A 119859-nucleotide genomic window follows, 5' to 3' on the forward strand; every position below is an offset into this window, starting at 1 on the left:
ACTGCTCTTAAGTCAACTACCCCCTCCCCCTTGTCAGCTCCCACTCCAGCTTGAGTGCCAAGCCAGGATTGTTAGGCACCTTGGGATGCCCCTCCGACGCAAAAGGCACTACATAAATGTAAATTGTATTGTACTATTTAATATTATTCATATAACACGGAAAATTAAATGGCAGAAAAAAGGACAATAGCACCTTATTGGGCATTCTCCATTATTCCATTCCTAAATGAGTAATTTTCACTTCACCCTGCCAATTAACCAATCCACAGGTTCTGGTGAAATACCAGGCCCAAATACTATAATTTTTCACTTAAATGTCAATATCCTGCTGTGGATTTCTGGAATTTCCCTTTTTAAGACTTGGTAAAAAGTTTTGCCATATAGACTGAATAACAAGGTTTCTGCCATTAGTTAGTATTTCTTTTAGCTCAAAGCCACGTGTCAATTCTGTTCTGCTGCTCTAAACAAAATCACAAAACTTATGGGACATTACTGTTCGCAATAGCTGCCGCATTTCACCCACAAAATACAGCACATTACAGTGTACCCTGTGAAGAGCTTTGAAAAGCATCAACGACATGATTAGGTGCTATATCAAATGCAAGGATTATTATTATAAGCAAAAATCTCAGAGCACACTGGAGGAAAGACAACTCACATTTCCATGTAAATCATGCCAGCGAGCGACATGTTGAGCAGACCCCACACCAGCACAACTTTCCTGACTTGTGCTTCCTTCCTCATCTTCATGGTCCTATCTATCAGGGACGTGCCAGGTCCCCTCTCTCCCAATGGATTCATTTCTGTGAACACAACCACACACAGACCGAAAACTTAGAAAGCTTAAATTTAAACCTTTCCTTCTTACAAATGGGATTTGGAACGTCATTACAGCAAAATAGAGCATCAACAACAACAAATTGCATTTCTTATAGCGCCTTTCATATCACGAGGATGCCCCAAGGTGCTGGACAATCAGGGATTAGACCTGAGCTGGGGGTTTGGATCAGGAGGGGTGGAGCGTAGGAGTAGGAGGGTGACTTAAGGCATGGTTGAAGAGGAGTGTTTTGAGACTTGCCTTGAAGGAGGTAAGGGATCGAGGTGAAGGCACTGTGGGATGGAGTTCCAAAGGGTGGGCGAAGAGAGCCTGAAGGCCTGACAGGCAACAACAATTTGCATTTATACAGCACCCTTCAAGTGGGGTAGCATCCCAGAGCACTCCACAGTGGCGGAGTCTGACCCCGAGCCAGGGGGAAGAGAGAGGTGACCGTAAGCAGGTTCAAAAACCAAGGTCTTTAGGCAGGATTTGAAGGTGGGAGGGAGGGGGCGAGGCGGAGGGATTGAGTCAGAGTGTTCCAGAGTTTCGGGGCATAGTTGTTGAAGGCATGGCCACTGATAGTAGAGCGGAGGGCACGAGGGACAAATAGGAGGCTGGAGCCAGCCGAGCGGAGGCATCGGGTGGTGCAGTGGGGCGGTGAGCAGGTCGAATAGGTAGGGAGGTGCAAGGGAACGAAGTGATTTGAAAACGTGTGAGCGAATTGTGAAATCAATCCGTTCGGTGATTAGGAGCCAGTGGAGCCTGGCAAGGGCTGGCGTGATGGGGATATGGAGTTTCGTGCGGATGAGTATCTGGGTGGTGGAGAATTAATCAGATTTTGTGTATGGTGGAGCTGGGGAGATAAGTGAGGAGGACATTGGAACGCATCTGGGACACAAAGGAAAGCTGGGGATCGAACCGTACGCCTAAGCTGCGCACAAGTTCGGAGATTCTGAGGGAGAGCCCGGGGAGGATGAGGAGTTCAGATCCGCAGGAGAGAAGCGTTGATGGGAGCCAAAGCCTATGGCTTCCGACTTGCCGACATTCAGTTGCAGGAAATTTGCGCTCATCCAGGCCTTGATGTCCGTCAAACAAGCAGACAGGACATCAGCGATCTGGGAATCGCAACTGAGGAGGAGAAGAAGTAGATTTGGGTTCCATCCGCATACATGTGGAAGTTGCCCCCAGTGTCAGGCCAACACTGTGCCTGTCACAAGCCAGACCCATACACACAACCACACACAGAGAGAGAGAGACAGACACACACATGCACAAGCACACACAGACACACACACACATGCACAAGCACACACAGACACACACATGCACAAGCACACACAGACACACACACACATGCACAAGCACACACAGACACACACACACAAACAGACACACACACATGCACAAGCACACACAGGCAGACACACACACATGCACAAGCACACACAGACACACACACACAAGCACACACAGACACACACATGCACAAGCACACACAGACAGACATGCACAAGCACAGACAGACAGACACACACACACAAGCACACACAGACACACACACACAAGCACACACAGACACACACACACATGCACAAGCACACACAGGCAGACACACACACATGCACAAGCACACACAGACAGACACACACATGCACAAGCACACACAGACACACACACACAAGCACACACAGACACACACACACATGCACAAGCACACACAGACAGACACACACATGCACAAGCACACACAGACACACACACACATGCACAAGCACACACAGACAGACACACACATGCACAAGCACATACAGGCAGACACACACATGCACAAGCACACACAGCCACAGGGACGTTAAGTCAACCCAGAACAACTCTGTTCAGCCCCTGTTTGAATCCCCCCCCCCACACACACACACACGCGGCGCTGGAGCTCTAATGACTGGGGGTGTGAGCGGAGATCACTGTCAGCCCCACAGCAACAGCGAGTGTGGCCCCAGCGAGAGGCCGGTTTCAAGTTTAAACTTCCCGCCGCCGCGGCCCGAGCTCGAGCTGGGCCCGGACACCCACCCTCACCGTGTCGAGGAGCCGAATGACGTGACCTAACCCCCCGGGAGGAGGGGGATGATGAGGGGCGGGGGGAGAGGGGAGGGGGGGGGGAGAGCCACTCACACACACTTACCGCGCGGTCTCGGGGCTCGGAAACACCGGGGAGAGGGAGAGGGAGTGACCGGTCCGTCCGTCCCGTCCAACCGCCCGCCCGCCTGCCTGCTCGAGCTCACCGGAAACCAGGTCCGTCACATCCGGCGACCGACGTCATCACTCGCCCGACGTCATCACTCGCCTGACGTCACGGCCCCGCCCCCCCTCCCCCCAGCTGTTTGTTTTGTCTCTCTCTCTCTGTCTCCGTTTCTCCCTCTCTTTTTTTTTGAATGAATGAAAAAAGGGCGGGAAAAAAAAAAGCACGGCGGCGCCACGTGGTCCTCGCCCTGAGAGCCAGGGATCCCCCCCCCCCCCCCAGTCAGTCAGTCAGTCACACAGTCACTCACGTGCATCGTCCCCACCGGACTCCGTTCACTCTCTTCTTCAATCGGCCGCCTGCGCCACCCCCCACCCCCACCCCCCACACCCCCCCCCACCTACCCCCACCCCCAACCCCCACCTACCCCCACCCACCCCCACCCACCCCCACCCGGACCCCCGCCCCGTTTCACCCGCAAAATACACAATCGATTCGCCTCACAGTGCATCTATTCCTGTGAAGAGCTCTGAGACGTCTCGAAGACGTGATAAGGCGCTGTACCAAACACAAGGATTATTATTATTATTATTATTATTACTTTGTTCCTTGCCCGGGGCACGTACCCTCCTCGCTGACATTTCTCTGTTCTCGCCCGCTTGGACTCGGACCCCTCCTCTTCAACATCTATATGCTCCCCCTTGGTGACATTGTCGGACATCAAGTCCTGGATGAGAACTAACTTTCTACACTTAAATGTCAACAAGATCGAGGACGCCCTGATTGGCCCCCGTCAGCGCCTCCACATCTCAGGCGCTGACAGCATCACCATCCATGGACGCACACTCCACCTCACTAAGTCAGTCCCAGACCTTGGCGTCTTGTTTGGCCCACAACTATCCTTTCTACTCCACATCCGTACCATAAACCGTTCTGTCTTCTCCCACCTCATCGCCCGACTCCACCACTGTCTCACAATGCAGGCCGCCAAAACCTTTATGCAACCATTCATAACATACAGGCTCGTCTATGCAAACTCCCTGCTTGTTGCCCTCCCCAACTCCTCCCTCCATAGGCTGCAGATCATCCAGAACTTTGCAGCCCATATCGGCTCCCAGGTTCCGTGACCCTATCACCCCCATCCTCGCTTGACTCCATTGGCTTCCCATCACACTGAGGAAACAGTTCAAGATCCCGGTCCTCATTTTCAAGGTCCTCCATGGCCTTGCTCCCTCCTACCACCTACCAACCTGCCCGCTCCCTCCGCTCAGCATGCTCCGGCCCCTGCCTCGCCTGCCCCACCATTGAAGGACGGGCCTTCCACCACTCTGCCCCCGCCCTGCGGAACTCCATCCTGCAGTCCCTCCACCTCGTCCCCTCCCTTGCCTCCTTCAAGACCCATCTCAAGACCCTCCTCTTCGACCGTGCCTTCTGTGTGATGGGAAGCCAGTGGAGTCGGGCGAGGATTTTCCCATTTCATTTTCTCCCCTTGTCTCCTGAAAGCAATGTCTCAAATGGGATGCATGACATGGAATGTTGAAACCCACAATGGCAACTCATTATTACTCCCCCCAGACGGAAAGCACCTTCAAGAGAGGAATGGGGAAGTAGGGTGTGAACATTTGTTAAAAAAAACAGTATTCAGAATCATCAAGGTTATGCTGATAAAACAAACAATATTTTGACACGAGCAATTTCGATGTGTGGGAATTATTCCATGTGAAATCTGTCCTACTGATTAGTGGTGCTATTAATCTCTGCAACAGACGACTGCCTTCGCACTCATCCGTTCCCTTTAAATAGCGACCCGGCAGTTTGTGCCTTTCTACAAGTCTTCACCATGAGTAGGCTTTGGGTGTTCTGTGCTCTGTTGGTGGCTGTTTACAGCCAGGAAGATTTTGAAGGGTGAGTTGTTGTCTAACGCAGGCAGGCTATCTAATGCTGTTGGGGAGGGTTTAAACTAGTTTTGAGGGGGGAAGGGAATGCAAAAAACGAAGAGTTAGAAAATGGAGAAAAAAACAGGGGGGAAAGTGCAGAACAGGTCAAGTCGGTCTTGGAGTGCATGTGCCTAAGTGCACGGAGTTTAGCAAACAAGATTGGTGAGCTGCAGGCTACAAGTGGTCATAGGGGGATACGATGTAGCAGCAGTAACAGAGACTTGGCTCAAGCAAAGACAGGAATGGGAGCTGAATATTCCTGGCTATAATGTATTCAGGAGGGATAGGGGAGGGAAAAAAAAGGAGGGGGTGTGGTAATGTTAATCAAGGATACGGTTATAGCCGTGGAAAGGTGCTGGAGGGCCCCAAAACGGAATCTATCTGGTTAGAGTTAAGGAACAAAAAAGGAGCTGTTACGCTGGTCGGGGTATACTATAGACCACCAAATAGTGGGAAGGAAATAGATGAGCAGATCTGCAAGCAGATCTCAGACAGATGCAAGGCCAATGGAGTCGTGATAATGGGGGACTTTAATTATCCCAACATAGACTGGCAAAACAACAGCGCAAATAGCAAGGAGGGGGAAATATTCCTAAAATGCATACAGGACAACTTTCTTGATCAGTATGTTTCCAGCCCAACGAGGAAGGAAGCAGTGCTAGATCTAGTTCTGGGGAATGAAGTAGGGTAAGTGGAGCAGGTTTCAGTGGGAGAGCATCTGGGGAATAGTGATCATAACATCATTAGATTTAGAGTGCATATGGAAAGAGACAAGGAACCATCTAAGGTGAAAATGTTCAACTGGAAGAGGGCAAATTTCAGTGAGTTAAAAAGGGACCTAGCCAAGGTGGACTGGAAAGAAAGATTAGCAGGTACAACAACTGAAGAGCAGTGGGAAGTCTTCAAGGATGAGATAGCTCGGGGACAGAATAAATACATTCCCACAAAAGGGAAAAGTAGGGCTTCCAAACCTCCCTGGATGACGAAGGTAATTGTATCTAGAATGAAGCAGAAAAAGGAGGCGTATGACAAATGTCAAACCCAAGATACAGAAGACAACCAAATAGAATATCGGGAGTGCAGGAGAGGTTTGAAAAAGGAAATAAGAGGGGCAAAAAGATTATACAAAAAAGGTTAGCGGTAACAAAGGAAATTCTAAAATGTTTTACAAGCATATCAAGAATAAAAGACTAGTCAATGGTAGGGTGGAGCCAATTAAGGACCAAGGGGGAAATCTTATTGTGGAGGCAGAGGGCATGGCTCATGTGCTGAATGAGTACTTTGCATCTGTCTTCACAAAAGAAGTGGATGCACCAAATGCTGCAGTATCGGAGGAGAGGGTAGAGGAAATGGATAGGATAAGTATAAACAGAGAGGACGTACTGAAAAGGTTGATTGCGGTGAGGGTAGATAAGTCGCCCGGTCCGGACGGGATGCAACCAAGATTACTACGGGAGGCACAGGTACAAATAGCGGAGGCTTTGGCTACAATTTTTCAATCTTCGTTGGACACAGGAGTGGTGCCAGAGGACTGGAGAGTGGCCAATGTTACTCCCCTGTACAAAAAGGGACAGAAGGATAAACCTGTGAACTCCAGGCCAGTCAGCCTAACATCAGTAGTGGGGAAACTCCTGGAGACTATAATCCGGGACAGAATAAATCTTCACTTAGAAGAATATGGGTTAATTAGGGACAGCCAACATGGATTTGTTAAAGGCAAATCTTGTCTAACAAATCTAATAGAATTTTTTGATGAGGTAACGGAGAGGGTGGATAAAGGTAGTGCAGTTGATGTAGTTTATATGGACTTTCAAAAGGTATTTGACAAAGTGCCACATGAAAGACTTGTAAGAAAGATAGAAGCTCATGGTATAAAAGGGAGAGTCGCAGCATGGATCCAGAACTGGCTGGGAGACAGAAAGCAGAGAGTTGTGGTGAACGGCTGCTTTTCTGACTGGAGGGAAGTGTACAGTGGCGTTCCCCAGGGATCGGTATTAGGACCACTGCCCTTCTTAATATACATAAATGATCTGGACCTGGCCGTAGCAAGCACCGTTTCCAAGTTTGCGGACAGCACAAAGTTAGGTAGGGTGGTAAACAGTGAGAGGGATAGTAGCCAACTGCAGGAAGACATAGACAGAATGGTAAAATGGGCAGACACATGGCAGATGAGTTTCAATGTGGAGAAATGCGAGGTAATGCATTTTGGTAGAAAGAATGAGGGGAGGCAATATAGGCTGGTAATACAATCTTAAGTGGGGTAAAAGAACAAAGAGACCTGGGGGTGCAGGTAAATGAATCCTTGAAGGTGGCAGGACAGGGAGATAAGGCTGTAAAAAGGGCATATGGCATACTAGGCTTTATAAATAGGGGCATAGAGTACAAGAGTCAGGAGGTTATGATTAACCCATATAAAACACTGGTTAGGCCTCAGTTGGAATACTGCGCCCATTTCTGGGCACCACACTATAGGAAGGATGTTAAGGCATTGGAAAGGGTGCAGAGGAGATTTATGAGGATGGTACCAGGAATGAGGGACCTTGATTATGAGGAAAGGCTGGAGAGACTGGGATTATTCTCATTGGAGCAGAGAAGGTTACGAGGAGACCTAATAGAGGTCTTCAAAATCATGAGGGGATTTGATAGGTTAGAAAGGGAAAAACAGTTTCCACTGGTGGGTCTGTTGGTGACTCGAGGTCACAGATTCAAAATAGTCTCCAAAAGAAGCAGAGCAGAGGTGAGAAGAAATTTTTTCACGCAGCGAGTTGTTCGAATCTGGAACGCATTGCCTGAAAGGGTGGTCGAGGCCGATTCGATAACTACTTTTAAAAACGCGGTGGATGGGTATTTGAAGAGGACGGGTTTGCAGGGTTATGGAGAAGAGGCTGGGGAGTGGGCTTGACATTAATTGCTCTATTCAAAGAGCCGGCACAAACTCGATGGGCCGAATGGCCTTTTTGTGCTGTACAATTCTATGATTCTATGATTCTATAGTAAAAGGGGTGTGTTTTCAAATAGGTTCCTAAATACTAGCTCATATAATCAGACTAGATTGCCATTGATATCGCTGTCTGGCAAGATGTGTAATGGGGTATCAGGGGTGATGGAGTTAAACTATTGTTTCGCTGATGTGAAAACACAAGTGTTCATCTAATGTCCAAGTGTTCCGGGACACTGCTCCGCGTGAAGGGTGCTACATAAATGCAACTTGTTGTTGTAATCCAATATATACAGTTTTGATACTGAAGTTGATATCGGTTTAGGTGCTTTCTCCTGGTGATGTGAGTTTGAAAGGTTTTACTTTCGGAAGTTCTGAAGTAGTTGTATAAAGTACAGTAACTCTAATATTCCCCGATCCGTACTGTAACCATGTGAGCTAACTTGTACGATATGGAAAAGAAATACCCCGATTCTTTACTTTAATAATAACTGTCAAAATAAAATGCCAATGAAAGTAGATTGAAATAAAAGGTGTTAGTGACATTCTTGTTCAGTCACCAGGTATTCAGGATCACGGCCAAAGATCAGGAGCAGGCCAGCCTGATCATGTCCCTGGAGCATCTGGAGCACCTACAGGTACATCTATGTTTAAGTCGATGATGTCCTGTAGCATATTGGTTAGAGCGCTAGTCTCGCAAGTGAGAGGACCTGGATTTGATCCACAGGTGGGATGAAATGTTGGGCAAGTTTCTTTATCCCACTGTTTACCTAGCAGTAAGTAGAAACCTGGTTGTCAGTCAATTGGCAGATTGCTTTTACGGGGATAATAAGCACATTTAAAAAAAAAAATTGGGTCATTCAATCCATGACTCAACCCATGACTTTGCTGTTGTGCAATTGGCTGAAATTGTTTCGCCCACAAAATATAGTCAATTCACTTTACAGTGTATTCTGTGAAGCGCTTTGAGATGTTTCAACGACATAATAAGGCGCTATATCAAATGCAAGGATTATTCATCTTATTATTATATTATTTTAACTTGATCCCTGCCACAACATTCAGAGAGTAATGTGTAGCTAGGAATGAATACACAGAGTAATGTGTACCTGGGAATGATTACAGACAGTAATATGGGAAAAATAAAGAAGATTTGAGTCAGATGGAGCTGGCGGTTTAGTCTGTGGCTGGCTATTACTTAACTGTCCTGTGAGTGCTTGATCATGGTGAAGGGTGATTCTGCAAACTCAATAAGATCATTGGCTATCATGGAACCAAGGGGTAATAATCCCTTCAAAAAATAAATAAAACCAAAAAAATGTGGTCACTCAATCCACGACTGTTTGTGGGACACTGCTATGTGTAATTGACTGCCACGTTTCATCCACAAAAGTGCTTTGAGGCGTCTCGAAGACATGATAAGTCACTATATCAAATGCAAAGATTATTATTATTATTATTATTGTTTTTCCCTTCCAGCTTGATTTTTGGCGCCGTCCCATGAAATTTGACCTGAGTATGGACATTCGGGTTCCAAGAGGAAGTCTTCAGGCCTTCAAAGCTTTTTTGGAGTCAAACAGCGTCCACTATAGTGTCATGATTCAGGACCTTCAGGTGTGTGCTTTAAGATTAATAACTAGTGCATCAAATGCCACCAATAAACCATGCCTATGTGCATCACATACCCCTCAAGCCCTGAACCTAGTGGTGGTGAATTTTCTCTCAGGTAGAAAGTAACTGGAATCAAAAATTGCAAGGTCTGATGTTATCAGCAGATGTCAATAAGCGTGGAAGATCGCAAACGTAACACCACTATTGGAGAAGGGTGGGAGAGAGAAGATGGGGAACTATAGACCAATCAGTCTGACATCAGTGGTAGGGAAGATTCTAGAATCCTTAATTAGGGAGGTCGTAGTGGGGTTCTTAGAGGACCACAATATGATTAGGCAGAGTCAACATGGCTTTACAAAAGGGACATCATGCTTAACAAATCTTTTAGAGTTTTTTGAGGATGTAAATAGCAGGTTAGATAGGGGGGAACCAGTAGATGTAGTATATTTAGATTTTCAGAAGGCGTTTGACAAGGTACCACATAAAAGGCTGCTATACAAGATTAGGGGACATGGAATTAAAGGCAATATATTAGATGGATCGAAAAATGGCTAACGGGAAGAAAACAGAGAGTAGGGATAAACAGGACCTTCTCAGATTGGCAGAATGTGACTAGTGGAGTGCCACAAGAATCAGTGTTTGGGCCTCAACTATTTGCAAACTATACCAATGATCTGGATGATGACATAGAACTTAAAATATTTAAATTTGTGGATGATCCTAAGCTAGGTGGGAGACTAAGCTCTGAAGATGACACAAAAAGATTGCGAAGGGATATAGATAGGCTAGGTGAGTGGGCAAGAAGGTGGCAGATGGAATATGCTGTGTGGAAGTGTGAAGTTATTCACCTAGATAGTAAAAACAAAAAAGTAGATTATTTGCTAGAAGGGGAGAGACTAGATAGTGTTAGTGTTCAGAGGGATTTGGGTGTCCTTGTACACCAGTCACAAAAAGTTAGCATGCAGATACAGCAAACAACGAGGAAGGCTGATGGCATGTTGGCGTTTATTGGAAATGGGTTAGAATACAAGAGTAGGGAAGTCTTGCTGCAACTGTATAGGCCCTTAGTGAGACCGGACCTAGAATATTGTGTGCAGTTTTGGCCTCCTTATTTAAGAAAGGATATACTCGCCTTAGAGGGGGTGCAGCATCGATTCACTCGGTTAGTTCCTGAGATAAGGGGGTTGACCTATGAGGATAGGTTGAGTAAACTAGGCCTATATTCCCTAGAATATAGAAGAATTATGGGTGATTTTATAGAAATATATAAGATTCTTATGGAGCTTGACAGAGTAGACAGTGCAAGACTATTTCTCCGGTAAGAGAATCTAGAACTAGGGATCACAGTCTTAAGATTAAGGGACAGCCCTTTCGAACAGAGTTTAGGAAACACTTCTTCACTCAGAGGGTATTGAATTTATGGAATTCTCTACCCCAGATGGCTGTAGATGCCCAGTCCTTGAACATATTCAAGACTGAAATTGATAGGTTTCTAAAGGATAGAGGGATTAAGGGATATGGGGATAAGGCGGGCAGATGGAGTTAGGTTAGAAGATCAGTCATGATCTTATTGAATGGTGGGGCAGGCTCAAGGGGCCGAATGGCTTACTCCTGCTCCTAATTCTTATGTTCCTATGTTCAATCTGTCTCAGTTGCCTTTGAGACTCAAGGTTGTGGATTGAAGCCTTGCATTGTAACAATGAAGTCACAGTCTAGGCTGCAGCACACGGGTCAGGCTACATTTTTGGAGATGCCTTCTTTCGGACAAGAAGTTGGTACTATTGGAAATGTGCAGGGTGTTTCTCCAAGTGTCCTGACCAACAACATTCCAGATAAAATTGGTCATTCACACCATGGCTGAATGTGGAACATTGCTGTGCGTAAATTGTCTGCTACATTTGCCCACAAGAATTATTATTATTATTAATATTAACTGAGGGAGTGATATCAATGAAGTTGTTTTTGGTCTGGGAAGCATACACCATAACATACGATAGTAATGGAAATAACTTGAATTGATGTACAGCACCATTCATTTAAAAATAAACATCTATGTGGAGTCCTGTTGCTCAGTGGTTAGAGCACTCGCTTTGCAAGCGAAAAACCTGAGTTCAATTCCAGGCAGTGGGCGAAACCTTGGGCAAGTTTCCTTACTCCACACACCTAATAATAATCCCTCCAAAACCAAAACCAATAATAAATTAGTCATTTTCAATCTACGACTGTCTGTGGGACATTGCTGTGCGCAATTGGCTGCCGCGTTCGCCCACAAATATACAGTTAATGCACTTACAGTGTGTTCTGTGAAGCGCTTTGGGACGTCGTCCCGACGTGAAAAGCGCTATATCAAATGCAAGGATTATTATTATTATTATCTCAACGCGTTTGACAAAATACATTTGATTATAAATGAAGTGAAAGTTACATGGCAGCAGCTGATAGTATATTATGTGAAACGTTTGAGATGTTTTAACAATGCTGTAGCAAATGCAAGGATTATTAATATTATTTATTTTCAGACGATGATACAAAGAGAGAAATCTGTCCTGGAGAACTTGTCAATGATGGAACGCTCTACTGGCAGCTTCAACTATGGCACTTATCATACTCTCCAAGAGGTACGTAGTCATTTGTTTCACGCTCACCAGCCAACATTGTCAATGAGACATCTCATTCTGCTGGGACTCAGGGAGGAACTAATCACATTGAATGTGTTATGAAATGTAGAAACTAGGAGAGAGTTGGTGACCTGAATGTTTTTTTTGTTTTATGTTTCCTTATTTGCTCATTTAACTTCTCTTCATGCTGTAGTGTGGAGCATTAACATGCAATTTTCAATGTGTTTTCTACATATCTCAGATCTACTACTGGATGGATGAGATGGTGGCTGACTACCCGAACCTGGTAACGAAGCAGCAGATTGGTAGCTCGACCGAATACCAGCCCCTCTATGTGTTGAAGGTAGATCTCACTGACTCTAGTCAATGGTCAGATGTCAGCTGTTGAGTTGTTCGAGATCCACTCTCAGGGATACCTAAGCATATGTTTTAGTTTGGTCAGAATATGTACTTTCTTTCCCTTCCTTTGTTATTTGCCTGGGCCAGGCAAGTTTCCTTACTCCACACCCCTCTGTTTACCTGGTTGTTAGTTGATTGGCGGATCGCTTTTCCTGGGGGTAATCATCCCTTCAAAAAAATAATAATAATTTGATCACTCAATCCACGATTATTTGTAACAGGGTGTGTGCAACGTGTGCACAATGTCGTCCACACAGGGATGTTCCCCATTGTATTTAAAAAGGATCATCCCTAAAGTGTGTGCACTTGCTGTGTATCGTGAACCTGTAAAACAGAGAGACACAGAGAGCCACAGGGACACACAGAGACTCAGAGACACACAGAGACTCAGAGACACACGGAGACTCATAGACACACAGAGACTCAGAGACACACAGAGACACAGAAACACACAGAGATTCAAAGACACAGAGAGACACACAGAGACTCAGAGACAGAAACACAGAGATGCACAGAGACCCAGAGACACACAGAAACACAGAGAGACACAAAGACCCAGAGACACAGAGAGAAACAGAGAGACACAGAGAGACAACAGGGAGAGTGTACAAGACCCATCTGGTAACTACGCCCAGCAAAGTGGGGCAGAACCCCAAGTTAGGGGAAGCATTGGTGCTTCTACCAAAATGGAGTGCCCGGAGGCCACAAGCGGGTTGGGTTTGTAATGAGAAATAGTGAGAGTTGCGGTTTTTTTTCTCTGTCTCAAAAAATGTTTCTTTGAGATACGTGTAAGTACGTATTCCGTCTCTGAATAAACATATATTTCGTTTTTTTTTACAAAAAAAAGTAACCATTTGCCTCTGACAGTTCAGCACTGGTGGAGCCAGTCGGCCAGCTATCTGGATTGATAGCGGAATCCACGCTCGTGAATGGGTGTCTCCAGCCAGTGCAATCTGGATGGCCAAAAAGGTAACGCAGTGTTCAAGTATTCTGATCTCTCAGCCACTAGGCCCCGAAACTCTGAAACTCTCTCCTTCAATCCCTCCGCCTTGCCCCCTGCCTCCCCAACTTCAAATCCCGCCCAAAGACCTTCCTTTTTGATCGTGCTTACGGTCACCTCCCCCCTCCCTCTCCCCCTGGCTCGGGATCAGACTCTACCACCCTGAAGTACTCCGGGACCCTACCCCGCGTGGAGGGCGCTATATAAATGCAAGTTGTGGTTGTTGTTGTTGGGTAAGGCACTAGAAGTTGGCCTGGCTGTCTGGAACTGTAATGCTGCACAAGTCACTGCTTTTAGCAAATACAATACATATTATGTTTATATAACTGGGAGGAAAATAACAAAAATAACAAAAATAAACCCTCCGCTCATTGCGTTTTAAATTCTTCTCTTTCCATCACCTTCGTGGCTTGGTGGCTAGATGGCGTCTGAATATGGCTCTGACTTTGCCATCACTTCACTGCTCAACAAAATGGATGTCTTCATGGAGATAGTGGTAAACCCGGACGGCTACCTTTACACTCACAGCAGGGTAAGTGCACCAGGGCTCCGAGCTGCAGTACTCTGTGCTGGGTAACACCAAAGGTCAGTCATCCGTGCTGGGTCACACAAACTGCAGTCATCTGCCCAGGGTTTGGCCTCTACTCATCCTTGGTTGCTAACCTACATTGGAAGCTGCATCACATGTGTATCTCTCTGCCCACCCGCTACAAATTGTACTGTATTTCCAAACTAAATTGCCTCAAAAGGTCTTTTTGGTTGCAAGATATTAGCCTGTTCCCACATGGGATGGCTTTTGGAAAACCTAACAACCTCCAAAAGTTCTGCACTATATTACATTTTAAGATAGTCGTCTTCAGATCTTCTGTGTTTCCATTGGCATTTGATAGCTCCCCCCACCCCCGCACACACAGTATGCAGAGCCCCAGACTAGCGCAGAGGAAATTGGATCTCTACAAATAGTACCAAACAGACTTCATAGCATTGCATTTTAGCATTGCGAAGGGTATAGACCCCACAGAAGAAGCTGAGGGCCACACAACTCATCAGGAGAAAATGGTCCCATAATAACATGGATGTAAATTTAAACACAGGAGGTATAAGGTCTGCCACACTAAATGATTTGGCTCCATTGAGAAGTGCTTTGGGGAGTTGGCCCTGGAGCATATGAACAGGAGTAGGCCATTCAGCCCTTTGAGTCTGTTCTGCCATCATATTAGATCATGGCTGATTTGTACCTCAACTCCAATTATCCCATATCCCTTAATACCCTGACCTAACAACATCTATGCATCTCAGTTGTGAACAGGGGAAGGTCCCTGTGATGTTCATGCTCTGATGATTTGTATTTTCGCAGAATCGAATGTGGCGTAAGACCAGGTCCAAGGTTTCTGGAAGCAGCTGTGTTGGAGTTGACGCCAATAGGAATTTTGATGCTGGATTTGGAGGTATGGAGGTGCAAATGCAAAGCTGCTTACTGCCTGTAGGGCTTGTGTTCCTGTAGGGTTTCTGTTCCTGGATCGTAGAGGGACCATCCATGAACAAATTCATAAATAGTAATAATAATCCTTGCACTTGATGTAGCGCCTTCAAAAAGCAGCTGGATAAATGTTTACTTGGGAGAAAGTTGTCCGATGAGATGCCAACTGCATTATCCCTTTTATCAGCAGTGCATTTCGAATCACACTGTCACCTTCTGGGCTGCTGAATAAGCTATTTTATCTTGTCCAGAACAGTAGAACTAGAGGACATAGCCTCCGATTGAAAACGGGGGTAAACTCAAAACAAATCTGCGGAAACATATTTCAGTGAGCGAATAGTAAATGTACGGACAGGCTCCCTAGGGAGACGGTGAAAGCAAAAAGTGTTGATTCTTTCAAAAGCAAATTAGATAGATTTCTTTCAGGAAATAATATCTTGGGATACCTTATATCGTTTGGGACACGACATGTGCAGGCGACTGCCAGGATGGTGGAAGGCGAACCGAATGGACCTTGGTCTTCTTTCGTCTAGCAAATTCTTAAGCTCTTATGATGGATGAGGAACTCAATGGCAATTCATGTCACAAAGTGCCATCTGATGCTCTCTCAACAGGTCCCGGCACGAGTGGCAACCCATGTTTGGAAACGTACCGAGGGACACACGCTCACTCTGAACCAGAGGTGCAGGCCATTGTCAACTTTGTATTGGAGCATAGAAACATCAAGAGCTTCATTACCATCCACAGTTACTCCCAGTTGCTCATGTTTCCCTATGGATACAAGTGCAGCCCACCTACCAGTTACTATGAGCTGGTAAGTCACAGCAGTGGTTTTATTGCATAATGTAGTTTAACATTCAAGGTGCCTCTTTTTGCCCCAGCCTGTTCTGTGTCTTTGATCCGTCAGGAGTCTGAAACTCATCACCATGCTTTAGAGTATCCAAACCAAACTTAGGATTCCACTGATAGGTTGTTGGAATGGAATGTGTCCTCTCTCCCTGGAGGGACACGTCCTGCTTACCTCATTCCAGAAAGTATTAATGATGATAATAATAATAATCATAATAATAATAAGCCTTGCATTTTATATAGCTCTTTATCACGTCTTCGAGACACCTCAAAGCGTTTCACAGAATACCCTGTACAGCGCAGTGTCCGTGCGTTTTGTGGGCGAAATGCAGCAGCCAATTGCGCACAGCAGTGTCCCGCAAACCACATAATTCTAATCATTTTTGAGGGATTTTACCCCTGGAAAGCGTTCTGCCAATCGACTAACCAGCGGGTTCCTACTCGCTGCTCGGAAGGCAGAAGAACTTCGCCCTGCCCGGGAATCGAACCCAGGTCCTCTCGCATGAGAGGCGAGTGCTCTAACTACTGTGGTGCAGGTTGTCGAGAGCCATGGCTTGCGGACTCCAGAGTGTGCGTTGGGGTAACTGCTCAGTGCTGCCAACAGGCTTCGGGCAAACGGTGGGTGAGATTGTAAATCATTGTTGAGGGTCTGATCTCTCTCGTTCCTTGTAGGCTGCGATCGCCTCGTCTGCTGTTGCTGATTTATCTTCCCTTTATGGAACTCGCTACAGAACAGGAACCATCTGTGACACAATCTGTAAGTTAAAGAACCTTGCCCCACACGGAAACACTTTGATTCTCTGGTAAATCGCCTGCTCCCAATCCTAACCAGTACATTTCTGTTCACCGTATTTCTTTTCCTGAAGCTAATCTTTTTCTGATGCTTTGCCAGTATGTGTCATTATTCAGAGCTGTGAAGTCCAGAGGTGCTTTGTCTTTCACAGCATCTTTAGATGTAAACAAAGAAAGATCATTCAGAGCATCTGATTTGTACAATTCACACCTGACACACCTGTACCCACTTTCAATGCATTCACCCCTTGTTTTCCACCCTTGATATATTTTAAATCTTGATATATTTGCTGTTAAATTCAACACCCTCTCGCCTTCCATATTATTTTCTTTGTCTCTCTCAATTTCTAATAAATTCCACCTGGGGTAATTTTTCGTTATTTATGTAGTGTTTCAGAGCATTCAGACTTAGCATTAAACTCTTAAATGCAATCTGAAGGTAAGTATTATTATTATTGATTTTATTAACTTTGAAGCTGTTTTTCTTTTAAGAAAAACAAAAACACGTTCAACAAACAGCTATGAGTTATGGATGAAAGCCCCCACCCGCCCCCACCAAACCCCACCCCATTTTGGTTGATGTGGTTATCATCGGTGACAATATTATGTGCTGCAATTTGCCTCTCCATCCCCCTTATCTCACTCGCTTTCAATTATTTTGTGTTACAGACCAGGCCAGTGGAGGCAGCATTGACTGGACCTATGACATGGGCATTCAGTATTCCTTCGCCTTTGAACTGCGTGACACCGGCTACCATGGCTTCCTCCTGCCACCCGAACAGATTATCCCGACTGCCCAGGAGACCTGGCTGGCTATGACGTACATCATGGATTATGTTCAGGCCCGTTCTTAAACCTCACGTGGGCAACTGTAGCAATGCCAAGCCTCTCAGTCCTTATGGCACAACATTTTCTGCCAATGTTCAATTAATCGTACAATGACACTTCTGTCTTTTTAATTAAATTATAATTTGACCCGAATCCTGTTGAGTTGCTTCTGGTTTGTGTGTCTGCTGTGCGCAATTGGCTGCTGCGTTTTGCCCACAAAATACACAGTCAATCCACTTTACAGTATATTCTGTGAAGCGCTTTGAGACGTTCTCAACGATGTGATAAGGCGCTATATCAAATGCAAAGATGATTATTATTACTTATGGTCCTCTTTGTTGTGCAATTGTGAGACTTTCCTTTATCTCTCTCCCTTCCCCTTCTCTCAATCCCTAAATAAAGAGATAACCTAACTAATCCTGGTTGCTACCCTTTCAAACTAATATCTCTAAACACACAGGTGGGAAAGTGGTTGGAGAGGGGAATACGGCATGTGATATTATCACCAGTGATAATTATCATATTGATCCCAAAATTTAATCAAAAGCACAATAGACCTCACGGGCAAACCTCCCCCAACAACAACAATAACAACTTGCATTTGCATAGTGCCCTTCATACAGGGTAGAGTCTCGGAGAGCTTAACAGTGGCGGAGCTTGATGGCGAGTCAGGGAGAGAAGGGGAGTTGACCGCAGGCACGCTGGAAGAGGGAAGTCTTCTGGTGTGATCTGATGATGCGTAAGGAGGGGGCAAACTGGAGGGATTCAGAGAGAGAATTCCAGAGTTTGGGATGTAGTGACTGAAAGCATGATTGGTGATGGTGGAACAGAGGGTTACACGGACATGCAGAAAGGGACAGGTAGATAAGTGGGTGTCAGCAGGTCGATAATAAAGCCTGTGATAGTTATTTACTACTTTAGATTACTTTTGCCTGATATAATAATATCACTAAGTGATAATACCACATGCCCAGCATCCCCCCCGCCATGTTCCCAATTAAACTTCTGGCATTCAACGTGATGACAGTAAATGCATTATGAAACTTCCCAAATTTTGTCCAAAGACCTTTTGTCCATATAATGGAAAGAGTTAATTGCCGCTGGTATCGGAGAGTTCAATGTCTCAAAGCCCTTGACAGTCGATTTCTGTTAAGTGCAGTAACATATCTGTGCAGTACAGCTAAGGGTTTTATGTGTATTTTGAGCACAGCAAGCTCCCACAAACAGCCCTGAAGTGTATGCTACCAATTTATCAGGAGGATTGTTAGTCAGACCAGGTTGATCAGATGGATGCCTTGTAAACTTTGGTTTAGAAGGCTGCAGTATGATACATAACCTATATATTTATGCTTGTACAGTAACAGTCTGCACTTTAAAATAATCGTGGGAAGCCCATTGAAGTGCCAGCATTAGATCAAATGGAAATATATTTAATGTGGTTGTTTATGGAACAGCCTTGTCAAATGCAAGTCTTAGCTGATGTGTTTGCTCATAGTCCGATATAATTATTGGCAGTTTCACTGTGGGAATTTTCACAGGCATATGATAGGCAGACACGTTCTCTGAAAGTCAAAAAAAAGCTTCCCTCGGAAGGGGAGGGAGATTCAATCCAGATAACAATTCCTTTAAATGCAATGGGCAACTTCCTCCATCTCAGTCTTCGCTGAAAATGAGGGACTGTGGATCTTCATGGCATTGTCTTAGGTGTTTACAGCCCAAAGCTATTCACTGGGTGAGTGATTGTTAATGAACAATACACTACGGGGGAATGATAGAGTTTCTCAGACAATTGTCTTGCCTTCTTTGACCTGGATTTGAATTTAGGGAAAACCGATTGTGTGAAAGTCTCCTTGTCCAACTGCAAAAGCATATTTCAACAAATAAATACTGCAATGCCATTTTACAGAATGTTCTCTCGACACTGAGATTATCTGCTTCACAGGATTTTACTGTGACGTGATGAATATTTCTAATCAAAAAAGATCATCATGCCCCACAAGCAGCCATGAATTGAATGACCAATTTGATCTGGGAGTTTGTCTGGATATTAGGAGAAACTCCCTTCAGTTTTAGATTACTGCCTTGGTAGTTTCGCTCACAAATGTACAGTCATATCACTTTACAGTATAGTCCGTGAAGCCCTTTGAGACATCTAGAAGACGTGAAAGGCGCTATATCAAATGCAAGGATTATTATTATTATTATTATTATTTTATTATTAAAGTCCTGTAGCTCAGTGGTTAGAGCACTCGCTTTGCAAGCGAGAGACCTGAATTCAATTCCAGGCAGAGGGCGAAACCTTGGGCAAGTTTCCTTACTCCACACAGAGCCTAATAACAATCCCTCCAAAAAAACAAAAACAATAATAAATTGGTCATTTTCAATCTACTACTGTTTGTGGGACATTGCTGTGCGCCATTGGCTGCCGGGTTCGCCCACAAATGTACAGTCAATTCCCTTTACAGTGTGTTCTGTGAAGCGCTTTGGGACGTCCTCCCGACGTGAAAAGCGCTATATCAAATGCAAGGATTATTATTATTATTATTATTACAGGATCTTTAACACCCAACTGAACGGTTTAGCAGGATCTCAGTTTAACATCTCATCCGACAGACGGCACCTTTCACAATATAGCGTTTAACCCAGTTTTGTACTGTAGCCTACTGTGTGAACTCAAAGTCACGATTTTGGGTTTGAACACACAACATTCAGAGTCGGAGTGCTAAGACCCGAACCAGGCTGACACTTCAATCTACTCACGATGCCAAGAGTGTCCGGCCAAACATTCTACTCCAATTCTGTTTTTTTTAAAACAGAAATTGTGTGGACTTGCTGTTTCTTTAATTGTTACACAGCGCTAATATTTGTTCATTCTTTCTAATATTTAGATCGAGCCGGTGACATTACCAATGACTGGGCTTACCAAGCAGGGCATTGAGTATTCAATCAACTTTGAATTACTTGACACCGGCCACGATGGTTTCTTGCTGACGGCTGATCAGATTATCCCAACAGCGGAAGAAACTTGGTTGTTTCTGATGAAAATAATGGAGCATAACAACAACAACAACTTACATTTTCACAGAGCCCTTCACGTGGGGGGGGGGGGGGAGTGACTATAAACACGGTCGAAGAGGAAGGTCTTCGGTTGCGATCTAAAAGAGGGGAAGGAGGGTCATACACGGGATCATCCTTATGAAAAATAGTAACAGCCGCTCAGCTGCTCGTGGGATCTAGTGACGCGCAATGGAACAAATTCTCTCCCAATTAATTACTGTGCACCTCTGCCATACCTGACCTGTCAGCGGTTGATCCAGACGCTGACTGGGAAAAAAGTAGAAATGTGTCCCTTTAACCCCTGGGTGTGACCTTACTGTAAACACAACATTTTAAACAATGAAGGAGAAAAAAATCGAAATAATAATATATTAATTCATCAATGATCCTCACATCTTATATAGTCCTTTCACATGGTGGGGGTGGTGCGGTGGGGGGGTGGGGGGGTGTCTCAAAGAGCTTCACAGGATTTTACCGCAACATGTAGGGACTGCATATTTTGTAAGCAAATGAGAGCAAATTTGAAAACAGCGACGGAGCATATTTAAATAACATAATAAAATCCTTACACTTGATACAGCGCCTTATCACACCATCGAGACGTCTCAAGGCGCTTCACAGGATATAATGTAAAGTGTGTATTTTGTGGACGAACCATGGCAGCCAGTAGTACACAGCAGTGTACCACATGGACCAATTTTATTTCGGGATTTGTCTCTTTTCAAATAGTGTCATGGGACGTATAACATCCACCTGAACAGGCAGATGGGAACTTCGGTTTAAATTCTCATCCGAAGATAATGTTATGCAACGAAGGGCTTGAGTAAGAAAAAGCTGCGATTTCTCTATTTGTCAAGCAGAATGGTTGTTTTATTAAAGTTTGCCTGTATTGGATCTTTACATTACATTAGAGAAAAATACTGCTTTGAATCAGCACACTTGATTGACAGAATGTTCCCAGCAGAGAGAGACAGAGAAACCATTACACAAAACAAAATGCGATGAATATTTCACATCACTCTGAAATCTCCTCATCAATTTAATTGAAGATATTACACCACCTGAAGTTTCTTGTATTATTCCATTCCAAATCGCTCCACAACCCAACCTTACGTTAGCCCAGATTTCATTATCGTGCAAGCATTGGCCCGCATACTGAATGCATGGGATTGGTTTCCGAATAGACAATGACAACAACAACAACAACAAAAACAAATTAGACTTGTACAGCATCCTTCATGTCGGAAAGACGTCCCAGGGCGCTGGACAGTCAGGGTTTTTGGACCCGAGCGGGGAGTTGGGGTCAACAGGGGTGGAGTATAGGGAGGGTGGATGGGATTGGAGGGTGGCAGAAGGCATGGTCAAAGAGGAAGGTCTTTAGATGGGACCTGAAGGACAATAGCAATTTACACTCCCTCTAGATTGCCTTTTACGTTGGGGAACACTCTCGAGGTGCTTTACAAAGATTGAGTGAGAACCTGAGCTGGGAGGGATATTGGGTGTAAGCAAAGAGATAGTTTTGAAGGGAGGGGAAGAGACTGAGGTAATAATAATAATAATCCTTGCATTTGATGCAGTGCCTTGGGACGTCCTCCTGACGTGAAAGGCGCTATACAAATGTAATTTTGTTGTTGTTGTTGTAGCGCCTTATCACATCTTTGAGACATCTGAAAGCGCTTCGCAGAATATACTGTAAAGTGAATTGAGCGAATTTTATGGGCGAAACGCAGCATCCAATTGCGCACAGCAATGTCCCACAAACAGTCGTGGATTGGATGTCCAAATTATTATAATTTTATTTATTTGGAGGGTTTATTACCACTGGAAAGTGATCCACCGAATGACTAACAACTGGGTTCCTACTTACTGCTACATAAACAGCGGATGGTAGGGTAAGGAAACTTACTAAAACTTACTAAACTGAGGTTTCATCTTGCCCTGTCCAGGAATCAAACCCAGGTCCTCTCGCTTGCGAGGCGAGTGCTCTCACCAATACGCTACAGGACTCCACATGTATCCCCAATTGTAGGAACATAGAAACAGGAGGCCATTCAGCCACTTGAGCCTGTTTCGGCATTCTATAAGATCATGGCTGATCTGTACCTTAACTCCATTTACCCGCCTTTGCCCTGTGTCCCTTGATATCCTGACCTAACAAATATCTATCCACCTCAGTCTTGAAAACCCATGGGTAAAAGAAAAAGCCAAGTCTCCTCCAAGCCTTTGCGTCATCTTAAGTAGTGGAGGTTTGAAACTCTCTGTTACAGTTTACAAAGCGATCATGACACACCTTCCTATTAAGACACGGAACGGTTTATTTCTACATGTCATAGTTCAAGGACTCTTGCTCAGGAGAGGGGATAGATCGGCAGGGATTCCAATCCATTCAGGTAGGAAAGCTGCCTCGTACCTGAATATCTTTAGGAAATTTGAGTCTGGCAAGGTAAAGTTAGTGAGATAAATTGTTTCCCCACCAACAAGGTAAGCAGCCCAGTATCCAAAGGTCCCTATTGTCACTATGCTATGATTGCAGTGAGCAAGGATAGCAAAGTCTTTGGTTGGGTTAGATTCATTGCTAGTGCCTGCAAAGTAGACATCTCCTTTGGAAGCATCAATGTTCTCCTTACACCAATCCATTCCATTGCTTAGCACAAAAAGACAGCATCCTGGTATTTATTCCTGAAGTAGGACATGGCTTTTTCTAGATAGTTTTTGTCTCCAATGACACCGTTCCAATACTCTGTCATAATTTCCACATAATCTCCTCTTCGAATGTGGACACCAATATAAGTCACACTTGGATGTGATGCAGTTATCTGTCTCAGATACAGGTTGGTCTCCTCAGTGATAAAGTCGTGGAAAGTGAATTCACGAAGAATCTCTGATCGGATGTGATGATAGAAGGTCCAGGAACATGGATAACCGTTGAGTTGAACATAGTCTCCTGGGATGTCGTAATACTTTTCCTCCATCCAGTCATTAATCTTAAAGACTTTCCAATTAATCTTTTTCTGCACTTCTTCGTTTATGGTTGGAAGGGTTAGTTTGAAGATCTGGGACAAGATGTTAGCCATGGACGGTAAGATATAAGCTTGTCGTTTATTCAACCGCGCCAGGGCAAATAATGTAGCATACTGTCCCATGCAATTGCCAAACCGTCCATCTGGCAGAAATATCCACATGCCTTTGGAAGACCTGATGGCTTTGGAAGTCTCACAGCTTTCATCTCTGTGACATTCGCAGGCTTCACTGGTCTCTCTTGACGGGTCAGAAACGTTCTTGTCTTTTACAAATGCAAATTTCTCGTTCAGTCTGTACCTAAACACATAACTAAACGTTGCGTACAGAATCAGAACCGAATCCAGCAACAGCATCATAAAGCACAGCTTTCTCCAGGTGAATAAACTAGCAAATCGATCGTTCAAATTGTTCATCTTAACCGTCTTCTGAACCGATCTGGTTACGTCTCCAGTTTGGGCAAGAACCATTCGAGTCCTAAAAAACATAGAGGCCGAGAGCAGAAAACATAAGATACACTTCACTTTCTTTCACTGCAGCAGTTTTACTTATATGAATCGTCTCCTTCAGAGCACGTCTCAAGACCCTCCTCTTTGAGACGTCTAGAAGACGTGATAAAACATTGTACCAAATGCAAGGATTATTATTTATTATTATTATAATTGACCTATGAAATACATAGTCAATCCACTTTGCGATACATTCTGTGAAGCACTTCGATATGCCTCAGTGAAGTGATAAGGCGCTATATCAAATGCAAGGTTTATTATTATAATAATTGGTTTTAAACGCCTGAGGATTTTCAGGAAGAAGGGAGGCTGAGAGAGGGAAAGAGTAATGTAATCATGAGATCTGCGGAGAAAATTGGCAAACAGACCAGGATATACAATTTAATCAAAAATTCCGAACAATGGTGAATAGCTAAGACTTATCAATGTGATTTTCATGAAAGATCACTATTGTTTATGACCAGCCTGTAATGGATCCATTGTTTCCAAATACCGCAGTTATAATAATAATCCTTGCATTTAATATAGCGCCGTATCACGTCTTCGAGTTGTGGCAGCAAATTGAGCACAGCAGTGTCCCACAAACAGTCCTGGATTGAGTGACCACATTTTTTGGGGGGGATTATTATCCCTAGTAAGCGATCCGCCAATCGACGAACAACCGGATTCTTGTTACGGTTAGGTCAGCAGAGGCGTGTGGAATAAAGAAACTTTGCGAAGGACTTTGGGATGTCACTTAAAATGATAATCGCTACATCAAACGCAAGGATTATTGTTATTTTTAAAAGCATTGGTTCACAACTGGATTTCGCTATCGACAGTGCTGAGTCGTTAATGGAAAATTCTGTGCTTAAATGGATGACTCTCAGCGTTCCTCCTACAAAATTGGAGCAGTATTTTGTCCGTGGAGAGAAGGTAATCCGGTGACATAGTGTTCAAAATTATGAGGGCGTTTGGTAGAGTAGACAGATAGGGAGAACTGTGCCCTCTGACGGGTGGGTCGGTAACCAGAGGACACAGATTGAAGATAATTGGCAAAGGAACTAGAGGGGAGACGAGGAGAATTTTTGTTTTACCCAGCGAGTGGTTATGCTGTGGAATGCATCCCCTGAAACTCACTTCCAAAAGGGAAATGAATAAGTACTTGAAAGGGAAACATTTGCAAGACTAAGGGGAACGAGCGGGGGAGTGGGACTAATCGGAGAGCTCTTTCAAAGAGCGGCACAGGCACGACGGGCTGAATGGCCTATAATAAAAATAATCCTTGCAATTGATATAGCGTCTTATCACGTCTTCGAGATGTCTCAAAGTGCTTCACAGAATATACTGTCAAGTGAACTGACTGTATATTTTGTGGGCAAAACGCAGCAGCCAATTGCGCACAGCAGCGTCCCACAAACAGTCGTGGATTGAGCGACCAAATTTTTTGTTTTAAGGAAATTATTACCCCCGGAAATGCGATCCACCAATCGACTAACAACCGGGTTCCCACTTACTGCTGGGTAAGCAGAGGTGTGTGGAGTAAGGAAACTTGCCCAACGTTTCGCCCCGTCGGGATACAAACCCGGGTCTCGTGCTGGCGAGGCGAGTGCTCTAACCACTTTGCGCTGTAGGATTCTATGATTCTATTGTAATAACTGCTCCTAACCGTTGACTGGCAATCTGTGCATGAGGTCTACACTGGACGAGAACAGGAATAGGCTTGGTTTCAATGCCCCGAGACATGGAGCACACAATTTGCTAACTTACATTCCAGTTCCCCCCCCCCGACCCAACCCACCCCAATATCTATTCGTTTTGATTATGACAAAAGCAAAGAACAGGAAACATGAGAAGAATCCTTCCTACCCGCACAGAAATGTGTTCAGAAGAAGAGCTGGTGCCAGTAGGGAAGCGGAGGCTAATTTGAGTCCATGGAGGTTTGAGAGGTTGGAAAAAGTAGTGTCAGGGTCAGGAATGTGCTTAGCTGTGCTGTGTGCTCCCGAACACTGCTGGGTTGGTTCAGGACGTGTAGGTGCAAGTCATTTTCTGTCTGAAATATATTCGAACTTATTGTGATGTGCAGTGGAGTGCAGTGACCTTTACAAACTGCGTAGCCCTATCAGGTGAAAACTCTCTGCGGTGGTTCAAATATGATTTGGCTAAGGCTAACTTAGTTGTTACAATCGCTGGCAGCAACAGAATCTAATGAACCTAATTACGTGGGAAATCTCAGAGGCCGAAAGAGTTAGCTTCAGGTTCCTCTCTGATGACTTCTTGGCGAGTTGAAGTATTAAAGCACGAGTCATGGACTCCAGGTCAAATCTCCCATTTTTAACAATTACTTTCATTTTGAATACAGTAGAAGCCGTCTAAACCAGACACTGACGTAAGTATCAGTTGGGATCATGCATGTAATATGAATTATTGCAAAAGTATGAGTTATGTCAACTTTGCAGAGAATATAAACTCTCGAATGGGACTTGGGCACATGTACGACTTAGGTGATTATAAAATTTATACACGATCCAACTTATTATAATAATAATCCTTGGATTTGATACAGCGCCTTATCATGTCTTCGAGACGTCTCAAAGCGCTTCACAGAATATACTGTAAAGTGCAGTGACTGTGTATTTTGTGGGTGAAACGCGGTAGCCAATTGCGCACAGCAGTATCCCACAAACAGTCTTGGATTGAGTGACCACATTATTATTATTATTTTCTTTGGAAGGGATTATTACCCCCGGAAAAGCGATCCGCCAATCGACTAACAACGAGGTTCCTACTTATGAGTTTTACTGTACTTTTTTTTTGCACTGTCTGTCATTTCCAAAAATTACTTTTGTGAGAGCTTTGTTCGTGAGCTGTAACTGCCTCTGGTTACACTGTGAAGTTAAGCCACTTCTTATAAGAATGTGCCATCTACTGTGGTATCAGCAAACTACAGCATTGATTTACATCACGGACATCATGAAGCTTCTTGGACATTTTTGCACAGGGGGACCCTACAGAACTTCACAGATCCTTGGTGTTCAGGATCAGCAGGTTGTTTGACTCACCAGATATCTCATCATCCTCATCCTCATCTTCAGAATCTTCATTTTATTCCTTGTAACATGACGCTAGTGTCCAAGAAATATTAATTGTATACTATTTTTCCAAATCGTATAAAAATCTGTAACCACAGAAAGTCAATTTTTTAAATTCAGTATAAGGAAGTAAATGCTGTTCTTTCCAGGGTCTACGTTTAAAACAATGGAAATCCCAGGAACTGCTCATGAAGAACCACCGCACACATTGTATTGTGCAGAATCCTTGTTTTAATCCGTCGGGGCGAAACATTAAACAAGTTCCGTTACCTCATACGCCTGTTTACCGAGCAGTGATTAGGAATCCGGTTGTTAGTTGATTGGCGGATCGCTTTTCCGAGGCTAATAATCCGTTCAAAAATAAATAAGTATATAAATCATAACAATAAGTTGGTCACTTCAATCCACGACTGTTTGTGGGACACTGCTGTGCGCAATTGGCTGTTGAGTTTCGCCCACAAAATATACAGTCAATTCACTTCACAGTATATCCTGTGAAGCGCTTTGAGACGTCGCAAAGAGGTGATAAGGCGCTACATCAAATGCAAGGATTATTATTATCAATTACAACCGGACAGAACTGCTGAAAAGGGAAATGTAATAAAGCAGAGGTCTGAGAGCAGGTCATTCATTTATTCTCTGACCATATTTTTTGGGGGTCAGCCGGGTGTCTGACACATGTGGAAACCGATCAACCGTGCTTAGGAGTATCCAAACCAAACTGAGAATTCCATGCGTCCCATCTGCACATGGAAATCCCAGAGATGCGCTCTCTTTCTCCCTGGAAGGGTACATCCTGCTTACCTAACTCTGGAGAGTAATAAGCACAGGTTGGCAAGAGCCAAGGGTTCCCAGAGTGCGCATTGGGGGTAACTGCTGAAGATTATCCTCTAGCCAAACGGACAGGAGAGAAAATAGAGAGGGTTTTGTTGCCTCAAAAAAAAACAAATCAGTAAATTGACAGAACTGACCTTGCAAATAATATCTTATCTTAGTTTGCGGTCATGTGTTTATTCAGGGAAAAGCGCACGAGGAGCAAAGTGTTATGCCACCACCTGTTTCTGCTTAACCATCTCCCATGCGCGGCAAGTAAATGCTGACCATCTTAAGGTGGGAACCCCACAGCAGGTACACAAATGGCACAAGAATCGGTACTTGAGCATTTAAATTGAGGCAATCATTCATTTAGTGATTGTGCTGGATAAGCGACCCTTTAAAACGGATCGAGGAGGGACTTTATTTTCAGTTGTTTCACGGCGAAAATGAGGGCATTTTTGATCCTCAGCGCAGTCCTTGTGGCTGTCTGCAGTCAGAAGACGTTTCACGGGTAACTTTTCTTCCTGCGCCGAAGGGTCGCGTTTCAAAAGTTGCAGTGGAGTTCTGTCGGGTAGTGGTTAGAGCGCTCGCCTCGCAAGCGAGAGGACCCGGGTTTGATTCCCGGACAGGGTGAAACCTTAGGCAAGTTTTGTTACTCTGTTTACCTCCCAGTAGGTAGGAACGCGGTTGTTAATCGATTGGTGGATCGCTTTCCGGGGGTTAGTAATCCGTTTTTAAAAAAAATGTTTGTCACTCAATCCACGACTGTTTGTGGGACGCCTCTGTGTAATTGGCTGCCGTGTTTCGCCCACAAATATACAGTCAATTCCCTTCACAGTATATTCTGAGAAGTGCTTTGAGAAGCCTCAACGACGTGGTAAGGCGCTGCATCAAATGTAAGGATTATTATTTCAGTCAAAATGGTTGTGGTGGGGGGGGGGGGGGGGGGGAGGGGTTTGTAGGGCAGAAAAGTTGTATTTTTTTATTAAGTTGAAAATAATTGTTGGCGAGGATATTCTGCTTTTAAAATATGAAACTCCATTCCCTCCCGTTAATATTCAGGCAAAGTAGAGTGGAGCATTCCTGACATCTTTGTGATGCGTTGTCACAAAGTTATAATTCATAACGAGCATCAGGAAAATTATCAGGACAACAAGCACTGCTGTGGATTGAGACGTTCTCAAAATTCTCCTTATCTATCACCCCCCCACCCACCCACCCCAAGCTCTCCCCCACCTTCATCCCCGACATCGCCACCCTCCTATCTTCCCACTCCCTTTGCTCCGAACGCCTTTTCATCCTTAACGACTTCAACCTTCACCTCACTCCCTCCTGTTCTACCTCTGCTGACTTCTCCTCTATTATCTCCTCCCTCAGCCTTTCCTTCCACATCCACTCTGCCACCCACGTCTGCGGTCACCTCCTCGACCTGGTGATCACTCGGGGCCTCACCGGCTTGGACCTCACCATCATCAACAAAGTAATCTTGGACCATCACTTCATCTCCCTTAATTCCTCAATCCCTCTCCCCACCGGCACCCAACCCACCTCCATCTCCTTCAACCCCTGAGGGAAAATCTCCCCCTCCCTCCCTCTCGGCTGCCTTGGAGTCATCTGAATTCCTTCCCTCTGGGCTTCCGCCCTCAATGACCTATTCTCCTCGGTCACTCTTCTCCACCTCTCCTCCACTCTCGATTCCCTTGCTTTTCCCTCGTTTCCTGAACCGTCTCCTACTCACGTAAGTCACCATGGTACACCAGCCATCGCCACGCCCTTGAAGCACAGGTGTGTGCCGCTGAACGCACCTGACTTAAATCGAACTCAACGGTCCATTGGCAGATTTGGCTGGACCTTATCAAATCCTACCGCTCCGCCCTCGCCTCCGCTAAATTGTCATTCTACTCCAAGCAATCTTGGAGGCCAAGGACAATCCCAGGCTCCTCTTCTCCATCACCAACTGGCTCCTCCGCCCACCCTCTCACCCCTTGACCACCCTCATCTCCAATGCCAACTGCGAGGCAATGCTGCACTTCCTCGAATCCAAAGTTGAAGGCATCGCTCAGCTGCCACTGCCCTCCCGTCTAGTACACCTTCCCCATCACCTGCTCCCACCCCGGCTCCTATCCATTCCTCCCTCCTCACCTTCGAACCTGTCTCCCACTCCTCTCTCACCACCACTATAACCCGCATGAAACCGACCACCTGCTCCCCATCCCTACCCCTCTCCTTACCTCCCAGCTTCACCTCCTTGCCCCTCTACTCACTGACATCATAAACCTCTCCCTGTCCACTGGTATTGTTCCCACCCCATTAAAAACAGCCGTCATCACTCCAATCCTCAAAAAACTCTCCCTGGACCCAGCTGTGCTCTCAAACTACCGCTCCATCTCCAACCTCCCGTTCCTCTCGAAGGTCCTGGAATGAGTTGTTGCTTCCTGGGTTCGCTCCTTCCTCTCCCGCCACTCCCTCACAACCTCCTCCAAGCCCGTGTCCTCTCCCACACCAGACTCCATGACCCTATAACCCCCAACCTCGCCCCCTCCCTTGCCTTCTTCAAAACCCATCTCAAGATCCTCCTCTTTGACCGTGCTTTCGATCATCCTGACTCTTGTACAACATGATAATGTTGTGTCTCACTCACAGAGCATGGCCCATTACTCCCTGAAATGTTATAATAATAATAATACTAATAATAATAACTCTTGCATTTGATAAGTCGTTGCCTTATCACATCGTTGAGACGTCTCAAAACTTCACAGAATATATTGCAAAGTGGATTGGCAGTGTATTTTGCGGGCGAAACATTGATGTGAAACAGTGTACACTACTCGGCCCTCATTATCAGTGTATGTTTTATTGTTTAAGATCCTACATATATTTTGATACGCCCCCTCCCTCCCCCCAATGATCAGTCTCTCCCACTCCCAGCTCAGGCACCCTGTTGGTTCTGTGCAGCACTTTGAGATGAGAGATCCTCTCGCAGTGAAGGGTGTATAGAAATGTAAAACAATTATTGTTGGTGATTTGTGTGTTTTTTCTCCTGTTTACATTTTCCACAGGGACCAGGTGCTTCGAGTCACTGCCAAAAATGAGGCGGAAGTTGCCATCGTGAGGTCCCTCGGGGAAAAGAAACATCTCCATGTAAGTCATCATGGTTTTTTGGTCAGCCTGTTGGGCAATTTTCCATATCCACACGTCACTATTTACCGAACAGTAAGTAAGAACCCGGTTGTTAGTCGATTGCTGGATTGCTTTTCCGGAGGTAATAATTCCTTAAAATAATAATAGTAGTAATAATAATTAGGCGCAGGTTGACAAGAGCCAAGGCTTGGGGAGTCTAGAGTGTGTGTTGGGGTGAATGCTGGAGTCTAACCAGCTAAAAGCTTGCCATTGATATCACTATCTGGCAAGCTACACAAGTAACTGTGGCACCATCAATAATGGATTAGGGATGTACCTGGAATTCAAAATGATTACTGCTGTGGATTGGACAGGGAATGGGGTGAGGAGTGAAATAAATGCTTATTTTATCTCAAACCTGGGCTGCAGATCTGTTTCTATAATATTGAACGGCCAAAAGACCGAATGGCCTTCTTCTTCAGGCGCTGACAGCATCAGCATCCAAGATTGCACTCTCCACCTCTCAAAGCCGGTCAGGAACCTCGGGGTTCTGTTCGACCCTGAGCTGTCCTTTCTCCCTCATATCCGCGCCACAACTGGCACCGCCTTCCATCACCTCTGGAACATCGCCAAACTACGGCACTACCTCACCCCTCACGCTGCTGAAACTCTGGTCCACGCCTTTATCACCTCAAGGCTGGACTATGGGAACTCTCTCCTCGCCGGCCTTCCTGGCCCTCCCTCCACAAGCTGCAGGTCATTCAGAACTCTGCAGCTCATGTACTGTCCCGCACCAGACACCGCGACCACATCACTCCCACCCTCGCTCACCTCCACTGGCTCCCCATCCCCCAGAGGGTCGAATTCAAGATCCTCATTCTCACCTACAAGGCCATTCACGGCCTCGCTCCCCCCTACCTGTCCGACCTACTATCCCCCTACTTACCTGCCCGTACCCTCCGTTCCTCTGGCTCCGGTCTGCTCCACATCCCCCGCCCCAACCGCTCTACCATCGGTGGCCGGGCCTTCAGCCTCTCAGCCCCGAGGCTCTGGAACTCTATCCCCCAGTGCCTTCGCCGCTTCCTCCCTTTCCTCCTTCAAGGCCGGTCTCAAGACCTTTCTCTTTGACTGTGCCTTCAGCTCCCCTCTCAACTCTCTACCCCCTCCTCGCTCCCTCCCTTCCCTCCCCTCACCCTGACCATTTCCCCCCAATGCTCGGGTCCTGACCCAACTGTACAGACCCTTGGGACGTCCTCCCGACGTGAAAGGTGCTCTATAAATGGAATCTTGTTGTTGTTGTTGTTCTGTGCTGTACATAAACTCATGCAATCTCAAAGCTTCTTTACTGTTGCAATGGCTCCGTTGAAGTCACCTATCTACTAATTCTTGTTTTGGCACCTGAGGTGTCTAGCGATTTGCTGGAAATATAGTCACAAATATAGATTATAGTCTACAGAACGTTAACTGATTCTATCTGATTAAGCACAAGTTACAAATCCTTCCAATGCCCTGGCACCTCCCTACCTCTCTGACCTGCTTTCTCCCCACTGCCACCGCTCAGCCGACTTTGACCTCCTACTAGTCCCTCGTCCCCTCCTCCGCTCCACCATCTGTGGCTGCACTTTCAGCCACTACACCCTGAACTACACCCCGAACCTGTGAAACCCTCTCGTCCCAATCCCTCCACCTTGCCCCCTCCTTCTCCTTTTTAGATCACGACTGAAGACCTGCCTCTTTGACTGTGCTTCCGGTTACCTCCTCCCTCCCTCTGCCCCACCCCAGGCTCCTCCACTGTTAAGCGCTCTGAGGCACTGCCCTGTGTGAAGGGCGCTATATAAATGTAAGTTGTTGTTGAGTTTACCTGCTATAATGTTTTCAATCATTAGGTTGATTTCTGGTCAGAACCTCGCAGAGCTTTGCTGCCCATTGATGTCCATGTCTCCGGAGAACACATCCAAGCAGCGAAAGCCTTTCTGGAGCTCAATGGTCTTAGCTACTCAGTCCTGATTGAAGATCTCCAGGTGCAGTACAGTATTTCCTTTCAACTGGTGTGAGTTGTGCCTCGTTGTATATTTACCTCTATTTGGGCATTGCTCCTCAATCAGCATCAACTAGTTTACACAGCAAAATAATAACTTATGCTACTTTGCGAGTTATTGACCACCAACAGCGGTCGGGCCTTCAGCCTCTCTGCCGCCACTCTCTGGAATTTCATCCCACAGTCCCTTCACTTCCCTCCCTCCATCCCTCACCTCCTGTAAGGCCAGTCTCAAGACCCTCCTCCTCGACCGCGCCTTCGGTCGCACTCCCCTCCATCCTCCCTGGTCCCAACCAATTCCCCGACTGTCAGCGCCTTGGGACGTTCCTCCCGACGTGAAAGGCACTATACAAATATAATTTGTTGTTTTTCAGGTCCTGTTGGAAGAAGAAAAGCGAGAAATGATAGCTTCCCGAACAGAGGAACGCAACACCAGAATATTCAGCTACGCCATCTACCACACAGTGGAAGAGGTAAAGTCAACCTACAACAGCACCTTGCGCTTATATATAACGTCTCTCATGCCATATAAACATTTCAAATCGCTTTAGAAAATAAAATGCAATAGAATGGAATAAATCATGTTACCTCGGCAAAGTGGCAGCTAATCTGTGCCAGCAATCTCCCATAAACAATAGCGAGATGAATAGCCAATTCATTTGAATTTGGCTTGAACATCTGGCCGTGGACAGAATATAAGGCCGGATAAATGGGAGGAGGAACTCTACTTTTTAATATTTAAATAGATGACCTTGTCTATGAACTTCACCTTCAAAGCCCTTAATGGCCTTGCTCCTCCCTACCTCTGTGACCTCCTAACTCCCTACCAACCTGTCCACTTCCTCTGCTCAGCGGGCTCCGGCCTGCTTCACGTCCCCCGCCTTGCCCACCCCACCATTGGTGGGCGGGCCTTCAACCTCCCTGCCTCCTCCCACTGGAACTCCATCCCACAGTTCCTCTACCTCACCCCCTCCCTTGAATCCTTCAAAACCTATCTGAAGAGCGTCCTCTTCGACCGCACCTTCGGTCACCCTCCTACGCCTACCCTCCCCGCCCTCCACCCCTCCTGATCTCAACCACCAGGTGTGGATCCCTGATTGTCCAGCACCTTGGGAAGTCTTCCTGATGTGAAAGGTACTTATACACATGTAATTTATTGTTAGAAAGAGACAAGACTGGGTTTCAATTAATTTTGCCGCTGTATTTTATTCCCCCAGATCTTTGCCTGGATGGACACATTCGTAGCTTCAAACGCAGGCCTGGTCAGCAAGATGCAGATTGGTACCAGTTATGAGAATCGCCCACTCTACGTGCTGAAGGTTGGTTTGCGAAGCCTGTTGTTTACCTTTTATGTCATTACGTTTCAATCCGACAGGTTATCCGATGGGTCAGTGCCATTACTTTGAATGATGGATCGACGGCTGCAGTTAGTTTAATCTGTTTTTAATATTTTATCCCATTGAACACTTTTATACTTAAGCAGGCATCCGTCCACCTGCTTCCAGAATCAAAGTGATGGTTGTTTCTGCGTCTGACACATTGGAATTCTATTAACTCTGTGATAAATTGTTGCTGTGGAGTCCACTTATATCCAAGAGGACATTGACAGATCAATCTGTTGGGATTTTTGGCAGCTATTGATCAATTCAGGTTATTCATTAATCAATTCCGGTCTTGCAATACATTCTCAAGTATTCATTCTTGTACATATAAAACATTTGAACCCCTGCATTACAATGCTTCGGGGAGAACAAGTTTGTAGAGCTATGGGGAGAGAGCAGGGGAGTGGGTTTGATTTGGATAGCTCTTTTCAAAGAACTGGCACAGGCACGATAGCCCGAATGGCCTCCTTCTGTGCTGCATAATTCTATGATTCTATGACTCTATGAATTCTGAATTTAAATGACTCCCTGATATTTCAAGTGAAGATTTTATTCAAACTGTAAGCAAGACATAACTTCACCAATGAGCAACCTGTACAAGGCAGGGGGCTGAGGTTTGCGTTGATCAAGAGAACATAGGATTAGAGTTACGAAGGGCAATTTCAGGACAAACACCACAAAATAGAATTATTGATGGATAATTATTGACAGGTTGCCAGATAGGGTGTAATTGAAGTCGAGGTACAGATCAGCCATGATCTAGAATGGTGAAACAGGCTTGAGGGGCTGATTGACCTACTCCTGTTCCTATGTGTGGATGAGGAGTGAACTCATTTATAAATAGCCCGATGCAGTGATGAGAAGAGGGTACAGTGGGTATATTAGGATGAGATCAAATGGGCCAAAGGGGTTCTTCTCCTCAATCAATCTTGTTAGTGTATTTGTGGCATTTCAGATGGTTTCGCCTAAGGTTTCGCCCGGGCCCAGGAATCAAACCCGGGTCCTCTCGCTTGAGAGGCGAGCGCTCTGATCAAAATGCTACAGGACCCCACTATTTGGATGCATATTTAAAATATTTTTTTTCAGGGTACTAATAGCCAATTTCACTGTTGTCACTTTTTCTACACAGTTCAGCACTGGTGGAAATAATCGCCCGGCCAACTGGATTAACTTTGGCATCCACTCCCGTGAATGGATTGGTCCAGCCACCGGCCTCTGGTTTGCAAATAAGGTTCGTCTGCCATCAATGTGATTGTGATTACTGTAATCTATGAATCCCTTCAGGCCCCAGTAACTTCTCTCTGATCTCCTTCTACCCCACTTCCCTACTCAACCCCTCCACTTGGCTAAGTGGCCAACCCCGCCTTCTCCATTCCACCACTAGCGGCTGAGCCTTCAGTTTCTAAGTCCCTAACCACTGTAACTCCCTCCCTCTAACTCTCCATCTCCCCCTCCCCTCTATCTGTCTTTAAGTCTCGCCTTAAAACCTACCTATCCGAATGCACATATGGTCATCACCTCTTGGTGACCGGTTGTTAATATTATCACCGGTGATAATTATCACATTGTAGGACATTCTGTTCCTGTTGATGTCTGGGGCAATAAGTAGCACAGAGTAACACTCCTCCAAATGTTCTCACCCATACTTGGTCTCGGCAGTTGAGTGAGTTGACATTGCCTTTGGACCACCATTTCTGTGCTGGTTTGGGGACTATTTTAAAGTTAATTTGAAGATCCCTTGTGGCTGATATTGACGAGAACTTCTTCAGGAGTGGTGGAATGTCCCATGATTTGACAACTATCATCAGTGATAATTACTGATAATTACCTTTCACATCAGGAAGACTTAATAATACATGCAATTGATGTAGAAATACATTTACTACTCGCTCACTATTTCAGTGAGCGAGTGGTAAATGTATGGAACAGGAAGACGGTGGAAGGAGAAAGTGTTTAATCTTTCAAAAGCAAATGAGATAGATTTATTTTAGGAAAGAATAGCTTGGGATACAGTATCGTTAGAGACATGACATGTGCATACGAATGCCAGGAAGGCGAACTGGATGGGCCTTGGTCTTCTTTCGTCTGACAAATTCTTATCTTCTAGAATGTCTTGAAGGGCTTTGCAACATTCACTGTAAAATGTAATGCCTCTATATTGGTAAGAAAATACTATATATGTGTATATATATTTGATGTAAGTAATTAATCCATCACGCACCACATTTTTCAGCTAATCATATTGAAATGTTTACAGCCGGCAGGAATCAAGTGAGGCAGGACATTGAATGTCCTCAGCATTCACTCATTGTGTGAACTTTCTTTATGGTATCTGCTGCAGCTCGCCTCTGAATATGGCAAGGATCCCTCTGTGACTTCATTGCTGGACAAAATGGACATCTACTTGGAGCTTGTTACAAACCCCGATGGTTATTACTTCACTCACAATGAGGCAAGTGCAATGGAAATCTTACCGCTTATTGTTTCTTTTTGGGTGTTAAAACATTTCTTTCCCTCTTTCCTCTGTTACTTGCCTCACAATGTCTACAGTTGCTGCCTAAAAGGCAATGAGGTGACCATCAACAATTCAACAGGAGCAACAACTTGAATTTATGTAGCGCTCCTCCGGCAGAGTAGAGTCCCAGAGCGCTTGAGGTGACCATTTACTAAGGTCACAAGAGGCCAGACAATTCACGAGAACAGTGCTGCTTTTTTGTTTAATCCTTCCTCCAAAAGAGCTCCAATGCACTCGACCTGTGTTCAACACCTTTTCATAACTGTCTGGCTGACTAGAGCGTTCAGATCACATTAAAACTACTAATTGAGTATTGAGACTAACTCTGGGTTGTTGTTAGTTTTCATCCATCTGTAACTCATTGTAGGCTCAACATTCTGATGGACTAACTTGGAAAGTTAATGCCAGTTACCAGGATTTTCTATTTATAATTATAGTAATAATAATCCTTGCATTTGGTATAGCGCCTTACCGCATCGTTGAGATGTCTCAAAGCGCTTCACAGAATATATTGTAAAGTGAATTGAATGTATATTTTGTGGGCGGGCGAAACGTGGCAGCATCCCACAAACGGTCGTGGATTGAGTGAACACATTTTTTTTGTGGTGGGGAGGGCTTATTGCTGCCAGAGAGCAATTTGCTGATCAATTACCAACTGGGTTCCTACTCACTGCTTGGTAAACAAAGGCGTATGGAGTAAGGAAACTTGCCCAAGTCTTCACCCCGCCTGGGAATCGGACCAGGGTCCTCTTGCTTGCAAGGCGAGCGCGCTAACCACTACGTTAGGGAACTATTTGCACCAGTTCAGTTCAGAAATATTCTGGGAGAGTCGCACAAGTGGGAAACAGCAAAACCAAACAGCCTATCATCCACTGTATATTTTGAGATAGCTGTGGATTTGTAGCGTTTTCAGTACCTTTTTTTTAATGTCCCGTAGCTCAGTGGTTAGAGCACTCGCCTTGCAAGCGAGACACCTGGGTTCAATTCCAGGCAGGTCAGGGCGAAACCTTGGGCAAGTTTCCTTACTCCACACAGAGCCTAATAATAATCCCTCCAAAACAAAACAATAATAAATTGGTCATTCTCAATCCACAACTGTTTGTCGGACACTGTTGTGCGCAATTGGCTGCCGCGTTTCGCCCACAAATATACTGTCAATTCACTTTATGGTATGTTCTGTAAAGCTCTTTGAGACATCGAGAAGACGTGAAAAGCGCTATATCAAATACAAGGATTATTATTATTATGTTGCTAATGTTTGTTTTCAGAACCGAATGTGGCGTAAAACCAGGGCCAAATACAGTGGAAATTTATGTATTGGCGTTGATCCAAACAGAAACTTTGATGCCAACTTTGCAGGTAAAGTCACATTCCACTCACTAAGGTACATAGGAAGAGAAGTTCAGAAGCTACTTATCTCTCTGAAGAGCAATCAAAGTGTATTCCAAGCCGGTATAACATGCTTTTGGTTACCATTATAGCTTACCAAACTGGGGTTTGCAATTCACAAGATGCACATTTTCCCAAATTGAATGTCGCAAATCAAAACCGTAATGAAATAAAATAAATTAAATCAAATAAAACAGATGTGTAATATTGCAAGTTAAACTTTTCTACTTACACTGATTTAGGTGATTACCATGGATGACAGATGACATGAAGTGATGTGATCCATTTTCATGTTAAGGGAATTTTCTTATATAATAACAACAAAAATTACATTTGTATAGCGCCTTTCATGTCGAGAGGACGTCCCAAGGTGCTGGACAGTCGGACTTATATAAGCAGATTCCCTCTAATCAAACTAATGACAGATGCTAGCTAGGTCTTATCCTCGCTTTCTATTGATAGGGCCTGGTGCGAGCAGTAACTCTTGCTCAGAAACATACCACGGACCTTCTGTCAATTCTGAAAAGGAGGTCAAAGCCATCGTTGACTTTGTGAAGGGCCATGGCAATTTCAAAGTCTTCATCGACATGCACAGCTATTCCCAACTCTTACTGTTTCCCTATGGTTACACATCAACAAAGGCAAAGGATCATGATGAACTGGTAAGACAACTTATAGCTAGTTCCAGCTTGTTCTTAGTATTTATATTGGGTTATATTGATTTATTGATCAGTGATTTGATTGTGGTTCACTTCAGGGGAATCCATAAGAAGCTAAGCTCTTTTGTGACAAAAGGAATTCAGGCAAACCAAGCCTTTCTGGTGTGTCTCTTCTTAATTAACGGACTAGAGATATGACAAAAGGGACGGGTGTATAAAGGCAATATTCAGCATGGTGTCCTCTGCTGGGTTAACTGATAATAATAATAATAATAATAATAATTCACCTTGCTTTGGATGTAGCGCTTTATCATGTCGTTGAGAAGTCTCAAAGCGTTTCACAGAATATATGGTAAAGTGGATTGACTGTATTTTGTTAGCGAAACATGGCAGCCGATTGTGCACAGCAAAAAGCAGTCTTTTTTTAAAAAAATCTCAGTCAAAACAGTAGCGGGAATCGTACTGATCTACACAGGAAATGCACTACATCCCAGTAACTTTGGGTCTACATAACTCTTGTGTTATAAGGGAACTTGTGCTCCAGGGAGGTGAGTTGTAAAGGGGTTGCCCTGAATGTCAATGGGTCAGTGTCTTCAGGGGCAAAGGAAAAGAAATTGAGGAAAGAAAATACAAAATTCTAATTTGAAAATCATCTGAGAAAAAAAGTTCTAAAAGTAAAATAGCTCTTTATATTAATGTATTTCACGAGTTACCTGTACCATTTGTCTGCACAGTTTACAACAACATTTGTTGGCTCCTTTCATGTCGGGAGGACGTCCCAAGGTGCTGGACAATCAGGGATTTGGACCTGAGCTGGGGGTTGGGATCAGGAGGCGTGGAGGGCAGAGAGGGTTTGGGTAGGAGGGTGACAGAAGGCGCAGTCGAAGAGGAGGGTCTTGAGACATGCCTTGAAGGAGGCAAGGGAGGGAACAGGGCAAAGGGACTGTACATTTTCTCATCCTAACTCAGCTCAAATCAACGCAAATCTGTTTCCTCCAGAATGCACTCAGCAAGGTATCAACCACTGCTTTGAGATCACTGTACGGCACTCCATATGTTTATGGACCCATCCTCACCACGATCTGTGAGTATGGTCATTGTAGACTTTCATGTGAAAGACAAATGTACATTCATATTCCATCCCCTTTCCTAGTGGAGCTCATATACAGTGAAACCACCACAGAATGTTACAACACAGAAATAGACCATTTGGCTCGTCAAGTTGGTGATTTTCACCGCACGAGCCACATAATCTAATCACTGTCCTGCTCACTCCGTATATATAAGAACTTGCATTTATGTACCTCCCCTCATTGCAGGGTAGCGTCCATTAAATACCCTTTAATACTATTTTTCAAGCTTCAAAGGGGATCCAAGGAGAAAGATTTGGGGGAGTGATCAGGCCATATCACGTACTGTTTTTCACTAGATCGTGTCTCTTTGCCTCTCCAACTGTTACCCCTGTTCTGATCTCTTGTAACACGCTTTTTACCTTCATTTGCCTCTTACCCTTTGCCACCCATTTTTCTTTATTCTTGTCGTGTTTCAATTGCGTCCTTTCTTTCTAATGTATTGAGAGGGTAGGTTGGTGACCTCCCAGTTTCTGATACTACCATTAAAAAAAGAACCTTTAGAAGCTCCCGTAAAATGCAGGGTCGACATTTCCTCTAACTTTCCTTCATCTCCTTCGGCATAGAAACCTAACTGCTTGGCTTTACACGGCTTTGCCTGTTGTGAGATGGGGTTAAGATTGGGAACCCCAAAGTATAGGCCCAAGACATCCTGTCACACCGATGCCACTGAATATTAACACCTCAGCCTTCCCTTGTGAAGAAGAAAGCACACAATAATAATCCTTGCATTTGACATAGAGCCTTATCGCACCTTTGAGACGTCTCAAAGCGCTTCACAGAATAAACTGAAGTGAATTGACTGTATATGTTGTGGGCGAAATGTGGCAGCCAATTGCACACAGCAGCGTCCCACAATCGGTCGTGGATTGAGTGACCAATTTATTGTTACCATTTTTTTTGGAAGGAATTATTATTACCCCCGGAAAAGCTATCCGCCGTGTCGACTAGTATGCTGATACACATCAGAGTATGCCATGATACTAAATATCTACATTTATCTCTTCCCCATTAGATCAAAGCAGTGGTTCATCCATTGACTGGGCCTATGACTCCGGCATCAAATACGCCTTCTGTTTTGAACTGCGGGACACTGGCAGATACGGTTTCCTTCTCCCAGCCAAGCAGATTATCCCAACAGCAGAGGAAACCTATTTGGGTTTGATGAAGATTTTGGAGCATGCCAGAGACAACCCTTACTAAAAAAGAATGATAAACTTGGCTCCAGTTTTGCTGGTGCGCGTATGCTTTGGCACCAGTCTTTTAATAGCATAAATCAAATTTTTCTTGAAATAAACGACTCAGCGTGCAGTTCATATTGTGTTTACTGTAGCTAGGCCTGCCAGTGCTGATCATAAAGCGCATAAAACTTCCTACACTAGCAAAACAAGCACCTCAGCCATTCAGGTGTTTTTGTTGACTGATCCAGATCTTCAAAGGGTAATACGCAAAGGCTTGGGGAAATCTGGAACTCTCTCCCCAAAAGGCTGTGGATGCTGGATCCATTCAAATTTTCAAGACTGAGGTAGATAGATTTTTGTAAGTTGAGGGTATCAAGGGCTATGGGCAAAGATGGGTGATTGGAGCTGAGGTCCAGATCAGCCATGATCTAATAGAATGACGGAACAGGCTCGAGGGGCTGAATGACCTACTCCTGTTCCTATGTTCTGCTGACAGTGTGTTGTGGCTGTCAACCAAAACATTCAATAATTCTGGATGTGTAGTCAATAGCTTTTGTTGTACTGGAGGTGAGACCAATGTACGATTGCTTCACTTGGTCAGTCGTACAATGGGATGTAATGCATTACATTAACACAATAATTATCACATCATGGGCCATTCTGCTTCTAGCTACGTCCCAGTATATGTGTGTATTTTGAGCTCCTCCTCTAGGCTGCGATAAAAGTCTTCCCATCATGAAGCCAATTTCCCCTTCTACAGCAAATGCGCTTCAAACAAAAAATAATTATTCTCAGTTTATTTGTGCTATAAGCAATGTTTGCCCACATCAGATGCAAACATTCCTCTTCAGATTAAGCAGTTAATGGGTCTTCTCCACGTCGACATATTTCCAGTAATAAATAATTAAATGAACGATTGGAGCAAGTGTTACAATCGGAGCTGCCAAATCATCCATGGTACTAATACACTAGGTAACAGTTGGGTTGACCCAAGTCGCTTTCAGCCGCTACACCTCGAAACTCTGAACACTCTTCCTCTAACCCTCCGTCTTGCCCCCTCCTCCCCATCAGATCGCACCTGAAGACCTTCCTCTTCGACTGTGCCTAGTCACCTCCCCCCTCCCCCTGGCTCAGCTTCGTGCTCCGCCACTGTCAAGCGCTCTGGGATACTACCCCACCTGAGGGGCTTTATATAAATTCCAGTTTTTGTTGTTAAATATAAGATGATAAAAATGCAGACAGCCTGGACGGGGTCAGTATTCGAACACCTAGTTGTCATATATTGGAAAGAGAATTTCTTACTAAAAAAAAAAATTAGCCATTTATTACAGCAGTAAATTGGTACAGCAATTCCAAAATCTGAAATAAACCTCCAATGCCGAACAAATAAGTTCTATGTGAATTTTGAAATTTATTCTGGCAAACAAGAGTGATAAGATTTCCTAGCTCAGTAATGCAATCTTGTAAAAAAAAAGAATCAGTTGACTCGCAAATTTAAGTTCCAACGTATCATCTTATTTTAATGCTTCCTTTGGAATATAAAGTGTCATAGTGGGAGGATTGCTACAGTGATGTGCTTGGGAGTTACTCATTTATCCTGTAAATTAGGGCTGGTTATGGGAGAAAGACTCAACACTAACAGCTGAGAATAGCTCAGGAATGTTAAACTGCATTGCAATGCAGATCTCTTCCTTTCCAGTCTGTTCTAAAGCTGCTCAAAAAGGCAAAAAATTGTTTCAGTGTACAAAACTGCTTGCTTTCTGCAGCAAAGCTGGTGGCATGATCAAACCATATTGAAAAGATACTGCATACCTGAAGCTTTGACATATTGTCAAACATTATAACAGTGTTGGTGTATTATTTCGAAACAGTGCTGTACAAACTTTCCTGTTCTTGTGTGCCGAGATGCTCTTGGTTCCCGCTCAGTGCTATGAATTGGAATTGTATTGGAAATTAGTTGTTCATTGAAATAGTTGCGCACTATAACGTCATGGTATTCCACAACGTGCTATTTAATAGTATGGACTACCAGTTGTTGCTTCAAGTTGTTTGTTTTTACTAAATGTCAGTGACATACGTTTCTACAGATATTTAATTCTTTAGCAGCTGTTGATTTAAAAAAATAGCAAATATATCAGACACAGAAGCGATAGTGGGGGAGTGACATTCTGCTGTTCATTTCCATGGTCTGTTCAGATAGCTTCCTGTGCTTGACCGGGCACTGCCAGCCATGGATTGGGCACGGCTGTTAGACATTGTCGACAGCGTTCTTGAAGAAAGCCGGCTGCAATTACCTGAAATACATTAATTTTAGAAATTACAACACATCTTAAGCTCAGAAATTAGCTTGAAGTTAGGAAAAGCTTCAGACTGGGAAAGACTGAAAAATGCTGGCACCGGAAAAATATCTATTTAAACAGTATCCATTCTATTTCTCTCGTTATTTCATTCTATATTTTCATTATTAATTATTTCATAATTTCATTTTTCTTACTAGCTGTTTCCGATGGCAATAGACAATCGTTCAGATAATGGTTTATTTTGAACAAATCATCCGCAGTAAATCTGAACTTGTTCTGTGCAGGGAGTGGTGGCTCTGGAGGTGCTGAACGTCTGCGGCGAGATGGTGGAGGAGTGATAGGCTGGCATGACTCTGGGATTGAACCAGTCAGTAGACCTTCTGGGAATAGGTGGGCAGCTAATTTCAGCCCTAAAAACACATAAATTTACATCAGACAGGATTTCAAGGATGTCTTTGTTGCACGTTTTCAACATGAATCAGTTCAAGAAAATGATTCATTTCTAAACAATTTCACAATCTATTCATATCTAGTATCCTTCCACCAGCATTTCCTGCAAAATGTCATTGGTCAGCAAAATTCTTGGCCAATTTCCCTCTATCTTACCCAGTACATACATAAGCTCTAAGGTTCTACTGATATTCTGAGTGTGACTGTTTAACTAAGCATAGACCTTACTTGGCTGGAATGCTGAGTACCACACATCATGCATTTTATCCCCTGACCCATTAGGAAGCCAACCATAATAACAAATTAAATTTCTATAGCCTTTCACGTTGGGAGGACGTCCCAAGGCGCTGGACAGTCAGGGCTTTGCACCCGAGCTGGGGATTGGAATCAGTGGGGTGGAGAGCAGGGAGGACGGGGGTAGCAAGGGAGCAAGCGAGGCGAAGGGACTATGGAATGGAGTTCCAGAAGATGGGTGAAGAAAGGCTGAAGGCTCGACCGGCGATGGTGGGTTGGGTCAGTCGAGGGAAATGGAGCAGGCCAGAGTCCGCTGAGCGGAGGGAGTTGGACAGGTTGGTATGGAGTGGAGAGGCCTATTTATTCATTCAAGTTAATCTTTTCTCCCTCCTTTCTCTCATCTATCTCAGACCATGTGCCAACTGAAGTCAACTGGATCAAGAGCAAAATTCCTACTTTGTTTGAATAACTGAAGCTTGCCAGTAGGCGCTGTCCAAGAGCATCCTGATATAACTCCATCTTACTTTGTTTTGTTTTGCTTTCAGCCTCTCTGCCCCACACTCTGGAACTCCATCCCACGGTCCCTTTGCCTCGCTTCCTCCCTTGCATCCTTCAAGGCCGCTCTCAAGGCCCTTCTCTTCGACCGCTCCTTTGGTCTCCCTCCCACCTCTCTGCCTTCCCTCACCCCTACACCACCTCTCCCCCATGCTCGGGCTCCGACATCTGACTGCACAGCGCTTTGGGATGTCCTCCCGACGTGAAAGCCGCTCTATAAATATAATTTTGTTGTTGTTTGTTAGAGCTCAGTGGTAGCAGTGCATCATCCCTGAGGAAAGGTATTGGAAGATGCACCACTCACCTCCCGTTAGCATGAAAAGGTTCTCAAAGCCTCGCTCACACAGAACTGTGGCAGCCTGGCTAGCCAGCCGCTCGTCTTCATCATAGACCAGAATGATTTTCCCGCTGACATTTTTCTGCGTGTCGCTGTTAAGGTACCAAAAGCATCTTAAACTGACAAATCAGAACTTTACATGTTAGGTGTACCACTCTTTGCTGCAAAGGAGATAGGAGGGAACTGTAGAAGAAATATTTTAAATCCAATTTTTCTCACTGAAAACAAAATTGCAAATTTTAGAATGTCATTATAATGGCTTTTTAACATCTCCAAGTACCACACAATAATAATAATCCTTACATTTGATATAGAGCCTTATTGAGACGTCTCAAAGCATTTCACAAAATATACTGTAAAATGAATTGACTGTATATTTTGTGGGTGAAACCTATATCACCTTGAAAAGAACGGTGGTCGTGGGGGCGTGGGTTGGTGGAGGCGTGGAAGTAGAAAGAAAAACACATGGGTGACATGAAATGACTTATGTCCTTCCATTCTTCTTCAATGAGCATTAACCCTAATCCTGCTTTGCTGTTATCTCAAAGGGTTGTGGCTTCCCTTTCCCTCCCTCCTCAGAAACAACACAAAACTAGCTCACATCAGTGGGACAGAAAGCTTTCCTCCCTGCTAGTACAGTAGTAGAAAATTGAGATTGGAAGTCTCAACCCATTTGTTGGGAACGTAGCTGGACACGGGTTCATGCTAAGTTAGCAATCTTACTCAGATAGGCCAAAGGGTTATTTAATAAAATAAGTAGAATAAAATCACACTAGAGCAGCAAGTGGTGTGCTTGTTTGAGATCGGAACAGATTAAAGAGACCTTTCCAGGTTCTGGTCTGTGTTATATCTGACCTGGAGTTGGTCACACTTGGTGCTAAAAATGGACAAAGTGCATATTGCATACTGAAGAAAAACAGTGTAATTTTCCATTGAAAACATACCAACCATTCTTGTGCCCACTGACTGAAATTGCCTATTTCCACCTTGGAGACCAAAAGACAACACCAACCGCTTTGGTGTGATTTATTTTCTACACCTTATACAAACTCTCTATGGCTTCTAGGAATGATAAATGTTGAACAGTAAATGTCCACGTGGAGACTGTACATAGGGTCACATAGGGTCCTCACTGCTTAATTTTTTATTTCCTATCATTCTAGTTTATATTGGAGCCTAAGTCTTAACAACAAAAATACAAAATCAACCAGTGCCCCATTAAATCTGACACTTGGAATAAAGGATAGAATGACAATCTAAGGTCCACAGTGATATGGTGACTTGTTATACAAAACTCCAGTTAAACCAAAGGATACGTATTGCAGAACCTCTTTTGTGTAAGGGTTCATAGTCCGCGACAACATTGCTGTAGGATAATTGTAGGCTATGGAGACAAACGAGAACAATCTCAATCATCATGAAGCTGTAGATTTCTAAGTTTCTAAAGTGTATTCACTCATGAACTATAACATGGGCCCAATGTACAAATATGCAACACCCCCATATTATCATTTCAGTACTTTTAAGCCTCCCGTAATACAACTTTATCCATTACCTCCAATAATGTGACACTCCTTGAAAGCATCACTGTCTCGTACATCCAGCAAGAGGTAGGGGCACTCTGGATATGGTTTATCAATTTCCACATGAGTTGGTACACGAGGTTTGTTATTAGGCTTCAAACCATTCTCCTTCTCTAGATCTATTTCCCCAACACCACTTATAACACTGCAAAAAACACAACATCAAATCAGAGATCACATTAGCTTCATAACACACCATTAAAGGCTATCTGTCTTTTAACATTAACATCGTAGTCATATTTATCAAACACGTTTTTGACATACAAAATTCTCAACTTAAAAATTCTAGTCACAAGGAAATCAACATTTTTTTTTCTTTAAACCCCCGTCGAGTCAATTTCCACTTTAGATAAAGTACTTTGACAAGTTATCCATAATTTTACAAACTTGGTAAAAAAAACTAGTAACAATCTCCACAATGAGAACTTTTGTTTCACTTTTTTTTGTTTCTTCACTTTTACTTTACAGTGCAGATTACTGTTACAGGGTTAGTTAAACCAGTGCATGATTTACACTGCAGGAAGGTGTGAGGGCCAAGAGGAATTTGTAGACAGAAGTAAAGATCTGCTGGAAGTTGTGGGAGTAAGTAAGAAGATGTAGTTTCTATAGTTTCCATATAGTTTCATACTTGCTGGGAGCTAATGAGAATTCTATACACAAACTTACAATGTGCAGATCCCTGATAAACACACTGTAGTTACTGTTTAAGGTAAGGAAAGTCAGTCCTGCAACCAATTCTGTGTGCTATTTGTGGTGAAATGACACAAAACGTATGGTATAAAAATATTTAGTTGCAAACCCAAATCAACTTTTACATTTTTTTTTAATTTAATTTTCTCTTAAAATAATGTGCAACCAAACAGATCTGATTCCTCTTCTGTACCCTCCCTTTTAGTCTCATATGGAAGAGGGGGAAAAAAACACTAGACTATAATCCTTTTTGCAGCACCACATTCATTACCTTTGCAGAGTGGAACGAGCTGAAACAACTTTTTCACCAGAACCATTGTCACTTATCATCAGGATCGGAGTTTTTGGTTGCCTTCCTGTAAAGCAGTCTTCTTCATTGCCCTTTATTGAAAGTAGCTCAGGCTCACGTGCAGAAAGCACCGAATTTGAATCTGTGGAAAATCAAGTGCATCATTAATAATGATAATAACACTTACGTTAGTTTCTTTCATGTCAGGACGACGCCCCAATGCGCTTCACAGGATATACTCTGAAGTACAGGGACTGTTTTGTGGACAAACCCAAGCTTTTCACAAACAAATGGTTGTTTCATATCTGATTTATTATTTCCTTTTCGAATTATAAACACAGTCCCTCCACCTCACTTCCTCCCTTGCCTCCTTCAAGGCCAGTCTCAAGACCCTTCTCTTTGACCCTGCCTTTAGTCTCCCTCCCACCTCTCTGCCTTCCCTCACCCCTACCCCACCCCTCCCCCATGCTCGGGCCCCGACACCTGACTGTTCAGCGCTTTGGTACATCCTCCCGACATGAAAGGCGCACTATGAATGTAATTTTGTTGTTGTTGTTGTAGTAAAGTGTTTTGCATAAGCTTTTAAAGTAGACTAAGAATGTTGTTTTTGTTTGAAAAAAATGTAATATTCACATTAATTTTGTTCAAAATTTGTTTTAGTTTTTGGGCAGGATTTAGAAACAGCAGAGTTCATTAATATGCAGGAGGCTGATGATAATATAAATCAAAATTATCCTTGCATTTTGGTATAGCCATGCAGTCGAAATGACTCAAAATGCTTTCTGTCATTGGGAGCAATGCAGTACAATAAATTAGGAGTTCATTTCTATCAGTGGCTTTAAAAATTCTTTAGAGAAAAAAATTATGGAATAAAAACAGCTTCCATTGTTTGTCTCACAGAGGTGACATAATAATGTCAATTTAGGCATAGTCAAAAAAGTAGATGGGTTTTAAAGTTAGAAACAGAAGAGTTAAAATGTAGGGCTAAAGGTTGGGAGTTCCTGAGAATAGTGGCTGAAAGTTCAGCTGTCGATGGTAGAGGAGAGGGTGCACAGCAAGGGAGCTAGTTTGCTGAGCTAGGACAGCAAGCTTATTTGCTGAGCGAGAGAGCAAGGTTGGAAAGATCACAGAGGTAGAGAGGTGGGAGGCCGAAGAGGAATTTATAGGTCTGGTTAACACCACTGAGACCCAGGGGAGCCAGGAACAGGTTTAATGTAATGAGTTTGAAACTTTTATGAGGGTAAGGATGCAGGAGGAAGAAGTTTGAATGAGTGGAAGCTTGTGGATGGTGAAGCTGGGCAGGTCAGCAGGAAGGCATCAGAAAAAATCTTGAGATGACTACAGTGTTTAGTGTGAAATAGGGACGAAGGCGGGTAATGTAGCAAGATGCAGAAAAGGCCTGGAAGGGAGGGAGGGCGAAGGGCTCACCAAATGCCAAAGATTGCACTGATTCAGTGAGTTTCAGTGAGGCGGGGAAGGTTGGGGAAGTCAAAGCCAGAAGCAAGGAGGCATTGGCAGGAGCCACCTATGTCACTCACTTGACATCACTTCCTGGTTTGTGATTTAAAGGAAAATCTAAAACAAATTAGTTTTTTTTAAAAAAACTGCAAATGTACCCTTGATTTTTTTTAAAAAAAGGCACAAATGTGTTAGTAACAAATTCCTACACATAAGATAGGTGGTAATATATTTTCCATTCTCTACACACGGACTTTTTGAGATATAGATTTATGACCAGGAACTTCCTATACCAACCTTGCAGCCTCTGTTCCTCATCAGATATCCCATTATTTTGTTCATTCACAGATGCTACCTGAAGTATCTGAGGATATGACAAAGTATATCAAAATATATTAATGTTTTGCAAGAATTATGATTTGTAATTAGTTACATCAGGGTGATCCAACTGGCAGCCCGCGGTCCGATTTCATTCCCGCTCCCTCCCCCCTTCCATTTCATCTGGCCCGTAAATGTTATGCTGCGTTTCTGGAAGTGAAACGCAAAAATATTACTTGTGGGGCCTGCGGTCGTTTCTCAAATAAGGCATCTGGCCCTCAGCAGCCAAAAGGTTGGATCACCCTGAATTACATAAATATATGTTAATATCTAAAAACTATTGTAGTACATACTAGGAGAACAAAATGCGCATATAATGAATGGAAACGAAAAGCAGCAGCAAGATGTGTAATGTAATGTGTAGTGTAATGTGTAATGCAAGTTTCCTCACTCCACCGCCTGACAATAATCCTCCAAAACAAACAACAATAATAAATTGGTCATTTTCAATCTACGACTGTTTGTGGGACATTGCTGTGCGCAATTGGCTGCCGCGTTCGCCCACAAATATACAGTCACTACACTTTACAGTGTGTTCTGTGAAGCACTTTGGGACGTCGAGAAGACGTGAAAAGCGCTATATCAAATGCAAGGATTATTATTATTATGGAACAATCATTTTCAATGTCCGGTTCACGAGATTGAAAGAGTGTCTATCGGTTAAAACAATCCTTATATTTGATACAGCAGTTTTCACTTTGGTAAGACGTTTCAAAGCACTTCATAGGATCTTACTGTAAAGTCAGTAATTTTGTAGGTGAATGTAGCAGCCAGTTTTCACACAGCAATATGCCACAATGAAATGAATGACCAATTTTATCTGGGGAATGGTAATTATTAATAATAATATTTACAATTGGAATACAGCCTTTTGTGTGCCAACGCGTCGGCAAAAGGGGCAACAAGTTGCGCACAGCAATCTCCTAAAAACAGCCATGAAGTGAATGACCAATTTTATTTTGGGGATTGTTGGCCAGAACACTGGGAGAAACTCCCTTCTCCTTTTGAATAGTGCCATGGAATCTTTATTGAATAGGCAGATGGGACCTTGATTTAATGTCTCATTAGAAGAACGATCTCTTCGTCAATGCTGTGCTCCCCTAACAATGTACAGGAATGCCACCTTGTATCTTCAAATTGCATTTCTTCCAGGGATGTCTAGTGAAAACTTGCCTCCTAAAACTCCCTGCCCTTGACAATATATTCTGTGAAACGCTTTGAGGTGTCTCAATGATGTGATAAAGGGCTGTATCGAATGCAAGGATTATTATTATTATTATTGACATCCCATGGTGCTTTTTCTGGTGTGTGTAAATTCTATAAACAATTTTCACAATAAATTACTGTACATCAGGTTTGAAATAAAATATTAGAAAAATCTTCAAATGAAGGCACAGTATTCCTGATATCCTATATACACCACAAGCCACCAAACTATAAAGAATACTTACCAGCTGAGAAAATGTGGTCAATTTCAATCTTTTAAATAGTTCATCTCTTCTATATCTATAATCTTTGCGAGAGAAAAAAAAGTAGAATTGCATGTTGTTTGTAATATGCGATTCTAAAGTTGTCAAAATAGATATCATAGCACACAAATGCTTGGATGTGTACAAATGCCTTTGCACCACTGCAGTTCCTGGTGAATGCAGCATGGTGCCTATATTACATGTAGTGAATACATTAATTGTTGAATACTCAACAACGATGATTTGGTTTGGATTACGCTTGTTTTTAGATGGCAGCTATTAACCTACAATCAACTAATGAGAGTATTACTAATTCATCACTGTACTTTTAACCTCCTTGAATTTTCACTTTTGCACTTGTCCATTGCACAATAACGTTATCAATTACATTAAATTGCTCCGACATTTATTGAGGCTTTCTAGTCTATTGAATACTGAGCTGGATGAACGATTCTATCAACAATGATAATTTCTACATATGATGCTTTGTGCAAACCAAAAATGCATTTGAAAAGGTATTGTTGTACTCAATCTTGAAGAACACACAATTGCCGGCAAATAATGAATTGCTCACAGTTTGGATCCAACAATTCTTGACAAACTCCATAGCTTACTAAAAGAACATAGTGATTTAACAACCCAGTACATCATACCCAATATGCTGATGTTGCTTAGAGAAGACAAACCAAACAGTACTGTAGATTCCAGTCACTTGGGTTTTCTCATCCAGAGACAAGGTAACCTGTGATTCTTTTATTAAATATAGCTACTTCTTTTGATCTTCCGTTACAATATTTTTGCCATGAACATTTTAGACGTTTTGCTTCATAATCATCTTAAGAGACTGGAAGTGAATTATGTCTGCATGGAAGGGAATCACTTACTTCTTTTCATCTCTTCAAGTTTTTCCATGTATTTTGAAAGGCTGCATCCTGCAGGAACAAATATTTTAACATATTCCATATTCACTTGAATTACATACAACAGACACTGACGTTAACACTGTCAGAACTAGTAGAGTATGAAGCCTCCCTTTATGGCTCAGATGGTAAACCCACTGCCCAGTGTGTAACTGAGCCATACAGAGCATGAAGTTCTCAGATTTGATTGCTGGTTTGTGTTGGGTCAGCTGTTCTTACACGAATCAATGCAAAAACAAAACAAAGACCTCAAAAATTATAAAATGCAATTAAAGGACTTGAAAAATATATTGTTTTCGTACATTAATAAGCTTGAACCAAGACTTCCGATTAGAATGATTTCTTCGAAGCACCTTCCCACTCCTAGCACTTATTGTATTAAATCTACAGCACTGAAACAGGTCATAATGTCCAACTAGTCTGTACTGATTTTTATACTCCGCACTACTGAGTTTACAATAGTGTTATGGGTACTGTGTAAAGTGTGTAAAAAGTAGGTGCGTTATCTGTTTTATGTAAGCCAAGAAATTAAAAGTGCCCTTAATTATGCAATTAACAACCAATGAACAGATTCATGGCTTATAATAGACCCGATTACCTACATCTGCACTCTTCAGTGCACCAGTGCCTTGCAGTGGATCATTGCGGATGTATCATTACAGAGATACATATTTGTGATTATTTAACAACTTACCAGTATTAATTCGTGCTCGGACATGTTGGTATTTCGGATTTGGTAGAATTCTCTTCTTCAAGTACTAGAGAGAAAAAATAACTGCTTTGAAGGTTTTCATAAAGACTGTTATTTATCCAGACATTGACACACAATATCGAGGCTTTTTATGAACACATAATAATATCAAGTCTATATCATAAACACAACCATAGGGATAGAATTCTCCCTCATTTACTTAGGATTGTGTGACAAATTTCACAGTTGCTTATCAATAATTTCTAAAAATACAAAAAGCAAGCATATTCTGATTTTCTTAAGTAAAATATCCATATAATGTTGATTTCATGGTGTGTTACTAAACCTGGTCAGAATCAGAATATGCTTGCCCTTAGGTAAATGGAGGATCTATCTGCTCATTTCAGGTGAGTTTAAAAGATCACATAACGTCATTCAAAAAGTGATGGGGATCTCCTCCAAACTCACTGGACATTGCAGCTGCCAAATTTCTCTAGTTACAACACTTGGTAGTTCTTACTTGAAATCTTGATATGATAAAATGGAATGAATAAATTGCGAATTTTTCTTTACAGCAGTCAATAATTACTTAAACAGTCAAAATTACTTTTTTTTAAAAATGTTGCAATTTGTAGACTTTTTTTTTTACTCGTCTTATAGGTTTGGTGCAGTCTGGCGCAGTTGGTAGCAAGAAGCAAGTTTCTCTGGTTAAAATTAGTTATCCACTTCATGGCTGTTTATTGACATTGCTGGGTGCAAATCGGCTGCTGTGTTTGCCTATAAAACACTATACTTTTCAGTAAAATGTTGTGCTTTGATGTTTCAGTCACGAGTTATACAAAATGCAAGGATTGTTATTTTATTATTATAGCATCACTTTCCTTTGGTCATCAAACTGATCATCGCCAATTTGCAACAAGTTCAATAACCTGTTTGTGTAAGGCCCTTACATGTTAACGACAGCGATAAAAAAAAAATGATCCTTGCATTTGATACAGCATCTTGCGCACCGGCAGGACGTCTCAAAGTGCTGCACAGGCTACGCTGGGAAGTGTAGTCAGTGTGCCTTTTTTTATATATAGGCAAACAATACTGTTTTTATTAAACTGCTGGTCCTGGTAGTTTTTCTTTAAAAAGTTCTAAAATTCAACAACACTAACAATGCAACATTTAAAGATATCTACATTCTTTCTCAACCGCACATTTAGGAACACTCGACCAGAAACTCCACTGAAAGTGCCCAAATGTCAAAACTTAAAAGTAATACACCAGGATCGCTTCGCTCAGCAGATATAAAACCGTACCCTTCAGGTCTCAGTAATCAGATAGTGGTGGTGGTGGTGGGGGTATGTTGTTCCCTTGCAAGAGTGAAAAAAAAACAAGACGTAACATTCATTTGACAGCGGTCCCAGTGAGGCGCTCGGAGTCGCCTTTTTTGGGGGGAGGGGGGGGGGGGTCGGTCAGCCGGGTGGGTGTCTGACACTCGCGGAAACCCATCACCGTTGCTTAATTCGAATTCAAGATCCTCATCCTCACCTACAAGGCCGTTCACGGCCTCGCTCCCTCCTACCTCTCCGACCTACTATCCCCCTACTTACCGGCCCGTACCCTCCGTTCCTCTGGCTCCGGTCTGCTCCACATCCCCCGCCCCAACCGCCCTACCATCGGTGGCCTTCAGCCTCTCAGCTCCGAGGCTCTGGAACTCTATCCCCCAGTGCCTTCGCCGCCTCCTCCCTTTCCTCCTTCAAGGCCGGTCTCAAGACCTTTCTCTTTGACCGAGCCTTCAGCTCCCCTCTCGACTCTCTTCCCCCTCCTCGCTCCCTCCCTCCCCTCCCCTCACCCTGACCATTTCCCCCCAAGGCTCGGGTCCCGACCCAACTGTCCGGCGCCTTGGGACGTCCTCCCGACGTGAGAGGCGCTCTGTAAATGCAATCTTGTAGTTGTTGTTGTTAAGCGTATCCAAGCCAAGCCGAGAATTCCCTGCCTCCCGGACCCACGCGTGGAAATCCCAGAGATAAGATTGTCGGGATGGAATGGAACGGATCGCCCCTCTCTCTCTCTCTTTCCCCGGAGGGACGCATCCTGCTTTCCCTAATTCCGGAAAGTGTGAGGCGCAGGTTGGCGAGAGCCAAGGCTGTGGGGGGTGAGAGGGTGTGTGTGGGGGTGTGGTTGGGTTGGGTTGGGGGGGAGGGGGGGGCAGCGGGGGGGTTAACTGCCGGTGTCTGACCGGCTAAAACCGCAGCAGCTTGGCCATCGATATCGCCGCCCGGCGAAGCCTTTCCCGCTGACTTGTCCGGTGGGGACCGCCCAACCCGTCGGGGCATTTTGGCTTCGTGGGGTCAACGGGGCGGACTCCCTGACCCCCGCCCCCACCCCCCAGCGACCGGTCTGCCCTGCCTGGGGTCCTCCCTGATGACCCGGACCGGCCCGACAGAGCGCCGTCCAATAATAATAATATAATATATAATAATAATAACATATAATCCTTTGCATTCGATCACCTCTCCCGGTCGAGGCGTCTCTCTCTCACACACACACACACACACACACACACACACACACAAAAAAAAGAAGCGCTTTCACGGGGAATTGACTCGACCACATTTTTATCACCGATTACGATGATGACGATGATGATGATTACGATTAACAATTAAATAATGAAATGATGAATTAATGATGAAATAAATCCTGACTGAACAATTCTGACGATCAATAACTACTACTAATAATAACAACAACAACAACAATTAAGGGCGAAATACACCTTCACACAAAGGACTCACCTCCTGATTCCCGATTGAATTCCACGCCGCCGACATCCCCTCTCTCTCTCTCTATCTCTCTCTCTCACACACACTCCCTCAGGTCTCCTCCTCGACGCTTAACGGTTAAAAACAAACGCCGCGCGACGGCGAAGGCGGCGAACGGCCCCCCCGACGGCAAACCGTCGCCGCCTCCGCTCCTCCCGCGTCGCGATTGGCCCCCCCGCGCCGCCCGGACGAGCCAATCGGAGCGGCCGACACTGCGGGGTGAGGCCGGTGACGTGGGCGGCGGCGGCGGCGGTGGTGGTGATGGTGACGGGGTGTGTGTGAGGAGGGGGGCGGGGCGGGTGGGGTAAGGGGGCGGGGCCTGCGCGGGGGGGGGGCGGGGGGGGCGGCGGTTGCTCGGCAACGCCAGGACGCCGCAGCGCTCAGGCCGCGTCACACACACACACACACACACACGGCGTCACGTGACCAGGTGACCAGCTGACTCCAGGTCTGGGCAAGTGGATTGGGGATAATAATAATAATAATAATAATAATAATAATGATAATAATAATAATGATGATGATGATATAATAATGACGATGGTGGTAATAATAACCACAACGACGACGACCACCACGACCACGACCGCGACGAATAATATTCAAAAAGATAATTAATTGCGCAGCAGAGGAGGTGGGATTGCAATTTGATGCTCCTCTGAAAGGTCAAGGGACCTGAGCGGTTTGCCGGTTGCCCTCCCTGCCAGCAGAGGAAGCCGGCTGTTCCGGGTGTGCAGTCGCTGTAACGTGGGAATCAGTTGGCTTGGCATTGGAGAGAAAGACAGAGGGAGCGAGAGAGCGAGAGAGAGCGAGCGAGAGAGAGAGCGAGAGAGAGAGAGAGAGAGAAAAAAAAATACCACAAGGGAATTAAAGGACAGGAGCAGAACCCGGAAATAGGACTCACAGAGGAGAGAGGCGCAGTACCAGGATGAGAACTCACTTGAGTGCAGGTGAGTGTCAGCTGGAAGCTCGGTGTAAATTGTTACAGCGACCGGCTGGTGCCTCATTCATTCATTCGTTCGTTCGTTCATTCATTCACTCACTCACTCACTCATTCAGTTCATTCACTCTAATTGGTGTGTTTCGTCATCGTCATTAATAATAATAATAACAATCCTCGCATTTGATAGAGCGCTTTTCACGTCGGGAGGACGTCCCAAAGCGCTTCACAGAACACACTGTAAAGTGAATTGACCGTATATTTGTGGGCGAACGCGGCAGCCAATTGCGCACAGCAATGTCCCACAAACAGTCGTGGATTGAAGATGACCAATTTTTTTTATTGTTGTTTTTTGGAGGGATTATTATTAGGCTCTGTGGGGAGTAAGGAAACTTGCCCAAGGTTTCGCCCTGACCTGCCTGGGATTGAACCCGGGTCTCATGAAGTGCTGTCAGTGCTGCAGGCAAAATAACGTGGCTTGTGTAACTCCTTATTTTGTTTTATTTTTATTTTTAAACACTGAACAAACACCAACACACATCATCACTTCCTCCTCTCACTCCCCCACCCACCCCACCCCCCAAAAAAAGTTTTTTTTATTTTATTCTTGATCAAAATAAGAAATTCATTGGATTCTTATTTATTTATTTATTATTATTATTATTACTGGATTCATTAATTTATTTATTTATTTATTAATTATTACTGGATTATTATGTATTATTATTTCTTATTATGTATTATTATTACTGGATCATTTATTTATTATGTATTATTATGCATTATTATTTATTATTATTGTGCGTTTCTTACTTCTTAACGACTCTGGATTTTATTATTTACAGTGTTGCAGGTTTTATTTTTAAATCTTATGTTTTAATATTTTTAAACAAGAATATTTTATTATTACTGTTTAAAATCTTTGGGTTTCTCAGGGCTGCACTTGGATGCTGTGTACTGTGGCGATTGTAAACATCAACGTCATTTATTGTTGTAATATGACAGCTTTGTGGGAGCCATTTAATCAAGAGAGTTCCATTTTATGAAGATAAAGAGAAAATTAAACCTCGCCGGAGAGGGCAATCACTTTATCTTCAAAGTATCTAATGATGGATTTCGTATTTATTCCATTTATGAATGCAACAATTTTCTTTTATTTATAAAACACCCTTCATCCTGGGCAGCACCTCGGAGCACTTGTTTTATAAAATTAATAATTTGTCATTCATAAACAATGTTTCAGTACAGGAAGCAGTAATAATAATAATAATCCTTGCATTTGATATAGCGCTTTTCACGTCGGGGGGACGTCCCAAAGCGCTTCACAGAACATACTGCAAAGTGAATTGACTGTATATTTGTGGGCGAACGCGGCAGCCAATTGCGCACAGCAATGTCCCACAAACAGTCGTGGATTGAAAATGACCAATTTATTATTGTTTTTGGTTTTGGAGGGATTATTATTAGGCTCTGTGTGGAGTAAGGAAACTTGCCCAAGGTTTCGCCCTCTGCCTGGAATTGAACTCAGGTCTCTCACTTGCAAAGCGAGTGCTCTAACCACTGAGCTACAGGACTCCACAGTATATTCTATTGTGAAATACTTGGTGCAATGACGGTAACTGGAGAAGAGATATTCATTTCAGTAGCTTCCCACTTCAACAACAACAACATTACCAAATTACATTTGTAGAGCGACTTTCACGTCAGGAGGACGCCCCAAGGGGCTGGATAGTGAGGGATTTGGACCCGATCTGGGGTTGGGATCAGGAAGGGTGGATGGTAGGGGTAGGAGGCTGACCAAAGGCATGGTCAAAGAGGAGAGTCTTGAGACGGGACTTGAAGGAGGCAAGGAGCGAGGCGAAGGGACTGGGGGTTGGAGTTCCAAAGGGTGGGGTTGGAGAGGCTGAAGGTTTGACCACTGATGGTGGGGCGGGCAGGGCAGAGGATGTGGAGCGGAGGGAGCGGACAGGCCTCAAGCCTCAAGGTCGACAAACACTCCGAGTGACAGCCTAAACAGTGGGAAACCCTCATCTCCAACTATTGCAAGGATATAAATTAGGAATTTGTGTTAAACAAAAATAGAATAAATGCCACTGGAACTCTCCTCGCATTCACAACTGTAATCCACCAGCGTCTTGGCCACATTATTAGTGCTAAGACAGACATAAAGACCATAGCAAATGAGTTCAACGCCCCCCCCTCTTCCAAAGTTCTTAATCCTTATTGACCCCTTCCGGTTGCTGTTTGTGATGTGTTTAACCGGTTTGGGCACAGTTGTGCCCCTGGTGTGCTCCCGACCTGCTCCAGTTAACATTGATGCAGATCTTCTTCTCCCACTTTAAAGTGCTTTCCTGAACATTTTGAATTCGAAATTTTTTTTTGGGGGTACTATTTAATTGTCACGTTTTGAACCGTTCAGCAGCTATGGGCTGACACTCGCACTGTACTGAGTCGCGATCCACAGATATCAGGGAATTGAACCCGGGTTCCCTCGCTTGCGAGGTGAGCACGCTAACCACTACGCTAAGGGACTTTACCCCAATGAGTGTTCAGCAGGCTCTTTGACCGCGGGGGATGTTCCAAGTGAGCTCAATCTGGTGTTCATTTGCCTAACTTGAGGCCTGCCCTCTCCCTCCGCTCAGTGAGTTCCAGCCTGAATTGCAGCTGTTTTTGTTCACGTATTGTTCCTCTCTTTAAGGATGAAAGAGTGGTGGATCCAAGTCTTGCTTCTCACAGGACCGCTCATCGCTGTCTACCTCAATATCCCTCCTCCCTATCTCTCATCTTCTATGTACTCATGGCGTATGGCAGGAACCTTCTTTTCCTTCAATGGGAACCACATATTTTACAGAGGTAAGGCATGTCCAAGAGGTGACTTGAGTATTTTTAAAAAAATCCACGACTGTTCGTGGGATGCTGTTGTGTGCAATTGGCTGCGGAGTTTCGCCCACAAAATATACCGTGAACTCACCTTACAGTATATTCTGTGAAGCGCCTCAAGATGCCTCAAATACATGATAAGATGCTGTATCAAATACAAGGCTTGTTGTTATTATCATTTAAATCGCCAGTGGCATTTGTTTGCGCATTTTTGTGCTTATCGATGCAAGGAATATCTGTGGGAAATGCAAATGGATTATTTTTTTCCTCTCTAAGTTCTTGCTGTAAATATTCCTAGGTCACACTTGTCAACTGACTTCTCAATACCAGTGAGAATTTCCCATTTCCCACACCAACCACCCCTGTGAATTCTAAATGAGATTAGCAATTTAGTGCCAATCAGTGTCCAATTATAGCCAATTTTTTGTTGCGGATTTTCATTTACTGGAGCCTGGATTGGGAGTCTTACAGGACTTCTAATGCTTTCAACGATCGCTGTGCAGCTGAACAGATCCATGCCTGAGACATGAAAGCCCCAAATCCCTGTCTTTTTTTGAGCAAACAGCGAAATTATGCCAAAAATTTAGAGATTGAAGTGTATTTGGGATCAGCTGAAAAGGCTTGATTAAAAGTTGTGATTATAACTAAAAGTAGCTTGTTGGTTTGTAAAACCAGAGGAACCTCTGATATGGCTGTACTTTCGGTCACCTCCTCCCCACCAGTGAATAATGCAGAAGGCACTTGCTGCTTCTGAGTTGAAAGATTTGTAGGTTCAAGCCCCACATCGGCACTTTGACCTCACAGATCAGACTGACACTCCCAATACAGTGCTGGGGGAAGCCCTACATTGTTAGAAATGCCGTCCTTCGGCTGAGATGTTGAGCTGAGGTCCTATCTGCCTATTCAGGGGGAGGTTAAAGATCTCATGGCACAACTTAAACAGAGAAGGGGATTTCTTCGATGTCCTGGCCAACAACCTTTCCAAATAAAATTGGTCGCTCACTTCATGACTGTTTGTGGGACTCTGCTGTGTGCATATTGGCTACTGTGTTTGCCTACAAAATACACATTCACTATACTTTAGTGAATTCCTATGAAGCACTTTGAGACGTCCTTCCAACACGAAAGGAGCTATATCAAATGCAAAGATTCATTATTTTTCTTCGTTTGTTTATACTGACTCTTCCGAGAAGGCCTGGATCTCAGACAGTGTTAAAACATCCTCTCTGCATTCTTATAGTGAGTTGCCTTGATCTCTGTGCATTATATTTCAGATTCGAAGGCTGCAATTGGCAGTTCAGACACGGTGATTCTTTTACATGGCTTCCCAACATCGAGCTACGATTGGCACAAGGTAAGGAGCGGAGCAGAAAACAAGCTCAAGGTGTTTGGTCAAACTGGCAAAGAATGTTAAAGTACTGCAACAGGTAATCTGGTCCGTCAAGTTGATGGTGATGCCTTTATCCACATGAACCACACGAGAACTGTGTGCTTAACCAGTTGAAATCGCGTGACTTGCCATTGAGAGCACTGTCTAGCTTGCATAGCTAGGACCACCCTGCCTTTGACTTGCAGTGTAAACAGGAAGAAAGTTTCATATTCTAATAGCCTTCTGTGTAACAACAGGCACTTTGCTGCCATAAATTTACCTAGAAAACTGAGCTTGCTTAAACATTTCTACAATAGCAAATTTAAATGGAAATGTAAAATATTCACATGGTTATTGATGTTTAAAATCTATTCAAATATTTATTTGGAATTTTAAAAAAAATTGATCATAATGAGTAAAAATATTTTGGAGGTGGTGGGGGGAGGATTATTATCGGGTAAAACAAGTCACTGATCGGCCCAAGTATTTTAGGGATGGAAGGAAGGAGACAATAAAAATCTTATAAAGTGTATTTTGTTTCAGATATGGGAAGCCTTGACTCAGCGGTTCAGTCGAGTTATCGCACTGGATTTTCTTGGCTTTGGCTTCAGCGATAAACCTGTGAGTAGGAAGTCGCCACATTGCATTAACCCTTCAGCTCCTCTGAAAAATACTTAATAATAATCCTTGCATTTGATATAGCGCTTTATCACATCATTGAGACGTCTCAAACTGCTTCCAGAATAGATTATCAAGTGGATTGACTATCTATTTTGTGGGTGAAATGCAGCAGCCAATTGCGCACAGCAGTGTCCCATAAACAGTCATGAATTGAGTGACAACATTTGCAAAAATATTTGAAGGGCTTATTATCCCCATTGAGCGATCTGTCAATCGACTAACACTCTGGATCCTTCGTACTGCGAGGCAAACAGAGGCATGTGGAGTAAGGAAACTTGCCTAAGGTTTTGCCCTGCCCGGGAATCGAAACCGGGTCCTCTCGCTTGTGAGGCGAGTGCTCTAACCAATACGCCACAAGACTCCACTATCTGTTGGCTTAGACTAGATTATAGATTAGCCTAATGAGTACAGATGGTTAAGATAAACATGCAGCATTTTAGCTGAATAGCAAAATAGCTGAATAAACAATCAGGTTAGCTATTCAGCCTATTTACAAGTTTGTGACTGATTTAAACGCAACCCCAACATTTTGTGGTCTTTCATTTTAAATTAGCCTAAACCTTTGTATTCCCTCACAGAATTTGACCTGTAAAATGCCCTTGAAAGCCAAAGATTTGGATTAAGATGATTAAGAATTAAATTCAATCTTATTTCGGGGGCTGTTTTTCTTCCGTTCTTATAAAGAGCCTGCAGAAAACTGGCTTAAAAATTAAGGCAAATATTCCCAAATTAGCATTGTATGAAATATTACCAGACCAGACTTGTTTCACCTTGAAAAAGGAAGTGTTACTGAGTATCTCTCATGCTCGTCCAGATGGACAGTGTTTTCAGCCACTAGGCCCCGAAACTCTGGCACACTCTTCCTCTACCCGGCGTGGAGGGCGCTTTAAAAGTGCAAGTTGTTGTTGTCGTTGAGTGTGGGATCATGTATGCGGACTGGTATCCGTGTCAATGATGGGAATCTTGTGATGGACAGGTATAGTGACTGCTTAATAATACAAAAACAGCAACAACTTGCATTGATATAGCGCCCCCTCTTGCAGAGTAGCGTCCCAGAGCGCTTCACAATGGCGGAGCAGGACCCTGAGCTGGGGGGGAGGGAGGCGGTGACTGTAGGCACGGTCGAAGAGGAAGGTCTTCAGGCGCGACCAGAAAATGGGGAAGGAGGGAGCAAGGTGGAGGGATAGAGGAAGAGTGAATAGATCTATAGTGACAGAGAGTGTGGGGGTGGGGGGGCGCTTGTTGGGGAAGAGAATGGACAGCGTTCTCAACTGGAGTTAATTTTCTGTGGAGACAAAGATAAGACGGAAGAAAAAAAANTATTTGTTAGAACGGGTCAACTCCCTCAAGACAACCACGTAAGTTCAAATGTGCAACTTTGCTGCAGTCTCACGGCACGATAGAGAGTGTACGGCCACATGTCAAGTGTACAGGAGGCAGTTTGGCTTCAGCGGAGCTTTTAACAGTTATTTGGGGGAAATCCTTTGATTTAATCGCCCCCTTGTGATTTTAATAAGGCTTAGAAGGTTTTTCTTCAGGATCAGCCAGTAAGTCGTCCTGAGCGGCTGCCTATTGATGCCACAAGAGCTTGTGCCATTCTGCTCTGGTCACTGCCAGCTCCTGCTGCTACTTGTCCATTGTATCGTCACTGTTCGGCAGGGAATCATCCCACTCAGCTCCTGCTAACCGTGCAAACCAAAGCCCTCGCGGGTAGGGTGGTCCTAGCTGGATAAATGGCAGGAAAGCTTTCTAGACAGCGATGTCAGCAGCAAGCTATGCGGTTTTAGCAGGTCCGACTCCAGCAGTTACCCCCGACGCACACTCTGGGGTCTCCCCAAACCTGGCCTCTTGCCAACCTGCGCCTAATACTTTCCGGAATTAGGTAAGCAGGATGCGTCCCTCCAGGGAGAGAGTGCGCATTCCATTCCAGCAATCTTATCTCTGGGATTTCCATGTGTAGGTGGGAGGCTTGGAATTCTCAGCTTGGTTTGGATACTCTTGAGCACGGTGATGAGTTTCCGCATGTGTCAGACACTCAGCTAACCCCCCCCCACCCCGCCCACACCGCCCCCACACCCAAAAAAAAACACTGCTCTATTCAGACCTTCCTGTGGGATGGTCCAACCATGTCAAGCTTTGTCTGGGTACATGACCTGTTCCCGGCTGGTATTCATTCCATTGCCCTCCCTGGGGTGACCTACTCTTCCATCCCGTGGCATATTTGCTCTGCCTGTCACAGCCTTCTCTCCCTGACCCTGTGCTGCTGCTCGCTGGCTCGCTGTTCTTTTAGTGCACTCAGTCCTTCGGATAAGATGTTAAACCGAGGTCCCGTCTGCTTGTTCGGGCGGATGTTAAAGATCCCAGGCACTATTTGAAAAGAGAAGGGAGTTTCTCCTGGTGTCCTGGCCAACAATCCCCCCAAAATAAACTGTGGGACATTGCTGTGCACAACTGGCTGCCGCATTTCGCCCACAAATACACAGTTTATCAATAATAGCAACAACATCTTGCATTTATGTTAACGCTCATGGTATGGAATTTGGTTCAGGACCCCAGTATCCTGTGAAGCGCTTTGAGACATCTCAATGACGTGATAGGTCGCTATATCAAATGCAAAGATTATTATTATTATTAATAATAAAAACCAAGAATGTTCCGTAGATGTTGTTAGCGTGCAGAATTGCTTGGGAAAGTGCGGAGGCAGTAACCTGGGTGTCACGGCGACCTGTGTTTGCTTTTTTTGCTTTACTTAGAGGCTGCACCGATACTCCATCTTCGAGCAGGCGGACATTGTGGAGGGGCTGGTGGTGAAGCTGGGCTTGGCTCAGCAGAAAATCAACATTCTGGCTCATGATTATGGTGACACAGTTGCACTGGAACTGTTGTACAGGTTGAAACCATAAAATACAACGGGGTCAGATTAGCTCGGTGTCTGTGTGCGTCTGCCTGCGTCTGTGTGTGTTATGTGGTGTGCGTAGGTGTGTGCTTATGTGTGTGTGTGGAAGGGGATATGCGGGGAATGGGTTGCTGTGTTTATGGGAAAGCTGATAAGGTCGCTGGCTGGAGTCTTCCACTGCTGTAAATGAGCATTGATAGCACATCTCTTGTAAAGGATGCATTAGGGTTGAAAATGCAGCATTCGCCAAACAAAAGTCAAAACACTGAGGAAACTTATCTAAGCTTCCAGCCTGTCCAGGAATCAAACCCGGACACTCTCGCTTGCGAGGCGAGCACGCAACTTAATCCTACGTGTAGAAATTTACACTTCCAATGACTGATTATTATTTTTTCTTCTGTTTTAGGCATAAACATGCTAAGCCTGGACACTTAATGATCAATAGTCTGTGTTTGTCAAATGGAGGTACAGTGTTCTATTTCTGTTTTATCTCATTACAATTCATTACTACAGCTTTTACAAAAACCTATTGCCTTTTCCTCCACCTCCTGCATACGTAATGTTCTTTGTGATCATTTTAGGTATTTTCCCAGAGACTCATCATCCGAGGTTTGTGCAAACGGTTCGTATTGGATTTCATTACCTCTTTTCCCATCCTCCCCAATTTTTAAAGGTTTAATAGAGGTGTTCAACATGATGAGGGGTTTGGGGAGAATAAATGAGGAGAAACTGTTTCCACTGGTGGATGGGTCGGTAACCAGAGGACACAGATTTAAGATAATCGGCAAAAGAAACAGAGGGGAAATGAGGAGAATAATTTTTTTACGCAGCGAATTGTTACGGTCTGGAATGCGCTGTCTGAAAAGGTGGTGGGAGCAGATTCAATAATAATTTTCAAAAGGGAATTGGATATTTACTTGAAAAGGAACAATTTGCAGGGCTGTGGGGAAAGAGTGGGGGAGTGGGACTAGTTGGACAGGTCTTTCAAAGAGCCGACACAGGCACGGTGGGCCGAATGGCCTCCTTCTGTCCTGTAAGATTCTATGATTCTAATTTTTCTGCCGGGATCGTATCCGAGAGAGTTAGAACCTTGGGATGATTTTCCTCTCCTTAACACAGTACCCGCACCCGTCTCAGGTGAGATCCATCAACGCATTGAAAACAGGATGAAACCTGGGACCCATTAGGGCACAGCTCGTCACTAAGTCACTAAGCCACGTGCACAATTTTGGAAACTCTGAAGTAAATTCCACGTTCACACGGTTGAAATCAGTTGATCGCAAGAGGTTTGGTTGACGATGTCTTCCCAGACAATTTGATGCTGCTCTTTCTATTTCAGCATCACATTTTATAAATCAACTAACGTCCCTTTCCAGTAGCCCGTTACACTTGTTGATCACCCTCTGTGTAGGGAAAATATTCCTGGAGTCTGCCCTAAAATTGCCTTTCGATCATATTAGTCGTTTCTTGTAGGACAGAGTGTACATAACTGTTGCTGCTGTTTGTAAGGAATTAGAGTATTGATCCACAGGGTTAGATATACCGTATAACGCATAAATAAAGTACGTTTTCAATTATTGTTTGTTTCTTGTTCACACCAGCTACTCAAAGACAGCGGGTTGTTGTCATCAATCTTCACCAGACTTATGAACCACTACTTGTTTTCCAAAGGGTGAGTTTCGTATCTGTACATGTGACTTGAAACAACAGCAAACTGTTCCTTTTTGACCAAGAACCTGCAAAGGCACATTGTCCATTCCAACAACAACAAATTACATTTGTATGGCGCCTTTCACCTCGGGAGGACGTCCCAAGGTGCTGGACAGTCGCATCAATCCAGGTGCACAGCTCCACACTCCGTGACACGTGCCATCCCAACTAGGTGCGGGCTTTATGTTTGATTTGATTTTCCACTTGTCCTTGCACAGTGCGCCGGTGAGAGAGCACAGTGGTGTTCTGCTGCCAGGCCTCCTGCCTTGTGAGAGGGGATAGACGACAGCAGCGTTCCGATATCTGTCTGGTTAAGAGTGCACACCGTATATTCTGCGATGCCTTCTGCGGACGGGCCTTCTGCCACTCTGCCCCCACCTTCTGGAGCTCCATCCCGGAGTCCTTCCATCTCGCCCCCTCCCTTGCCTCCTTCAAGACCCATCTCAAGACCCTGCTCTTCGACCTTGCTTTCGATCACCCTCCTTACTCCCCCCCCACCCCGCCCTCCACCCTCCCCGATCCAGCAAACTCCGGGTCCATAAGCTTCAGCTCTATCCACTACACCATGGGAGCTGCTCTAATTAAACCGTTTTAGCTATGGGTTACCTGTAAAGGGTTGAATTATTATATATTTATGCATACTTTTAAATCTTTAAAAAAAACTAAGTCAAGGCATAAGCTTGCACCTTGAACAGCATTCCCTAGCGCTAGCACTAGTTACTAAGTTTTTGCTTTTAAATAATGGCTGTAAATAACACGGGTGCAAGCCCTTGGATTAAGGGCGTAGTTTTGACAGTTTTTTTTTAAAACCCCGAGCGATGCGAAAAAAATGCATCTTAATTTAATTTCAACAATAATAATCCTCGCATTTGATATAGAGCGCCTGATCACGTCTTCGCGATACGATACAAAATTACGCTTGTGAAGGGCTTTTCACGTCGGGAGGACGTCCCAAGGCGCTGTGTCACAGCAGATGTCTCAAAGCGCTTCACGAAATATACTGTAAACACACTGTAAAGTCAATCGACTGTGAATGTTGTGGGCGAAACAGTGAGGCCAGGTTAAAAACAGTTTCTTGGCGTTTTCCAGGATCAGTGCGGTGTTTGGCCCCTACACACAGCAGACAGACGCAGAGTACTGGGATATGTGGACCGGTGTCCGTGTCAATGACGGGAACCTCGTGATGGACAGGTATTTTACAAAAACAACAACAGCTTGCATCTTTATATAGGCCCCTCGCGCAGGGTAGAGTCCCAGAGCGCTTGACAGTGGCGGAGCATGGCGCTGAGGTGGGGGGGTTGGGGGGTGGTGACCGTAGGCATGGCCGAAGAGGAAGGTCTTCAGGCGCGATCCGAAGCTGGGGAAGGAAGGGGGCAAGGCGGAGGGGCAGAGGGAGAGCTTTGTGGCGTAGTGGCTGAAAGCGCGGCCATTGATGGTGGAACAGAGGATACGAGGGACATGCAGGAGGCCGGAGCCAGTTGAGTGGAGGCAAACGGGTAGTGGGTTGGGGAGCGGTGGGGAGGTGAGACGAATGTGAGATCTTGAAATCGATCCGTTCGGTGATGGGAAGCCGGTGGAGCCTGGCTAGAACTGGTGTGATGGGGGTTTGTTGCGTGTGAGTATGTGTGCGGCGAAGTTCTGGATTAACTGGATTTTGTGGCTAATCTTTTGTTGAGGGCCATAATTTCGAGCGGTTCCTTGTTCAAGGGCCGCTCTGAGCAAGGAAGCTGCAGCGGGGAAAGATGGGTCTGTACCTCCGTCTGTACCTATAATTCCGAGTTCGTTCAGCAGCTCATTTCAGTCATTCCAACCGTGGGAAGGTGTCAGATTCGGAGGCCAGACATTTCTGGTGGTGTTAGTCTGAAGGTCATAATCTTAATTTTTAAGATCATGAAGAATTTTGGTAAAATCCTTAAATTCCGCGCACCCAGTGAGAAATGGAGAATTGCCAGACCTCAAAGCAGGAACCCTCCCAAGTGTGTGGGACGCTGCTGTGCGCAATTGGCTGCCGCGTATCGCCCACAAAATGCACAGTCAATCCACTTTGCAGTATATTCCGTGAAGCCCTTTGAGACGTCTCAACGACATAAAGAGCTATTTATCAAACGCGAGGATTATTATTATTATTAAGTGAGGCTATCGAGAGATGTTTATTAGGAGGAGACACCTGCTCATGGCCACTCCATTATTAATAAAAGAGAAGACATAAGTATTTTAGTATTGACGTGAAGCTTCGAGATCCAGGAACAGTGAACAACAAATATAAAGCTTGGCATTCTCTCCCGGGAAGAAAATTATTTGATTCCGTTCATTAACATTCCTCATGGCTGTTTCACACTGTCATATTAATAATCATTGCATTTGATATAGCTCCTTATCACGTCGTTGAGACGTCTCAAAGCGCTTCACAGAATATACTGTACAGTGAATTGACTGTATATTTTGTGGGCGAAAAGCGAGTTAAAAATTTAAAGTTAGAGCATTTAAGAAAAAGGTTTAACTTGCCAATTTCTGCTGCTGCTGTAACGCTTGGATGTTGTCGCATTTTATTTTGTTCTTTTCCTCAGTATTTTGCAGTTTATCAATCAGAGATCAAAGTACAGAGATCGCTGGGTAGGAGCCCTGAGTTCTACAGCTATTCCACGTGAGTGCATCTTGGACTACTCAGTGAGAGAACATGAGTACTAAATCCTAAAGGATCCACTTCGCAGTCATTAAATTCTTTACTGATGAGTAAATCCTTCGCATAATGTGTTTTTTCGTGTGGTCAGCCGTGTGGGTGTCTGACACATGCGGAAACTCATCACCGCGCTTAAGGCTCTCCAAACCAAACTGAGAATCCCACGCATCCCACCTATACATGGAGATTCTAGGGATAGACTGTTGGAATGGTATGCGCTTTCTCTCTCCCTGGAGAGACGCATCCTTCTAATCTAATTCTGGAAAGTATTAGGCGCAGGTTGGCAAGAGGCAAGGCTTTGGGGAACCCAGAGTGTGTGTTGGGGTGATTGCTGGAGTCTAACCAGCTAAACCCTCACAGCTTGCCATTGGTGTCATTGTCTGGCAAGCTTTCCCGCTGCTTGTCCAGCTCGGACCACCCTCCCCGTTAGGACTTTGGCTTGCAGGGTCAACGATTAGTTGGGGGTTCAGCATCCTAACATGGTACTGAGTCATAAAGACAAGGAAAGTCAGGTTCAATCATTGGTCTGTCAGTCAGGGTAATGGCGAGGTTGGCCCCAGGGGATAAAATGAATCAGATATCCCACTTGTTCAATCACACCGACTGATACTTACAGACTCAAATAGCAAGTGAGCCTCAACATGTTGTTTGTGTGCGTGTGGTGCCTGTTTAGCTGATTTTCTGTACTATCCCTGGAGTTACAAGTTTCTCTCCGAGCTGGATCACAATGCATGTATCTGTAGTCACGATTTATGTATTTTCCTCGCTCTGTAATATATTTACCAAACCCTGTGAACACGAGTGCATGTTGTTTTATTGCAGTGCATTTAATCTACGGACCTCTGGATCCTGTGAACCCTCATCCTGAATTTCTGAATCTCTATCAGTAAGTGATCATCTTATTATTATTATCATTTTGCCTATGTTGGATGCAAATCTTAAATGTTTCACCGTGGAATGAAAGTGTTCTTGACTTTGCAGTACCTAGTTATAGGACAACTATAGTTTCCTTTATGTTCAGTGTTGAATATTTCTTGGTGCACTGGATCACAGGTAAGAGTGCAACCAACTAAGACATGGGATTTGTTGGATTTCTGCCCTGTGCACATCTTCAGTGCTATGTTGGAAGATGTTTCCAGCACTGCCTTTCCCATTTTACCGATTGGACTTCAACAAAAACTACTTCAACAAAAACTAGTGAGTTCGGATCATCAGTAATGGTATCCGGCTGTGCGTTTGTGAGATGATCTGCCATTTTCTGACGCGTAACATTGACGTTTGGTTGGACTTTAGGTGTTTAGATGGAGTCCTGTACCTTAGTGGTTAGAGCACTCGCCTTGCAAGCGAAAGGACCTGGGTTCGATTCCCGGGATAGGTGAAACGTTGGGCAAATTTGGTCATTCGATCCACTATGGTTTATGGGACACTGATGGTTCGCAATTGGCTGCCGAGTTTCACCCACAAAATATATAGTCAATTCACTTTGAGGTGTATTCTGTGAAGCTCTTTGAGCCGTCTCGTAGATGCGATTAGCCACGATATTCAACATGGGGAGGGGAAAATAATTATTATACAAGTTGTACTGAAAGTAGTTCCCCCATATATTCTCCTTTCATGTCGGTATTATGCTTATTTCTTTCCATGGGCAAATTCAGATTGAATGGGCATTTATTTTACCAGCCAAATTATCTAAATGTTTGAAGGGATTTACTGAATAGGTTCTACAGTACTAAATAAGATGGTGTTACGCATTTTTTTTTAAAAAAAGTAATAGTTTCTAATTATTGAATGTTATTTACTGGTTGATGATTAACATGCTTGGAAAGCAGGTTGAAATCTAGTGGGTAGATTTGAACAAAAATATCCCTCCACGCTAGACATAACCAAACAAAAATAATTTGGTCACTCGATCCACAACTGTTTGTGAGACACTGCTGTGCGCAATTGGCTGCCTCGTTTCCCCCACAAAATACTTTACGGTGTGTCCTGTGAAGCGCTTTGAGACATCTGGAAGAGGTGAAAGGCGCGATACCAAATGCAAGGATTATTATTATTAACCTCCACTTCCTTTCAACGCAACAGGAAACTGGTACCTAAATCTACCGTCTCGGTTCTCGATGACCACATCAGCCACTACCCTCAGCTTGAGGACTCATTGGGTTTCCAACAAGCCTACATCAATTTCATCAACTCCTTCTGACCATGGAACTATTATTTAAACTGCGACAGTAAACAACAGCAACTTGAGCTTTGACCATTATGGTTGACGAGTAAATGTTCAAAAGCAACTTTTATTTTAAAGGGATTGTTACTTAAAACAAATGGAGCTTTTGTTCTTCAAGCTTTAAACCATTGTTGAGTAATACTTTACTTGCTCTGTTACTTTACTCTGTTTACCAGTTACATGTCTCACCAGCTTCAAATCCTCCTTTCATTTTAGTAGAATAACAGGATCACTGAGAAGAACATCTCACGAAAATAATATGCAATTGGCTCAATGCTCCACGAGTTAATACCTTCATTTGTAGAATTAACTGAATCCTTTTTATAAGGAGTGATTGAGGATATAAAGGTGATGCAAAGCTAGATTTACACATAATAGACTTGGTTAAGCAAGTCAGGGGTAACATGGGATTTAGTAAAGATTTTCCTTATATCAGGTAGACAACAAGGGGATTGAACTATATTTAACAGGGATACAAAAAAAAATTGTTCAGAATAAATCCACAAATTACATAATATTTTATCCCCCCCGTTGTTTTCTAGATTCTTGGAATGCAGGTTTATTCCGCAGCTTAGTAGTAAACTGTTTATGTGGGCTATTGTTTATTTTTGTAGAATTAACTTTACTCAAAAATCTACCAAAGATGTAACATAGCAGTTGCCATTCAGCCATGAATTGAAACCATTATGTGCACGGCATTTGGTAAACTCACAGAAGTACTGCATTGTCTGTTTGATGACCCCGACACAAGACGTACATAGTTCTCTTGCAAACCAAACTGATTTTTACTCTGCTTCTGAGACCCATCGAATCAATCACACAATTAACAATATTACAGTCTGTCAACTCAACTGTGTCTAAATTGGCTGCTGTGTTCACAAATGGTCACTCCACTTTACAGTAAACCCTGTGACGAACGGTTGAGAAGTTTTGATGGCATGTTAAAGCTCTATGTCTAATAGAAGTATTATATCACAATATTTTATTGACTTAGTAATGTAGTTACATATGATTCGAGTCTAACCAGAACATTTGATTTGCTACAGAATTATTTTCTACATCAGCAACATTTAAATAAGTCTTAATAAATCAAGAATTTGGCATTAATTTTGAGTATTAAATGGTTGCAAAGACATGTTAAATCTTACAGCTCACTACAGGTTGACATATTTTGCAACAGATTTTGCAGTTCTGCTCATCAAATGCACAAAAGACTGTACATTTCAAAGTATATATTAGTGATTGTTGTGCTATCAGGGTAGAGTCCCATCTTTTCCAGTAAGGTGTACGGCTATACTGTGCAAGTCGAACAAAAGATTAAATATTTCAAATCAAACCATCTTGAAATTGTTTTCAGAAATTTGTATGCATTACCAGTAAGCAAATAGAGTCAAATGATCAACATAGTTCATCTTTATTTTATGCAAATAAAGCTTCACAAAAAAGTGTCTGCTTTTCATCCTTGGTGACCATTTCTCATGGCTTCATCTTTTAACACATACAGCAAACATTTGCTAGTTTCATAAGATGTGGACACATTATTAGCAAAAGCCTTTGACAAAGTGCCATTTCGCGACTGGTATTCCAGATGAGCCAAGAAAAATAATGTACATTTTCAAGTTCCTGGCTTCTTTTATAGCATCTGTTTCTGCAAATAATGCCGACCTTCTTTTCCCATGTTATGGGATTTCTACAATCTTAAGGTTAATTCAATTTTATGACACAATTTACATTTATGTGGTGCCTTTCACGTCAGGGCGACGACATCTGAACACTCGTGACAAGCTCCTGCCATGAAAGTGTCAACTGTGTGAAGTTTAGATTCTAGAAATTCCGGGACTTGGGAGAAGAATGTCAGCATTCTATTGTCTCCCAAGACAAGCGGGGGGTGGGGGGGTGGGGGGGGAGAAAGGGCCCCCCAAAAAAACAGCTTAAAAATATATACCGTGCAAAAATTATGTTCATCACTTAAGAGATGGTTTGGCAGTTTTTCTTTTACTGTTGTGCTGGGAAGCAAACCATCACTGAAGATAGGTCCTGACGTTAAACTCCACAGTAAAGCTTTACGCATGAAAGAAACCCACGGGGATTTTCAAATGTTTTTACCTAAATTGGTCTTTCAGTCAGGCAATTTAAAGTGTACATCATTTCTTGAAAGGGGGGTGGGGGTGTGTGGAGGGGGGAAGAAAAGAAAAATCAACAAGTTTAACCAACAGAAATCAGGATGACATCCACTGGAGTCTCGGCGTCACTTCTGACGGTCACTTGCATGGTCACCCCGTCAGCCAGAGCCAGTCGGGCTCGCAGAAGCACATCATGGCCTCCTCTGAAGACACCTGCAATAAGGAGTTTGGTTGTGAAAAGTGTTAACGTTTAGCGGAAGGAAGCAGTGAGAACGTGAAGGTCAAAATAAGTTGCATTAGATTCATTCGGATGCCAATAAACCTATAGAAGCACTGAATTCTATAGAACAGAAGGAGGCCATTCGGCCCATTGTACCTGTGCCAACTCTTCCAAAGAACTAATCAATTAGTCCCACTTCCCCGCACTTTCCCGTAGCCCTGCAATTTTTTTCTTTTTAAATATATATGTAGCAGTGCATTTCTAATTTGTAATTCCACTTGTAAATACAAGTTAGATGAGCGGGAATCTTTTATTAGTTAAAAAGCTGTGGTTTCCTTTAGACATGGGAAGTAAGGCAGTCTTTAGACTATTCTATTGGGAAGCAAACAATTAGTGATTTAATAATCAAGATGTTACATGGATTTGAGGGCCATTTTCAAATGTTCCATAATAGAATTAACATATCCCCAGATAAGAAAAACTGCTCCATTCAGTGTATAATTTTTTACTCATGAATGAATGCAGCCTGAAGATCATATATATCTCACAACATCCCACGTGCAATGTTTAGGGGTTATTCCATGTATATGTCTGTTTGGTGGAAAGTGGCAATTGGCAAGATGGCTTGGAGACAAGGGTAGTTATTCTCTTAAGTGTAACTTTCCGACGTGAAGGGCTCTGTACAAGTGCAATTTGTTGTTGTTGTAGTTTGTTCTAGTTACTGTTAAGTAGGCCACCAATGCATTGACACATTCAATCCTGTATTAGCATCATTTCAAAATGAGGGCATTGCCACCGGCATTAGCATGTACAATAGCAGTCACTGAGCATTGTGGGGTCATCCCTCTTTATGTATAATAATAATAATCTGTATTTGATACTGTGCCGTTAAACTTACCTGCCAGGCACAATGTGTGGGCGTTTTTGTTCTCTGGCACCTTGTCTGACCTCTCACATGGCTGCATACCAAGGAAACTAATTATATTATTCACAGCCTCTACAATGAAAATAAAAAAAAACAACTTATTTGCCAGTTATACATCAAATAGAAAGAGTAGACAAAATAGAACTGACAGCTTCCCCTGAACAGATGATATAACTGACTAGCTAAAATCTGTGTTCAGCAATTCTTTAGCGAATAAAGGGGACTTGACAATTCTCAAACCCATTTGAGATCTATGAAATGAATGTCCAAAAATATTTAAGAGTCTGACACAAGTATCCCATTGCCCCTTTACCTTCCCTCCAATCTTTTTCACTGTTTACACTAAATCCATCACATTGTCATTGGTAATGACCTTGGCTCCTAGAATTCCTTGCCTCTTATCCTCTGATAGAAGTGCCTCCATTCTTGAAGCAGGGACAGAATACAACTCAGCACAAAAGTCGATCTCAATGCCTTCAGCTACCGCTGGACCTTAAAGAAACTGTACAGCAGGAGCAGGCCACCATTTATTACACACTTACCATCCAGTGTTTTCACAGAAGAGAGTGCAAACGTTTCCTCTTTCTCAAACTCCTCACCCACTTCATCCCATGCAGCTGTAAAGTTAGGTTTCAGCACCTTCTGTATGTGATCAGATACAGTCACCTCCAGGTCCTCCAACTACAGCATAGAGATAGAAGGATCAGGTCAATCTCACAGCAGTCTGCACATTTGCTAAGCTGACCTTTTGTTTTTGTGTCAGCCGGGTGGGTGCGGAAACCCATCATCGTATCCGAACCAAACTGAGAATAATATAATTCCGCACCTAAACATGGAAATCCCAGAGATAGATTGTTGGAATGGAATACGCTCTCTCTCCCCGGAGGGACGCATCCTGCTTAGCTAATTCCGGAAGGTATTAAGACGCAGGTTGGCAAGAGCCAAGCCTTAGGAACCCCAGTGTGTGCGTTGGGGGTACAGCTAGAATCTAACCAGCTAAAACCGCTGTCGGGCAAATTTAAACGGTTCTCAGTAATTAAAATACATTTTAATTGTGACTATTAATATTAGCAGTACAATTATTTTTAACTGTGCCCTCATCTAAGAGGCTGCATTGCATGCTTTTTTAAAAAATATATAATCTTTAGCAATATATCTACTTGAACCTTTGGTCATTATTTTTACTCGGTGTTAACCTTGCCACGTAGAGTTTGTACAGGGTGACCAACAAGTCGTGTTATCTACCCTATCATCTAAAAACAACAAAAATATCATAATTTCCTTAAGACTTATTAGACATTGCAATAGTATCACGACTTTTTGGTCACCCTGTACAAGGTGCACACATGGCTTTGTGCTTTACTTACTTACCACATACTCATCATCATATCCATCAACTTCCGGCAGTCCAGTGTTGGGATCACAGTCTCTCACTATGAATTTCATGGTGCAGCTAAATGTGCAGGAAACTAGGGAATAACCACAAACGGGTCTTTAGAATGGATAATCTCCCAATATTTTCACTATACTCACACTCAGCAATGATGGCGAAAAATCTTACCTTCACTATAATTGAACAGATGAACACAATCCTTAGCGTTGTGTGAAAATACTGGGTTGCAAAATAACAGGCGCATTCACGTTTATACAGCATCAGATTTGTACAGACTGAGGGGGCCTATTAGGGTCAGGGCACTGTTATTTTTGAGTACTGTAACCTAATTTTGAATCAGCCCAGAAATCTGAGTTAAAAGTCCTTTTGCTATGGAGATATAGAGACCGATAGGGGTTTTAAGCAAACTTTTTTTATGGGTTGGGGGCGGGGGCTTGAAGACTTAACAATGGGGACTCACTATTCAACTCTTAGTGGCTATGGCTTCATAAAACAGAACATCGTATAATACAGCATCAATGGAAAGCTCATTCAGAGGTCACAAGGATTACTGAAGGTGTTCTTCTGGAGTTCGGGGGTGAATGTGGCAATGAACAGTGAGCTTGATCTAGAGTCTAACCCCCCCCATACCTGACCAACATATAGATACCGAGTTCCCAAAGTAGGAATTGCCAAGGGTTGACATCCATTCATCTTAGGAGTGTAAAACATGTACTGGATGTACAGAATGTAACAAGAGTTGTAGAATAATAAGTTATCTGTCCATCAGTTGGAAAGACACATCACTGTAGCAATACTGAGGGATATTCACCTGCTGTGGGGTCATCTTCAGGCAGCATCACCAAAGTATAGCAGGAACCAGGTTGGTTAAAATGAAGAGCTGGTGCTGCCACATAATGAACCACCTCATAGGCATCTGATGGCTCCATCTGGACTGTAATCTTCTCCAGTAACTGGTCATTCAGAGTATTGGTACAGTCAAACTGTAGGAAAGCAATAAGAGGTTCAGTTTCGAAAGAAACCAATGAAACTCAATTCTGCTGACCATTTTTGCTAACACATTTACAAAAAGGCCACACCAATCAACCCCCAAATATTCATTTGTTCACCAACAGTTCCATGATCCTTACAATAATACGGGATTTTCTTCAACCAGCACAACTGAAAGTAACAAAAACATTTTCTGTCCCCAATAAGGTGGACTACCAAGTGCTCTGCGACACTATCCTGCATGAAAGGCGCGATATAAACGCAAGCTGTTGTTAGAATCCACTGATACAATCACCCAATGTTGAACACATCCCATCACGACCAACAGATCTAAAGCTTTCCTTAAACTCAAATACTCTCCAACCTTGCATGTTTTCCTCAGAATAGGATTGGTGAGAGGTGTTTAAAAGTTAAAGGCAGTGATTACCTGAAACACCATGTGTTGTTTGAATGTGTGCTTGATGCAACGAACCACATACTCAGTCTCTGCTTCAGTGAGCTGTACAGGTGCTGAGGACTTGAAGAGTGGGCCAAGGTGCTTGAATTCAGGAATGGCTGCCAGTTGCTCTGTACACGAATATTGAAAGCAGATGCGAGATAGTGTTCCTCGAACATGAAACATCCTCATACCACTATAAGGTACTAATTTCAAGAACAGTGCCCTACTACTACCAATGCGCATCTTAACCAATGAATTTTGTTCCATAGAGTTCACACCCAACACACCCACTCATGATTTAAATTGAGAAAATGATGCACAACGGTCTTTAATTGTTGCACTCACTTCATGGCTGTTTGCAGGACATTGCCGCCCACAAAATACAGTCACTACTTTACAGTATATCCTGCAAAGCGCTTTCAGACGTCCCATGACATGAAAGGCGCTATATCTAATGCAAAGACTATTATTATTACTCCGAGCACTGCAGAGATATAGAAAGTGATCTTGTGTCGACAAATCCCCCAGTAATAAAGCGCCAATCAGAGACATGTCTTATGATGAGATGAAAGACAGGAAACAGTAAAGGACAGCAATCCTACGGTTAGTTGTACAGCAGTATTGACCGAAGCCTAGCAGCTACTACACTGCCTGTCTTCTCAGCTGTGATGATGTGTGGGAACAATAAAATAAGGGGGAAAAAACAGACAACAATGGAGGATGGAAATCCAACACCAACAAGTACGTTGATATTCATCCACAATAATAATTTAGGACATTTGATGAATATAGTTGCTTTTAAATCAAGTATTTTAAATCCAGTAAATTACTGTTAAAATCAGAGATATTTGAAATGACTGGGACAGATTTGCAAGAATTGTATACTTAAGACTTTTGTATAAATCCCTTGATGAAACAATTATAGCATTTAGATTACCAGCCCATGCCGACCTCAGCAAAAAACAAGAGACTTATTCAGTGAATAATTCTACTGAGTAGCAATAAAGTATATTATGAATGTATGACTTTATGTATGATTGTAGTATTTTTCAATAAAAGTTGGAATAAAGTTACATATTTTTTTCCAAAATAAAAGTTGGAATAAAGCTTTTACGTAGCTTTATTTTAAATGGTGTGAAATGCATTTACCTTGAAATATGTCTTGACGTAATGGTGCAATCTTCTCTGGTTGCTTATTGGCAATAGGGGTCATTTCTGCAGAGATAAAAATACAGAGTAGATATAGTTTTGACAAATAATGGTGCTGCTTCACATACAGCAACACGGCTCCATAGATGCCAACTGCCCTATGATGTCTGGCCATTATTCATATGTAAAAAATAGATTTAAAAAAATAATAATTTGGTCACTCAATCCACGGCTGTGCGCAATTGGTTGCCGGGTTTCTCCCACACAATATAGGCAATTCACTTTACAGTATATTCTGTGAAGCGCTTTGAGACGTCTCGAAGACGTGATAAGGCGCTATATCAAATGCAAGGATTATTATTATTATATGTAAACCTAGATATTGACTGTCATACACCTCAGTCAAACCCAACTGATCTTTCTAAGAAGCTCACAAGCGCACACCTCCAACAGTGATGCTGGAATGTGATCAGGAGCAGAACCTCGGTTGAATTTTTTCTACCCTAATCCAGGAATGCTGCGGCCTATTGCAGCTCTATTTGTGTGACCTTGGGCGAGACCAGGTAACAGCCAAATCAGGGATCAAATTTAGTACTCTCTCGATCTGGATGCTTCAGTTTCTCACTGAATGAAATAGTTCCATTGTGTGAGCCTAAACATATTGCTATCTCATAAAATTCGAGACATTCTAATTGAAACACTGAAAAAATACAGTTCCATGTTTTCGAGAAACTTCTCGTTTTAATATGTCAGTCAACTAATGAACAGAAACATTTAAAACTTGCTCACAAGTAAGATTGTACCATCCCAGTGAATCATTTTCATTTGTAAGAAGTTTTAAAGGTAAGAGGTTACTTTGCTCTTTTCAGTGAGTAACTGAACCATGTGGAGGTGAGATGCATGGAATTCTCAGCTTGGTTTGGATACTCCTAAGCATAGTGATGGGTTTCCCCACGTGTCAGACACCCGACTGATCTCCAAAAACAACCCAAAAAAAACCATACCATTCTTCTGCTCAAGAGTAAGAGCAGTAGCCAAAGGCACGGACTTCATATCAAACGGTTTAATCGAAGGCTCCAGGGTATACTGATGCAAAGCTCTCTCCAGCCCAGGAATGGAAACAGACAAGCCTGTAAATCAACCACATTAAAATGACTTGAAGGGAGGGATTCATCATCTGCTTCTACTAAGAAATGGTAAAAAAGGAATGGTTCTATTAAATATCATTTGCAGAGTTGGATTCATGTCCACTTGAGCAAAACGATCTGGTCTAGAACCAATCCGTGATGCATGAATAAATATTGCAATAGCACGTTTTTAAATAAATCACAATTTTCCATTTGATAAAAATAAAAGGCCGATTGTTGGGAATCTGAAACAAATAATGACAACAAATTACATTTGTATAGCGTCTTTGACGTCAGGAGGACATCCCAAGGTGCTGGACAGACAGGGATTTGAAATTTGAAATAAAGACAAATGTTGTGACAAATGTTCACACCTAAAATGTTAACCAATCCCCCCCACCCACCAAAAATCAGGTTCAATCTGCTGTGCATTTTTATCATTATCTTTCTAGTCATGTTATGTGGAGCTGTCCAAAAAAAAGGTATCAAACAACATAATGATAGCTGTAACAAAATTGAAGAAGTAAACTGATTGTAATGTGAAATGTTGAGACAGTAAATAAATTATTCTTACAGGGAATTTGATAGATACTTGAAGAGTATTGGTATAGTAAAAATAATAAAAAAACACCTTACCACAAATGTCTGTTGAAGCAGATATATATATTATTGTATAGCTTTACTACTGTGATATTGGCATTATTTGCAGTGTCACAGATGAGCTGAAAATGCACTGAACTGGTCAGTCGAAACGACGGGTAGAATGCAAAGACCTGCAAGTAATATACATATAGTATATATAATTAAAATAATGCTACAGTGTATTTCTCACTCACCATTAAAGATGTATGCGGCGTTAAGAGCTTTCTGCCTCTGCTGTAATACATTCACGTAGAATGTTGCACGATCACGAACTTCATCATCAGAGTCCATCATACACCTGTCAGGTACAAGGTTTTAAATTAGATTTATACATTTGTCAGAGAACACAGTGAAACTGATAACCTGTCCCTGGGATAAATCGTCAACCTCACATAACTCAGCATTCAATATCACAGTGATTTCCCATAAGAAATGTTAATTACGATCCTCTGATAAATAGTCCCCCTGGATAGCTTGTAACTCATCAGTTTTTCACCCTTTGAGATGGTGTTTCAGTGTAAAATACTCTCATAACTTGTCATTTTATTAGATATTCAAATCCATGAGCAAATCAAGATTTGTTTTAAAAAAAGGAGTGAAAATGCCAGGCACAAGCATTATGAATACATAAAAAAAAACTTAAAAGAAGTTTAGAAACTTCTTTCCAGTGCCGAATCAAGTACCTGCACACGTAGGCATTCGTTTTACCTGTGGAGGTGAATGCTCGAGGATGTTCCACTCTCTTACCTTTGTAGGAGAACGAGGACACTTGGAAGTAGCTCCTCATTCTGGGCCCCAAATTTAGCCAAGGCACTGACAGCAGCTGAAACACAAATAACGGACACATTTTAAATAATTCAATGTTTTTTCTTTACATAGTTAGAATCAATAACAAATCATAAAAACAATGAACATGAATATATTTTGGATCATATGATGTAGTGCATTGTTTCCGTGATACATTTAAGCTAGTATCTCATGTCTGAGTTATTTATTTCTGCACAATTACCACTCTTTTAGACGTGCCTTTTATAGAGGGGATTTTCTATTTCCTGTACATTGCTACAAACTCGATTGTATTCCTTCTCTGCAAAGCCCTTTGGTACACTGAGTTAGCATAGCTCAACGGACAAAACAGCCTCCTTCTCCACTGCAACTTATATCAAGTGCCTGCAAATAGCAGTCGAAACAGGCATTTGACTATGGATTTCCATCTCTCTCGCTCTCCTTGGGGAAAACACAGCATCTTTTACATTGCCTGGTTAGGTTTGGGAACTCATGACAGGGTAGAGAGAAGTAAAGTTCTGACGAAAGGTTATCGACCTGAAACGTTAACTCATTTTCCTCTCTCCATAGATGCTGCCTGACCTGTTGAGTGTTCCCAGCGACTCTTGTTATTATTATAATGCTGAAAGTTGTTTCTGTAGATAATTTGAATGATGGAGATGATCAGTTTGTACCCATTCTAACTTACCAGCTCTGACAGCCTCATTCTCTAACACCACTCTGTTGAATATAAACCGGATGTATTTGGATGGTGCCGGGGTCTTGGGAGCCTCCCTGCCCAGGAGGTGGAGGATGCGAGTGGCCAGAACAGTGTGCTCGCAGTCTTCGATAAACTCACACAGGTGGGCCAAGCCGGTTTCCTTACTCTCTGGATTTTCCTCAATGATATTGATTATGCAGTCGACAATGGCGCGCTTGTAATCAAATCCTCCCTGAGCAGACAAAACACAAGGGAAATGAAACGATCACAATTTAAATGGAGTAACGTGAATAAAGTTAAGAGGGCAAGTTACCCCAGAGGGTTACTTACTGCACACACCCTAAAGAAGGTACTAATTAAGGTTTCATTTTGTGCCAGCAAAGCTAGAAACTCTTAAGGCAGGACAGCCAACAGGAACTTATCGTCATGAATTAAGAATTGGAAGATTCATCTTCAATTCTGATCTTAATTAACTGCCACAAATTTTAATTTAATACCATTTTAAACACAGAAGCATTACAAAGTCACTCCAGTATTTTTAGCATCAGGCAGCACGGCCAGACCTGAGCCAACAGACTAATAGAATGGATCAATATGGCTTATTGCAATGTGCTCCCACAGTAAGAAAGCTCCTTATACAGACTTACTTATTTTTAATACACGTCCAACAAACCATTTTACTGCAGACTACAGTGTTCTTTTAAAAAAAAGCAGTATTGTGTAGCATTCATTTTAAGCCTAGCTATTATTGTTGATGTTTCAAAAACAAATTTAAGAAATGAGGACAGGCATAAATGCCGACCATTATTTAGTCAAACTAAAGGGAGGAAAAGAGAATTACGGAGGCAGCGATTCATTTTTCCTACAGATAAGAGATTAAACTATTTCAACTGAAGGTGGATTAAGGTGCTCCAGCACACACACATTTCACAGGAACTTGAACCTGTTATATAAAATAATAATCACATCAGAAATTTGGACAGTTTAAATATGTATTTTTGTTTTGTACTCGTGTGTCAGTGGATTATTTTTCGGACTTTGAGCGTGTTGCTTGTGTGACAGACAGATAACGAGAGTAGTTATAGTCAAACCCCGGATGAACTTGTGAAAAACATGCTGCTTTTGTAGAGAGGAGCAAATCTAACAAACATAATCCTTGGAGAGAGGAGTAAAGCTAAGAAGCATAATACCATGCATCTGTACCTTGCCACTGGATATATTGTAAAGAGGGAAGCCCCGACTGCGAGAACGACATTCACATGCTTATGTAAATCTACATAAAGAAGGAGGTAAATTTTCCTACAAATATTTAAGGATTATTAGGCTTTGTATTGAAGAAGTCCTTTACAATTAAACCCAGTAATCAGGGAAGCTTTAGAGAATATTAACCTCAAAATGTGCAAAACAAACAAAAAAGAGAATGACACCTCACCTCATCTCTCAGCATGTTGGAGAGGAAGTTCATCATGACGCTATGTTTGCGAGGATATTTATGACACAGTGCACTGATCGCTTCAACCACAACAACCTAAACAGCAAATGTATAACAAATATGATTAATTCTCTCAACAGTATCTCTAATTTTTAATCCAACCTTTTATTTGGTTTTACAAGCAATTCTTTATTTTTTTAAAAAATACATAAAAAAACTCTACTCTGAATTTTACAAGCTGTGACAGTTCCCTGCTCAAGGACAAGAGTTCAGAATTATAGTTGGAACAAAAATGGCTAAAAAAAAAAATCACATTTCAAACATAGCAGATGAATTGAAGTTAAGTGTACATTACTGCTATAGAACATTCCTCTGGTGGCACAACACAGAATTAGGGCTTCTGATTTTCAGGATTAACTGGAAAAACCCTGATAAAACATCCCCGATTGGTGTTTGTCTAATAAACACTGCAAAACCACCGTAAATAGTTAAACGTGCTAACGCGCACTGCATATGCGTGAGGGCGTCTCTCTCCCCTGTGTGTGTGCAGGTGCATCTGAATCTTCCATTAAAAGTGACCCCCCCACCCTCCTCAACAACAACAAGATTCCATTTATTGAGCGCCTTTCACGTCGGGAGGACGTCCTCCCCCCAAAAAGGATTAAGAACTCAAAATAATGCGTAACATGGTTCACAAATAAACCACCCAAAATAATTTTTTTTTAAACCCTGAAAACATAAGCCCTATTTATACATACAATTCTTTACAGGCTATCTCATTTACCCTTCCTGATAAACTGTTCCAGCTGTTTAAAGAACTGGATGGGAAAACAAACGTGAAAAGGAACCACTTTATTTACGCTCTCTAGAGGTTCTGCTGGATAAGAGTCGCCAAGAGATTTACCTTAAACTCATCAGAGATTTCCGAAACAAAGGAGGAAATCTGCTTCATGAGCCGGTCCACACTGCTTTCACTTCCAGTTTTCAACAGTGTGGTGATAGCAAGCGTGGCAATGCTGCGATTCGAGTCTGTGATCAGATTCTCCAGATCCAGGTTACAAGCAGTGACTGCAGACGGATGCTTCATTGCAACCTTTGGGGGAAGGAAAAGAAAATACACACGGGGTATTACAGAGCGGTTTGTGAATATTACCTGATGATTCCCATTAGGAAACAAGACCATTGCTTTTTGAATCAATGGATAGTTATTTTGATAACGGTTACTTCCAAGCAATAATTTCACTGTGTTAAAATTAAAACATTTCCAGGTTTCAGATTTTTGTACAGCAACACTTTTCCCTTTTCCCAACACCCTCCATATAACAGACTATTCTCACCCACAAAGGTAGGCAAATGACCCTGCTCTTAGCTCACAATTAATGGTGGTTTGTAACAAGCCATTAGATGGAAACATGAGCAATTCTCTCTCTTGTCCTCTGGCTATCTTTCATGCTAGTTGCAGAAGCAGCGCTAAGAGCAACGGTGAGTGACTAATGAACTTGGGGTAATTGCATACTCCGTATAATTGCATGGCCTCTGTGCCGTCCCGACTCCATGCAATTCTATGGAGCGTACTGTATTTTAAAAGTAAAATGAGCAAATTAGGGCACGATCGTCACATCAAACATTAGTCATTCATTCACTTCATGGCTGTTTGTGGGACATTGCTGTACGTAAACTGCTGTGCTTTCGCCTGCATAATAATCACTAGACTTTACATCCATTGAAAAGATTTGAGGCAGCTTCCTGATGTAAAAAGAGCTGTATCTATTGCAAAAATTATCTTCATGATCACCATCAATAAAGACATCGCCATCATGAAGATATTACTGTTCTGTAACGACAATGCATTTTTAACTGGAAAGCACCATACAGACACTAGACTTACTTTATTGAGGGTTCTGACAGCAGCAAATCTCAGGGCTGGTTTAGACGAGCTACAGAAAAGTTGGAGCACTGAGAAGTAATAAGAAAAGTTATCTTAAATGATAATTTATACAGAGAAAAAGGCATTAACAAAGATCAGTTTAAAATATTATTTGCATGTAGAAAATAAAACACACGGCCTTTCAAACCGTTTCCTTACAAAGGAGCCTGTAAGAGTTGCACTATTAGCCAAAAAGCTATCTACTTCCTCATGATCATCTTTTCTCCCTCCTCTCTTAGTTCTAAAGGCACCAGTGGAGCGGCACTTCTGTATCTTGTTCAAACCACTAATCTTCAATAAACTAATCCTAAACGTGGCGGTGGGGGGGGGGATTCCATTATGAGCAGCAGCATATTGGGGTGGGGCACATACGACACATATAGAGGATGAACCCACTCCAGCCAACAGGCACATGCACTCTTTCTGGCAATGGTAACTGGATAGCGAGCAGAATCTAAGGATGGCTAAGCCAATTCAATGTCTCACTGCCACGCTTGCCTGTTAGTCAATTTGGGGGCAGACCAGGGATTGAAGCTGGGACTTTGTTGATCTGCACAGCTAAGAAAACACAGGGCACAGTTTACCATCTTAGCCATCGGGGGCAAAAATAATTTGTAAATTTATTTCACTTAAGGTTTTAAAAAATTTTAAGCAACGGATTAATGAATCAGGCATTTTTGCTGTAATCAGATGTTTTTTCCCCTCACTATGTATTTCTGATTATAAAACCATCACATGTGATCCTGGAAGATAAGAGTCTAAGGTTATATAAACACTTACCCGAGACAGCTGGTGCCAATTCCCTTGCAGTGCAGTTAGGGAGGTGGACAATAGCCGATGCTGATTCATAGACAACCATCTCATGCTTGTTGCGTAAGCAACTTTCGATGAAATCGAATAAGGGACTATCATGCCTATTCGATCATAAAAATTCCCGAGTCAGCAACAGATTATTAACAGGGAAACAATAATAATAGATATCTTGGACTTATCAAAGAGCAGCAATTTATTGGGGCCAGGGACATTGGGTCACTCAATCCATGACTGTTTGTTACACTGCTGTGTGTAACTGGCTGCCCAAAAATACAGTCAATCCACTTTACAATATATCCTATGAAGCGGTTTGAGGCATCTCAATGACGCTATATCAAATGTTTTAAGGATTATTATTAATGTTTTTAAGTGACTGGCAGTTATAGTATAATAATATTATCTGATGATCCAGTTACAATTTGACTGGATGTTTGGAGATGAACAATCATTCTCAAAACTGGTTAACTGTTTTCAAAATGTTTGTTTGTGTGTGTGCGTATTTTTTTCCTTTCAATGTAATTAGCTTAACATGTTACACAAAATGGCTTGGCGTGTAAAGAGGAGATGAAACAAAAGAAACAGAGAAGTGTACAACTTACCCACTCTCTGACTCCTCCAGGAGCCTACTTGCAATGCGAATCAACATGCAATATGCAAACGGCGACTTCAGACCAGACTTTGTAAATTTGTTGACCATCTTTGTGACAGCTAAACGGTCAGCCTTCCGAATTCGATACAAAAGGCCTAAAGCATGGTACTGTAACAGAAGAAAACATCAGCGGTTTAGGACGCCTTATTGTGGAAACGCTAAACTGCCTTGCAAATCAGTTCCGAGACATATAACACGGGATAACATGCCTTCATTGCCTTGAAGCATTCATTGCAGTTTTGCAGTGAGAGTTACTGTTTGAGAATATAAAATTAAAATAAAAGGGAAAGGAATATAACAATAATCCTTGCATTTGATATAGCGCTTTTCACGTCTTCTAGACGTCTCAAAAGCGCTTCACAGAATACACTGTAAAGTGAATTAACTGTATATTTTGTGGATGCAACGCGGCAGCCAATTGCACACAGCAATCGTGGATTGAGTGACCAAATTATTATTGTTTTTTTTGCTTGAGGGATTATTATCAGGCATGTGGAGGAAGGAAACTTGCCCAAGGTTTCGCCCTGCCGGCGATGCAATATTCCAATGCATCTGAAATACAGTACAAAAATGAAAAACAATATGGTATTAAACTATTAATAGTCTCTTCCACAGCTGGTGAGAAGGCAAAAAAAAATGTCCTTTAACACGAAACTTCCAGGAGAGGGAGAGCTTCCCAATGTTCTTTGTTTCGTCCTAGCGTCAAGGGACATCCTCCCAACATGAAAGGCGCTATGCAAATGTAATGTTTTGTTGTTGTTTTGAGCAAGAAGTGTTTGCTGTACTTGGGAGATAAAACATAAGGAACCTTAAAACACTTAAATTTTCTCCACATCAATCTGAGACTTGGGAGCTTGGAATCTCTAATTGTGATGTTATACTGTTTAGAACTGGTAGCTAGAGATGACTGAGAACAGAAGTGCTGTTTACAATCTCAATGATTTGACATATTGAATGGATACGGCCAACTGCAAAGAGCATACAGGTCCTAGTATACAGCCCCCCTATTCCCATGGCAACTAAACTGATAGCGGGTTAAAGTTAAAAACAAGGCGGCACAGAGAGCACAAGGATTTTGTGACATTTAGTGGAACAGCACTTTTTAATAATTCTAAGTTAATTTGACTGCAATGCTAAATTGCGGAAACGTTAGGTTTTAAGCAGCTTACCTGCACCATGATGTTGTCACTTGAGGCAGCTTCCTGAGCCTCATTTACCCAGCGTTTCACAATATCATAACTTGTGGAGACAAGGTGCTGAAAAACAGTTAAAATCTTCAATAGCAAACCAGGACACTTCAGACGAAAAGATCATCATCAATTCAGAGAGGATACTTTGCCCCCAATTAAATACCAAATATTTTCATTAGAAGCCCAGAAAGTTTGGGCATATTTTGTTTGCAATAGTGTCAGAAATGACAATTTGTTTTTTAAATTATGATAAATTAGCATTTCAAGCACTCTTACCATAGAGGAGACCAAGGCAGAGCTGGATACACTTGGAACTTTATCCACAATTGCTTGCTTCATGTAGCGTTCAATACCCTGCAGCATTGTCATCTATCAAAGAAACCAAAACACTCTTGCTTCAACATTATGCTCATCGTTATTATTATTAGCCGCGTTTTCGCCCAAAAAATACATCGGCAATGCAGCATACAATATATTCTGTGAAGAGCTTTGAGACGTTTCAACGACGTGATAAGACACTGTATCAAATGCAATAATTATTATTATTATTTCCCGTGTTATAGGAATCACCCACATTGGATGATTTGTCTGCTATCTAACAGTACTCTTGACAGAGCAACATAAAGTCAAGCGACACACAGTTAAATCACTCAAACCTGCATCCATCTGATCAGAAGGAAGGAACTTTACTGATGGACCAACCTTCCTATTATATCAATTGATAAACCCTTCTACTCTTTAACAATACTTTTGAGAAGCAGTCCTTTTCACAATTAGATAACGAATCCAATAGTAAAATTCTACGCATATACAGGATTTTCTTGACCCACTCTCCAGGAGACAAAATCATTTTAGCAGATGAGCATTGTCACCAAAATACCCATTTGTTAATCTCCCCCCTCCTCGCAACACCCCCCCCCAACCCCAACCCACCATACTTACATCTGTAATACGGCAGAGCGCCCTCACAGCTGGACCTCTGTAAACATCATCCTTCCCAGTCATGTCCTTGGTCAAACTGGAATACAATGTCAAATAGCAACCAAATTAAATTAAATGCACATTGGTTACAATTACATTAAGTGCTTAATCCTGACATGGATGCTTGAAAATAGGGACATTTTCCATTTTCAACATTAATACACGTTGATCGAGACAAACTACAAAAACATGTGAGAAAGATTACCACCTGTATTTATTACTTTTGTAGATTTTCATAAGTTTTCAAACTGGGGGTGCCCGAGGTTACTGGGTAAAACGTTTTCTGTTTAACAGCATTTTGCCCAAATCAGGGGAGAAAAAGAAGCTGAGTGTGAGGAGATATTGGGCCTTGCAAACACTGGTTGCTTACCAGCCCAGGGACAAGAGACCAAGGGGGAGACAAGCCCATACCTGTTGAGGAGCGCATTAACATGAGTGCATGTTCCAGAAGGGCGATGGTGCACGTGGGACATTAATGTACGTAGGATGCATCGCAAAAATGTTTGGGAACACAGCTGTAGATTAATGTAAAGAATGTATAATTCCCTGGCGATTTCCCTACGCTCTAAATATTCTCTCTGTACCTCATCCCTTAAAAGGACCAATCTTTCCTTCAAATATCATATCTTATACCTTTACTGCTCACAAATGACTCTTTTCCGAACATTTATCCTTTCTCTTTTGTGTTACAAAAAAAATTCAGATTATCCTTCAATCTGATTTCTCTATTTAGCCTTGTTTAAATTTAATTTCTCCTTTTATCTTGAACACCAGCCTGTACTTCTGATCAGCCTGAGTTCTCAACTTATTCTTAATAACCAAAATATTGCCAACGAATTTACCAAGGCTAAATGTACTTCTGTGCCCTTACCTGCTTGTGACTATGATTACATCTTCTGAAATGTTAGCCATCTCTTTAATTGTTAAGTAACACATTCTTCTGAGGATTTGCTGTAGGCAGACAAAAATATTAAAAGTAAATTATCTTTCAGGTCTTAAATATCACATTTAAGTTAGGAACAAATAAGAGAAAAATATTAAGAAAAAAAATGATTGCGGGCGTATCATCCACAAAATATAGTCACTCCACTTTACAGTATATTCTGTGAAGTCTTTTGAGACATCTTGAAGACGTGATAAGGCGCTATGTCAAATGCAAGGATTATTATTATTTCCTTGCCACTTTAGAATCTATAATTGAGGCAAGTCTTGTATTAATGTTCATTGCTTGTTCCTTCAAGAACTGAAACATTGACATTTTCTTTCTAAAAATTCAATTTAGAACACTTACATCATTGCACTGAAACAGCTTAGTCATTGCAAAGAACGCCTCAGTGGCTTCCGTGGTTCCAAAATGTTCACCCTTAGTGGAGAGAGAAGAGACAAGTAAGATCAAATATGTACTTGGAACGATTTGAGAAACTTTAGTTACATTAAACATATTGGAAGGATGGAAATCAGTTTTCCCTCAATATGCTTGTGCTTCAGATAAAGGTAGATTAATTATGCTCATCTGCAGTATTCCTAGTTCAAGTATTACACTTTTCAGTCAGACAATTTAATGAAGAAATCACAGCTCATGCACCACTTTACCATATAGCTTAGTTAAAATTGGTGAGACATTTAGAGATGCGATGTAAGCTGTTTTCAAAAATCTGATTTTTTTTCTGGTCAGTTTTGTACAATAGTGAATCAAACTTTATCAGAGTTACCTGGTTCAGCAGGTACAGAATCTTCGTAAGGATATGCAGACATTTTCTGGGGTTCAGTGGTGTTTCATTAAATACACGGGCCTACGAACAACAGGAAAGGTTTGTTAGTGATGTACAGTTGAACACTCATTTTAAAAGTTTGCAACAATGGTTATGCTCCAATTGGGGTATTTATAGACACTTATTTTATATTTTATCATTTGTGCACTCATTCATTCTAAAACAACAACAAAATGACATTTGTATAGCAGCTTTCACGTCTGGAGGGCGTCCCAAGGCGCTGGACAAACAGAGTTACGGATTCCACAAAAAATGCTATATCAAATGCAAGGATTATTATTATTATGAATCTGGTACACTTAATTAGTGTCCAGAGCAATAAAGCACCGTCTTCCTCAGCTATGGGGATGGTAGACCCGTCAATTTCACATGCCTTAATTTTAGCCCAGTTAAATCATGTTCATTGAATACTCATTTTGATAGCAAAAATTATTCCATAAACTGAACTATCCATATAACTGGACTAAACATAAAAGGAGACTGATCTCCCAGAGCTCGATCTACGTAGCCATCAATTCTCGCAAAGTTTACCACCACATAACTTTGAAGGTTAAAGAAATAACACGGAGATCAAAGACTTGCCTCTTGGAGGACTGTACTCTTCTCCAGCTGTTGGTAAGGGTTGGAACCACTTCCTGAAACGAATACAAAGTTAAGAGGCTAGTTATGATGGCTGTGGTAGACTGCAAGTTTGCTTGCAGAACAATGCTAACCATATGATTTTATGTCCGGATACAATACGTCTCAAAGCTCACTGCTGGATGAGCACTCGAAGGGTGGTTGGGGGGGGGGGGAAGGGAAGCAGAAAGATGACCGAAAGCGCAGATGAAGAGCGACATCTTGAAGTGAGCCTTGAACGAGGGGAGAGAGAGGGAGTGAGTTGGAGGGACTCTGGGATGGAGTTCCAGAGAACGGGGGGGGGGTGGGGGGGGGGGCAGAACACTGATTTCAATTGACAAATTAGTCGTAACTTTAATTTCACATGAACTTTGGCTTGAGAACTGCGTAAATAGATTCCCTACGCTAAAAATTCCAGTCACCTCGCAAACGTTCGCCAGTTTATTTACTCGCCAGACGGCACAATGAATTGGTAGAGCACGGGATTAAATCCTACATTATTCTAATACTTCCCATTTCTGTCGCTGGGGTGGGGGAAAGGGGGGGGGAAGAGATATTTTGCGAAGGCCAAGCACCTCGCCACTTGAAGGGAAGGAAAGCCTAGTCATTTTCTTATGTACAGTACAACAATAACAAGTTCAATTCGGCGTGAACTTGCCCAATCTGGATACAGGTCATTGCCCCACAGACTCTTAACGGATGGTCACAGCAATGTTGAAGCAGCTTTGCGGGCAATAATTGCACAACTTGGCCTCCTTAAATTGAGGGCAGAGCAGAGAGAAAGAGAATAGTGAATGATAGAGAAAAGTGGGGCAGCTCGATGAGTGGGGGAGGCGGGAGCGGGGGTGAGAGGAGCGGGGGGGGGGTGAGAGGGGCAAGGGCGGTGTGAGAGAGGGAGGGGGGAGCGGGGGTGAGAGGAGCGGGGGGGGGGGGGGGGGGGTGAGAGGGGGAGGGGCAGAGAAAAGCACACGGATCGATAGATAAATTCCCTAAGTAAGAATTGGGTCAGTCACTCCGCGATTGTTTGTTTGCGAGGACACACGGCTGCGCACGAGCAAACCGACTGCCCGCAGAAACAGTCACTACGCTCCCGGAGCGGATATCAACACCGATCTTCGCCACCGACACAGCGCCGTAACAGGTTCCCCCCCCCCCCGAGCCGCCGCGAAGCGCTCCGCGGAAAAGACGCCGCGAAGCGCTCCGCGGAAAAGACGCCGCGAAGCGCTCCGCGGAAAAGACGCCGCGAAGCGCTCCGCGGAAAAGACGCCGCGCAGCGGGCGAACGGGACCGCGGGCTTTGCGGGGCGGGACTTCACGGTACGGCCCTCGAAGACGCGGCGACGACGACGAGGCGAGACGCTGCGACAAGTGCAGAAGGGTCGCTACGACGACGATGATAATTATTATTATTATTACACGATTGCTATCATTATTATTATTATTATTACAGAAGAGGGCCCAGACAGGCGAGTGACTGACAGATCTGACAGCCCCTCATCCACATTATGCTTCTCCTCTTATTATTATTATAACAATCTTATAATAATTATAATAATACTATAATAATTATATTATGATTATTATTATTGAAGCGAGGACCAGGACATGGAGTGACTGACAACCCCTCTCTCTCTCTCTCTCTCTCTATATATATACATATACACATCAAACAAACCTCCCCAGAAGGGCCTCAGTAACAATTACCGTAAAGTGAAAAGGGCCCCGAGCCGCCGCCTCCTCCTCCTCCGCCGCCGCCTCCTCCCTCCCGGGGACCTCCCGGGGCCTGGGTGAGGGGAGGCCTGCGGCCCATGGCCTGTCGCTCCGCCGTTAAATTCAGGGAAGAGCGAGGCCCCAAAAAGCGGCAGCGCCCGGAAGGACGGTTCGTAACCCCCGTCTCAGTCCCCCCCCACACACACACACGGCCACACACACACCCCCTCCCCCCCCCACTCACACCCCCTCCCCCCCACTCACACCCCCTCCCCCCCACTCACACCCCCTCCCACCACACCCCCCACTCACACCCCCTCCACCACACACACACCCCCTCTCCCCCCCACTCACACCCCCTCCACCACACACACACCCCTCTCCCCCCCACTCACACCCCCCACTCACACCCCCCCTCCCCCCCACTCACACCCCCCTCCCCCCCACTCACACCCCCTCTCCCCCCCACTCACACCCCCTCCACCACACACCCCCCCTCCCCCCCACTCACACCCCCTCTCCCCCCCACTCACACCCCCTCCACCACACACCCCCCCTCCCCCCCACTCACACCCCTCTCCCCCCCACTCACACCCCCTCCCCCACACACCCCCCTCCCCCCCACTCACACCCCCTCCCGCCGCCGCCAACACCCCGTTAATCCCTCCCCTCGGGCCCAGCGGGAGAAGGTGAAGGGGTTAACGAGCGTCACTGACCCAACTCCTCGTCTTTCTTGTCGAATTTCTTATTCATCTTCGCGCCGCCGGTTATCGAAATCAATCTCGTCCCCTCCGCCCCCGGAGTCACCCCCTCCCCCCACACCCACACACCCCCACCCCTCCCCCGGGCCCGGTCACCGGGGCAACGCGCTCGCTCCCGCCCTGAGTGATGGACCGAGCCCCGCCCACACACATGCGCACGCACATACACGCGCGCACACACACACGCACACGCACCGCACGGACTGCGTGACAGAGCCACGTACACCGGTGCCACTCCACGCGCTGAGTGACAGCCGCAGCCCCGCCCCCCCACACCGAGTGACGGGTAGAGCCCCGCCCCCCCACTGAGTGACAGATAGAGCCCCGCCCCCACATACTGAGTGACAGATAGAGCCCCGCCCCCACATACTGAGTGACAGATAGAGCCCCGCCCCCACACACTGAGTGACAGAGAGCCCCGCCCACACATATTGAGTGACAGCTATAGCCCCGCCCCACATATAGAGTGACAGCTATAGCCCCGCCCCCACACATTGAGTGACAGCTATAGCCCCGCCCGCACACATTGAGCGACAGCTGTAGCCCCGCCCCACACATTGAGTGACAGCTGTAGCCCCGCCCACACATTGAGTGACAGCTGTAGCCCCGCCCCACACATTGAGTGACAGCTGTAGCTCCGCCCCCACATATTGAGTGACAGCTGTAGCTCCGCCCCCACACATTGAGTGACAGCTGTAGCCCCGCCCCACACATTGAGTGACAGCTGGAGCTCCGCCCCCACATATTGAGTGACAGCTGTAGCTCCGCCCCACACAGTGTGTGACAGCTGCAGCCCCTCCCCCACATATTGAGTGACAGCTGTAGCCCCGCCCTAACAATAATAATAATAATAATCATCATCACGTCTTCCAGGCGTCTCAAAGCGCTTCACAGGACACACTGTACACTGAATTGACTGTATATTTTTTGTGTGTGACATTGCGCCCCACAGACAGACAGACAGACGTGGGTTTTGAGTGACCAAATTATTATTATCACTTTTATTTATTTTACATTTATTATTATTTATTATTTATTATTTATTATTTATTTTACGAAATAACACATCCACACCATGACCCGCTCTGCCTTCCCCCAACTCCGCGCTATGACCCGCTCTGCCTTCCCCCATCTCCACGCCATGGACCCCGGCTCCGACAGAGCAGAGTCCCACTCCCCAGGCCCTCCGCGGTCTCGCCTGCCCCCCCCCCCCCGACCTCTCCGACCTCCTAACCCCCTACCACCCTGTTCGCTCCCTCCGTGCTGCGGGCTCCGGGGCTGCTCCACGCCCCCCCCCCCCCCCGCCTCGCTCGCCCCAACAGAGGCGCGTGGAGTAAGGAAACTCGCCCCAACGTTTCGCCCCGCCCCGCCCCGGGGGATCGAACCCTGGCCCTCTCGCTGGCGAGGCGGGCGCTCTACCCACTGAGCCACGGGATCGTCCCAAAGCCGGGAAACCGGAGAGTGCATTAAAGTCTAATGACACGGCCATCGGGTCCCATCGGGACAGATCAGCCGTGAGCTAATAGAACGGCGGCACCGGTTCGAGGAGCTGAACGGCCGACTCCTGGTTCTCTGTTCCTGCCCCCGGTGACTGGTCTGTCTGCCCCTCCCAAGTAATAATATCATAATAATCATAATAATCCTCGCATTTTGATACAGCGCTTTTCCCGTCGGGAGGACGTCCCAAAGCGCTTCACAGAACACACTGTAAAGTGAATTGACTGTATATTTGTGGGCGAACGCGGCAGCCAATTGCGCACAGCAATGTCCCACAAACAGCCGTAGATTGAAAATGCCCGATTTATTATTGGTTTGTTTTTTTTTGGAGGGATTATTATTAGGCTGCGTGTGGAGTAAGGAAACTTGCCCAAGGTTTCGCCCTGACCTGCCGGGAATTGAACTCGGGTCTCTCGCTCGCAAAGCGAGTGCTCTAACCACTGAGCTACAGGACTCCACAAGTCGAGAGGGTGGACTCGATTCCGACATCCTGTTGTCAAGCATTTCGCCTTGGAGCCAGTTCCAGCTCCGAGGAGGCCTCCGATTATCTCGCCCGGTCCATCAGGAGAGTCGTTTATTGCCGCGGACGATTGTTACAAAATCTATAAGAGTGAATGGGGTGACCCATGGAACATGAGAGATAGTTGTCAATAAGTCACCAGCGATCCAACTGTACACTTGATGGCAGCAGAGAATAAGCTGAGATTGGGAAAACTTGTCCAAAACAAACACAGTGTCCCGAAACAAGTTCTAAAATCTAATGCAGTCCTGTCTCATTTTCTTTCACGTTGTTCTCTTCTCAGTGGTCTTCGGCGGCTGGAATTTTCACACCAATTTAACTTTCTATTTATTTTCAGAGTCTGACAGTTTGCTTACAAGCGGAAGCCCTTACTTACGTGTGCTGCGTTTTGTCAAACGGCTTAAAATTCTCTGGATCTTACATAACAGTGCATTTTAATAAGATTCGCATTTGATGCGGTGTCTCATCGCCTCAAGTAATCTCAAAGAGCTCCACACAATCGCTTTGAAAAGCACGGGGTTTTTGTTTGAATGGCGGTGAACATGGCAGGTAATCTGCGTTTGCAAGTTTCACCCACAGCAATGAGATAAATGACTAAATATGATGTATTGGTGAATATGGATGAGCAGAGTGACTGACCCATGCGGAAACCCATCGCCGTGCTTGAGAGTATGCAAATCAAACTGAGAATTGCATGCGTCCCACCTCCACGTGGAAATCCCAGACATAGACTGTCGGAATGGAATGCGTTCCCTCTCTCTCTCCCCGGAGGGACTCATCCCGCTTACCTAATTCCGGAAAGTATTAGGCGCAGGTTGGCGAGAGCCAAGGCTCGGGGACTCCAGAGTGAGCGCTGGGGTCACTGCTGGGGTCTAACCAGCTAAAACCGCATCACTTGCCATAGATAAAGCTGTCTGGGACACCACGCTGCTCTCTGGAGGAAAATAATCCTCGCAATTGTTATAACCTCTCATCACGTGGCTGAGACGTCTGAAAGTGCTTCGCGGAATATACTGTAAAGTGACTGTATATTTTGTGGGCGAAGTGCGGCAGCCAATTGTGCACAGCAGTGTCCCACAAACAGACATGGATTGAATGACCAAATTATTATTTATTTATTTATTTAAAGGGATTATTACCTTCAGAAAGTGATCCACCAATTGACTAACAACCAGGTTCCTACTTACCGCTTGGCAAACAGAGGTGTGTGGAGTAAGGACTTGCCTAAGATTTCTCCGGGTCCGGGAATCAAACCTGGGTCCCTCGCTTGCGAGGCGAGGGCTTTGTTTTCATCCTCAGAACCCTCCAATCACTGTTGTAATTGCATATATAAAATGACCTGCTTAGTGCCAGGTGGTTATGTCCGTTTTGTTTTAATAATTGGCGTTTGCTTATTTGCTTACTTTGAGCAAGCGTTTCAGTGTTCCATTAAAAAAATAAGTGTGGGAACTTCAGCTACGGGTAAACATGGCTGTCACTCATCTTTTATTGTTTTATTTTACGTTTATGCTTCCATCGCTACTGGCGCGCTGAAAAATAAAATAACCATTTTCCTTTAAAATGCATATGAACTCAAATTACGTATCTCTCTGTGAGGCATTCGTTAAGAGAGTATTATGTCAAGCCTGGCTCAGTTGGCAAGCACTCTAGCCTCTGAGTCAGAAGATTGTGGGTTGAAGCAGCCCAATGTCAGCATTGGAACTCAAAACACTCTAACACTGCAGAGCTGGGGGGATGTTGCATTGTTGGAGGTGACGGCCTTTGGATGAGACGTCAAACCGTGGCCCTATCTGCCTGCTTAGGTGGACGTTCAAGATCCCAAGGCACTCTTGGTATTCTATAATAATAATAGTAATAATAATAATATGTTCTGGCCAACATCCCCCCCCCCCCCCCCCAAATAAAATTGGTCGTTCACTTCATGGCTGTCTGCTATTCATTGCTGTGCACAAATTGGCTACCTTATTTGCCTACGAAATACATAGCAATAATAATAATAATAAGAAGAATCTTTACATTTGATAGCACCGTATCGCAGCAAAATATCTCGCAGCACTTCAGAACTTCAGAGACATTTTTATAACACGTAGTGACTGTAATTGTAAGCAAAAGCAGAAGCCAATTTGCACACAACAATGTCTCACAAACCACCACTACCGCTCCTCTCAGGCCACTGAAACCCTTAAACCCCACATCCATGCCTTGGGGTTTAAGCCCACCTCTGCAAAATTGTCCACCTCCGCCATTATCTCTCCCCTTGGGTAGTTTGACTGCTCCACTAACTGACAGTCAGGCCTTCAGCCTTTCTGCCTTCACTCTTTGGAACTCCATCCCAGAGTCCCTTCCCCTCACTCCTTCCCTCACTTACTTCAAGGTTCGTCTCACGACGTTCCTCTTTCAATGCGCCTTCAGTCATGTTCCCACCTCACACCCTTGGCCCCCATCCCTCCTGAATCCGACCCTCAACTCGGGTGAAAACCCTCGACTGTCCAGTGCCTTGGAACATCCTCCCGTTGTGAAAGACGCTATACAAATGCAATTTGTTGTTGTTGTTGGCTAAATCACAAAGACCTGTTTCACCTATATCATTTATGCCTTTCATCACGTTAAAGACTCGGTGACATAAGAATGGAGGAAACCAAAGTTTTTGAATGAGCGCCATTACAGAAGAATACTTTCCCATTAAGCATACATGAGGGAGAAGGGATATGGGAAATGGGGTTAGGAGAGATGGAGGCTCAGGTGGACTATAATAATAATAATAATAATAATCCTTGTATTTAATATAGCGCCTTATGTCGTTGAGATGTCCCAAAGCGCTTCACAGAATATACTGTAAAGTGAATTGATTGCGGGCGAAATGTGTCAGTAAATTGTGCACAACAGCGTTCACAAAAAGTCATGGATTGAGTGACCAAATTATTTTCATTCAATGTAAGTCTTCAGAATGTCCTTTATAGATTCAGCTGATCTTTGAATGCTGCTGAGTGTCTTCAGAGTGCTCCTTCAATTCTCTATATTTATAAGTGAGGTAGAGAATAGTTCTTGCCCAGAGGTTATGCCATGAGTAATCTAGCCACATCATTCAAGAAGTTCATATATATATATATATCAAATGTAATTACTTTCATATCCTATGAGCAAAGGTACTAACGCCTTTATTTCATTAAAACATAAATCAGGTTAGTTTGCTTCAAGTTATCTTCAAGATTCTGATTGTGAAAGTTGCTATCGTCAGAGTTGGACTTAATAATAATAATAATAATAATACGTCTGTCAATGTTGAGTGAAGTGTTCAGACATGGATACTTCCTCAGTTGTCCTTGTTAAGCCTCAGTAACATTGGATCCAAAAAGACTTGACAGCTGCCTAATCCACCCAGTAACCCTATTAAATGAATAATTCACTTTCACATCAGAAATCTGTATACTCCCACACTTTTGCTTTTTATCATGAATTTGAAATGCTTTCACAAAGTATTAACGCTTTAGTTCTTACATATGGACATAAATAATGAGAATGGGACATAACCCCTCCTTCTGATTGTAAGATGGTATATCAAGGTAGTCATAAAATATATCTTTCTGATTCTCATTGATTAATCTGTGTGTGTATATATATATATATATCATGAAAATGCTCCCAGTGTCAATGCTTTAATAGGATTTATGTTTTTTCCCATTATATTATTTTGGAGGTCCTGATGGATTAATGAGTTAATTCATCACGTAGTGTTAGCATCAAGTGCTCTGAGGTCCAGAATAAAGACTGACATTGTGCCTTGATTTTCACGTCAGAAGAGTACCTTCAATGCACTTGTTTTACAAAATGCTTCAGAGAGTTTACTACCCAGTGCAGTGACTGAATATTTGTAAGAGAATACTGCAGCCAATTTATTGACATTTTTAAAAAAATAATAATCATTTGGTCACTCAACCCACGACTGTTTGTGTGAGATCGCTGTTTGTGTGTTTGTGTGAGGTCACTGTGCACAATTGACTGCCACAAAATGTACACTCACTACACTGTACAGTATATCCTTTGAAGCGCTTTGAGACGTCTCAACGATGTGATAATGTGCTATATCAAATGCAAAGATTATTATTATTGTTATTATTATTATTTGAGTACTGCAATGTCCCACAAACAGTCATGAAGTGAATGACCATTTTTTTTTTAAATCTGGGTGATTTTTGCCCAGGACACCATGACAATATCTCTTTTCTTTGCGAATAATACGTGATCTTGATTTAACACTTCCCTGCGTTGAAGTGCCAGCATCGACTGGGAGCTCAAGCTAGCTCGAGCCCACAACCTTCTGACTCAGAGGTGAGAGTGCTACCAAATGAGTCAGGCTGACACATGTTTCTGTTTATCTCCCAAAAGTACTTGTTACTCTGGTTGCTTCTCTGAAGCAGTGGGTAGAAGCTGGCAGAAACTCAATTCATCCTGGTGACTAATTGGGAGGTGTGTGCCTGATTTTTAAAACGTTAATGTAACTTTACACTGGCTAAATTATCTTTGGGGGAATTCATAGCACCGACGTTCTCCCAGTCAATTAAAGATTCATAATGTATCCGCAAAGCAAATGATCAGTTTTAGCCACACAGAGTCCCACCGCCTCTCTCTCTCTCTTTCTCTGTCTCTCCCTCACCTCGTTCAAAGTCCGACCCAAGACCTACCCATTTGGTCATCTTTCCCCTCCCCACCCTCCTGAACTGGCCCCAAGGTGACATGCTAGGCAACGCAATCGAGCCGGCCCTCTGCGGCAGTCTCGGTAGTCTGGCTCCTGAGCCAGGCGGGTCTGCTGAACTCCAGGGCACTGCTGATGACAGTACAGTCCAGCCTGGATCATCGGCAGGACCTCGAAGGGCAGACCAGTCACTGGGTGCAGGGAGTCATCCCACTCATTTCCTGTTAACTCTGCAAGCCAAAGCCCTAATGGGTAGGGTTGTCCTAGCCGGACAAGCAGCGGGAAAGCTCGCCAGACACTTTCTGTATGTGTCAGACACCTGGCTGCCCTCCCCAAAAAAACTCCTCAGCTTCCACTCCCAGCTCGGGTGCAAAGCCAGGATTATTAAACACCTTGGGATGTCCTCTCCACATGAAAGGAACAATATGAATGTAACTTTGCATTGAACTGTATTGTATGGACAATGTTTGGTGGGAATCAAAAAGTTTAGGAACATGGTAAGAAAATGGAACTCTTGTAAGACTATCTATACATCTGGTATAATTTTTGGAATAACATTGTACTAATAAATACACTCAGGACATTTTCCTTCCACAGAAAGATGGTGTTTGCATTGCTTAATTGGAAGAAATTTGTTAAGATGGGATCACTCATCTTCAAAGCGCAGAATTCGTAAGATCAAAGACGCTTTCAGGTTTGAAAGAGCATAATGTACAGGACTATTCTGTTTTCATCCAAAAATAGGGCTAGTGGTCATGTTCATCACAAAACTGACGAAATGTAGCTACTGTATGTTCCAACCAATCTTTCACCTTCATCCAAATTCATCCTCCGAAAAATTACGTTCATTAGCCACTGATCTCACATTTTTTTGTGTGAGAATGCTAATGCAGATTGCCCACATAACAACATTCACTACGTTTCAAATGAACTATTTTTGTTCAGCGCCTTCAGACATTTCGACCTGATAAAACATTATGTTAAATGCAATTATTATTTATGGCGGAATTATCATTCCTTTTTTGAATGCCGTGCTAAACCGAGTTCCTGTGCACCTGGTAATTCAAACGACATTAAAATATCCTATGTTTCTACTTCAAAGAGTAGGGAGTTTCTCTCCGTTTTTTCTGACTAACATCCCTTCCTCCTCCAAAATTTATCTAAAAGAAATCATGTATACTGACTATTCATCTTGTTGTTCTTTGTGGATCATTGCTGCCACAAATAGCTTGTCCACATCACACTCTGTACTACGACGACAACTTTTGTTTAACGACTTCTCATGGGCAGCATCTCTCCAAAATATTTTTTTGCTGTGAGAGGTACTAAATAAATTTAACATGTTGTTGTGTCGTTGCTTAGTGTGTTTAAAAATCCCCTGTCTTCTGATGTTCAAGGAATTCTATTAGTGTGTTAATGTGCTCTGCTGGTAATAATTTCTGTTTTCTGGAGTGAGATTGCAGAATTACCAGAAGATGATATCTGCTCAGAGGATCAATTGTTTGATGCTGCCTTACCTGTTCGCTAAGAAAGGAAATAAGCAGTTTCCATAATGTTAGTGACATGATTCGCTTATGGGATCTGTAGACAAATCAGTATTCAAGCAGAAATTGGTGCAAGAGTTGTACCTTTCCAACTGGGAGAGGGGTTTTCATTGCATCAGGATGGATTCAAACCCGGGCTCCCTAGGTAAAAAGAATCTGTTTTAGCCAAGTGATCCATTCGAATCTCACAGACTTGTTAATTTAAATAGATGTAGCTGTCTCAAGCTGCAGAAAAACCCTGTTGGTTAACCATGAAGACTGCCATGAAAGGTAGTAGATTGCCAGAAAATGTGGTAAAGGCCAAGCCAGTAGATTCATTTAAATAGCAGCTTGATGCAGTGATGGGTGGACAGTTGGGTGAGATCAGATGGGCCGAAGGGCCTTCTTCATCCGGACCAATCTTGTCATCTTGTGACATAAAAGACAAATTGATGGGTGTTAACACAATGTTTGGGCTGCCATCTGGTGCAGTGCAAAAAATATCCTATTCTGTGCCAATTGGTTTCATGCCAATTGCTTAACTCTTCGTATTTATAAAATTGGCATTGCAGATTGCTTAAGGCAATTGTGATAATGTCATCTCACATTTAATATTAACGTAAGAAAATGGTGATTTGTGAACAGTCTTTCATGGGGCTTAGACAACAATATTCCTTAAGACGATCAGTGTATCAAGGAGTATTGTATTGTATTGTCTGTGTCAAAATTTAATATAATTAGTTCACGTCATTTTCACTCTTGCATAGACCAGACATGTTAAGTGGATTTTTATCCGTTCTTTTGGAAGTGTTTGACAACAAGGTCTGTGTTTAGATATCAAATACAAAACCCTGCATGTTGTCTGGAGTTGTCTGGAATTTTATTGCATTCTCAATAATAACAATGCATCTAGTTGTGTAAAAAAAATAACCCACTCTATTTGAAATTAGACCATTTTTGTTTGCAACATAGTTATTGCTGTGCCTAATTCCAAATTTATTTGGCTTAAATTACAATTGATTTGTGTTTTATAACACCTTTTATGAAAGCCAATGCAAAGCACTGAATATTACTCATGGCAGAGAAACAACTAATCTCGACGTTATACAGATACCAATTCTGGTAATTACATACAATAAACTGGCTTATTTACAGCATAGAAGAAATAGACACGTCAGCGACTAGTCACAGGTCTTTCACAATGAGTAGATATGTAAAGCTTGACATCAGCTAGTACACACTTCTCTTAATATTCTATTCTCTTTCTCCCTTATACATGTGAAATAATACTTAATGATAAGCAGCACCAGCAGCAGCGTGCAATATGCTACAATCCATTTGCAAACACTTACTCAGAAATGCTGTCTGAGGCAATAAATAGACTATCTCACCAGTCATGCTATGTTCCAATGTTTTCTTACTCATACAGGTTCACTGTGACTCACATGTTCTGCCAAGGCTTATCAGACACTGGTATTCCACTCTCACAGGTGAGATACCTATACATTTTACGCCAATTTCAATTGGAGACACAGGTTCGACAGGGCTGTTTGGAATCACCCTTATTGAAATTGCTTATCCCACTCACTCATTCCACTTGGAAAGTTTCCATAGCATTCTGAGCAGAAAGAATTTCATCCCCATCTTGCAGGTGTGAATTTGCTGTGAGCAAGGATTAGCAATGATAGAACAATTAAATCTGCATCCTTCCATCATATTTAACAGCAGTGGTGTTCTAATTTGGAAAACGTCCCTGATATTGTCTGAATGAGAACTGATTAAAATCAAACTGATTACTGAAGGCTTAGGCCAATGAAAGGCTTGTTGTGTCAGGCTTCAAGGACCTCTTATACATCCTCAAGCAACAGAGAATGATCTAACTTCCTCATGTGATCTATACTATTGTCTGGATCTGTCAAACATGCTTCCATGTGAGGAAACTGAAGATAATCAGATTTACTCACTATGAAGTTATGTAAGAGTGAATGAATGCTGTTCTACACGTTGATAAGAGCATTACACAAGCACTTGTTGAGATTGATTTCCCTCTCCCCCAATCACACAGAGATTCTGACAATACTTAGATCAGAAAGGTCCCCTGAAGAGGTAAGGGGACCAGATATATATTTGGCTCGCAAGCTTGAAATTCTTACACTAAACAAATCACCCATTCTGTAGCGTTCAAGATAGAAACAGGCTGAATCTGTCTTAATCTTTTCTTTAAGAAATTAAACACTTAAATGATGGTATTTTCGCGTAACAATATCTGTGTGAACATTTTTTGATTTGCTAGTATATTTATGCCGTGCTGTTGAGTTAGAATCATAGGTTCTTATAGGCAGGTATGGAGGCCATTCAGCCCATCGTGCCTGTGGCAGAGAGTTACATGGTCAGTAGACCATGACCTCAGTCAGAGTGATCAGTAGAAGCACGAGGCTGAAGTGAGGTTCCTCTTCAGGGGGCGAAGGGGGAAATTTGAAGTTGAATTGTGACATTATTTTGCACCTCCCAGTAACTCTACATTCCCCAAAAGATTACTGTTGTGGAAAGTGTTGTAATGATTACACTTGTAACCTTTTAGGCTGGACTAATCTCCTGCCTTAATCCACAAATTACTTCCTGGCCCAGTAGGACAATGATGGTTATTTAAGGAACATTTGCTATATTATTTGAGATGTTATGTTACCTTGTGTGTCTAGTAACTAGTGTTGTTTATTAAAACATCTAAAACTGCTAACTGTTTTGCAGTTATCATCACAATCAATTACATTCTTTACTCTTCTTTCCCTTTTTTTCCTAAAAAGAACCACTACATTTAATAGAATAATTAAAATGTCTACAAAACACAGTGCAATGGGCTTTTGAAAATCCAAAATAACTTCATTATATAGCGAAGACTCTACATGAGGAAAATCCTATTATAGCAATCTACTGATTCTAGGGATATGGGCCATTAATGAGTGTCCAATACTTGCACGCACTGAAGCTGAAAAAGATGATCAAAGAGGTTGCATCTTCTACAAATATAATTCCATAGTTGTGCAATATATTGTAACTCCAATAGCTTAGTGCGCTTCATGCATTGGTGGGGTCTAAACTCATGTCCAAGATTCAAGGTGGGTCTAGTTGGATAGCTCTTTCAAAGAGCCTTCACAGGCACAATGGGCCGAATGGCCTACTTCTGTCCTGTAAGACTCTATGATTCTCCCATTAAATGGTGCGCTATTTCAGTTGTGTCATTCTTCAGCTGTTAAATGAAAGCCAACACATGTTTCCACATAGTCAAAGTAGGGGGGAAAAAACAAACATTCCAGTTACACTTGTCTACTTGTGGGAGTCAGTAAACACAGGCAGTCGTGGCAGAGACTTTGGAACAAATTGCCTGAAATACCCTTGATTAACAATAAAATCACAGAGAACTGAAAATCTGTAGTTACAAGCCACCAAACACTAGTTCCGTATTTTAGGAATAAAGTAATTCAGGAGTAATGGATGGATGACATAGTTAAGATTTTGGCATTTCCCCAACTCTGACTGCATAATGTATTTATGTTATGAAGGTGCCACCAACATTACCCTTATTTATAAACACCAGGATATCCTTTAAGATCAGAACCCTCTCATTCAATGTTGCTGATTTCAAGTAGCTCTGTATCCTTGCAAAAGAACTAGAGGAGCGATGAGGAGAAATTACTTTTACGCAATGAGATGTTACGATCTGGAATGCAGATTCAATGAGAACTTTCAAAAGGGAATTGGATATTTACTTGAAAAGAAAAAAAATTGTAAGGCTGTGGGGAAAGAGTGGAGGAATGGGACTAATTGGATAGCTCTTTCCAAGAGCCGGGATAGACATGATGGGTCGAATGGCATCCTTCTGTGCTGTAAGATACTATGATCCTACTTATTTTAATGGTCTTTGGGCTGGTTTTATGGGAACAAAATGCCCTTTAACAGATACAAGTTAGTGTATATCCAAATATTATCGGTATTCCTTGTGCTCAGAATGCCTCTTAACAACAACGCTCCAAGGCTCACGTGATTTACAGAACTGATCTTTTCTTTCGTCCACAAATTTTCAAGTCAGAAGTGGATAGATATTTGTTAGGTAAGTATATCAAGGAATACAGGGCAAAGGCGGGTAATTGGAGTTGAGATACACATCAGCTATGATCTTATAGAATGACGGAACAGGCCCAAGGGGTTGAGAGGCCTACTCCTGTTCCTATGAGACGTCTCAACGACGTGATAAGGCGCTTTACCGAATGCAATGATTGATTTTATTATTATTATTTAGTGGTGATCTTTAAATGTAATTTCCCCAGTTTGCTAACAGATTTCGGGCAGAAATAAGCATATATGCACGCTGCTGCAATTCAGTGCTGACTTGGGAGATTCCTTAAAACTCTCATTAAATTACAAATTCACTTCCTTCGACCGATTTGCGCCATCAGCCTCGCGTTGGCTGCCGCCTTTGCCCTCATATTCTTAGCTTTCGCAATGTTTAAAAGAATGTTCAGGATGCTCGTGGGCACGTCTAAGGACAAGGTGAATTTGGTGCGCCGGTTGCTTTTCGCTGTGTTCTGGTACATCTTCCCTTTCAGTTGTGTTCGGCGGAGGTATTTGTACCTTGCAGCTGGAAATATCCGTTTCTCCTTGTCGGCAGCGAATGCAGATCTGTCGCTGGGTAAGTAAGTGAAGCTTCTCTTGTCCACTGAGGTGTCCTCAGGCAGCTCCTCCTTTCCAACTTCGGAAAGGAGCTCGTTGCAAGTGTAGCTGTCGTTTATCTTGTATAACTTGAAGCCGAAGCCACTTCTGATGGTGCAGCACAGGATTAACAGCAGCACAAATCTGGTGAAAGGCATCATCCTATCCTGGTTCGAAACACAGAAGAAGTAATACAGGTGATTAGCAATTTAGGGGAAAAAAAGTGTCATTTCTCTTAGCTGTAAATTATCTCAAACAAGACAGCAAAATATTATTTAAATGCATAGATATTGAGCTGGACTCTCTGACAGAACATTTAATTGTCAAAGTTAGGAAGTCTCTTTATCATTCGTAGAGGCAATGGTCAATTTGTTTCGGAGTATGTTTGCCATGCAATGGGACAAGCCTTGTATTTGACATAGCACCTTTCATTTCGGGAGTGCTTCACTGAATTTACTGTAAAGTGTAGTCATTTTGCAGTTTGTAGGCAAACCTGTCAGCTAATTTGTGCACAGCAATGAGCCATAAAGAGTCACAAAGTAAGTGACCAATTTTATTTGGAAGATTGTTAGCCAGGACAACCGGAATAACTCCCCTTTCTTTTTGAGTAGTGCCATGGAATCTTTAACATCCACCCAAACAGGTGGCCATGACGTCAGTTTTAACGTCTCATCCAAAGGATAAAGTGTCTAACAGTGCATATCTTGGCGTGTACTGCATTGGAGTGTCAGCTTAGACTGAAGACGTTCAAAGTCTCACATGGGGTTTGAACACACAACCTTCTGACCCAATGGCAACCCAATGCTATCAACTGAGCCAGGCTGATACCTATTTTAGGGCATCATTGTTAGGGCACTATTGCAATATAGACAGCACTCAAATATACGTACACATATATATACTGTATATGTACTGGTTAATTACATGAATGTACAATCTGCCCATCTCCCAGAAGCAGGGCATCCATATTTCCCTTGATTTTCCCTTGATCATCTTCTTGCAGTGGTAGCATTCTATTTGTACATTGGTGAAATGAAATCCTTTCTAACACAGATCTGTTTGGGGATTTCTAGTTGGCGCCCGAACTGCGACCTTGCTGTTGTGTGTGCGTGTGTGTCAGCTGCACAGCTTGTCATTGCGATCACAGTCTGGTAAGCTTCCCGCTGCTTGTGAGCACACTAGCCAACTCAGGTTAATGTTGAAGAGCTGATGATGACTTTCGTTGGCAATGGTAGAACAGGCTTAAAGATGGACTGTTCTTGTAGACCTCTATGGGCAAGGTGGAACATTTCAAACTCGGTGCCTTGATAACCGTTCTGATTTGCTGTCATGGCTACATAGCCCACGGCAATATACAAACTAGCTGTGGTGATACCTTCTGCAATATTCTTAACCTCCTGGTTAAGTAGTAAATAACCCAGTTGCTAGTCAATTGGCAGATCGCTTTTCCGGGTGTAATAATCCCTTCAAAAGTATAAAAAATTTGATCACTTAATCCATGACTGTTTGTGGGACGCTGCTGTGCGCAATTGGCTGCTGAGTTTCACCCACAGAACATGCAGTCAATTCACTTTACAGTATATTATGTGAAGCGCTTTGAGATGTGTGGAAGACGTGGTAAGGCGCTACATCAAATACAAGGATTATTATTATTATATCACGTTGTTGAGACGTTTCAAAGCGCTTCACAGAATATATTGTAATTTGCGGGGGAAAAGGGGCAGCCAATTGCACACAGCAGTGACCCACAAACAGTGGATTGAGTGACCAAATAATTTTTTTTTTGCGGGGGAGGGATTATTAACCCCGGAAAACGATCTGCCAATTGACTAACAACTTATTGCTAGGTAAACAGAAGCACGTGGGGTAAGGAAACTTGCTAAGGTTTTGCATAAGTTTTCGCCCCGCCCGGGGATTGAACCCAGGTCCTCTCTCTTGCGAGGTGAGCAAGCTAACCACTACGCTACGGACTCCAAAGCCAGTAATCATATAAGGTGAAATCCAGGCAAACTAAAAATGAACCACATATTCTTTTAGGTTCAATGTTTCAGTTCGTTCAAATAATAAAGTGAGTTTATTAAAACAATTAATAAGAAACATTGATATTTACATCTAGTTACGATGTATTGAAAACCTGATTCAAACATAAAGTTTGTTTCTCTAAAGAAAATTGGGAACAAAACAAAAAAAGACACAAAACAAGTCAAGCAATAACTTTCATAATGAGGGGTAACTTTACGTGTCATGACTTAAAGCTAGGAATAGCAACGAAAATGGAATGAAATTATTTTATGATTTATTTAGTTAAACTCCTACCCACATCTGTCCATGATTCATCTTCTTATTGAAAGATAGTCAGTGAGTTAAAAAAAAAGACAAATGCAATTTCTCATGAAAACACAACATCCAGTATCAAACTAGTGTTGTTTCGGAAACTGATTTATAAATGATAAATGTATAAATATAGAAACGTTATGGAAATATAACCACATATGTAAAGAAATAAAGATGGACATAGAGTATAGATTTTTTCCCCCCAAAGGAGCAATAGAAATTTAGAACAGACCATGGCTGTTTCAATTAACACCTTTGAAAAGAAACCAAATGAAAGTCTAGCTGAACATTACAGACAAAGAGAATCAACAGCAAAAAGTACTATTGTTCCCGAGTTGCTGTGAACATCACAAGACCACAACAAAGAAGGCATTTGATCTGGAATGTATCATGTAGGATATAAGATTATAAAATATAAGATTAGAAAGGTAATTTGGAATTTTGCCTTTGGATAGGTTGAAAGAATTAATTTCGCATAGTTATGTGAATATGGAATGTTTTATCACAAATAGCCGTTAATGTCAAGTCTACAATAGCATTTAAAAGGCAATTGGATAAATATGAGAAAATATATAGATATGTTCCATAGAGGAGCTGGCACCAGCAGGCACGTTAATGATGGGAAGGATTAGTTTCTGTACATCATGAATTCCCCTCACAAGTTCGGTTTAGGTGAAGAAGGTCCTTTGGCCCATTTGATCTCATATTTCCAGAATACCCACCCACCCTTCTGCCTCCCCATCACAGCATCAAGCTGATTTTAAATTATTTTAAATTTTAAAAGACTCCAGCTTGGTGGCCTCAAACACCCTTGCTGGTAAATTGTTCCAGTAGTTAACTACCCTCTGGATAAAGAAATACTTCCTGGAAGCTGTTTTCAACTTTGCAACTCTAAACCTACGTTCCCTTATCCTCCTGCTTTTGTGCATCCAAAGGTATCGAACTCGGTTTATTTTTTTCAATCCCATTTAACATTTTATATAGCTTCATAAGGCTGCCTCTGAGACATCTCGTTTCAACACTGTAGAGCCCCTAGATTGTCAAATCATTGCTCATCATCGCTCATTCATCTAACATTAGGGATCATGCTATTACTTTCCTCTGACCATCATAGAGACCAGAACTGTGTGAGGTGCTGCAGGTGTGGTACTGTATTGGTTGAGTATGACTTCTGAGGATCTGAACTCAACTGATTTGGCAATGTAGCCCAGCATCCTGTTTGCCTTGTTTACTGGTGCCTCACACTGTTTTGACACGATGAATGATGAGTCAAATAATAATGAAATCATCTCGTTTGTGCAGCCTGCTGGGATGCTAACAATTTTGGCTACAATAAGGCCTTATAACCTTCAATCAGATATCCATTTAGCTTCTCTGACCACTTTTGGGGGGAGAGGATGAAAGGGATGGTTATATGGTTTTGGTATCCAATTGAAACTAATTCTGGAAATTGGAATCTCCTGGCTATACCATACCTTCAGTATTGTAACCAGTTCTTGTACCGTTGCCCTCATGAAAGAATAGAGTCAGTAGAAAGAATTCAAAGACCAACAAAATTGGCTGCCGGGTTCGCCCACAAATATACAGTCAATTCACTTTACAGTGTGTGCTGTGAAGCGCTTTGGGACGTCCTCCCGACGTGAAAAGCGCTATATCAAATGCAAGGATTATTATTGCTATTATTATACTACTTGTGAAGAAAGGCTGAAGGATGTAAATGTGTTCTCACTAGAAAAAAGTGATTCCAGGTATTCACTTTAGAGTACATTCTGAAATGATTCTAATCTAATGAAGCCATAGCATCATGAGATCCCTCAAAATAAAATCCTGATTCTACAAAGAGTATAGCTATTTGTGCTTGATATTAGGGTAAGAAGATTGAACATGTTCACAGCAAATGTCTTGTAAGGAGATCTAAATGATAAAGTGAGCTAGGTAGGTTGGTACCCTTTACTTTGCATATATTGTACACAACTCAATGTAACGAAAAACGCTGGTCTCTTGGCTATTCTCCCCCTCTCCCCTGGAACAAAATAGTTTGAAAGACACTTTATTATGCCTAAAAATACCTTGGTATTTGTCCAGAATTTTTGGCCACTACTTCTAGTTGATCAATTTGGATATAGATTTTTTTTATTTTTGAAGTTTCAATGGGTGCTGCTGAGATTTTACCCAAGGCTTTTCCTTTTAAAATCAACTTTGCTGATTACTTGAACTGACTTGAAGTTTTTTTAAATTATTATTTTCTTCCATTGTTTTTCTTCCTTGCAATCTTCCTGTAACATGCACTTCCGCATGTAAGATGGAACATCTGCCAATGTCACACCCACTTGGCTTCTTGAAAGTGTTTAAGACTGTCCTGAAATTGTTTCTCCTTCGTGGTGGGGAAACATATGGCTTCCATTTGCTGCCTCCTATGTGGTCCAAATGAAGCACAATGCAAGTTCTCTGCTTAAAGAGAAAGGATAATAAAAATATAATGATGATTGGGTAACACTGAATCCGCGACTGTTTGTGGGTCACTGCTGTACACAATTGGATACCGCATTTCCCCCATAAATATATAACCAATTCACTTTACAGTATATTCTGTGAAGCACTTTGAGATGTATTGAAGATGTGATAAGGCACTAAATCAAACGCAAGGATCATTATTATCATTAATACCCTAAACAGTGCAGTATTCCTTCACTACTGGAGTGTCAAAGCCAAGATTAAATGACGTGAATCCCGGAAGAGGTCTCAATTCCACAAATTCCACAAATCTGATCCAGAGACAAAATCGCTTTCAAATGAAACCAAAATAATAATAATGATAATAATAATAATCATACATGCATTTGATATAATAATCCTTGCAATTATAGTGCCTCATCACGTGTTTAGGACGTCTCAAAGCACTTCACAGAATATACTGTAAAGTGTAGTGACTGTATTTGTGGGCGAAAATGACACCTAACCGCCACCTTGTCAAACAGAGAGTTCACTGGTAATGAGTACTGAAGAGCACCGACTGTATTGATGGGACAAAAAGCTGATTTACTTGCATGAGGAAATATTAGATCTTGTTCCACACGAAAAAATTCAGAGGAATTATGCAGCTTGAAACTAAAGTCGGGAAAACAGCTGCAATGATCTGTGCAGAAAGGGAACTGGAAATTAAATTAAATTGAGCACATGAAGCAAAGTTTCTTAAGGCTTATACCCAGGGGCACTTCACCCTAGTGATAGTCAGTCAAAAGAGCCATCTTTGTTGTTCTCCATCAGTAGAGAGGTAATTAAATCTTGACTTGATAGAAATAAGCACTTGACGCAAACATTATCAAAAGGACTGTACGTTTTTCAAAAGGAAAGAAAATTTCTCAGGCATGTTAACATGACAATTTTTTGATGCGACCAATATTTGGAAATTCTGCGCCCGAGGTTTAATTGGTTGACGTTTAACATGCTAGAAATAAAACAAGGAATAAAATATCTTTCACCACAAACTGAATTTCGCCAACAAATTAGGCAGTTAATTCACTTTACGGATTATTCTGTGACGCACTTTGAGAGGTCTCAACAATGTGAAAAGACATTATATCAAATGCAAGGATTATATATATATTATTATAGATAGCTTTACAAGAACCTGGAGTTCTACTTTCTTACCATTTTTCTTGGCCGCTGAACTTTTTGATTTCCCCCAAAGCCAAAGATACAATAAAACAATAAATTTACATTTATACAGCGCTTTTCATATAGGGAGGTGCTGAATAATCCTGGCTTGGCACCTGAGCTGGGAATGGAGCTCAGAGGGAAGGAGTCAGATGCTGGGACACTGTGAGGCTAAGCCCATCATTTGCTTTGTGGATATGATTTGAATTTTTGATTGCCTGGAATTTCTTGCATCATGGACACCAATTCACACACATATTACCCTATGCAAACCACGAAGGTAGGTCACCGTGCACCTGAACATTTCTGAACATGGAGGGGAGATCCAGTTCCAGTTCAGATCTTGGTCCAGTTCCTCAGCCTTTAACAACTGTTTCTTAAAGAGCTTATATTTCTTTTGTGGTTTATTTAATTCTTTGGGTTGTTTCCAAAGCTTGAGGTCGTAAATGATGGGGGAAAGAGATAGCCACTGGTGGGAGAGATGGTGCTGGATAGAGAAGGAGAAGAGGGGAGATGGTTCTACTTGAAGAAGGAGTAAGGTGGAGAATAGGAGGGTAAATGGTGAACAAATGTGACCGAAACAAGACCGTGAGCCTTGTCACCAACACAACTGAATGGCTGGAACAAAGGGAGACTGAAACGAGGCGTCCTTGACACAGTTGACCAGTTGGATTGAGGTGCTGGCCAAAGAGTTGCCAACTTTGGAGTACCCCACCTTAGGAGACTTCGAGCCACTCTGACCAATGCAAAATCTCAGTTGTAATTGGGAGAAAGGAATAAATAAATGTCCAGAGGGTCATTCTAGGCAAATGGGAACCTTAAGTTGGGAGGATCACTGTGAGAATCACTCCAGTATTTTTTTGGTCAGCCATCTGTCTGACACGTGCGGAAACTCATCACCACGCTTAAGAGTATCCAAATCAAGCTGAGAATTCCATGCATCCCACCTACACATGGAAATCCCAGAGATAGATTGCTGGAAGCTCTTCACAAAATATACAGTAAAGTGAATTGACAGTATATATTCTGTGGGCGAAACGTGGCAGCTAATTGCGCCCAGCAGTGTCCCACCAACAGTCGTGGCTTGAATGACCAAATTATTATTCTTATTATTTTTTTTCAAAGGGATTATTACTCCCGGAAAAGCAACCCGCCAATTGACTAACAACCGGGTTCCTACTTACTGCTAGGTAAACAGAGACGTGTGGAGTAAGGAATCTTGCCCAACATTTGCCCTGCTGGGAAAGAACCCAGGTCCTCTCGTTTGCGAGGCAAGTGCTCTAACCACCGAGCTACAGGACTCCATGATTATTAGGCACAGGTTGGCAAGAGCCAAGGCTTGTGGGGACCCCAGAGTGTGCATTGGCGTAACTGCTGGAATCTAACCAGATAAAACCACATAGCTTGCCATTGATATCTCTGTTTAACAAGCTTTCACGCTGCTTGTCCAGCTAGGACATGCTACCCATTTGGGCTTTGGCTTGCAGGGTTTTGGCAGAAATATACTAAGGGATTTGAGATCTTAGTCAAAAAGAGTTGGGGGAATTCTTGAATGGGAGAAGACTTGAATTGGAAAGGCAAGCACGACAGCTATTCCAGGGAACGGGAAACTTGAGGAGTTGAGAAAGAAACCCACACAGCCCATTTGCCTACAAAATGCACAGTCACAACACTTCACAGTAACATTCGTGAACTGCTTTGAGACTTCATCTCGGATTGAAAAGCATAACGGTAACACATGTAGGACTGTTCAAGCGGACGTTCACGATCCCACGGAGCTATTCGAAAAGAGAAGGAAGTTTCTCTACCGATGTCCTGGCTGACAATCCCCCACATAAAATTTGTCACTCCCTCCTTGGCTATTTGTGGGACGTAACACAGCCAATACACTTTACAGAATACTCCTGTGAAGGATATGGGAATGAACCCCGATAGTCACTCCAAGTGCGGGTTGAGAGTTGGGAATCGCTCTAAACAATAACTTGCATTTAGCACTCTTCACGTGGGGCAGCGTCTTGGAGCGCTTAATAGTGGTGGAGCCCGACACCGGCACAAGGAGAGAAAGGAGGTGACTGTAAGCATGGTCGAAGAGATGTTCAGCCATGATCTAAAAGAGGGAAAGGAGGGGGAAAGGTGGAAGGATTCGGGGAGAGAGTTCCAAAGATTCGGGGGCGTCGTGGCTGAAAGCGCGGCCGCTGATGGTGAAGTGAAAGGGAAGAGGGTCAAGTTGGAAGCCAGAGCCAGCCGAGCAGAGGGAGCGGGTAGTAGAATGGGGGAGAAAGGAGTTTGTGGACGAGTGAGAGGATCTTTAAAGGTTTGTCGAGGAGGTGGATCGCTTTCCAGGGGTAATAATCCCTCCAAAAAAATTATTTGGTCACTCAATCCACGACTGTTTGTGGGACGCTGCTGTGCGCAAATGGCTGCCGCGTTTCGCCCACGAAGTACACAGTCGCTCCACTTTACAGTATATTCTGTGAAGCGCTTTGAGACATCTCATGGACGTGATAAGGCGCTACATCAAATGCAAGGATTATCATTATTATTTTTATTATTATACGAGGTCACAACGGGAAAAATGGGAGGATTTGGGAAATTAACTACGAAAAGATTTGGGAATCTGACATTGGGGAAAAAAAGCTAAAGGACTATTTACCGCCACCCCCCAACCCCCCACCGCCACCATTTGTGTTTTATTAAATTTAAAAAAAAGTCTGCCTCTCATTCCTGGAAAAGTCTGGGAAATACAGTATAGAAGAATAGAGAGGAAAGGAAAATAATTCTGGAGAGAAAGTGAGAGACAGAGGAAGAGGGTAGAAGGAAAAAAACATTGGTCACATTAGAGATTCTGGAGCAGGCAGGTGGGCAAAGGAGGGTGAGAGCTGGTGCAGGAGAAGGAATCTGGGAGTCAGTTGGGAATGGGGACAACCAGGATGACTTGGGAAACGAGTCAAAAGAGCCCTTGAGGAACCTATTCAGGAAAGGGAAAGGGAGATTTGGGTTGTGCAATGTTACAGTCAATGCAAAGTCACTCTCAGGAGAGGGATGGGAGTGAGGCACATTGCTCTGCTTAAGAGAACTCTCACCCAATTCGGAATCAATTCTGCTCCAGTGAAAAGGCTCCTGTTTTCATCCAACTCATTTTTTTAACCCATCAAAACTGAAAAAACCCTCTCTCCACAAATCGTAAGGATTTGCCAGAAGGTAAGTCTATCGTTGCAACCCCACTGAGACCACCAACCCATAGCACTTAAAACTTTTTTTTTGTCCAAAAAAAAAAGACTTAGCATTTCAGAGCAATCTGGGATTGTAGAGTAAGTTCTCCAGAAAATAACAATAAAGTACTTTGACTGTTGTAACTGCAGTGCTTTGTCTTAAAAAAGATTATAATTATAATTATTGTTATTATTATTATTATTATTAATAATATGGTTAAATATTCACTTACCTGTTGATGATGTGAAGTGAAAAATCCAGGAGATCAGTTATTCAACCCCCCCCACCCCCCCCCCCCCCCAAAAAAAGACAACCTCCAGAAACTCTCATCAAATGAGATGGAAAGTGGATGGAACAAGACAAGTAAGTCACCCTCTTGGTTGTTCTCTTGATCCCACTTCTAACTTCTTCCCCTACTTTCTAAACTAGTCTTTGTTTGGGTGTAACTTTGGGTGGAATAGTGCAATATCTCTCCCCACCCACCACCCACCCCCCAATTCCCCCACCCACTCTTTCTCTGAAGACTGTTCTTGTGGTTTGCCTCTTAAATCAAAATGCTTCTGATCACGGGGTTGCAATCGTAATAATTGCGTCGATGCATCATTTGGAAGATGAGTTCATTATTAAAAAAAAATATAAGAGAGAAATAGAGAGAGAAAAAAAAAACAGACTGTTAGCAGAGAGCCACAAACAGCCACAGCACTGACAGGTTCCTTGCAACACTCAGACACTCTCAGCTTCACACACACACACACACACACACACACAAACGTGGAAATTCCTCCCACAGATTAAATAACACTATTATTTTCCTGTTTTTTTGGAACACAGCATATTTTTTAAAAAAATGCATCTTTCAAATGCTTACCTTTATTTCGCCTGTGGGTCTGCATAACCGTTTTTATTTTATATAATAAATAATAATAATAATACTACTACACATAATTGCAATTTTAACTAAAATCATATTTCCTTTTCTGTTTTCCATCACTTTAATGTGCTGATATATTAGATTGCCTCACGTGGATTGTTCATCAAGTCGTGATGAGGTTTCTTTTCTCCTGGTTTAATAATTCATAATTTAGGAGAAAGCCAATATGGTTTCTAATATGATTTTGCCCCCCCAAAGAAAATACAGTTTATTCATTTACAGTATATTCTGTGAAGCACTTTGAGACGTCTCAATGATGCAACAAAGCGCTATATCGAATGCAAGGATTATTTTTATTATTATTTATTCTAATGGGGACCCTTGTGACTATAGGAATTTAGGAAAGCAGGATCAACAGGACATAAACTCTTCTACTAGTTTATTAAATCTTGGCAGATCTTTTCATTGCAATGCTCTATCCTTTTGCTATTTCCCTTTATGCGGGATGATTTCCTGCCCCTAATGACTGGTCTGCCCTTCCAGCTCCTGCCATTGAGCCAGGCTGGGCTGTGCTGTCCTCAGCAGTAACCTGGAATACTGCGGACCCGCCTGGCTCAGGAACTGGTGTACCGAGATCACCAGAGAGGGCTGGCTCGGTCCTCACATTTATCTCTAGCAAATTATACCTCTAGAGCTCAATTATCAATAGTAATGATAATAATCCTTGCATTTGATGCAGCGCCTTATCACGTCTTCGAGTCACCTCAAAGTGCTTCACTGTAAAGTGAACTGACTGTATATTTTATGAATGTGTTGCCTGTCCTCTTTACGATTTGCCACGGGTTCTTTACCATCCACCTAAGTAGGCAGACAAGGACCCTCAGTTTAACGTATCAGTGGTGATAAATATGTACCTGAAGATGCTCCAGTGATAATGGCTGTGGTTGTACATTCCCCCACCCACCGCCCCTCCTATATGGTTAAATGCTTTTGCCCAAATTCTGTTTGCTGCCACTATTGAGCTGCTTCTGATTCCACAGCCTCTTTGACGCCACCTTTTCATTATCAGGTTACAGGTTACAGTGGAGTCCTGTAGCTCAGTGGTTAGAGCACTCGCTTTGCAAGCGAGAGACCTGAGTTCAATTCCAGGCAGAGGGTGAAACCTTGGGCAAGTTTCCTTACTCCACACAGAGCCTAATAATAATCCCTCCAAAACCAAAAACAATAACAAATTGGTCATTTCCAATCTACGACTGTTTGTGGGACATTGCTGTGCGCAATTGGCTGCCGCGTTCGCCCACAAATATACAGTCAATTCACTTTATAGTGTGGTCTGTGAAGCGCTTTGGGACGTTCTCCCGACGTGAAAAGTGCTATATCAAATGCAAGGATTATTATTATTAAGCACTAAAGATTTATTTCACCTTTTAAGATTGAACTGAGCCTATAATCCCTGAACTCGGTGAAACACCGTAGCAGCTTGGAAGGTATCACAAAATAATCTACCCAACAGTCTGTCTCTGGAATCTCCACGTGTAGGTGGGATGCATGGAATTCTCAGCTTGGTTTGGATACCCTTAAGCACGGTGATGGGTTTCCGCGTGTGTCAGACACATGCGGTTGACCGGAAAATAAAACCCCTGAAGAATTGTGTGTGTCCAAGTAGCTTAAGTGAGCAAAGTGATCCGCAGCTAGTGCTTAACGGCTCAAACAGTTATATAAAATCAAGTGCTCTAGTCCAATCATTTCTGATTCACCGTATTTACAGATACTGTACGATGAATATTACAGTGTGTTTGTGTTGGCGCTGCAAGCTAATTCTAAGGATTAAGCTATGCCTCGTGCTTTAATCAGCTTTCTGTCTCGGTTTCTCCTTCTGAACAGGCTGGAATGTCATTCATTATGTAATTTTGCATTATTTGTTGAGAGTAATAAGACTGTGTAACTGCTGTGCACAACTGGCTGCCGCGTTTCACCCCCAAAATATTTGTTCTGTGAAGCGCTTTGAGACGTCTTGAAGACGTGATAAGGCGCTATGTCAAATGCAAGGATTATTATTTTTGTTATTAAGACTTTGAGAGTGTAAACTAGAGGTTCCCTAAAACCTGCCATCTACACTTTGAAATTGATAAGCTACAGATAATTGAGAATGCACATTTTGTAAAAGGATAATAATATAATAATCCTTGCATTTAATATAGTACCTTATTACGTCGTTGAAACATCTCGAAGCTCTTCACAGAATACAGTATATTGTAATGCGAATTGGCGGTGTATTTGGGTTCCTACTTGACTGCTAGGTAAGCAGAGGCGTGCGGAGTAAGTAAACTTGCCTAAGGTTTCGCCCAGCCCGGGAATCAAACCCGGGTCCTCTCCCTTGCGAGGCGAGTGGGCTAATCGCTACACTAAGGGACTCCAGAAATCATCGCCTTATTTAAATCATTACACTTGCCGCATAGACTTTTCATGGAGCCTGTATAATAATTGTGAAGAAATATTCGTTAAGATAATTATCTCCTTTCACCAGCTAAATGCTCCCACTTGCAGTGCTTCCCAGAATATACCGTAAAGTGATGTGACTGTGTGTATTTTGTGGATGAATGCAGCAGCCAATTTGCGCACAGAAATGTCCCACAAAGAGTTGTGGAGTGAGCGACAATTTTATTGTATTGTTGGCCAGGACAGTGGGAGAAACTCCGTTCTTGTTTCGAATAGTGTCATGAGATCTTTTACATTCACCTGGACAGGCAGATGGGACCTCAGTTTAACATTTCATCCGAAGGACGGTACCTCTGACAATGCAGCACATCCCCAGCACTGCATTGGAGTGTCATCTTAGACTATATGGGTTCTACGTTCTGACATGTGGCTTGAAACCTACAACCTTCTGACTTAGAGGTGAGAGTTATCAACCGGTGGAGAATCCATGTCTTGTTTGACCCTCAACTGTCTTTCAAACCCTAAATCTTCAATTATTCAGCATTTCCCCCATCTCCACAACATTGCTCACCCCTGCCACTACCTCTCCCCCGGGTTACAGACAACCTCATTCATGCCTTCACCATGTCCCGGCTTGACTATACCACCAAACTCCCCCACTCCTAGACTAGCTGCAGATCACCCAGGACTCTTTAGCCTCGGCTTTGTGAGCCTATCACTCCCAGCTTCCATTGGATCGAATCCAAAGTCCTCGTTCTCGCATTCAATCCCCTCCACGACCTCGCTTCCCACCAACTCTGTGACCTCCTACTGACCTGCCCGTTCCTCTGCTCAGCAAACACTGGCTTGTTTCATCCTGGAGTCCTGTAGTGTATTGGTTAGAGCACTCGCCTCGCGAGCAAAAGGACCTGGGTTCGATTCCTGGGCAGGGCGAAATGTTAAGGCAATTTTCCTTACTCCACACGCCTCTGTTTACGTTTAAGAAGGAACCTGTTGTTAGACGATTGTGCGGATTTCTTTTCCGCAGGTAATAATCCCTTAAACACGACTGTGTGTGGGACGCTGCTGTGCTCAATTGGCAGCCGCGTTTCGCCCACAAAATATACAGTCAATTCACTTTAC

The 119859-nt window shown here is 43.0% G+C and overlaps 7 protein-coding genes and 1 pseudogene across 9 annotated transcripts in view; 3 read left to right on the forward strand and 5 right to left on the reverse strand.

The window, feature by feature from the left end:
* The window catches only part of tmem209 (transmembrane protein 209), a 15706-nt gene extending 12590 nt beyond the window's left edge, over positions 1–3116 (reverse strand). Inside the window, exons 1-2 of the mRNA XM_042335876.1 lie at positions 2997–3116; positions 659–803 (exon numbers count right to left, since the gene is read on the reverse strand). Coding sequence (XP_042191810.1) covers positions 659–801 — 143 coding nt within the window. The 5' untranslated portion in view covers positions 802–803; positions 2997–3116. The remainder of the gene's footprint in view (positions 1–658; positions 804–2996) is intronic.
* A 1777-nt stretch (positions 3117–4893) lies between these two features.
* LOC103177068 (carboxypeptidase A1-like) lies at positions 4894–17531 on the forward strand. Its single transcript, XM_007891027.1, has 11 exons — positions 4894–4958; positions 8485–8566; positions 9408–9542; positions 12059–12157; positions 12399–12500; positions 13424–13525; positions 13978–14088; positions 14914–15004; positions 15651–15850; positions 16558–16642; positions 17347–17531. Exons 1-11 carry the CDS (start codon positions 4894–4896, stop codon positions 17529–17531), a joined length of 1257 nt encoding a protein of 418 aa, XP_007889218.1.
* A 5365-nt stretch (positions 17532–22896) lies between these two features.
* On the reverse strand, positions 22897–24050 carry LOC103177067 (annotated as a pseudogene).
* Positions 24051–28422: 4372 nt separating this feature from the next.
* Positions 28423–41412, forward strand: LOC103176959 (carboxypeptidase A1 (pancreatic)). Its single transcript, XM_007890846.1, has 11 exons — positions 28423–28487; positions 31036–31117; positions 32983–33117; positions 33509–33607; positions 34352–34453; positions 35646–35747; positions 36858–36968; positions 38300–38390; positions 38883–39082; positions 40079–40163; positions 41225–41412. Exons 1-11 carry the CDS (start codon positions 28423–28425, stop codon positions 41410–41412), a joined length of 1260 nt encoding a protein of 419 aa, XP_007889037.1.
* A 2020-nt stretch (positions 41413–43432) lies between these two features.
* cep41 (centrosomal protein 41) lies at positions 43433–55731 on the reverse strand. The gene is made up of 11 exons (XM_007890845.2): positions 55531–55731; positions 52748–52811; positions 52018–52065; positions 51116–51177; positions 49584–49650; positions 47811–47970; positions 46822–46994; positions 46583–46650; positions 45234–45348; positions 43885–44100; positions 43433–43684 (listed from the first exon to the last, which is right to left on the reverse strand). Exons 1-11 carry the CDS (start codon positions 55564–55566, stop codon positions 43566–43568), a joined length of 1128 nt encoding a protein of 375 aa, XP_007889036.2. The 5' UTR covers positions 55567–55731; the 3' UTR covers positions 43433–43565.
* A 40-nt stretch (positions 55732–55771) lies between these two features.
* On the forward strand, positions 55772–72273 carry mest. 2 transcript variants are annotated; one of them, XM_007890842.2, is made up of 13 exons: positions 55772–55829; positions 56268–56507; positions 59196–59350; positions 60652–60731; positions 61290–61367; positions 64181–64317; positions 64730–64788; positions 64905–64945; positions 65925–65995; positions 67123–67224; positions 68601–68677; positions 69536–69599; positions 70796–72273. In XM_007890842.2, exons 3-13 carry the CDS (start codon positions 59197–59199, stop codon positions 70911–70913), a joined length of 981 nt encoding a protein of 326 aa, XP_007889033.1. In that variant the 5' UTR covers positions 55772–55829; positions 56268–56507; position 59196; the 3' UTR covers positions 70914–72273. The 2 variants fall into 2 exon arrangements, with proteins under 2 accessions (XP_007889033.1, XP_007889032.1); XM_007890841.2 differs by lacking the exon at positions 55772–55829 and having other exon boundaries at positions 56146–56507.
* Positions 72274–72334: 61 nt separating this feature from the next.
* On the reverse strand, positions 72335–93370 carry copg2 (COPI coat complex subunit gamma 2). The gene is made up of 24 exons (XM_007890844.2): positions 93239–93370; positions 90778–90830; positions 90136–90216; positions 89715–89786; positions 89295–89374; positions 88385–88460; positions 87719–87811; positions 87422–87508; positions 86203–86360; positions 85571–85704; positions 84752–84819; positions 83768–83956; positions 82864–82959; positions 81420–81663; positions 80693–80768; positions 80140–80243; positions 79181–79306; positions 78177–78242; positions 77016–77155; positions 76410–76581; positions 75577–75674; positions 74748–74886; positions 74179–74277; positions 72335–73273 (listed from the first exon to the last, which is right to left on the reverse strand). The coding sequence occupies exons 1-24, from the start codon at positions 93273–93275 to the stop codon at positions 73143–73145; spliced, it is 2619 nt and encodes an 872-aa protein (XP_007889035.1). The 5' UTR covers positions 93276–93370; the 3' UTR covers positions 72335–73142.
* A 12570-nt stretch (positions 93371–105940) lies between these two features.
* Positions 105941–115720, reverse strand: ucn3l (urocortin 3, like). 2 transcript variants are annotated; one of them, XM_007890839.2, is made up of 2 exons: positions 115660–115720; positions 105941–106390 (listed from the first exon to the last, which is right to left on the reverse strand). In XM_007890839.2, the coding sequence occupies exon 2, from the start codon at positions 106382–106384 to the stop codon at positions 105941–105943; it is 444 nt and encodes a 147-aa protein (XP_007889030.1). In that variant the 5' UTR covers positions 106385–106390; positions 115660–115720. The 2 variants fall into 2 exon arrangements, with proteins under 2 accessions (XP_007889030.1, XP_007889031.1); XM_007890840.2 differs by having other exon boundaries at positions 105941–106385; positions 115660–115719.
* Positions 115721–119859: the final 4139 nt, after the last annotated feature.

Source organism: Callorhinchus milii, unplaced genomic scaffold, assembly GCF_018977255.1.
Source record: "Callorhinchus milii isolate IMCB2004 unplaced genomic scaffold, IMCB_Cmil_1.0 Scaffold5, whole genome shotgun sequence".
NCBI classification, from domain to species: domain Eukaryota; kingdom Metazoa; phylum Chordata; class Chondrichthyes; order Chimaeriformes; family Callorhinchidae; genus Callorhinchus; species Callorhinchus milii.

Bases quoted from the DNA above. Each gene is read 5' to 3' on its own strand.
- mest (XM_007890842.2), top strand. From the start codon at position 59,197: ATGAAAGAGTGGTGGATCCAAGTCTTGCTTCTCACAGGACCGCTCATC. The intron at 64,946-65,924 runs GTTCGTATTGGA...TGTTCACACCAG, and splicing joins ATCCGAGGTTTGTGCAAACG to CTACTCAAAGACAGCGGGTT. The intron at 67,225-68,600 runs GTATTTTACAAA...TCTTTTCCTCAG, and splicing joins GGGAACCTCGTGATGGACAG to TATTTTGCAGTTTATCAATC.
- ucn3l (XM_007890839.2), bottom strand. From the start codon at position 106,384: ATGATGCCTTTCACCAGATTTGTGCTGCTGTTAATCCTGTGCTGCACC.
- LOC103177068 (XM_007891027.1), top strand. From the start codon at position 4,894: ATGAGTAGGCTTTGGGTGTTCTGTGCTCTGTTGGTGGCTGTTTACAGC. The intron at 4,959-8,484 runs GTGAGTTGTTGT...ATTCTTGTTCAG, and splicing joins AGCCAGGAAGATTTTGAAGG to TCACCAGGTATTCAGGATCA. The intron at 13,526-13,977 runs GTAACGCAGTGT...CTTGGTGGCTAG, and splicing joins CAATCTGGATGGCCAAAAAG to ATGGCGTCTGAATATGGCTC.
- LOC103176959 (XM_007890846.1), top strand. From the start codon at position 28,423: ATGAGGGCATTTTTGATCCTCAGCGCAGTCCTTGTGGCTGTCTGCAGT. The intron at 28,488-31,035 runs GTAACTTTTCTT...CATTTTCCACAG, and splicing joins AGTCAGAAGACGTTTCACGG to GGACCAGGTGCTTCGAGTCA. The intron at 33,118-33,508 runs GTGCAGTACAGT...GTTGTTTTTCAG, and splicing joins TCCTGATTGAAGATCTCCAG to GTCCTGTTGGAAGAAGAAAA.
- cep41 (XM_007890845.2), bottom strand. From the start codon at position 55,566: ATGTCGGCGGCGTGGAATTCAATCGGGAATCAGGAG. The intron at 52,812-55,530 runs GTGAGTCCTTTG...TTTTCTCTCTAG, and splicing joins ATTCAATCGGGAATCAGGAG to TACTTGAAGAAGAGAATTCT. The intron at 49,651-51,115 runs GTAAGTATTCTT...TCATATCCTCAG, and splicing joins TGACCACATTTTCTCAGCTG to ATACTTCAGGTAGCATCTGT.
- copg2 (XM_007890844.2), bottom strand. From the start codon at position 93,275: ATGAATAAGAAATTCGACAAGAAAGACGAGGAGTTGG. The intron at 90,831-93,238 runs GTCAGTGACGCT...TATTCGTTTCAG, and splicing joins CAAGAAAGACGAGGAGTTGG to GAAGTGGTTCCAACCCTTAC. The intron at 85,705-86,202 runs GTAAGTTGTACA...ATGATCGAATAG, and splicing joins CTGGAGGAGTCAGAGAGTGG to GCATGATAGTCCCTTATTCG.